General features: G+C 45.3%; 2 protein-coding genes and 1 non-coding gene across 4 annotated transcripts; all 3 read right to left on the reverse strand.

Moving 5' to 3' along the window:
• Positions 1–14,207: 14,207 nt before the first annotated feature.
• Positions 14,208–18,899, reverse strand: HSPA8 (heat shock protein family A (Hsp70) member 8). Its single transcript, XM_035722677.1, has 9 exons — positions 18,743–18,899; positions 17,795–18,004; positions 17,240–17,445; positions 16,885–17,037; positions 16,234–16,789; positions 15,813–16,015; positions 15,376–15,574; positions 14,935–15,167; positions 14,208–14,634 (listed from the first exon to the last, which is right to left on the reverse strand). Exons 2-9 carry the CDS (start codon positions 17,997–17,999, stop codon positions 14,449–14,451), a joined length of 1,941 nt encoding a protein of 646 aa, XP_035578570.1. The 5' UTR covers positions 18,000–18,004; positions 18,743–18,899; the 3' UTR covers positions 14,208–14,448.
• Positions 16,083–16,170, reverse strand: LOC118356120. The gene has a single exon (XR_004819448.1). It is a non-coding gene; the product is annotated as a small nucleolar RNA SNORD14 (small nucleolar RNA).
• Positions 18,900–21,681: 2,782 nt separating the features above from the next.
• Positions 21,682–118,169, reverse strand: LOC113914247 (CXADR like membrane protein). 2 transcript variants are annotated; one of them, XM_027579309.2, is made up of 8 exons: positions 117,937–118,169; positions 117,147–117,487; positions 43,804–43,961; positions 28,531–28,732; positions 27,667–27,834; positions 27,070–27,192; positions 25,924–26,080; positions 21,682–24,901 (listed from the first exon to the last, which is right to left on the reverse strand). In XM_027579309.2, exons 2-8 carry the CDS (start codon positions 117,178–117,180, stop codon positions 24,637–24,639), a joined length of 1,107 nt encoding a protein of 368 aa, XP_027435110.1. In that variant the 5' UTR covers positions 117,181–117,487; positions 117,937–118,169; the 3' UTR covers positions 21,682–24,636. The 2 variants fall into 2 exon arrangements, with proteins under 2 accessions (XP_027435110.1, XP_027435111.1); XM_027579310.2 differs by having other exon boundaries at positions 25,924–26,065; positions 117,937–118,158.
• Positions 118,170–144,179: the final 26,010 nt, after the last annotated feature.

Raw genomic sequence — 144,179 nt, forward strand, 5'->3', positions numbered from 1 at the left:
GAGCAGGGAGCCCGATGCAGGGCTCAATCCCAGGAGCCTGGGATCATGACCTGAGCCAAAGGCAGACGCTTAACGACTGAGCCACCCAGGCGCCCAGGACTGTTGCTATTCATGACAGAGAATAAATGCTCCATGAATTAGCTACTTCTGAGTGCTAGGTACTTGACACTATATACACCAAGTGTCATTTACTACCCTGTCATTTACACCTTTACACACCTTGCCACTGGCTATATCACACACACACACACACCCCTTTTATAGGTGGAGAAACTGGAAGTCAAGTGGCCACATCAACAAAAAGAGGCAGTGCACTGGGTATTTACCCCAAAGATACAAATGTAGGGACCCGAAGGGGTACGTGCACCCCAATGTTTATAGCAGCAATGTCCACAATAGCCAAACTGTGGAAAGAGCCAAGATGCCCATCGACAGATGAATGGATAAAGAAGATGTGGTATATATACACAATGGAATATTATGCAGCCATCAAAAGGAATGAGATCTTGCCATTTGCAATGACATGGATGGAACTGGAGGGTGTTATGCTGAGTGAAATAAGTCAATCAGAGAAAGACATGTATCATATGACCTCACTGATAGGAGGAATTCTTAATCTCAGGAAACAAACTGAGGGTTGCTGGAGTGGTGGGGGGTGGGAGGGATGGGGTGGCTGGGTGATAGACATTGGGGAGGGTATGTGCTATGGTGAGCGCTGTGAATTGTGCAAGACTGTTGAATCACAGATCTGTACTTCTGAAACAAATAACGCAACATATTTTAAGAAAAAAGAAAAAGAAGAAGATAGCAGGAGGGGAAGAATGAAGGGGAGTAAGTCAGAGGGGGAGACGAACCAGGAAAGATGATGGACTCTGAAAAACAAACAGGGTTCTAGAGGGGAGGAGGGTAGGGGGATGGGTTAGCCTGTGATGGGTATTAAAGAGGGCACATTCTGCATGGAGCACTGGGTGTTATGAACAAACAATGAATCATGGAACACTACACCAAAACAAATGATGTAATATATGGTGATTAACATAACAATAAAAATTTTAAAAAAAAAGAGGCAGTGCTAGGGTTTTTGAACCTAAGGCTAACTCCACAATCAGGGCTCAGGGTGATACTGCCCCCTAAAGGGCACTTAGGAAATTTGTGGGAACATTTTTTTTTTTTTTAAGATTTTATTTATTTATTTGAGAGAGAGAGAGAATGAGAGATAGAAAGCACGAGAGGGAAGAGGGTCACAGGGAGAAGCAGACTCCCTGCTGAGCAGGAAGCCCGATGTGGGACTGGATCCCGGGACTCCAGGATCATGACCTGAGCCGAAGGCAGTCGCTTAACCAACTGAGCCACCCAGGCGCCCTGTGGGAACATTTTTGTTGCCCTGACTCAGGGCACCACTGGCCTTTATGGGGTAGGAGAGGGGGATGCCTGGTGTCCTGCAATATTCAGGTCAGTTCTGTACATCAAGGAAATTTCCACATCCCAAGTGATTTCTGAATATCTTCAAATATTCCCATAGGTGAAGAAATTTTCCATAATTAACTATGTTGTACAATAACATGAAATATTTCTTGCAGTTTTAAAATACACTGAATTTTCCCTGAGTGCAAATATCATATGAGAGATGAATGCCCTTTGTTTCATCTGGGACAATACAAAGATTTGCTTACCATTTCAGAAAAGCATGTCTTGACAGCAATGTGATTGATATCTGAGCCACCAAAGTATTGGCCTGAATCGGTCTAAATTTGTAACTGGCTTTCGAAAAGTTTCTGCAGGAGTGAGCATCTCACTTAGTTCTTTGTGTCTTCTGTCTTATCTGCACTTGAACATTTATCTACTGAAACACAGTTATTTTATTGCAAGTTGTTTTTCTTTAATTCTCTCTCGGATTTATAATTATAATTGAATATTTTGGTTATCTATGAATTTTACTCTGCCATAGGAAAGAGGATATTCCAAAATATTTCTTTTTTTTAAGATTTTTTATTTATTTATTTATTTATTTATTTATTTATTTATTTATTTATTTCACAGAGAGAGACACAGCAAGAGAGGGAACTCAAGCAGGGGGAGTGGGAGAGGGAGAAGCGATGTGGGACTCGATCCTAGGACCCTGGGATCATGACCTGAGCTGAAGGCAGACGCTTAATTACTGAGTCACCCAGGCACCCCCTAAAATATTTCTAACAAAAAAAGAGGTCTGAGTGGGTTAGGAACCCCACTGCATTACAGAATACACTTTCTAAAGCCTGGTAGGATTTATTTTTTTTTTTGTAGCTGTTACCATCCATGTTTCTCTTTTTTTCTTTATTATTATGTTATATTAATCACCATATATACATCATTAGTTTTTGATGTAGTGTTCCATGATTCATTGTTTGTGCATAACACCCAGTGCTCCACGCAGAACGTGCCTCTTTAATACCCATCACCAGGCTAACCCATCCCCCCACCCCCTCCCCTCTAGAACCCAGAGTTTGTTTTTCAGAGTCCATCGTCTCTCATGGTTCGTCTCCCCCTCTGATTTCCCCCCCTTCATTCTTCCCCTCCTGCTATCTTCTTCTCCTTCTTCTTCTTCTTCTTCTTCTTAACATATAATGTATTATTTGTTTCAGAGGTACAGATCTGTGATTCAACAGTCTTGCACAATTCACAGTGCTCACCATAGCACATACCCTCCCCAATGTCTATCACCCAGCCACCCCATCCCTCCCACCCCCCACCACTCCAGCAACCCTCAGTTTGTTTCCGAAGATTAAGAATTCCTCATATCAGTGAGGTCAGATGATACATGTCTTTCTCTGATTGACTTATTTCGCTCAGCATAACACTCTCTAGTTCCATTCATGTCATTGCAGATGACAAGATTTTATTCCTTTTGATGGCTGCATAATATTCCATTGTATATATATGCCACATCTTCTTTATCCATTCATCTGTCGATGGACATCCTGGCTCTTTCCACAGTTTAAGCCTGGTAGGATTTAATTAATCAGGTTTCCATTCAAATCAGGGATCGTGCAAGACTGTCCCTTTGTTCATCTCTAGGCCACACCTCTGTTCCAATACAAAATTGTGTCCCTTCAGTCAACAAATTCGCACAACCACTGAGAGAGCAGGTAGCAACTACCTCTAAGACAGGTATTCCCTTTTCACAGATGAGAAAACCGAGTGTCCAAGAAGTATTAACCTTGGTACTAGTTCTTAGAAGGGAATTATATTTTAAAGTATTTTCAGAGGGAAACTTGCTTGAGGTTTTCACAGCTGGGGAAATATGGTACGCAAACCCCAGAGCTCTGACTCTGCCCCATTTGCAGAGAGGCAGGGCCTACAGGAGGGAATATATGAAAATGAAGAAGCCACAGTCCCCACCTCAGAGGATCTCCCTGTTCAGGGGGAAGACAGCCAGGCATGCAAACATCTCCAAAATGTGTGAAAAGGGCTATACTAAAGGTGCAGAGCATATAGGGAATGCTGAAGTCACCAACCTTGCCCAGGAGAATTCCAGAAAGGGAATACTTCAGCTGGCTTTTGAAAAGTGAATAGGGTGCCTGGGTGGCTCAGTTGGTTAAGCATCTGCCTTTGGCTCAGGTCATGATCCCAGGGTCCTGGGAATCGAGCCCCTGCTCAGTGCAGAGCCTGCTCCTCCCCGCTCCCAGAAAGAAAAGAAGAAAAGAAAAGAAAAGAAAAAAAAGAAAGAGAAAGAAAGAAAGAAAGAAAGAAAGAAAGAAAGAAAGAAAGAAAGAAAGAAAGAAAGAAAGAAAAGAAAGAAAGAAAGAAAGAAAGAAAGAAGAAAGAAAGAAGAAAGAAAGAAAGAAAGAAAGAAAGAAAGAAAGAAAGAAAGAAAGAAAGAAAGAAAGAAAGAAAGAAAGAAAGAAAGAAAGAAAGAAAGAAAGAAAGAAAGAAAGATTATCAGGTAGAGTGGAAAAAAGAAGCCATTCTAAGCCCACAAGTCCTGTCCTGAGGATATTCTTCTGTCTTGACTCTACCTTTCTCCATTCTTTCTGGGCTATTTCTGGAAGCCACATCTTGTGAGACTTCTTGTTACTTCCGTTCCAGGCATGGTGAGCATATATGTTTACTTGCATTAGCCCTCTTTCTCCATCCTGGTCTCTGCCAGCAGTTTTGTCATGGACAGATCACCATGCTCAACAAACTTACCCTTCATATAAGCATAATACCAAAACCCAGTTGATTAAAAATATCTATGAAAAATCCAAACTTAACACCATACTTAATGGTGAAATGCTAAATGCTTTCTTCCTAAGATCAGAAACAAGTCAAGGATGTCTGCTCTTAATGTCATTCTACTCAACATTTTACTGGAGTCCTAGCCAAAGCAATAAGGAAAGAAAAAGAAGTAAAAGGTGTCCAGACTGGAGAGGAAGAAATAAACCATCTTTCCTCGCAGAAAACAGGATTGAGTCTGGAAAAAATATTAAAGAACTCCACAAAAACCATTATAGAATTAATAAGTGAATTCAGCAAGATCTCACAATACATGGTTATATTTTAGTTCAGTTATTTTCCTACAAAGTAGGAGCAATTAATTGGGAAATGAAATTTTAGAACAGTTCTATTTACAATAGCATAAAAATGTAATTAGGAAAATTTAACAAAAGATGGAAGATTTCTTCCTTCTACTACAAAACACTGCTGAGAGAAATTTAAAAAGACTTAAATTAGGGGCACCTGGGTGGCTCAGTTAAGCTTTTGACTCTTAATCTCAGCTCAGGTCTCGATCTCACGGTTGTGAGTTCAAACCCCCACAGGGCTCTGCACTGAGCATGAAGCCTACTTTAAAAAAAAAAAAAAAAGACTTAAACAAGTGGAGAGATATACCATATTCTTAGATTGGTACTCAATATTAAGATGTCAGGTTTACCCAATTTAATCCTTAGAGTCATTAAAATCCCAATTATAATTCAAGCAGGCTATATTTATGGTAGAAATCGAGTTGATTTTTAAAATGTACACAGAAAAGGAAAAGATCTAGAAGAATCAAAACAAACTTGAAAAAGAACAAAGTTGGAGGACTCATAACCTGATTTTAAGACTAACTATAAAGCTATAGTAATCAAACTTAATCAAACACACACTTAATCAAATCTAACTGTTCCAGTTATCTATCACTGTGTAACATATCACCCTGAAAACAGTGGATTAAAACAATGACGCTCGTTTACTTTGGTTACGAACCTGAGGACTGACTGGGCTCAGCTGACCAATTCTCACTCAAGTCTTTCTGAATGAAGATGTAGTCAGTTGAGGGCTGGGGCTAGTTCATCTTCAACCTTTGTCACTCCCATGTCTGGGGCACAGACTAGGACCACTCAACAGCTGGGGCTCCTCCTTTTATGTGGCATTTCCACTTATGCGCCTCACAGGGGCAGAGCTTCCTATGGGTAGTGGAAGATTCCTACAGTGAGTGTCCACAGAATCAGGTGAAAGCAGCATGAAATCTAGACTTGGAGATCATCCAGAGTTACTTTCTCTGCATTCTATCTTTTGGAAGTCAATCTCCGAAGGCAGCCCATAGTCAAGGGAAGAGGAATTAGACTCCCTACCCTCATTAAGGAGTGTCAAAAAAAGTTGCCAGAAAAAAAAAAAATTGAAGACATGTTTTAAAACCACACATGAACCAAACAAGTGGAGAACCTGAAAGAAAACTCACTTTTGGCCTAAAGAAAAGTATGGTAGAAACAAAAAAGCCTCTGATACAATGATGGGAAATGCTACCTGGGACCCCGAGCTTTCCTGAGGCTCCTGATGAGTTTAATCAGCAATGGCAGGTGGGTAAAGACAAGAAGCCGGGTGGGGGGAGGGAGTTCTCCCCACCTCATACAAAGTGTTGGCCTTACTCAACGAGGGAAGGTCCCCAAAATTTCACGTGCCTTCTCTCTTTCACTTCAGGCCTCTTTTAAATATGCTGTTCCCACTGACTGGTATGCCCTTCCTCCTTCTTAGGACTATCGTACTCATTCTTCAGGTTCAGTGTAGCATTTGTTCCTCCAGGAAGCCCTCTTTGACCCCCAAGCCTGGGTCAAGGCCCCCTTCCCTGGGGTGCCATAACTCCCTGTACTCTGCCCTTACTCAACATTCATTAGTGTCTTGCTGTCTGCTTATTGATCCCTCTGCTAAATCCTTTACTGGAGTTGAAGCTCCCTGAGGGCACAAGGCAGGATTCTGTCCACATTTATATCTCCAGCACCCTAGTAAGGTTGACGACTGACTTTTAAGTAAGGGTGTGGCATATTCCTGAGCTACAATAGGACTCAAAGCCACACAGGGAAGCAGCTGCAAGATCTCTTGCTTTGTCCCAAGGCATTGTTCATCACCTCCCTGTGCAGGCAAACTAGAAGTGGGCAGAGCAGATCTGACAGCATGATTAGCTAGTCCCTTGGTGTGAATAGCCAACACTGCAATGTGCTCAACCGTGGCCTCCCCTCTGGCCTCCCCAAATCAGCCAACTCCCCTTCCCAGCTCCTCTCTGAGAATAGATCGACCTGCTTCCCACTAAAACTATAGACGGGATAAGAGGGAAAAAAAAGGGTCGAGGGGACGACAATTGGTGGCAACGAGATGAACACAGATTAATGATGTGGACCTCGCCCTGACCACCCCAGCCTGGGCTGAGGAAGGTTCATAGTTGATACCCATTAAAGGGCTTAATGAAATAATTATAATTCGCACCCCAGAGCATCAAAGAATCAATACTGGGGAACTTTGGACCACTCTGGGGGTGGCGCCCCACTGGCTTCACTGTTCAGCACAGCATGCAGAGCTGGGGGAAGTAAGTGCAGTTGACACAGAAGTTGCATTAAAGGAGGGGCAATAATAGATTAAAAGCTGCCGGGATCCTGGCGACTGACCGTCGATATCCTTTATTTCCTACCTCGCCCCAATTCTGCCCCCTCCAGGCACTATTAGCCCAAATCAATGGGCTGTCAATTGACATCACCAGCTCCAGCATTAATGCGAGCTCACAAAAGCAGCCCGGCCCTATATTATCACTTCTCTCGCTTCCAAATTACCACGTAATGCAGGCCGCCGGCTGCCTGTGCCATGTTAACACTACACACGATTTGCTGGGATTGGACTAAATATTTCATGGCTAAAGATTTCATCAGAGACTTGATGACAGAAATAAACTGCTGCCCACGGGGAAATCACAAGCAATAATAGAATTAGGCATTGTTTGGGAATCTGGAGGGATGATGGGCCGGTAAAGGGAACACTGCCCACAGCTGGTGGCCTACAGTGGGACCTGCTTCAGAGAAGGAGACTCATGAAAATGCCTTTTTGTTGGTCCCACGAAAGGCAAGTTTTTGGATTTTTGTGGAGGGTTTTCTATTTGTAGGCAAAAGCTGGGAAGAGGATTCCTCTTCTGTGATAACAGGGAATGTAACTGTTACAGGTTGAACTGTGTTCCCTGTCCCCACACCCCTGCCAAAAAAAAAAAAAAAAAAATCTAGTGAAGTCTATGAAAATTAATAAAGGGAAATCTCAATGAAGTGGACTCAGGATGCCAGGAAGGGAGGCTGGAAGGGGCAGCCTGGACCACTCAATGTCAATTATAAGAAGAATTGTCAGTTCCAGACACCATCAGAAGAAAAGTCAACGGGAAAGAACCATCAATTACAGGCCCCAACAGGGAAAAACCCTCATCACCCTGACCTCTTTCTTGCTTTTCTCCAGTGGATTTTCATTCAAAACAACTCCTCCCAACTTCCTCCTTCTCCTCCATAAAATAAAGTGCCTCCCCTTTGTTTGTGGGCCTTGCCTATGGTTTTGCCTGAGCTTGCTTGTCATACATTGCCAGTCTGTTATTCTCAAATAAACCCATTTTGCTGGTAAAGTAAGCCACAGCTTTATTTTTAAGGGTAACAAATCCTAATCCCCACTACCTCAGAATGTGACCTTATTTGGAAATAGGGTCTTTACAGAGGTGATCACGTTAAAATGAGGTCATTAGGGAGGGCCCTACTCTAGTAGGACTGGCATCTTAGTGGAAAGCAGAAATTTGGACACAGACGTGCACAGAGGGAGGTCAAAGTGGACACATGCAGGAAGAAGACAGCCATGTGACCAGAGTGACGATCTCTAAGCCCAGGAACATGTGAGGCCATCAGAAGCTAAGAGAGAGGCCCAGAACAGTTCCTCCCCTGGTGCATTCAGAGGGCATGGCCCTGCCAACAAATTGACTTCAGACTGCTGGCCTCCAGAACTGTGAGACAATACATTTCTGGTTTAAGCCACACAGTTTTTGGTCCCTTGTTATGGCAGCCTTAGGAAATGTTCATAATTATGACTGTTATATAACTAATCGTTAACAATAATAGCTCTTATTGAGCACTTATTCTAGGAGCCAGGCAGAGAGCTAAATACTTCACATATACTGGCTCATTTAATCTGTATAACAAACCTAATAGTTGACCTTTTTTTTTTAAGATCTATTTATTTGTCAGAGAGAGAGAGAGAAGGAGAGAGAGAGAGCACGCACAAGCAGGGGGAAAGAGCAGGCAGAGGGAGAAGCAGGCTCCCTGCTGAGCAAGGAGCCCCATATGGAACTCGATCCGAAAACTCTGGAATCATGACCTGAGCCGAAGGCAGACACTTAACCGACTGAGCCACCCAGGCATCCCATTAGTTGACTATTATAATCCCCATTTCATGAAATACTCAGTTTTAAGACAGAATAGTTTGCTTTAGGTCACACACCTAGTCAACGGCACAGTGGGTCTCAGACAGAAACCTGACAAACAATCAACAAGCAAATAAAAAGGTTCCTGGTGAATATTTCCAGTTTTCAGATGATTACTTGCCACCTGCTTTCTTTCCAGTCCAATCTAATTTTCTCACCCCCAGGTGCGGAACCTGTATCTCCTTGGATCAAGAGTCCACTGCTTCGGAAGTGCAGACATCTGAAAATAACAGCACGGGTGGGGACAGGTTGGTCAAAGGCTTCAAACTTCCAGCTCATGGGATAAAGAAGTTCTGGGCATCTCAGGCACAGCATGATGAGGGTTAACAATACAGCAGTATGTTGATTCTTGAAAGTTGCTAAGGGAGTAAATCTCAAGTGTTCTCACCAGGAAAAGGAAATGGTAATAAATGTAAGGTGACGGAGGTGTTAGCTAACCCTCCTGTGGTAATCTTGTCACACTCCGTAACGTGTCTCTCCCTTCCTCCCCAACCACTGGGGACGCCAGCTGTATAGCCCCTTTCCTTTTCTGACTTAAAAAAGAAATCATAAAACTGCTTTATTAAGACCTACAACACAATTCATCCCTTCAAAGTATACAATTCAGTATTTTTCGTATATTCACAGAATTGGGTAACCATTACAATTTAGGATGATTCATCATCCCGAAACAAAGCCCCATTACCTATTTAGAGTAACTGCATATTCTGCTTAGCTCTTTGAGAACTGCTAACTATTTTCCACAGTGGCTGTACTATTTTATATTTACACCAGGAGTGTAGGAGGGTTCCAGGTCCTCCACATCCTTGCCAACTTGTTTTTCTTAATGACCGACATCCTAGTGGGGTATGAAGTTCTTTTTTTTTTAAGATTTTATTTATTTATTTGAGAGAGAATGAGAGAGAGCGCACATGAGAGGGGGTAGGGTCAGAGGGAGAAGCAGACTCCCTGCTGAGCAGGGAGCCCGATGCGGGACTCGATCCAGGGACTCCAGGATCATGACCTGAGCCGAAGGCAGTCGCTTAACCAACTGAGCCACCCAGGCGCCCGGGGTATGAAGTTCTCATTGTGGTTTTGAGCTGCATTTCACTGATGGCTAAGGATGTTGGGTGTCTTTCCATATGCTTATTGGCTATTTGTAGATCTTCTTTGGAGGAGAAATGGCTTTTCAGATCTTTTGTCCACTGTAAAAAATGTTTTTTAAATATATTTTTAAGATATTCTGAATACCGGTCCTTTATTAGATACATGATTTGCAAATGCTTTCTCCAATTTGTGTTGTCTTTCTTCACTTCCTTGATGGTATCCTTTACCTAAGTTCTTAATTTTTAGGAAATCTGAAATGTCTTTTTCTTTTTTTCCTTATGGTTTTGGTGTTGTATCTAAGAAACCCTTGCCTTGGGCGCCTGGGTGGCTCAGTTGGTTAAGCGACTGCCTTTGGCTCAGGTCATGATCCTGGAGTCCAGGGATCGAGTCCCACATCGGGCTTCCTGCTCGGCAGGGAGTCTGCTTCTCCCTCTGACCCTCTTCCCTCTCGTGCTTTCATTCTCAAATAAATAAAATCTTAAAAAAAAAAAAAAAGTGTATCAGGAAAGAAACTCTAACCACTGAGATTTACCTTTTCCCCCCTCCATGTTTCAAAGCTCTTTATCTCCCCACCACCTCCAAGCCCCAAATACCCTGAGATCTCTACTCAAAGCCATAACCCCAACCAGGGCACTTGCTCAACTGGCGGCTGGGAATGCTCTACCTGGAACATGAACGTGAATATTCGGGGTTGACTTCTTTCCTCAGCACTTGTTTCCAGGTTAGGCAATTTGTGAAACCAAAAAGCACAGACTTTAGTGAATGCCTTTCGGTAGCTTTCCTCAGCTGCGTTTGGAGTTGTTTTCTAAATAGCTACTGCCATCTAGTGGAAAAAGTGGTCCTTACAGCCAGATGCAGACGCCAAAAATGAAAGTTCTCAACTTTTTCCTATTTATGTTCCACCAATCACTCCTTCTACCTTACCAGAATCCAAAAGGCTGTTTTTCCTATGAAAGTATAGGACCTGGAAAATTATAGGTACTGCATACTGTTTGAGCAAAGGATTGTTTGCAGGTATTTTATGATCGCTCCATTTCTTTGTATTACATTTTAAGTACATAAATAGTAATATTGTCGTTGAGTAAACGTACTGCTGTGGCTTTGCAGATTAAAATTACTCCCTTAATAGTATAACAAATACAACAATTGCTGTTGATTATAAACTCAAGCTAGCTAAATACATTTAGCTGAAACCAGCATTAATTCTTAAAAAGCTGCACATGGAGATAGACCGTTGGCTTTTTTTGTTCCCTCTCCCCAATCCAGTGGATCCCTGTGCAAAATTATGAGCAGCCATCAAGCACATTTCTGCTTATAACCACAACTCAACTCGCTGGAATTAAAAATTGCCTTTTCCACCCCACATAGATTTACACGTGCATAGCTGACCATCCAGCCATCCTTCCCGTGGAAGGTTGTTAAAATAATCGAGAAGTGGAAGCCATCTGTTAACTCTAAACTGAATGGTTAAATGATAAATACTGCTATCTCTGCATCTTCTTCTAAGCATGCTCTAACAACTTCTGGTACTTCTTGCCACGGTCTTCCCATAAGCATGCCATTTATACTTTGTAAAATCACTTCGTAGTTACCAATTGATCTTGTATGGGCCAAACTCCTGTTATTCTACGTATAGAAGGCCAAAACACATTTTTACCAGTTTAAGATTTTATTTATTCGTTTGAGACAGAGATAAAGAGAAAGCATGAGCAAGGAGAGAAGCAGAGAGAAGCAGGCTCCCCGCTGAGCAGGGAGCCTGATGTGGGGCTCAATCCCATGACCCTGGGATCATGACCTGAGCCGAAGGCAGACGCTTAACCATCTGAGCTACCCAGGCGCCCTGGAGGGGTGATTAAAAAAACTGGTAAAGGGGTGCCTGGGTGGCTCAGATGGTTAAGCGTCTGCCTTCGGCTCAGGTCATGATCCCAGGGTCCTGGGATCGAGTCCCACATCGGGCTCCCTGCTCAGCGGGGAGCCTGCTTCTCCCTCTGCTTCTCTCTCTCCCTCCCTCTCTCTCTCTCCTCCTGTCTCTCATGAATAAACTCTTTAAAAAAAAAAATCACCCCTCCAAACCAGGCTTATCTCATAGCAGGAACCTAATTAAACAAAGACAAAAGTTGATTTGAGTCACTGAGTTCCTTAAATGCCCGGATTGCTTAGACTGCCACATGTAAAAGGTTAAAAAAAAAAAAAAAAATCACTGACCATATACTCAAATGAGGAACTACCAGATGAATATCGAGACCAAGTAACTAAGGACATAAAACTGCATGTGTTGAGGAGCAAGATTGCAAAACTCCTTTAAGAAAATATTCCTTCCAGGGGCGCCTGGGTGGCTCAGTCGGTTAAGCAACTGCCTTTGGCTCAGGTCATGATCCCAGGGTCCTGGGAATCGAGCCCCTGCTGTTCCCCATGCTTGTGCTCGCTCTCAAATAAAATCTTTTAAAAAAGAAAATACCCCTTCCAGCCAGTGTGAATCCCAGATGCTGTGTTGAGCTTGTTTAATTCACACTGTAACGGTGCAGAAACACAGGTTTTGGAGTAAACCCTGCAAAATTTGAGGATCTGGAACCCCTCTCCTGTGCAATTTGAGATCAACTCAATTCTGAACCTGTGTCAACTGTAAACACAACCTTCAATTAGTTTAAAAAAAAAATCAAGTTTTCTTCTTCCCAAAGCCCCAGTATTTTCTAGTATCAAGGCCCAACCTCTTCCATTTGCATAAGGGAACCCACCATTTTTCAAATCCCAATTTGTTTTCATTAATGGAATTCATGGACAGAACTTGGTAGTTCAACTTGCAATAGCTAAAACCTATTAACTTTGGTTGGGCTTTGTCTTGTGCTGTTTTTCACTAATCACATTTGATCCCCACAATTTTCTTACCAAGACCCCATGATTTCAGAAGAACAAAAAAAAAATTACTGCACTTTTGAGCCGAGTAGTCTCCAAATTGTTAGCTCCAGTTCATAAAGAATGTATGTATTAACTAAAACCCAGGTCAGATAAAAAGTGGGAAAAACATGCCAGTTATATACATGAGGTCTGGGACTTTCCTAAAGATCATGCATTGCTTTTTAAATTTGTGACCCTTGAAAAAGGGAAAATATAAATCCTGCACGGTACCATAAATCTCTGGAGACTCCGATCATTACACAGATACACTCCTAAATCAGTCTATGTAGTTTATCAACCATTTAGAAAAAAATTAATGACCTCTATATGAATCAGGTCTTGGCTATTCTTACAGACCTTGCCTAATGCTCTTAAGTATTGCAGTTACTGCAAAATCATCTTATGAAATCCAAACAGAAAATGTGTAATACCCAGGTAACCCACAAACCAATAGCTCCGTAAGACAGGTAAAGGTTGAGTACACATCAAGGTTCGGGCTCTTCTGCTCAGAGTATGTAAAATCTTACCACATGCCAGGACTCATTTCTTCTAATTGACCACCAGGTGGCAGATGCATAGAACCACTAAGCCTTGTCAACATATTTATGACGTTTAACCCACATATTAACAATCACCTTTAACCCATTTTGCTTCAGGCTTGAGGGGTGAGGCCCATCACGACCAAATGACACATGCACATTACTTCCATGGGACTCAAATTCCAAGGCCGAGTACTTCTGGCATGTAGCCCATCACCATTTACTGTCAAAGCTAAATTCTCAACACGTTTACTAACACACCCATCACAACCAAAACCAACAATGTAGGGCTTTGCTCTAAAACCAGACTTACCTAAAGGCAATCCAGTGTAAATTCACCAGATTGTACTGAAAGCTTTGAAGTCCTTTTGATGGTTAGCCTAATGAAATCAGTTGCATATTCCAGGCCTTCCCTTCTCCGTTGACTCTATGGTAAACCCCACCCACCTCAACTTTGCAGCTAGTTCCCCAAGTTACTGTGCAGCCCTGGCCAAGTTGAGTAAAAGGATCAATCTCCCCCTGGAGAACATGTAAGGCTTTATAAGGAATATGCTCTTATCTGTCCTTGGTCAGTTCCACATGCTTAAACTTCTTACAATGACCGGCTATGCCATTGTTCCAGTTGGCCATCCCCAAACGAGTAAACCCTCAAACAGATAACCAGTTAGCAAGCTACACGAAACAATCATGAATTCCCTTTTTCCAATTGCTTCCTCCCCTACAACAGCTGCCCCAGCACTGGAAAGCCTATCTGCAGCTCAAATTTTGACTGTAGAATGTAGGGATCATGAACCCATCTAATCATAAATCCAAACCACTCCAGATTGATAATCTGACCAGACGCATTTGTTTAAACTGTTCTATTGGACAATCCAAATACTGTTTTGGGTGATTCACCACTAGGCCAAAAGAACGTCCACAGCCCCCAAAAACGAAACACTGCCTGCTGCCCTTGTATACGTGGAGTCAGACAATTGTATGGTGCCAATTAAATACCGTTTTATTTAAGACATTGCATTTTCCACTTAACAATAACAGTGCTTATAAAGTGCAATGTTCATTTCCTTTCCCTGTGCACGTATTTCATATTCAAGTATCAAGAATGCCCAGTTTATTTATACTATAGCAGCTCAACATTAAAACTGCCATGGAATTTGCTACAAATTTGGGTCCTTCGAATATTTTGTGGAACAATGCTAGACCTATTCTCAGGTTGGCTTAATCAACCTCTTCGATGGTGGGTCCAGAGGAGGCACCACCAGATGGAGGAGCTCCACCACCAGGGAAGCCTCCAGGCATTCCTCCTGGCATGCCCCCTGCACTCTGGTACAGTTTGGTAATGATAGGATTGCAGACTTTCTCCAGCTCTTTCTGCTGGTGTTCAAATTCTTCCTTCTCTGCAGTCTGAAAAGAAAAAAAAAAAAAAACTTTTTACTACAGGTTCCTCAAAGGCAAGTTAAGGTCTGGCGCAATTTGTTAAGACTAGACACAGAAACGTATCATATTCAAGTCTTCACTACCCATGAAATCTTGGGTCACTCAGACATCCAAGGAAGGAAGCTAGCTGCCAACATCTAGAATTCTGGTGGAAACCGCGAATGTTTGGACCATTCATCATCGTGACCTATATTTTTAAGGCGCATCTAACCTTTCCCTGAAGCCCTATAACCACCCCTACCCACTCTCCTACTATAGATTACAAACCTGGTTCTTATCAAGCCAATTGATGATTTCATTGCACTTGTCAAGAATCTTCTGTTTGTCCTCATCATTGATCTTGCCCTGAAGTTTTTCATCTTCAACAGTTGCTTTCATGTTGAATGCATAAGACTCAAGTGAATTCTTGGAAGACACCTTGTCCCGCTGTTTCTCATCTTCAGCTTTGTACTTCTCAGCTTCCTGGACCATGCGCTCAATGTCTTCCTTGCTCAAGCGGCCTGTGAAATTAACCAGTTTTTACTAAAACTGACCTTCCAAGTTACCCTGCAACGTTTGTAACCCATTAAAGCTGCATTCCAAGAAATTATTTCTTGGCTAAAATACCCTTGGGTCAGTTAAAAGTATTTGAAAAATATGATCCCTCATAACCCAAACCCTCTTAAGACGAAATATCCAACGTAACTCAAGGTTGTGCCACTAACATACCCTTGTCGTTAGTGATGGTGATCTTGTTCTCTTTCCCTGTGCTCTTATCCACAGCAGAGACGTTGAGGATACCGTTAGCATCAATATCAAAAGTGACTTCAATCTGAGGAACGCCACGAGGGGCAGGAGGGATGCCTGTGAGTTCGAACTTGCCAAGTAGGTTGTTATCCTTGGTCATGGCACGCTCCCCTTCATACACCTTGGTAGGAAATAAAAATTACTGAGAACGGGCAGAGATTACTGCCCCAGTTTCTAGATTTGTGGAAAAGTCAATTAGGAAAGACTGATCGCTCAGACATCCAAGGAAGGAATTGGCCAACACAAGACTTCTGGTGGAAACTACGAATGGTTGGAGTCAAATCATCACAGCGGGACGTCTTCCCAGTTTCACAGGACCAAGTACAGCCAAAACAATACAAATACAATATAAAACATACCTGAATGAGCACACCAGGCTGGTTGTCAGAGTAGGTAGTGAAGGTCTGTGTCTGTTTGGTAGGAATAGTAGTATTACGCTTGATAAGAACAGTCATGACTCCTCCAGCAGTTTCAATGCCAAGAGAAAGTGGAGTGACATCCAACAGCAGCAAATCTTGAACATTTTCAGATTTGTCTCCAGAAAGGATGGCTGCCTGGACAGCTAAAGTAAAAACAATTAGTTAAGAAAAAAATCCCAACCACTTCGTTATCTCACTAACAAATGTCAATCGCTCAGACATCCAAGGAAGTTGGGCCATCATCAGCTAAGCTTTTGGTGGAAACTACGAATGTTTAAGGAATCAATCATCACAGCGAGTCAGCTTGGGGCTTGAAAGGCCATCTGTTATAACTGTTTAACTAGGATAGAGGGATTATTACCTGCACCGTAAGCAACAGCCTCATCGGGGTTGATGCTCTTATTCAGTTCTTTCCCGTTGAAGAAATCTTGTAGAAGCTTCTGAATCTTGGGGATACGGGTAGAACCACCCACCAGCACAATATCGTGGATTTGAGACTTGTCTAGCTTGGCATCCCGAAGGGCTTTCTCTACAGGGTCCAGGGTGCCACGGAACAGATCAGCATTTAATTCTTCAAACCGGGCACGAGTAATAGAGGTATAGAAGTCGATTCCTTCATATAGAGAATCAATCTCAATACTGGCCTGCGTGCTGGAAGAAAGTGTGCGCTTAGCACGTTCACAAGCAGTACGGAGACGACGAACTGCCCTCTTGTTTTCACTGATGTCCTTCTTATGTTTGCGCTTGAACTCAGCAATAAAATGGTTGACCATCCTGTTGTCAAAGTCTTCTCCACCTAAGTGGGTGTCTCCGGCTGTGGATTTGACCTCAAAGATCCCATCTTCAATAGTAAGGATTGACACATCAAAAGTGCCACCTCCCAAGTCAAAGATCAGCACATTCCTTTCAGCACCAACCTGCAATTAAAGTACAAGGTAATTACTCCTTATCCATTCTCCACTGGCTCCAATCTATGGTAAAATGAATCCTATGCTTTACAAATGGTACATACCTTCTTGTCTAAGCCATAAGCAATAGCAGCAGCAGTTGGCTCGTTGATGATTCGAAGTACATTGAGACCAGCAATAGTTCCAGCATCTTTGGTAGCCTGACGCTGAGAGTCATTGAAGTATGCAGGTACCGTGACAACTGCATTGGTAACAGTCTAGAAACAAATATTGTTTTTGTAGTCCATTCCTAAAACTGTCAGTCCCATGATCACATTGCCTCTGCATGCACTTAAGATAACCATTCTTTAAAAAGACAACCTGATCAGTCCAGCCCCCTGTGAATTCCATTCATTAGGAAATCTGGTGCATAATACTGCAACCTCCAACTACCTCCCTGTAGGGCTGCACACTACTCACCTTCCCAAGGTAGGCCTCTGCAATTTCCTTCATCTTCGTCAAAACCATAGAGGACACCTCCTCTGGATAGAAACTTTTTGTCTCTCCCTTGTATTCTACTTGGACCTTAGGCCTACCAGCATCATTCACCACCATAAAAGGCCAATGCTTCATATCAGATTGGACAACAGCATCATCAAATCTACGTCCAATCAGGCGCTTGGCATCTGTAATGGGTAATCATATGAAAAGGTTAACACTCCATCCACCCAGAATCCTGGTCTGCCATTACTCAAATGCCAAGAGGCCTAGCAAACTCAATCTGATCTCGGAAGCAAACTCAATAGTAAATAGACTTACATTTTCTGGCAGTTATTCAAATTCCCTAATTTTACAATTACCTCGGCTTTCTTTAGCATGGAGCTATAAAATCCCCGCTAACGGATTTTAAAAATCAACTTTCCCTTTTTTCCGGGCTTTCATGGCTGCCTTATATTCCATAAACTTCCGACTCTAACATTACACCCAGTCTAAACCACTTAAACTCATGGCATACTGCTTGTATTAACAGCTTACCAAAAACTGTGTTGGTGGGGTTCATCGCAACTTGGTTCTTTGCAGCATCACCGATCAATCGTTCTGTGTCAGTGAAGGCGACATAACTTGGAGTGGTTCGGTTTCCCTGATCATTGGCAATTATTTCCACTTTCCCGTGTTGGAAGACACCCACGCAAGAGTAGGTGGTGCCAAGATCAATGCCAACCGCAGGTCCCTTAGACATGGTTGCTGGAAAATTTTAAAAAGCCCAGGGTTTGAAAAGGCAATTAAACGCTTAGAAACGTTCACTGTGAAACCTAGGCCATCAGGTAGGAGGCACTTTTGCCCAAGATTTCACTTACCACCTCCCCCCAAACACTGCCCTTGTGTGAAAACCACGCGGAAGGGCCAGATCAATAAATTCTGCAGTCGAGGTTCAGTGCCAACCGCAGCTGGGCCCAGCCCACACCGAAAGCAGCACCTGTCCGAAGGCTCTGCAACAGTACCGAGCACGTGGTATCGAGCCCAGAGCCCGACCTCTTCTCTCCCCCCTCCCCGCAACCTCCACTCCGACAAGCTACACAATACGGCCCGTATTACGTGCTCGAGTCCCCCTCCCCCGCGTTGGGCGCGTGCCAATGGCGACTTCCTGCTCTGAGGATCTAAGGAAGGTCCGCTCCAGGGCGCCGGACTTCCGCCCCCCCCCCCCCCGCGCGTGGATGCGGCCCTCGCCCAGCCCTCCCTGCGGGCGCCGCCCTGGCTCCGCGGTGGCCATCACGGGCTGCAGCCCACGCCCCGGCTTTCCCGCCCGACCGCAACCCAGATCCGCCGCCTCCCGGGGAGAAGGGACCCCCTGGGCAAGGGACTGACGGCCCCCCGCCTATGTGAATGCTAAAAAGCCTCCAAAGTATCGCAAACCCGCTCAGCCCGGGCGCGGGGCGCACGTTCCTGAAGAAACCCCACGAGATTACAGGACGGAGATCTTACCTTCTGTGTGGGCCTGGCTCGGCTTGAGAAGAATTCAGATGTCTGGTGATTTAGCCCAGCGTTCAATGAGACCGGTTTCCGCCCGCCACCCTGTCTCTTATACCCTGCCTCAGAACCTTCCAGAAGGGGTCCACCCCTGCCGGCTGCCCATCATAGCTTCTTCGGCCAATGGGCGCGCGGCCACCTCTACGAGCCCCAATGACTAAGCCGGCTCTACCCCTCGGGCCTCGCCCACTCCCGCCCCCATTCTACCCCACCTCGCGATGACGCACTCACCGCAGCGTTCTGGAACTTTCATTCTCGCCCCCGCTCTCCGAACTGCCCCGGGGAAAGGGAGGGTGGAGCCGAGAGAGCCCGCGCGCGGGAGTCCTCAGTCACCCTAGGCCGGGGGGCGGGGGGAGGGGGTTGGTCAAAGGAGCGTCCGCTACTGCGCAGGCGCTCCCAGTAAGCGCGGGCGGGAGGGGACGGAAGGAGGAGGAGGAAGAGGGGCGGGCAAATTTGGAACCAGCCAATGACAGCAGCACTGGCCGCTATCTGGATCCACGCGGAACCCGGGGAGGACGAGCGCAGGGCCAGAAGGGAGGGGTTCGGAGCCGGCAGTCCGGGAGGGAAGACGGAAGTAGAGCGAGGACAAAATGGCCGCGAAGGTTGTTGCGCCCCTCCCCACCCAGTTCTCATTCTGTTTCCCCCAACCCCCACTTCGGCGTTGTACAGGATCCTCTAGGCCCTCCCGGATTCCATGTTCCCACGTTTCCTACCTACTGTGGTTTTGGGCCAGGACTGAATACTAGGACCTGGGGGGGGGGGGGTACCGACCCCTGGGCGCTGCTAGGGTGACTTGCCCGGGGGTTCACAGATCTGGGGCTGGAGGGACCGAGCTCAAGCGGGGTGGGACAGGTTAGCCAGGCCGACCCCGAGAATTTTAAGTCACCGCGCAGGTGAAGGCCGGCAGCCCTCGAGGCAGAGGTTGGAGGGGGTTCGGCCTCTCAGAACCACCTGGGCCGGATCCTGTGCCTGAACCCTCAGCGAAATAAAGGTCCAAACCCGCTTCCCTGAGGCCGGACAACTCCGCCACTCCCCACCTCCCGCCAAAAACAGGTTCGGCTTCTTGGCTCTCCCTCTTCCCCTCACCCACATCCCTCACTTCTCAGTTATTTGTTAAAGAAAAGAAAAGCTAGCGAGTTTTTTCCGTGTAGGAGAATCAGGCATTAGAAACCTGGGTTCCGGTAGCCCCGTGTCCTTGATTTAGACTTTCTAGAGCCTCTTTTATATTTAGTAACATGATGTATTATTTTTCCTTCCTTGACTTATAAAAAAACTAAACGAGAGATTGTTCAGAGGTAGCTTGAAAACATTACTAATCAGTCCACAAAGCAGTACTACTTACAATTAAATTGTGCGTGGTGGCAGGTATTTGGGCCTTGTCATTCCAAGAGCCTTTGTCCGTTCCTTGAAATGTTTTCCAGGGTGTTCTTTCAAACAGGCAGGGCAGCTGATATTCTTGTTTAATAAATAAATGGGCAGATAAATGAAAAGATTCTTTTTAAAACTACCTAACATAGTGGTGTGGCTGGAATGAGAAAGGCCTTCCAGACAGTGGCTCCAAAAAGGCTGTCAGAAGAGGACACTTTGTCCTTGTCAAAGCCAGTAAGGCCTAAAGACAGATTCAAACATATGAAGGAAGAAATTTCTTTTCACATTTGCCTTTGCCGGGGGGGGGGGGGGGGGGGGGCGGACAATGTTAGGCTTGAGCACGTGGAGGCATATACTTAAATTTCTCCCCATCTCCCAAGAAATTAATTTTATATGATGCTTTTACAGAGTACAAAGGGTTTCATTTCTTATATCACGTAATCATCAAAATAGTTTTTTGAGATATATTTTATACATCCCGGTATTAGGAGAAAAATGAGGTTCGGAGATGTTACTTGTAGGATTTACGGCTGGCTGAGGTAGAACGGAAGCTAGCGCTTTTGATTCCAGAATCCTTCGTCTGTTTTTTTCTTACACTATAGTATAATTTCCTTTCTAGAAACACGTAACTACACAACTCCAGAAAGAGGAAGGTGTGTGCTGTGGGAGGCTCCTTTCAATTTTCTCTGGTATCTGCAATCTTCCTTTTCCCGCTCAACCTATCACGTACAGTCTCTGAACTATACCCTACATTTTGCAGCTTTTAACCTGTGGACTACCTGCAACATTTTAATTCTTGAACCATTGGAAAATAAAACAAGGGCCCAGATTCAGTGGCTTGGAGTATCCCACCTAACAGCAGTGATTAAAGAAAGTAGAGTAGATAACGTGTCTCCTTTCACTCAAAATACATTGCAGAACTTGGGCTATGCTCTTATTAAATAGAATGATTCAGACTTTTATGTTTTTAAAGCTCAATAAGATGAATGTCCTGTCTCCACTTCTTTAAATACACAAGGTTTCAGAAACATTCAGGATGGAAATTTAAAGTTTGCGGGCATAGGGACCGCAGTGAAGTCTGAAGCCTAGGGTTTCTGACTGGGGGTTGGGGTTCATGATGAACATATTTGAGTCCTTGTCACATACCAAGCACTTATAAGTGCTTTGCATGTATTACCTCATTTAATTTTGTGAAGTTTTTTTCCTTTTCAGGTTTATTTGAATCCCATCAGTGTTTACTTCTTTTGAGATTTGTTTGAACCCTTAATGTATAGTTCTGGTGGCACTTCACCTTGGTATAAAATATTTGCTTCGTAAATATTTATTTTGATGAAGTCCTTAAGAGCAGGATCTCTGTCATAACTTGGTATCTCCAGTACTACTAAGTATCTTGCTTTGTGAGAAAATAGTACTTGGTATATTTGTCACTGAAATTAATAAATAATAGATCATATTCAAACTGAGTTCTTCTCTTCTTTTTTTGGCAGCAAGCTAATGAACAAATTTCCAGGGCAGGTTACATGACCTTTAGCTTCTCCTACGGTATTACCTTTACTTATTTATTTTTTAATTGCTAATACAGATACATCTGTAATAAATATTTGTTTTTTGTGATCAAATACAGTCTCAATTACAAGGCAACTTAGAAGTTAAAATATAAACAGCTTAACACCAGAAATGAAGCAAAATTATGTCTTTTTGCAACAGCAATTCTGAAATTATTTTTATACAGTGTAACAACAAGGGCATCAACTTCATTATTTTCCAAATTTAAGTTTGGTTTATATATTTTATTGAAATGGTTATTCTCCAAACATACACATCATTCCATCAGTATCTTCTTCCCACAAACATTTCTTCCTTCTACTTTTTAGCTTTCTTGCCTTTTTGTTTGTTTCATATTAAAGGATCAAATTTATTTGAGTTAAAGTTAATGGAATATGGTTTGAAGCCAGTAGTGTCTCGGAACTTCATCTTAAGCCCGGAGCTTGCCATATCTGAACCCAAAAACCTGACTCTAAGAGAAGTGTACTCTCATTGCTAAAACTTCACCCTTATCGCTCAGAATTTTCAATTCCTTAGAATTTCTCAGATTTTAGGTAGTTACCTGTTTTGTGAATTTTCTTGTAGATTTCCAGTGTGAATAGATACCCAAAATCTGGATATTCAACTGGTATTTTAGTCTTTTAGTAACTAATATGTTTAAATAACCTAAATCTCCATATCATGCAAAGGGGACTGATGCCTGCTTTCAAAGGCATATACAGGAAACATTAGGTTCAAAGGTGTAAATAATGATAAGAGCAAATTGCTTCTGATAGTACAGCTGCAGCCTCCAGAGTGTACTTGTTTGGCTCAGGTACTCTAGGAATGGGAATTCTCAGAATTTCATAGCAGAGGTGATAGGTTACCACACTACTAGAAGAATAAAAAAGTATATGGAAGGGGTTTCTATCTTACAATGAGGCAGTATAAGAAGCATTCCAAATATGCCAGCCTTCTTAAATTAATAGCAGACATTCTTTACATTACTTCCTCAATGTCTCTTATTTCCCAGCTTTTTTTAAGAGGAAGACAAACCTCAGATTACAGTTTTCACCCAAGGATAAACCCCCATTTCTTTTTTTTTTTTCTTAAAGAACCTTAGAGGGAAATGCATTTGCACTATATGAGGACTGTTTTGTAAGAATTAAATGTAGAAATGAAAAACCAGAGAAATGGGGCCAAATCCCAGATCTGCCTTTTCTCTTCAAGCATCTGATTCCCATTTTAGAAACAATGCTTTCATCTCCAGATTCAGCATGACTTTCTCTTTTAATCATAAATATTTTGCACTACCAATGGTGATCTGTTGACATTTGTCCTAAGGTCCTTGCAGGGCTATTTCAGATCTACCATTCTTGCCATAGGATGAATTTGACTCAGAATAGTCAACACTATTAAAAAAGGCAAGTTCTTGTATTGCAGGCTGTGCTTTTCTTTTTATTTCTCACACACCTTTCTTCCATGAATCAACTCTTTGATGGTTATCCTGGTGAATCATTTCTGTTCATTGTTTCCAAGATGATGACAGTTCGAATGTTAGCAGTCACTAATCCAGCCCTGGTCCTGCCACCCATGAGTTATCCTCACCATCCCTTCCCTAAATATAATTCCCTTTCCTTCCAGACCTGGACTTCCCCAGAGGCTGGGAAATTACTGAATTTCTCTCTGTGTCAGCCTTTCAAGAGAGAATGATTATGACGTACTTGCAATGCCATTAGGAAACACTGGCAATCCCTGATCTTTCTGATAATTTAAGGCCTAGAATTATCAAAAGCCCCAGGTTCACACCATTCTCCTAAAATGAAAGAAACAGAGGAAGCTCCAAGTTTGGTGTAATAGTAAAATTCCTTATACCACTCCTCAACATATTAAGAGAAAATTGATCTATCTAAGCTCCCTTTCTCATTTAGTCAGTCTTGAAATTCTGATTTCATATGTTCTCAAAAGAGAATGCAATGATATGTCAGATGATCTTTTAGCATCTCTGAAAGATCTCTCTTTCTCTAAAAGACTTCTAGGAACATTGTCAAATGACACACAGTGAATGTTTTTTTGCTCCAGATATCCAGCAGGGAAGTCCTCAGAGACGTCTGATTTGAGGGACAGTCCATAATTGTTCCAGTATATATTTCTGATATCTGTCAGTGACCCTCTGAACATCATTAAGATGTAAAGTTTTTCACAGTCCCCTGTCACACATTTTGAATTCCTTTCTTAGTTCTCTTATGGTTTAATATAAGTGGGAGATTAGTAGTGGATAGAGGGGGAGAAACTCAAATCATTCTTCACCTCTCACTAGTTCAACTCCTTGTGAAATTAATATCCAAACCTTATGGTAAATGAAGTCAGGTTGGGAGGAATGTATTTCCTTTTTTGAAATTTCTCAGAAGCAATATGCCCAGTACATGGTGCAGCTAGGTGAAATATAAGGCTGTGGGTTCCACTTGACTCTGAATAATCACAATAATCCAGTAGGTTTGCAGAAATGCATAGAAAATTTATGAACAACATCTCATTTCTTCTTGACAACGTTGAGCGGAAGTGCTGATACAAAATATCTCAGGTGAGAAGTTTTAAGTGTGTTCAGTTCCCCTTTCCCCAACCTTTTCCACCACAGGTCCTGGTCAACAAACACACAGATTTGGACCCCCGCTTTTCCCCACTCTGGTCTCAAGGCACCATGAGATGCCTTTTGGAAGATGATCAGTTTACATCCTTTTTCCTGTTTGGTGTCATATAAAGAAAGTGCTCATTTGAATCGGTTCCATGCAATGCTCACTGCTACTGAAATGGCCTGTCATCTGGTTCGAAGGGGTCGTGTGGCTGGTGACTGAGCTTCGGTGCCGAAGAGTCCTAAGATCCTGACTCCCGGGAAAGCATGGGAGTCAAGTCCACTCTAATTCAGACGGTTCAGAAGGCTCTGCTCTGGCTGGGGATCATGCTGGGTGTGGTTCTGCTTTGGTCAGGGTAGCATGGTGGACTTTCTTTGGTTCAGAACCCCTCCCCTCCGGCCCCACTAGGCTGTAGGCATGGGTGGCCAGCCCTGGCTGGGGCGCCGCTTCAGTCGACAGTGTCCGCTGGCTGCGTGAGGCACTATTTGCTGTGGAGCGGGTGGAGGAAGAACCGGAGCGTGAGCTCCGAGAGCCTGAGGAGGAGGAACTAGGTTTCACGAGGCGGGCTTTGGGGGCTTCCGCATCCTCCCTGAAGAGAAAAAACAGCAAAGGTAAACTTTAATACTGACAAGACCCTGATGGCTTCCACTATGGTTGCTTCCGTCTGAGGTTTCCCAATAAATTCCTCAAGCTGTAAACTTCACATGATACCACTGGAAGGCAGCCATTTAGGGGAATGGGCACTTCCCCAGTCCCTGAGACTTCATGGTTGGCTTAGGCAAACATGTTTTGTTAGCCCTGAAGTCAACTCTGTTACTCTGGGAGAGTAGGCACTTACCATTGAGATTGATTTGGGGTTTGTCTACATAAACCCTTATTTATTTGTTTGTTTATTTTTTGGTGGGCAGCAAAGCAAGGTTTATTAAGGATTGCAAAGTGATAGTACAAAGCTCCCAAGGAGGGAGGGGACCCCAGGGGGTTGCCCAATCCTTTTATTTTTTTAAGTAAGCTCCACACCCTGCGTGGAGCCCAACTCGGGCTTGAACTCACAATGCTGAGATCAAGAGTGACAGAGCCCACCCAGGTATCCCTACGTAACCCTTTCACGGCCCATAGGTTATGCCCATTCTTGATTGTAGGCCCTTTATAAGTGGAAGTGAATCAGAAGTAACCTAAAGTTATCTTTTAATTCTCAGTTGAGGATAGATAGTTTCACAATAAAGGCAAGATAAAACAGACCTTCTGTCCCTAGGCTGGAACTCCTTACCTAACCAGAATAATCCCTTTAACAGATTAATAGTTAAGAGGAAATGGGAGGGGCACCTGGGTGGCTCAGTCAGTTAAGCATCTGCTTCTGCTCAGGTCATGATATATCAGAGTGTCCTGGGATTAAGCCCCAAGTTGGGCTCCCAGCTGAGGAGTGAGTCTGCCTATCCCTTTGCCTCTGCCCCGCCGCTCCCCCTTCCCCCCCTCCAGCTCCTGCTGTGTCTCTCTCAAATAAATAAAAAAATCTTTAAAAAAAGAGGAAATGAGACCTTTATGTTGGCTGGTCACTATAGAGTTAGCTCTGGAAAGGAAGTCTAGTAGAAGGGATTTTGAAGAGAGGTTTACCGAATTTCATTAGGTCTCTCTTCTTCCTCATATCTCTCTTTGTCCTTCCTTCGGATCAGCAGCCATACCAAAAGGAAAATCAGCAGAGCTCCAGCCACCATGCCCGTCACTGCTCCTGCAACCATGCCGATGCTTTGTACATCTATTTTCTCAGAAACAAAAGCAGAGGTAAAACCAAACATAAGCTAGGAAATACATGAACTTAAAAAAACATAAGCCCTGGGACGCCTGGCTGGCTTAGTAGGTGGAGCATGTGACTCTTAATCTCAAGGACTCTTGATCTTGGGGTTGTGAGTTTGAGCCCCACATTGGGAATAGTGTTTACTTAAACAAACAAGCAAAACATAAGCCCCGGACAAGGTGAGTATTTCCAGATCTTTCTGTCTTCTTGAGTTTCCCATTTACCCTTGGTGTATGACTAACCCCTTTGATATTGAAAGGTAGCAGATCATGCCACCCCAAAATATGCCTCTTTGGCATTAGGACTATTTTAAGCTGGTTTTTTTTGAGGTAGGCTCCACACCCAGTGTGGGGCTTGAACTCACAACCCTGAGATCAAGCGTCTATCCTCTACTGACTAAGCCAGCCAGGTACCCCCTTCAGCTGATCATCTCTGAGAAACAGCAGACACAGAAGAAGTTCTTTTTTTTTTTAAAGATTTTATTTATTTGACAGAGACACAGCGAGAGAGGGAAGACAAGCAAAGGGGAGTGGGAGAGGGAGAAGCAGGCTTCCCGCCGAGCAGGGAGCCCGATGTGGGACTCGATCCCAGGACCCTGGGATCATGACCCGAGCTGAAGGCAGACACTTAACGACTGAGCCACCCAGGCGCCCCAACACAAAAGTTCTAAAAACAAAGTAGAAGATACCCTTTTATAAGGGAAATTTACATTTATAAAGGAAATCTCCCTTTGGTCCCCTTCTGTACAGAATAAATTTCTTTAGGAAGCTGACAAATTCACACAGGTTCCTAAATAGAGAGTGAGCTCCAAGATTGGAATGGTCATCACAACTGCTAAATTTATTTTAGCGACAGCCATGTCCTTCTGGAAATAAAGGTTTTTACTTTGACCTTCCTCTTGTGATTAGAAGTGTTTTACACAGAACCACAATGCAGACGCAGGAACAAGCCCCTTGGATACTTACACTGTACAGTCACTCGCACCACACAGCTCTCCTTCCCAGCCTCATTGCCCGCTGTGCACTGGTAGAGCCCAGAGGACGCCATGGTGAGATTGTGAAGCAGAACACGTCCAGGGTTATTGTAGTCTACACACAAGCAGAAGGAACGACTGTAATCCTCTTAGTGTGACAGGGTCTCTGTTTATTGCTCACCTCATTGCATCGTTGACCTAAGATGCTCTAATATAGTTTGGTAAGGAACAGATGATAGGTTTTTTTGGAATGAGGAAAGAAAGGTGAACATTCTTTGAAGTTGCACATCCTCAAGGGTTACAAAAGCCTGGGAACTGTGTAAGGGATAGTCAATACGGTAATTAGGTATCATGGATCTGCGGTACATCTCTCCCTCATTTCTTTTGCCGCTTTTATGTGCCATTTGAGGAAAGAAAAGATGGATTTTTTTTTTTTCCCTGTCCGGGTTGATGGATGAAAAACAGAAGCTCAAAGAGGTTCAGCAGTGTGTTCAAGGTCACATGGTGAGTTGCTGACAAAACCAGATTTAGAATTCATGGCTAGAGTACCATTCTGTTGTCTCAGCAGACTGGTGGAAAGATGACTTACCAATCCTGGACTTGGGGGGGAGATGTTCATCCTCTCCCTCCTTCTCCCGGATTCGCTGCCAGTAATACATGATGGGCTTTGTGCCAGAGGCTGACTCACACTGCAGAGTCACGTCACTTCCTTCTGTCAGCTCTCCTTCCAACTCGCATTTGGGCTTTGATGGTCTCACTGGCAAAAAGAAAAAGCTTCAAAGATCGCCAAACACCAGATTCTGTGGAAGAACTACGTCCTGTTGAGCTGTTTCTCTAGCCATCTGTTACAGTCCACTTTTGAGTGGGGGTCAGTAGCCTTTTGCTATGCAACCATGCTTTACAGCACCTCCAGAAATACACCCACCTCCAACCCCTGCACACACATACACCCAATTCCAGCTGCTTCCAGTGGTGCTGTTGTAATTTTCAGAGGCTGCCCCAGAAACTCCCCCATCACTTCTCAAAGACACTGTTATTTAATTGGAAGTTTTAGGAAAGCTGAGTGTGATTTTACTAATACTGAAACAGAGGTAGAAGTCCATTAACTTGGAAGCAGTTAAATAGAACTTAGTAGCTTTTGCTGCCAGAAACCAGAAATGGAGTTGACTCGTATCTCAGAGATGTAAGGTAAATATAAGTATACCATTTAAACATTAGAGGATATTTAAATTTTATAAGTGGGCTCCCATGGAAAATTGTGATTGTTCTTTTTTCTTTTATTATGTCTAAAATAGAGAACATACTTCTTCCCAGGGAACTGGACTGGGTGATATGTGAATGTATAATACAGGGTATCAAACAAAAGGTTATGTACCACCATGGGGCATTTGGCTATTCCTCACAGAGACCTTATTAATAAGATGGAGGCGTTTACCTTGACACTCCAGCTTACCTAAGACTTTTAAGATGACATGGCTCCACACATAGCGCCCTGAATTCTTCACTTTGCAGCTGTAGCGGCCCTCATCACTGGGCTTCAGAGGCTCAATCTGCAGGGAAGCATCTCCTGCCAGGAAATTGGAAGCAAAGGCCACTCGGCCCTTCTGCTCCTCAGTCAAGTTACTGTAGACATGACGGCTGGAGTAAGTGATCACCTGTGGGACAGACCAAGGCAGGGTCAGGCAATGCGGCTCTCAGCCTTCATCTTTTGCTGATGTCCAGATGAGGAAAGGGAGTACTCCTAATGAAACATAGTCAAGCCCAGGGCTGATTTCTAAGGGTCAAGAGACCTCTGTTCCAAATGAAGTTAAAAGTACCATATGTTTGTATAGGCCTTGCTTCTCCTTCCCAAGATAATACCTCTTATTTGTGTGGCATTTTAATTACAAAGTAGTAACTGTTTCATTAAATGCTGAAAACCATTTCATTTCATAGGTAAGGGATTTTACATTTGAATTATGTGTTCAATCAAGTTCACACAGCTAAGTCAAGGAAGGAAGGGAATGCACAATAAATGCATATAAGGGTATCAAGAGTTGGCTGTGAGGAGATTTGGTTGAAAATGATGGCGAGGAGACTTACCTTTTCCCTGCATATCCCCCCCTTTTTTTTGAGAGAGAGAGAGAGAGAGAGAGAGCAAGCAGGCTCTACACCCAGCCCAGTGCAGAGCCCAACACGGGGCTCAATCCCACCACCTTGAGTTCATGACCTGAGCCTAAATCAAGAGTCAGACGCTCAACAGACTGAGCCACCCAGGCACCCCTCCCCTGCATACCCTTTCTGACTTTCTAGTTTTCTACCACCTGCATGTGAGCTATTCAAAATACACTACACTCCTTTTGCTCAGCACTTTTACACCTAGTTAATTTTCCACATAGTGTTTTTGCAAGTTAAGTAGTTCCTCCCCTTCTCTGTGGTTTCACTTCCCATGGTTTCAGTACCCGAGGTCCAGAAGCAGATGATCCTCCTTCTGCCAATTGTAGCCTAACACGTATCACAGAGGCACTGTATCATCTCACATCATCACAAGAAGAAGGGGGGTATGGTACAGTAAGATTTTGAGAGAGGGAGAGAAAACATGGTATATATAGGATTTGGCACTATTCATGGTTTCAGGCATCCAGGGGGAATTTGGGAACATATTCTGCACAGATAAGAAGGGAATCCTGTAGCCATTATCCCCACTGCAGACAAGTAGCAGAACTGGGATTTGAAAATAACCATCTAAGACCGTTTAGTTCATGATCCTGGTATACCAGTTACCTCTCTCCCACTTCCTGTGGCCATCTGCATTCATTTCACTGTTCATTAAGTGCTCTTCCAGAAAGTTTGGAAATGAAGGCAAAAAAGTGACACTATGAAATCAATCTGTTTTGTTCTTACAAAAGTTTAGAGTCCAGGCAAGGGGGGTACTGGAGGAGTTAAAGAGGAGAAGTCAATGCTTAAAATTCAAGTCTGATACAGAGGACTTCATTGTTCGGCTTTCCTTTTGGGGGGCTTCACTGCCGATTAGTAAGAGGAAGTCAGTTGGGAAAAAATTACATCCCTTCCTACCATAAAATACACATGAGCATCATGTCTTTGGGTCTTTGTTTTTCCAGGTAGGGACATCAAAGTTTGGATTTCTCTAACAACAACAACACCAAAATTCCTGGGGCGCCTGGCTGGCTCAATGGGTAGAGCATGTGACTCTTGATCTTGGGGTTGTGTGTTCAAGACCCTCGTTGGGTGTGGAGCCTACTTAAAAATAATAATAATAATTAATAATAATAATAATAATAATAATAATAATCTTGAGTTTTAGTGAAATTTCATCTGCCTGCATCATAGCCTGAAGTTCTTAAATCCTTCCCTGGTTCTGTCTGTCCATCACCTCACTCCTGTTAGTCACAAAAACCACGCTGTTCTGGTCCACCAAGACTTCAAGCTATATAACTTCAGCTTTGCCCTTTCTGCCATTCAGCATATTCTTAAACTCATTTGATTTCAAATGTCAGCAAACATTTATTGGATGACTGCTTCCCATCAGGTCAGGGGGAGGCTATACAGATGAGTAAAACCCTCTTCCTGTCTTCAAGTAATTTATAATCTAATGGGATTAACAAGGAGAGAAGTATAGACATAGAAAAAGGATTAATTAACTTGAAATAGTATCAGAGAGAATGTCCCAGAAAAGTTGGAGGCATTTGAGTTAGGCCTTGAGAGATAAGCATACTAAATGAGAGATAATAGAGTCAGGGAGAAGAGGGCTGCAGGGAGCACTCCAGATACACGGAAGGGCACTAAAAACAGACACACAAGCATAGGGGAGTCTCCCGTGCACATTTCTGGCAAGCCCATCCTCAATCACGTGATGCCCTGCAATATATCAAATGCTTTCCTGAAAAGATTTGAAGCCATCCAATAAAATGTCCGTCAGTAGTCTCTCCATTATATCAAAACTCTTCAGTATCATCCTTTTTGCCCTCACCACCTTTCTGAGAAATGTGTTTTTTCCTTTCCCCGCATGCTCTTTTTCATCAGCAAATTATTTATTGAGCTTGCATGCCAGGGTATGGTGCCCGAAAACAAGCAGGAATAAGACACAGCTCCTACCCTGGGGACCTCACAGTCTTCGGTGGGGGGAGTATGGGGGAGAAGAAAGTAAGAGAAAAGTAAAGGTAGACACTGTCGCTGATAATAAACTTCAGACATTTTCGGTATTCAACTTTGCACGCTCATTTCAACCAGCTCCGCTACTGTGATAATTCTCATATCCTTACCTCTATCCTGACAAAGTTTTGAGCTCTGGTTTCATATTTTCAGCTGCCCGGCTGCTGTGTATTTCTGCCCTCTCCAATCCACTTTACATAACGATGTAAGTGGATGCCAAGTTAATACTAACGTAAAACTCACATCAGCCCTTTTCCAGCTCAAAACCCTTCAGTGGCTCCCTACCAACCTCCAAATGATGACCAGATTCAGTCTATAGTGACCTCTCCATTACCTTCCCAGTCTCATTTTCTCTTTCATACACCTCCGATATCTGGATACCATCAGATAACGTTGTCTCCCTTTCTTTCGTATCACTCATGCTTTTTTGTACTCAATGCCTCTGCCCACTGCATTTTTCCATGGAGAAACTCTCTTTTCTCCATCTCTCCGCATGAAGAATTCCTATTCATTCTTTCGGGGCACCTGGGTGGTTCAGTCGGTTAAGCATCCAACTCTTGATTTCAGCTCAGCCCATGATCTCAGGGTCATGAGAGAGAGCTCCACGTTGGGCTCCGTGCTCATGGGGAGTCTGCTTGAGATTCTCTCCCTCTGCCCCTCTCCCCACTCGTTCTCTCTTTCTCCCTCTCCCTCTCAAATAAATAAATCTTTTTTTTTAAAGATTTTATTTATTTGCGAGAGAGAGAATGAGAGACAGAGAGCATGAGAGGGAGGAGGGTCAGAGGGAGATGAAGACCCCCCGCCGAGCAGGGAGCCTGATGTGGGACTCGATCCCGGGACTCCAGGATCATGAGCTGAGCCGAAGGCAGTCGCCCAACCAACTGAGCCACCCAGGCACCCTCAAATAAATAAATCTTAAGAGAAAAAGAATTCCCTTTCATTCTTTCGAACCCCAAATCAATGTTAACTTCTCATGAAACCTTCCCTGTTACAACACTCAGACTAATGGCTTTTTTTTTTCCTTCTCACCCATAGCATCTCTTTGCAGCATTTTTATGTGAGGAGAAATGGTGAAAGACTTGGGCTCATAGGTTGCTAGATCCCCTTCCTATAATGCTGGGTGTTGTCCAGGAGATCCTTGGGGGTTCTGGTTTTATATATGTCTGTTGTCCTTAATTGTCTTTGGCTAGGCTATAATGCAACTCTGCAATCCTTTACTGAATAGCCATTTACTGAAAACACACTCTGTGCTTAGCACTGTGCTAGAGATGATACCAATACAAAGAAAATTGTTCTATGGAAGTGTTGAGGGCCAGGACATGCCACCCCAGAATATGCCATTTTGCATGTGCATAAGAATTTCAAATGCTAAAGGCATTTGAGTTCTTGAAGTCCCTTGACCTAAAAGCAGAGCCTCCCAAAAGAACTTAAGTGTCATAAATCCCCTTCTGAGAACAACTCTAATCTTCTCTTCTAGGAGACCAGAAATTGGCACCACACCCAGGCAGACAAGAGCACAAGCTAGCGTATCTCCCATCTGTTCTTCTAAGGGCCCATTTATCTTCCTCAAAAGTCATTTGCTTTTCCCTAAGTGTCCTCCCTCATCTTCCCTTTTTCCTACTAAGTTAGGTATATAGCCCAAATTCTAGCCACCCCTTGGAGTTACTCATCTGTGGGTCCTTACTCCTCCACATTATGCACATGGTACACAGAAGTTAATAAACTTTGTTTTGTTTTTCTCCTATTAACCTGTCCCTTTGTTGTACACCTGAAACTAATAAAATGTTATATGTCAAGTATATCTCAGTAAAAATTAAAAAAAATTTTTTTTAAGAGAGAAAACAAACAAACCAACAAATACCTGTCTTTTATTGGTCTAGTTTACAGTGCCCCAGCTGGAAAACCTAGGAGGAGAAAGGGGAAAAGATATTTTTCCCCCTCTCCTAAACTTTTAAAGGACAACTTAAAAAAAAAAGCTAAAATTATGACTTTCATATACATAGAAAATAAGCATGTGTCAAAGATTTTATTTAACTCATTAATAAATGTTGGAACCGGAAAGATTTTACAACAGGTTCAAATGAGAATCAGACAAAGATTTGTAGTCTCCTTTAGACAAAATTCATTTGCATCTCTATAAACAGGAACCACCGCCATGCTATGGACATGGAAACAGGGACATCGCTATGGGCATTCCATAAGTTAATTTCTATTTCTGTGGAAATTAATATGTGAGGAAAATTAGACCATAATTCATCTGAAAATTTGGAGTCTAAGCATGAAGATGATGTTTGGGAGGGACCTCCCTATGGTATACTGTATGTGGGGGTTGGGGGCAAGTGTTCAGGCTGGGGTAGAGAGAGATCCTCTATTGGTATGATTGGTATGACAGTAAGGGGAATTAGATTCCTTGAAGGCTGCTCCCCTCTGCCCCCACTCCCCTACTGCCCCCTCCCTCAGCAGGTGGTCTCACAGTTCAACTCTCTGAGTCTCTAAATTAGAATTCCTGCAGGACTACTTAGAAGAGCATGGAGGAATGTTTCCTTCTGACTGGGATGAGGGGTGCCAGGGAAATGGGAGCTGACTTCACTGGGACAGCACCACCAGCTGCCCCTGAAGGCTAAGATGAACTCTTCAAAGACATTTTACAGCAAATAGGTAAGCATGACCTGTTAGAGAATATTTAGGAAAGAGAAGAGAGGGTAGGAAGAAGAGGAGTGATCCATCCACATCCATCCAGAGGTAGAAATGGGAGCAAAAGCCGGATTTGAATGTTAAGCTAAAGAGATCCAAGAGCACAGTCATTTATTCAACAAATTTTGAGCCTCCACAATTTGCCAGCAGCATCAGTTGTAATGCTTGGGAGATATCAGTGAATAGAGCACGTGAAAATCCCAACCCTTGGGGAGCATGCATTCTGATGGCAGGAAACAGACATGGAAGAACATTGTATGGTACATTAGACAATACTATGAAAATAATAGAGAAGGAAGGGGGGTGGTCGGCCAGGGGGACAGACTGCAATTTAAATAAGGTGGTCGAAGTAGACCTCACTGGAAGGAGACATGAGAGCATGTCTTGAAGGAGACGCCGAACTAGCCTTGGGGAAAGGGAGTTCTAAGCGAAGAAAAGAGCAAAGGCAGAGACCCTAAAGTGGAAGCATGCCTTGGCATGTCTGAGGAACATCAAAGAGGCCAGGTCGCTGGAGTAAGCCAGGGGAATAGTAAATGAGGTCAGGCAGTGGGGTCAGATCCTGCAGGGCCTCTGGGCCATTGTAAAGATGATGGCTTTCACTCTGCAGGAAGTGGGGGGCTATTATAGGATTTTGAGTAGAAGAGTATCATGATATGATTTGTTTTGAGAATAGGCTGTAGGAGGCCAAGAATGGAAACAGAAAAGCCAGTCAAGAATGGAAACAGAAAAGCCAGTCAAGAGTCTACTGGAGTTGGGGCGCCAGGGTGGCTCAGTCGGTTAAGCGTCTGCCTTTAGCTCAGGTCATGATCCCAGGGTCCTGGGATCCAGCCCTGGGTTGGGCTCCCTGCTCAGCGGGGAATCTGCTTTTCCCTTGCCCTCTGCCCCCCCGCCCCCGTCCCCTGCCGCTTGTTCTCATTCTCTGTCAAATAAATAAATAATCTTTTAAAAAATGTGTATTTGTGACATGAGAGAAAGAGAGGTGTTCAGGGCCACTCTCCGGTTTGGGTGTGAGCCTATGAAAAGAGAGAAGAGCCATCAACCAAGAGAGAAGATGGAGCGGAGCGGGTTTGAAGTCAGAGTGTGCAGGGTGGCGTGGGTCAGGAGCTTCGTTTTGGACTTCCTACGTTTGAGATTACCTCTTCGGACACCCAAAGGAGGCATGGGGTAAAGCACTTGCGTATAAATGCATCGGATATTCAGATGGGAGGCCTGGAAATACACTTTTGGGAATTCTAAGTTTGTGGATGATTATTTAAAGACGCGAGACTGGATAAGATCCCTGATGGCACGAATACAGGACTAAGAAAAGGAGAGGAAAATGAGGGTCTCCAAATAGTGGATGTCTAAACACAAAGATTAGAACTCATTAAAATAGCACCAACCTCAGAATGAAATTGATGACTGTCATCTGTTTAGCTGACTGTTCAAGGCCCGCCTTTGCTCACATTTCCAGCCTTACCCCTGGATGACAACTCGTCTTCCTCCTACTCTCTCTTTCATAAAGACTCAGTGGGTTGTACCCTGAAACCACCTGCCTCAGGAAGACACAGTAGGGGGGTGGGGCAGGGGGAGCAGTCTTGAAGAGGTCTGATTACTCATTATCCTACCAATCGAGGATCTCTTCCTACCCCAACCTGAACACTTGCCCCTCACCCCCAATACACGAAGGGAGGTCCCTCAGAACATCATCTTCATGCAGAGGAATATTCTGGAAAGTACAGGAAATGCACGATTTCAGTCAAAGTTCCAGTGTTTACTCCAAAACAAAAGTTCTGTCTTGAATTTCTGCATTCTTTTCAACGGAAGCTGTAAATTATAGGGGAGGACAGAGGGAAAGCAAGGGATTTAGCTTTAGGACTTTGGGGTTTAGATCCTAGCTCTGAAATCCTTCTTGGGCAAGGGCCTTCAAAGTCTAAAATGTTCTCTAGAGCCAAGTTTAAGGTCTAATTTTCCTCATGTATTAAAAGAAAATTAGGGGGCGCCTGAGTGGCTCGGTTGGCTAAGGCGTCTGCCTTCGGCTCAGGTCATGATCCCAGGGTCCTGGGATCGGGCTCCCTGCTCGGCGGGGAGTCTGCTTCTCCCTCTCCCTCTGCCTACCACTCTGCCTACTTGTGCCCTCTATTCTGTCAAATAAATAAAATCTTAAAAAAAAAAAAAAAGAAAGGAAAATTAGGACAACAATTCTCAGCTACCGACCTCACAGGCTTATCGTAAGAATTGTAAGAGCAGAAATCTGTGAAAGGACACCATTCCTTTGCTCACTGACCATTTCGTGACTACTCTGGGCCAAGCACAGCCCTTGGCTCTGGGCTTAGGAAAATACGCATTAGGCCTAGAAATGAAAATCCATCAACACAATGCAATACTTTCGGCCGGGGAGTTTTGTTTTTATTTAACAAACACATGCTTGGTATTTATTTTGTTCGAGGCACTGTTCTAAATGCTTTACAAGTATTAACCCCTTGCATTTAAAGAGAAAAAACACAGCAGTGAAAAGTTCACAGAAAGATTAAGGAGATTAAGCAAGTGATTCTCCGCAACAAACTGCTTAGACTTAGACATAAGGACATTCTTTTGTTTAATACATTCTTTGGAGAGGGCCTTCGATGAGGTGGGAACATAGATCCTAATCTGAAACTGGGGCAGATGCAGTTTATCCTGCTCCAGTGGGGTCATTCTTTTGGACCCTCCTGTGTTCACTGATTCATAGCTACATTTCCCATGGAGTCTGGGCATCCCAGAGAGGAGTTCCTAGGGCCTGGGAGAGGTTTCTTTCCTATTCTTATCCCTTAAAATGCAAACAACCTCCTGTTTCTGGGGTACGGCCAGGGTTCAGGAGAACAAAGGCAAAAGAAATGTAGATAAAATTAAATCTCCTTACAACTTGCGGCCCATTGACAAATACTTGAGGCATGCAGAGTATGACCTTCCTCCAGGACTCCCAACGGTCTTAATGGTAATGCCTTGCTAGAGGCAAAAGGCAACCTTAGCTTGACAACAGCCAGACCCTCCAGGACCTGTTAAGTCTTTTTTAACATATGAAAATCCTTTTGGAAACTTCCTTTATCTCTGCCCCCTCTCAATGTAAAAGTATAGTCAATTGTTCCTCAAAATCTAGAATTTTTTTTTTAAGATTTTATTTATTAATTTGAGAGAGAGAGGGAGGGAGGGAAAGAGAGCACAAGCAGGGGGAGCAGCAGGCAGAGGGAGAAGGAGAAGCAGGTTTCCCACAGAGCAGGGAGCTGGATGCGGGGCTCAATTCCAGGACCCTGAGATCAGAACCTGAGCCAAAGGCAGACGCCTTAGCCAACCGAGCCACCCAGGCGCCCCAAGGCAGCTCTTTCTGCCCCTGGGTCCAGTCCCCGTGCTTTAATAAAAACCTTTTTGCACCGAAAACATCGCAAGAATTCTCTCTTTTTTTAAGTAGGCTCCAGGCCCAGCATGGAGCCCCAAGAATTCTTTCTTGACAGCTCGCTCCCAGACCCCACGTCACATCACATTAGCCAACACCATGTTTGAGGAATTTCTTTGTCCTACTTCACTGCTTTTTGTTTTTCTCCCAATCAGATAAACCCTATGAACTCTGACCCAGAAAAAAAAAAATACATATTATTTTGCAAATAATTGGATAGGGTTCCTAGCATCCGATGAAAACTCTGTGCTTTAGGAGACTCAGACCAGTAAGAGCCAGGTCGCAGCCCTTCTGATACGGTACTTGTTTGTTTTAAATGTTTACAGGGTGTTCTTGGCCCCACATCCTGTTGCGTTGCATAGAGAGGATAAGTTTCTTGGGGTGGTGGAAGGCCATAGAAATGGCAACTCAGTGGGACAATAGGGAGAGGAGGAAATATATTAGCAACAGGAAAAAACCTGGAAGCTTTAGAGTTTACCTCCTCTTAAGACGGAAAGCCGGGCGGCTGATGTTTGGAGGTAGGACAAGTGAGGTGGGAAAGCCTCATAGGTACTCAATTAATGTTACTTTCTTTGTGACTTTTTCATATTACCTGGTAGGTGCATAATCACCACAAGCAAGTGAGTCTGTGCTTCCTAGGAAGAATGAAGAGATTCTAAACCTAGAAATCAGTTAAGAGCTGGGTATTTGTTTTTAAATGTCTTAAATTTTTATCTCAAGTAAACTCTATGCCACATATGGGGCTTGAACTCACGACCCCAGAGATCAAGAGTCACATGCTCTACTGAGTGAACCAGCCGGGCACCCCAAGAGCTGGGTAATTTTTAGGAATTTGGGGGTTTTGTGGGATTTGGGAAGTTGGTGAACCTTTCAGGTCTAGGGGATTTCTTTCTTGTTTATGTTAATATTTGGATTAACATCAGGAAATACTTTTGAAAGTCACATTTGACTTTGGAGAAACTTAGTAAGTGTGGTCCACAGTAGACTGGCTGATTTAAGTCTACTGCAGTAGGAGCTTTCAAACTTTGAACAGACTTACATCAAGAAATACATTTTCCTCTGTGACCCAACACGCACATAGAGTGCACATAGACAACTGAAGCGTAAGTTTCATGAAATAGTATATGTGCAATACACTGATATTTTCCAGTCTGTGTTTTTAAAAAAAAAAAAAACAAAACCAGTCTGCTTGCTTAGAATCCACTACTGGGTCCTGATTTTGAAAAAACACCGCACCAGGGCACAGTGATTGAGAGTGAGCCAGCAGGGAGGTCAACTGGTTTACATTCAAATGGGAGCCCCTCCACTTACAGCTCTGCACCTGCGGTTGGTTAATTTACCTTTCTAAACCTTAAGTTCCTCAACTGTAAAATGGGAGTAAGCTACTTCATCGGGTTTTTGTGGTAATGAGATAGTAAGCACTCACGATCACTTTTATTAGGCTGGTTCTGGGTTCACGAAAGCCCCTAAGGTTTCCAAGCCTTGTCCAGCCCAGTACCCAGAGAACATCAGTCATTCCATTCATTTGTATAGCAAAGCCCCCCTAGCTGAAAGCCTCCATCTGTTTTCCATCTCTTGTGCACACTGGACTAAAGCTCAGCTCTCTGAAGGTGGCGCCTAAGGCCAGTGCAGCCTGGACTATGCCTCATCTTTGGTCCCTGTCCTCGCATCTCTGCATAGCCTCGTCCCCAAGCTCGATGTCCCTTGATTCTGAACAACACCTTCTGATGTGTCTTTGTCTTGGATCATGCAGTCTTCTCTCCTTTTGAAATGCCTCTCTTATTTTGGCTTAAACAACATCTACACAGGCTTCAAGATCAAGCTCAAGGCCTACCTTCTGTGTATTAGAGCCTTTCCTGGGTAGAATCATTGACTTCCTCCTGCGAGCCTCAGCCCTTTGGACATATCCCCTCCACAGCACTTAGTACATACAGGTAGGGCTGACTCCCGAGTGCTTTTCTCCCCTTTCCCCCAAATCTTGTCCCATTATTTAATGGGGAAAATAAGGGGGTGAGGGGACAACTAAGGTAAGTATTTAACATCTTTGGAAAGCAGACATTGTACAACCCAAAAATAATCTTACTATAATTAAATAACCATTGCCTAATATGAGCATTTCACACCCATTTAGAACACAGGTTGGGGCTCAGTTCCAGCCTTGCGATTTGGCTCAGTTTTTTTCAGAGGCACATCGAATATCAGGTACGTGCGTGTCTTTGTCTTAGTTGTGGTTTTAATTCTAGGAAATGTAGAGCTGAGACCAAGCCCTTCCTCGGCAGGGTGGGAGTGGTGATGGGAGAATAGTGAACATAAATGGAATCCTTTTGCAAACAAACAAAAAATGAAGCACATGAATTGCAGCTGTCGTGGGGCCATGTGTCTCGTGATGTTCCTGGTGGACCCGTGAACGGCGGTCGCAGTTTTAACGAGAGGAGGAGGCGGGACAATTTGTTAAGACTTTATGGGGCAGATGGAGCAGCTCAGCTTTCTGGCAGGTGCTCTGCTATGTCAGGCCCTGCCTGGCAATCATGCACCTGCCTCAAACAGAAATAGATGTAGGCTTCTCTCTCTGTTTTTGATCCAAGATTTTTCTTTTCTTTTCTTTCTTTCTTTCCAATATTTTATTCATTCATTCATTCATTCAGAATGAGAGCAGGGGGAAGGGCAGAGAGGGAGAGGGAGACAGAGCCTCTCCAGCAGACTCTCAGCACGGAGCCTGATGCAAAGCTCAATCGCAGGAACCCTGAGATCATGACCTGAGCCAAAATCAAGAGTTGGAAGCTCAACCCCTTGATCAGGAGTTTTCTTCCTCAGTATCAAAGGGGGAAAGGGAGAAAGGAGGTGGCAAGAGGGGTTTGGCATGGGAATGAGAACCTCTCTGCCCTAATTTCTCCATCCAAAAAATAGAGGGGAAAGTCTCAGTTGTGTGTTTGTGACTGACCCTGGAGGAGATGTTCACTCAGACTTTGGAAATTAACTATGTTTCCATCCCTAGAACCTGGAGGAAAGCTCCAGAGTTCTAGTGGACATGCTATCTACCTAGGCTGAGATTCAAATATTCCCCAAACTGCCTACCTGCCCCCAAATGTTCCTGCATATTTGAGCCTCCTAGACAAAAGGGAGGGAGCCAATTCCGCTTGGATTGAAATGCAAGGCTAACCTTCGTGTCCAGGTCATTGGCTAGCCTATCTTAGGCACCACATCCAGTCCAGCCCCTCCTGTATTTTCTTTTTCTTTTCTTTTTTTTTTTTTTTAAGATTTATTTATTTATTTGACGGAGAGACAGAGAGCACAAGCAGGGGGAGCAGGAGAGGGAGAAGCAGGCTCCCTACTGAGCAGGGAGCATGACCTGAGTCAAAGGCAGATGCTTAACCAGCTGAGCCACCCAGGCACCCCCCCTCCTGTATTTCCTCTCTCACCCTCACTCATTCCCAACAGGGTGGCAAATTCACCCACTAAATTTGTATATTACGCTGATCTTGATATTCCAGCTATCCATGAATATAGTGTAAGCCCCTATTGTATAGTCTGAAATTATTCAGCTGATCTTGCTTCTACTCAAGACTCCTTTAAATCAGTGTGCCATTGCACAGGGCTGGAGTGATCACCTAAGACGTATCTATGTCCCTGTCACTCCTAAAATCCTTCAAGAACTCCATTACGATATAGGAAAGTATCTGAGCTCCCTAACCTGTTATATAAGACCTCTCATGTTCTGGTCCTGCAACCTCTGTAAGCTCACATTTTGCACTCCACCTATGCTCACTGCTCATGATTTCCCAGAACTTTCCAGCCTTTGTGTCTACACTCTTGTGATTTCCTCGGGGCAATGAGGAAATTTCTATCAGCACTCAGATCAGCTGTGATTTCTTACCGGAGCTGCCCTTGACCTTTCCCCTTCTCCAACTACTTTTGGTCAATGGCGCCTCCTTTATATTCATCTAGAACACTCTGCTTATCTCCATCATGATCTCTGTCACTTAGTTCTCAAGTTGTCTCTTCACCCATTTATCTCTTCAACTACCTCCTTTGTGACTGAGTATGTGGATAGTGGGAATCCAGTAGTGACTCAATTTAACCTAAATCGATTTTTTGAGGGATACCTGGGTGGTTCAGTCGGTTAAGCGTCTGCCTTCAGCTCAGGTCATGATCCCAAGGTCCTGGGATCGAGCCCCACGTCGTGCGCCCCGCTCAGCGGGGAGTCTGCTTCTCCCTCTGCCTCTGCCTGCAGCTCCCCCTGCTTGTGCTCTCTCTCTCTCTGATAAATAAATAAATATAGATAATAAATAAATAAATAAATTTTAAAAACCCTTTAAAAAATAAAAAATGAAAATAAATAAATAAAATAAATTGATTTTGATCTTTTAGAACTTGCAATAGTGCCAAGCTTTTTTCAGCATCAGGGCCTTGGCACAATTGGTTCTGTCTGGAATAATTTTCTTCCCACATTCTCCTTATTTTCTACACAACACGGATTATAATTTCAAATTATTTATGAAGGTAACATAGCTGATAATTAACAGCCCAGGTACTGATATCACAGTGCCTCATTTCAAACAGCAAAATGGGTGACCTTAAGCCCCTTTCTCACTTTGTGTGTTGTGTCTGGGCACACACTGTATGGAGTTCCTTATGTGAAAAATGGGACTAATAATCCTAGTTATGAGGATTAAGTTAAATAAGATATAATGCGCTAAACAGACTGGAACCTGGAACATAGCTTAATGTTTAGGGCTCTCTACTTAAAAAAAAAAAAAAAAAGTTTGGTTTTGTTTTTTGTTTTTTGGGTTTTTTTAATTACTGAATGGGTTTGCACTGTAAACTCCAGGAAGGCGGGGACTTTGATATCTCCTTCACTATTGTTCCCAGTGCCTAGCTTGGCATACAGTATTTGCTAAATAAATCCATGTGCTCTGAATGACAGAATAAATCACGATCCTTACTTTGGAGTGTTAATTAAAGACAAGTAAGAACTGTGGCTGCTTAAAGCCATGTTAGTGGCCTGCTTTTGTCAGCAATAAACTTTTTTTTTTTTAGCAATAAACTTTTAAGCCTTATATTCACTTGGCTACATAAACAAGCATCTCTTTTTTTTCTTTGGTTTAAATGAAAACACTTGCGTGAAAGTTAGATGAGTGGAGTCTCTTTTTTAAATTTTTGTGAGAGGAACACAGCTCTTATTTACTTTATTCAGAACAGAGAGTATCATGTCTACTACTGACTAAGAATCTGCCGGAATAAGTATGCTCAGTTTAAGGTGACCTTGCTCTACGGAGAACAGAGAGTCTCAGGATGATGTACTATGAGAACAAAATGACAAAGTGATGTAGGAGCTGAAATCCAACAATGATCCTGGGTTTTATTTTAGTGAAAACTTTAGCTTCTTCCAGCACAAACCATCTTATGAAATCAGGGGGTATGGACAGAGAAGAAGAAAGGACAACCTTTCACTTTTTAGTAGGGCAAGAGGTAAAGTTTTGAAAAGGAAGAAAAGTCTAAAGTCAGTTTCCCTGGCTTATTTTATGTGACTTTTTAAAATCACAAAACTTTCCACCAAGAATGCTGCCTTCTTTCGTTTTTAGATATTTTATTTTTTAAGCAGTCTCTACACCCAACATGGGGCTCGAACTCAGAACCCCGAGATCAAGAGTTGCATGCTCCACCAGCTAAGCCGGCCAGGCGCCCCTCAACCAAAAGACTTTTAAAAATAAGTCACTGGGTAAATGGAATGAGAAGAATTATGCTAGGAAACCCAGCTTGAGGAAAGCTGAATGCAGCCAAGGCAGACAGGAGCTACTTACTTCTCACTCTCAACAGAGACCAGCCCTGTGGATCATCGGGAGCAAAGCGCTACGAGTTCTGCCCAAAAGCCCATAAGCACCAATGGACCTCAGCATCCTGAGCACAGAAGACCCAGGGCCAGATCCTTCATTTTCCAACCCCAGAACCAGTACCAATTCTTTTGCTGGCCAATTATATATGTGATAAACATTTTCAGTCATGTCCTGCATCATATGTTGTTTGTCATATTACATGATCTCAGAGCTTGAACATGATGATTTTGTGCAAAGCTTAAACATGGGCAGGTGGTAATGGTCTCAGGAGGAAGAGGAACAGGCTTCCGAGTATAGATTTGGGGTTCTGGCCACTAGGCTTGGGAATCAAGCTTCTGCATCTTAGCTCCCTTCTTGGGAAAGACACTAATAGCACAGATTCCCTCCTTGGGCAAATGATAGGTGGCTTTCTTGCTTGCCCAAAGAACACAGAATCTCTTAAGACCCAAATACCATTCCTTGTTTATAATTTTTGTCTCTAGAGTCTTTCAACTATAAGCCAGATGAAAGAGCAACTCTGACCCTTTCCGACCCTACAGAAAACTGGCGGACTGACGAAACACAACTGTGGGCGGATGAGGGGAAGAGCAGGGGTTGGGGCTGGAGGGAGGGCTCTGGCCATTTGTATACTTACCACTTTTTGGTTCCCTTCATTATCGGTGAGCAGCCATTCGATATCCAGGGTGTCTTTTTCTGGAAGCCCCAGTTGATGGTGACAGGGCAAAGTGACCTTTTCTTCTGCCACTCTCTTGATCTCGGTGTGAGTCCCCAAGGTTCCAATAGAGTAGGAAACTGGAAGAGGAGAGCCTCTAATGAGTAATGTAGAAATGCATAGCTATGTGTGGGAAGCAAATATTACAACAAATAATTCCTGGGTGTTCCTGTGGGCAAGGGGCAAATCAAGGAGTTGGAAGAATCCTAGACCAGAGGTACCAGAAGTCCTGGAACCTCCCACTGGCTCCTCCTTTAACTGAATTCATCATTATCTTCTTTAGCCCCCCGAACTATACCCTTAGCAATGCCTGTCTTTCCTGCCTTTTTGCGTTTTTACGGATGATGAAATTACTCAGGTCAACAATTGTGTGTGTGTGTGTTTTTTAACTTTCTCTCCTTTACCAGCACCGACTTGCAAAAGGACAGAAACCAAAGGAAAGGCAGGGGTTGGCACCCTCCCCAGAACAGGCTCCAAATATCACTTCACCCCTTGAGCCACCTTAGAGACAGCCTACCCCCACAGACTGACAGGTAAGTGCAGGATGCCTCGGGGAATGAGTGGGATTTTATAGGCCGTTCCTGCTTTTCTTAGGTACACTCATCCTCTGTTCCCCCAACTTCTGTCTTCCAGTCTCTATAGTCTCATCCCACGTGGCTTCAAAATATGAAGCAACCCTTCCTATCCAAAGTGAAATTCCAAGTTACTACATTTGGATCCCGTCCCTCCACCCATCCAGTATCCCTTTGGCCAACAGGGAATCAAAGGCTCAGATTTAGTTGAAATGCCACTTTGGCTTTCTTTACCTCTAATTTTCATCTTGTTCCAGGAATGGTATCTTGTCAGCAAGCCTAGGGTCCAGACTCGCTCACCTTCTCTCCTTCCTATTCATTTCGGACACCGTGGACTATGAAATCCACGGTGTTAAATAACCTCGCCTGGATTCTAGGTATGATGTGTCTGGCATTACGTGTGCTCTAAGATCCTCCTTTGTCTCCTTGCACATAATAAAGGGGCTCAGCATGAAAAGCCATTCACAATGTTCCAGTGCTACGTTCACAAGGTAACAGAATCATCCAACCTCCAAGTTGGAACAGCCCCAAGTGTCAGGGTTTCTGGTGAAGTCCTCTCTCCTGAGGAGCACTCACTCTGCCACTTCAGAGGGTTTTAAGCCTAAAGATCAAGGATCATGGCTCACAGAAGCACATAAGCTACCTTTCTTATTCCCTGTTCATTTCCCAAGATAGATTAGCAGTAAGTCTGTAGAAAGGAAAAGGACCTGAAAGGAGGAAGAAGGGAGCAGGGGAGACTGTAGTTCCCTCTAAACAGGGGGGCAGATTGGGTTGATACTGCAGGGTTGGACCCTCAGAGGCATCCACCCTAAGAGAAGCAGCAGGTGGATTCCCAAGCTCCATGGCAAACAAAGGAGACCACAGAGATCTGTGGGGCATAAGAAAGGGCCTTCAGAACCAACAGGAAAAGCCCCTCATAGGGTCTTACTGACATTCCCAATAAGGTTTCTGTTATTTCTGTTTAAAACTTGAAACTCAATGAGAGTGGCCACCATTTAGGGAGTATGTCATATGGTTTGGCTGTACACTGATTACTCAACTCTATGAAGAAACGGTGATTATCCAAATCTATGGATGAAACCTAAAGAGGAGCTTAGCAATTTGCTCAAGATCACACAGCTAGGAAAGGACAGATCAGGGGCTCAACCCCAGATCTGTCTCACTGCAAAGCTCATACTCCAACAGCCATGCTATGCTGCTTCTGCCCTATGTCTTATGTGGCTTCCTGGACATGTGGTTCTCCCATTAGCCTGTAAGCTCCTTGAGATTAGGTACCAATTCACCACTACATTCCCAAAGCTCTCAGCCCAGGGCCCCTCACACTGCAGGTGCTCAATAAACAGTTGTTGGATTGACTTAAATTTAACCCATGTACTTGTTTCACCCATGAGCAAACTGAGGCCGAGGGATAAAGGAGTTGCCCTGAGGTCCTACAACTCCTTTAAGGCATAACCCATATAAAACCCATTCTCCCTCAGTCCCCATAAAGCAGCTGTAGAACAGCAGGGAGATTAGCCAGTTTGCATTGCACCAAGCTAAGCTTCGAAAAAGGAGCTATGGTTTCTACCCCTGCTCACTTTCCACTGGATACAATGATCAAATGAAACCAGCATCCCATGCCCCTGGCGAAGCCAGAGAACCCAGCACCAATTTGGTGCATACAGTAGGCGCTATACATTAAATAAATAAATGCAGACTCATCTATGAAAGTTGCCAATTTGAGCCACTAGAGGGAATCACAGGCTCAGATTTAGTTGATGTCCCAAAAGGGAAGGAACACAGTGGTGGGTGGTGTGCTTTGCCAGAGTACCACATTCTATTTATACTGTAGCCAGAATTAAATACGGCAGTGTGGGGAGGGGGCCGCCCAGTGAATACAAATGACTTTACCAAGGCAGGGAAACTCAAGATCAGAGTGCATGCACCTCTAGTCTTCCCTGAACCTCAGCTCCCCAGACTTCAGGGGGTCACTGGGATCCCTGAAAATTTCTCAAATTTCTCCTTCTGTGCTTCCCCCCCACACACACACACCTGCGTTCTGTAGCCTAAGCAGACAGGGGCCTGGGCTCTGTATAGAATTCTCAGGCTTGGCAATGGGTAAGGGGGCTGCCAAGCACATGTATCCGCTGTCTGGTGGATGAGTGGGAAGAGCTAGCCCTGGGCTCCCAGGCATTAAAGCGTTCATCTTTGTTAAGAAAGACCGTAAGAGATCATCAAAATTTAACTTAGGAGGAAATTACAGCTCAGAGAATTGAAACATTAACAGAACTGCAAGTAAGGAAATACAGCTGATCCTTGAACAAGGCAGGGTTATTGGCACCGGCCCCCCTCGCAGTCCAAAATCTACATATAACTTTTGACTCCTCCAAAACTTAACTACTAGGAGCCTACTGTGGACGGGAAACTTTACCAATAACATAAATAGTCAATTAACATGTATTCTGTATGTTATGTACATTGTATACTGTATTCTTATAATACAGTCAGAGAAAAGAAAATATTAAGAAAATCATAGGAAAGAGAAAACACATGTACAGTACTGTACTATAAGAAATCCACATGTAAGTGCATCCACACAATTCAAGGGTCAACAGAACTCTCCACGGGGTGTCTGAGATGCGCCCTGCACTTGATGGTGGGGGAAGGTACTGGAGGTAGCAAGTGGTGCAAACATTCTCTGTGTGCATGTGCAAGATTCAGTCATGGAAGCCTCCAGCTCTCCCTAAGGGAAGGCTTCTGATACAACTCAGGCACGTAACACAGGCCCTTTGAGAGCCTGACCTTGGGAGAATTACCCTCCCTGAGCCTTACCGTTCTCATCTGCAAAATGGGAATTAAAGGAGACACTGACTAAGGCACCCAGCACAGTGATTGCACATGGGAGTCTCCCTGCTAAAATGTCAGTTCCCTTCCCTTGCTTTTCTCTACGAGAAGAAGGGTTGTTTTATTTTCTCAGATGAGATCATCATTTTCTCAGCTGAGTTCAAGATTTTATTCTCTAAAGGACATTTACATTTACTAAAGCTTTTCTTGAGCCTTTAAGACCTTCAATGAGTTGGGCAAGGGGTAACTTTTTGTTTTTCAGCATGTATACTTTTATATAACCGAGAGAAATAAGACACGTATTTTGAAGATGAGGCTATTGAGAAGATAATTGTACATTTTATTTATTTTTTAAAGATTTTATTTATTTATTTTTAAAGACTTTATTTATTTATTTATTTGACACAGAGAGAGAGAGAATACAGGCAGGGGGAGCCGGAGAGGGAGAAGCAGGCTCCCCGCTGAGCAGGGAGCCCGATGCGGGGCTCGATCCTAGGACCCTGAGATCATGACCTGAACTGAAGGCAGACACTTAACCAAGTGAGCCACCCAGGTGGCCCGATTTTATTTTTCAGTAATCTCTACACCCAGTGTGGGGCTTGAACTCACAACTCTTGAGATCAAGAGTCACATGCTCTACTAACTGAGCCAGCCAGGTACCCCGATAATAGAAAATTTTTATTTTTTTTTAAGATTTTATTTATTTATTTGACAGAGACAGAGAGCACAAGCAGGGGGAGTGGCAGAGGGAGAGGGAGAAGCAGGCTCCCCGTGGAGCAGGGAGCCCGATGAGGGGCTTCATCCCAGGACCCTGATCGAACTTTTCTCAGTGGACCTGTTCACCTACCTGAATGGGAAGAGAATTTTCTTATGTTTCCCTTTACATATCTAGAAAGCCTCATGAGAATCAAAATCATTGAATGTCCGTCAGAAAAATAAAAAGGATTTTGGATATTTTTTTTTTTAAGATTTTATTTATTGGGCACTTGGGTGGCTCAGTCAGTTAAGCGTCTGCCTTCAGCTCAGGTCATGATCCCAGGGTCTTGGGATCAAGGCCCGCATCTGTCTCCCTGCTCAGCCAGGAGCCTCTTTCTCCCTCTGCCCCTCCCCCCTGCTCGTGCATGTGCTCTCTCTCTCTCCCTCAAAAATAAATTTTAAAAAAGATTTATTTATTTGAGAGTGAAAGAGAGTGAATGGGAGGGAGAGGGAGAGAGAGTCTGAGGCAGATTCCGTGCTGAGCACAGAGCCTGGTGTGGGGCTTAATCCCACGACGGCAAGACAATGCATGACCTGAGCCGAAACCAAGAGTCGGACGCTTAACTGACTGAGCCACCCAGGTGCCCCAGACTTTGGATATTTTTAAATCAACTTCTCTCATTTTACAGATCAAGAAACTGAGGCTTAGAGAGAAGTGACTCACCCAAAGGCCTCTTGATTTCTAGACTAATTTCTACAATTTTCTACATAAAATTCTGTAGGGGTGGTGTGTGTGGGTACGTGCATGCGTGTGTGCGTGTGTGTGTGTGTGTGTGTGTGTGTGTGTGCAGAGGCATGTGCCTTCCTGACTGTTTCTGGAACACAATCTGCAATTCAAGAGATGGCATGATGTAATAGAAGGAGCATGAACTTTGGAGTCAGATCAACAGAGATTTAAGTAGTGCCTGTTAGTCCAATTAATTTCCTGACCACTCTGGGTCTTTTTTTCTTCCCTGTGAAATGAGAAGAAAAACATCAGCCAGGAAAGACTGTTGTAAGATCATATATGATGTATGTAAAGTGTGTGACACTGACGCTCAGGATACAGGACCCACTCACCACATGGTTATTATCATTCATAATTGTACATACTGTACTTCCAAAGACAAGGAAAACCAGAAGAGCATGCTGAGGAGGTGAAGCAGGAGGGTGAGGAGTTTGGAAGTCATTTTGCTTGAAAACCGTTAATATTTGGCCATATTTGCTTTGTCTCTCTCTCTCTCTCGTTTTTGCTGCTGGTTGAAAGTAAGTTACAGATAACATGACATTTGACCTCTAAATGTTTCAGCAAGGACCCCCTAAAACTAAGGGCCTTCTTCTACACAACCAGAACATACCACCACACCTAAGAAAGTTAACAGTGTTGTATGAAAGGTCATTTTCTTAAAAAATATATTTTTTCTTTTTAAGTAATCTCTACACCCCATGTGGGGCTCAGACTTATAACTCCGAGATCAAGAGTTGTGTGCTCTACCGACTGAGCCAGCCAGGCGCCCCTGGAAGATCATTTCTGACAAGAGTGGCTGAGGAAGGCTCTGATGACAAGTGGGATTGAATGAGTTCTGGAAAGACAGACAAGTGCTTTTCCTATACAGACCTGAGGTGGTGGAGGGGCAGCTTCAACAGAAGGCAGCACTGTCTTCTCCTGTCCCCTCTTGCAAGCTCCCTCACTGTGAACTAGGAAAGTTTCTCTAGTTCTACAAGTTTCTTTTCTGTATATTTTGCTTTCTCAACCCCATACCCAGAATCTCAAGGGCTAGCTCCCTTTTTGAGAGCTTCAGAAAAGGAAAACCACATTCACTGGGAGCCATTAAGCAATGACTGTTCTAATGTCTTCTCAAATACGAACCTGTATTTGGTATTTAGAGACAGCCTACAGCTAACGCAGCGAAGCTTGCAGGTTATCAGTGGAATTTCAGACATCTGAGAATCGGCGCAGCGCCTTCTTGTTCCGCCCCAGAGGTGAGTAATTTGTTCCTGGAGTCCCTAAATTTGGTGGTGTGGGTGTGCAAGGACCGAGGTGGCAGCCTGAGAGGTGGGCTTCAGTCAGGGGCCCAGATATTAGGTTTCCTCCCCTCCCCAGGCTGTTGGTTTTGGAGAAGGGGGAAAGAGAAGGCTGGGGAAGGAAAGAGGGAAAGGGAGTGGGGAAGGGTTGAGGGAGGGAGGCGAGGAAGCAGGGGAGCTAGAGGTGGTAGGACAGGGGAGGAGAACAAGAAAGAGCCTCACGCTGTAAAAGACCGTTAAAGAGGTCTTCAGACTAAACCCAGACTGATTACAAACTATCAAGTCACCTCCCCTCCCCCTCTGTGAAAACTGTCTGGTAGGTACATCCTATGTATTTATCCACATCAAAAAAGTGTACTGAGATCTTCCCCTGGTACAGCACTGGGAATGCAAAGTTGGTAACCATCTCTCCTCGCTCAAACCATGTGAAACCTACTGATTAATAATGCCTTAGGTTTGTTTAGCTCAGCTCGCTCAAATGCATTATCTCATGTGAGCCCGTGACTACATAGGAGCGAATGTCATCACCTCTGTTTTAGAGAAGAGAGACTTGAGGACCCCACAGAAGTGGTAAGGGGATTCAGAAGAGGAAGATCACCAAAGTGATCAGGGATGGCTTCATAGAAAAGGAAGTATTTCACCTGGGCCTTGAAAAACAGATTGGAATTTGGGCAGTTATAAATGAGGGGATGGCATTCCAAAGATTGGAAATGGCAGCCTGACTGCTTAGCCTGACCTCAGTACTTGACAGATTGGAACATCACCTTGGACCCTTGGTCATGACAAGTTCACACGGCTGATGGGTGGCACTGTGGGGACGTGAGCCCATCTCCAGTTTTTATTTGAGTCTCTTTCCCACACCAAAGGTCATTGCCTTTGCCTTGAAATTGGCTGGTGGGGAACATAGAGACCACATTGATTAAATGTGCATGGCACAAAGCTGGGTAGCAGAGCTGGTCTGATTGGACACACTTAAGATATATAATTATCTTGCTAGCTGGGATCCTGAGCCAAAAGTGAGATGATGTTTAATACAAACAAATGTTAGAAGTTACAGCTAGACACAAGCACAGAGTGGGGAGCTTTGGAGGACCTGGGGCTCTACAAGATTTATATTAACCACCAGTGTGATACGGTTGCTGAAAAAACCAACAAGAGCCTGGGCTGCGTTAAGAGAGGCCTGATGTCCCAAATATGGAGTGTTGCAGTTCCATCGTATTTGGAACTAGCCAAAGGAGCACATCCGAAGCATCAGAGATGCTGCATGCTGAGAGGAGCAGTGACAAGCAGGTGGGAGCTACAGAGTCAGAGGGAGAAGCAGGCTCCCCGCCGAGCAAGGAGCCCGATGCGGGACTCGATCCCAGGACCCTGGGATCATGACCTGAGCTGAAGGCAGACAATTCACCGACTGAGCCACCCAGGCGTCCCTGTTGATAGACTTTCTAACAGTCCTGCCTGATAAGAGAATGAGCTTGTATCATTTAGTGAACTTTCCATTACTGGGGTCATTCACGTGGGGGATATGTCAGGAGCTGTAAAAAGGATCCTTATACGTGGATGATGAATCAATATGTAAAGTCCTTTCTAACTACAATATTGTATGAAATATTAATCGATATCTTCATATTCAAGGCACTGTCCTAGTTGAATGGGATGCAAAGTATTAAGATACAAATGTACACTATTATCTATCAATGTGTTTTGTCACTGTCAGTCAGCTCTTACAGAATTGATACAAATGATCTCATTCTGTTTCATTGTGAACATTGCTTTTTAAAGATTGTTGAAGTGCCTTTTAAAAGAAGTAAAAGGAACTAACCCAAGCAGTTACAGCACTTCTTTCCTATCTGTGGATGTTTTAATCCACAAGGGGGCAGAATTTACTTATTGAGGATTAGCCATGCCTCATCTTTAATGCAGTTCTTATATTAGTAAGAAGGATTATTATTGACAAAGAATTATAGGTGACCTTGGATTTAAGCTTGATAAGCACTTTGTTGCCATTTGTGATTATATACTAAATTTCAAACGACCCACATTTAATTTTCAAGGGCAACAGAAATTGGAAAATACAGTCAGACATTTGAGAGGGACTTTACCAAGGCAATAGAAACATAACACTATTTTAATAGCTTAAATTCACTGTTTTCACTTTTTCCAACTGAAATGGATGTTTACTCTGAGACCAAAAATCTCATTTTAATTGCAGAATTTATTATGAAACAAATCAATTACTCAGGTGCTGTCAAGAATTGTCTTAGTAGACAGTAAATTAAAAAAAAAAAAGACAAAGGGAAGGAAAAAATCCATCACAGATGACTTAGAGGGACTGAGGAATCAGCAAAAGAATCCTCCAGGTCCTTTCAGTCTTGATTTTTAGTCTTGGTTCTAGGCCAGTCACTTACAGAATTACAAAATCCTGGGATGTTCTGGTTATATGGAATCTACAATCTCAAGCTTGGGAAGGCCTACGGAAGGTCACTGTCTTGACTTCTGGACAATTTCATATTTAAAACTCATCTGCTGAAACGTATGAAATGGTTCATATTCTCTTATCATTGAGAATCTGAAATCACAGCAACACTGTTCCAAGACATTGACACTTTTGTCAGTATCAAATTTTTTACTATTGTATATCATGAGATACTTAGGGATAGTGACTTCCCTAGAATGTCTTAAAACAAACACCTTGTCCTCAATGCTTCAGACTCTGGTGCCACAAAAAGGAACATTGACAAAATAGTTGGCACCCACAGGAGAGTAACTCGGAGTGCTCTTTTGTTCAATGAATACGAGTGGCATTCCTGCTACCATACTAGGTCCTGCTGGAAACAAAGATCAGTGACATTATCTTTTGTCTATGAAGAGATCACAATAATAGAGAAACAAACAGGCATTCAACAAACCCAGTTTAAGGCAGCGTGTGATCAAGATCAATGTGAGGGTCAGGAAGTGGTAAGGGGATTCAGAAGAGGAAGATCACCAAGGTGATCAGGGATGGCTTCATAGAAGAGGAAGTATTTCACCTGGGCTTTGAAAAACAGATTGGAATTTGGGCAGTTATAAATGAGGGGATGGCATTCCAAAGATTGGAAATGGCAGCCTGACTGCTTAGGCTGACCTCAGTACTTGACAGATTGGAACATCACCTTGGACCCTTGGTCTTGACAAGTTCCAACAGAATGGTCAGTAATCTAATGTAAACTGCACGTGAGCTGTGTCACGGCCCTACAGACTGGGGGTTGACTATGTAACAGTAATGTTTTATCCTGATATCTTTAGTAATAATTGTCAGGGAAAGGATACTGACGTGGTCCACAGGGATCAATCATCCCGCTGCTCAGTTATCCCTCAGAATTCTGTTCTCAGGAATGTGCTAGTACATTTTCCATACATGTGTTCATGTTCACATAGGCAGGAAAACACACACATACCTGTGCAGAGAAGCGACAAGCATGCCTGTGTCCGTACACAGATCAGACAAGGTGTGCCTTTGATTCTGAGACGCTGAGAACTAGATGCCTCACTAACCTAGTTCACTGACATGTCTATTTATAGCCTCTGTCTCATTCCAAATGCTAAGTCTCTTTCTAAATCTAAATCTTTTATTACCTTCGGCGGGGAGGAAATTAAAAATAGACACAGACTTACTACTGAGAGTGCAATTGTCAGTTTTTAGGGATACATGACAATGGAGAATTGAGATCATGCTGATAAAAATCCACTGATGAATTAAAGCATCAATTCATCCTTTATCTATCCCATCTACCATCCTATAAAAACTAATAACAAAGAGAAGATGATCTTCAAAGAGAAGATCTCTTTCTCCCTCAGTCACCTCTTCTAGGGTTAGAGAGTTGAGCCATGATACTTTGAAAATGAATAAAGAAAAAAATTCAAAGTGGAGTTGGGAAGTTCTAAAGTGGACGTGCTCATGCAGGTACCACTCCTCGAAGTTTACTTTACCTACCCCGAAAGGAAGAAGGAAGGTTTTCTCTTTGCCCAGCAACAACCCCAGCCAATGAGAACCACCACAACTCAGCCAATGAGAAGTCTCCACAACCCGGAATTCTCGCTTTTGTGCAATGGACTTTCCTCGCAAACAGCCCCTCCCAACTTCCTTCTTTCCACTATAGAAGAACACTCCTCACCTTGTTCTGTGGACTTGCCTGTGGTTCACCATGGTTTGTTTGCATGTCCCAAATTGTGATTCCTGTGCTATTCCTTGATAAACACATTTTGCAGATAAACTAACTGGCTATTTTATTTTCAAGGTTCACAAAACAAACAAAAAGAATCAAGGAAGCTGTATTTTCTACTCACAGGGAAATCACTTCCTACATGAGAAAAATGATAATAGACATTTGCCATCCAATATATTTTAAAACTCCTGTATAGAAACATTTATTAACAATAGCCAACAATTTCTGAATGCCTGTTATGTGCAAAGCATTGTGCTACTTGATTTATATTCATTTCCCTTTTTCTTTTCTTTTTTTTTTTTTTTTAAATAAGCTCCACGCCTAGCATGGAGCCCAATGCAGGGCTTGAACTCATGACCCTGAGATCAAGATCTGAGCTGAGATCAAGAGTTGGACGCTTAACTGACTGAGCCACTGGGTGTCCCCATATTCATTTCCATTTTTTATCCTCTTAACAATCCTGTAGGGTAAGCACTATTATTACCCTCATTCTACAGACAAGACACTGAGACACAGAGAGATTAATTTGCCCAAGATCACAGAATTAGTAAGGAGTGGTGCCACAGTTCAAATCCAGCCATTTTAACTCTAACATCCATACCCTTAATGGTATATAATACTGCATCCCAGTACATATATTGAACAAAAATTTCATTGATCTAGTGTTATGCTAGTATTCTTGTGAGTTCCCTCAAAGCTTTTCTACTGTTGGTGACATACAGAAATGCTTCTTAATCTTTACTTATGCTCCCATTTTTTGCATATAAATAAACTCACACTCTACTATTATTTGGAACATATTAAATACTATGATTAAGCAAGGGCATTTTAGAGTATGCTTTTAAAAAAAACTAGATATGAATAGAATGCTGATCAAAAGAAGGTACACAAAAGAGTACATACATATGATTCTATTTATATAAGGTACAAAAACAAAACAAAAAAATTAATCTATGCTTTTGGAATTCCAGAGAGTTGTTACTCTCAGAGGAAGAGATAATGATTAGAAGGGAAGGCTTCTAATGTGCTGACTATGTTTTATATCTTGATTTGAGTGCCTGTTTGGACATGTTCATTTTGTGAAATTCATCAAGCTGTACACTTGTGATTGTGCATTTTATGTATTTATACTTTTTACTAATTATCTATTGGTGCATAACAAACTGTTCCAAAACTTAGCAGCTCAAAACCACCAACATATCTTATCTCAGAGTTTCTGTGAGTCAGGAATCCAGGCACAGCTCAGCTGGGTAGCTCTGGCACAGGGTTTCTCAGGAGGTGGAATTAAACTGTTGGACGGGACTGTGGTCTTATCTGAAAGCTCAACTGAGGTACAGCGAATCCACTTGTAAATTTACAATGTAGTTGTTAGCAGGTCTCAGTCACCACATGGGCCTCTCCACAGGGCTTCGTCACCACATGGCAGCTGGCTTCCCTCAGGGTGAGTGATCCAAAGGGGAGCACAGGAAAGTGCCTAAGATGGGAACTCAGAGGAGACATCTGTTGCCATATTCTATTTGCTATAAGTGACCAAATAATTCCAGCCCACATTCAGGGAGAAGGAGCTATGAGGAGGAATCATTAGGGACAATCTTAGAGGCTACCTATCCCACTCCAAAAAAGCTTTATTTTTTTTAAGAAATATTTAGTTGAAACTTTTTTTAAAAAGATTTTATTTATTTGACAGAGAGAGATACAGCAAGAGAGGGAACACAAGCGGGGTGGGGGGCTGGGAGAGGGAGAAGCAGGCTTCCCGCCGAGCAGGGAGCCCAACGTGGGGCTCGATCCCAGGACCCTGGGATCACAACCTGAGCCAAAGGCAGATGCTTAACGACTGAGCCACCCAGGCGCCCCAGTTGAAACTTTTTTTTAGAGATTTTATTTATTTATTTGTCAGAGAGAGAGCACAAGCAGGGAGAGTGGCAGGCAGAGCAGGCAGAGGGAGAAACAGGCTCCCCGCTGAGCAAGGAACCCGATCCAGGACTCGATCCCAGCACGCTGGGATCATGACCTGAGCCGAACTCAAACTCTTAACCGACTGAGCCACCCAGGTGTCCCAAAAAAGCTTTAAAAATTACACAATAACTTCCTCTGCCTCTCCACTCACAATAATAACCACTGTCGTGTAGATTTAAAAATGCTTTAAGAACTCACTAATTTTTTGGTAATCACAACATCCCTCAAGAGTAGGTTGATGGCATGATTTTTTCATTCTGTTTTATGGAAGTGTAATAATAAGCTTGATCTTATCACTTTTATATTTGCATAACACTTTTCAGGTTTCACAATTCTTTCCCATCTGTATTTTGAGTTTTGTTATGCAGAGTAAGTGGGAACTATAGTTTAGTGTTAGTTTATCTGAAAGTACTATGAAAATTATAAAAACATTTTATAATATTAATATCTAGCATTTATTGAGTGCTTACCATATGCCTGTACTGGGGGTGCCTGGGTGGCTCAGTCAGTTAAGAGTTCAAGTTTTGGTTTTGGCTCAGGTCATGTTCTCATGGGTCGTGAGATCAAGCCCCATGTCAGGCTCCGTGCTCAGCAGGGAGTCTGCTTAAAGATTCTCTCCCTCTGTCCCTCCCCCAACTCACACAAGCTCTCTCTCTCTTAAATAATCTTTAAAAAACAAAAAAACTACATGCCAGTTACTATATGCTATAGCAGAATATATATGTATGCATATATAATGAATGTGTATACACATTCACTTAATCATTTAGCCCCATGAGGCAGGGTTTTGCCTCATTTTATAGAGCAAATCCTAATAATTTGCTAAGATTTCAGAGCTAATAATTGATACAGCCAAAATTTCAACTCAAAGAGTCTGACATCAGACCTCCTATGCTCTACAAAGAAGGTAAACTATAATCTTCATTATCGCTCTGATAATACATTTTCCTGGAATATGTCATGGAGAAATTTTTATAAAAACCGTGCCATCCTGATCTTCGTGTGTGTGTGTGTGTGTGTGTGTGTGTGTGTGTGTGTGTGTGTGTGTGTGTGTGTGTGTGTGGAGGAATTGTATTCTAGATTAGGGCAGGTAGAATGTGAAAGACAGTAATTCCCCGTATGGTGCTTGTAACTGACATTAAAGAATATTGTAATCTTCCTCCAAGAGGCCAATGCTATCTACCTGTGATCATTCAGGTAAAGTGCTTGGAATATATTCTTACTAATATGTTCATAAAAAGTTGACCATACTCATCATACTATTCATTTAACATCAACTCTTTTTAAAGGGCTTAAAAATAACGAGGGTATTAGATACGCTCTTAAGGACTGCAGAGGGCTTTAATATGCTTCTCACATCAAGTGTGTGAGCAGAATTATAATCAGGCATAGCTCATGCTTCACCGGAAACATCTCAGAGTTTCTCTTCTCCCAGAGATAGATAATGGCAATTAAAAATCTGGACCTTGATTTGTATGCTACTTAATGATGGTATGCAGATAAATCAGCTAAAGCAGACATCAGCTTCTCACATTAAGGTGGCAAGAATAGATCCAGAATTAGAATTTGGCTTCCTACACTCAGGATATATCCCTGGAGAACATCAGGTCTCTGCAAGGGAGGATTCGTAATGCCGAGTAATTTCCCCTAACTTTGCTCTCTTCCTGTTACTCACCCACACCCAAATTACTCAAATGGCTGCTTCATGTTCATTTATCCACTCATTCACTCATGTGTTTATTCAAATGGCCTAATGATGAGTCTTGGCTTTGACTTGCCAGAGGATTGTCTTCCAGATGATCTTTGCATCAGCAGCACAAACAGGTTCCGGTTGAGTTCCCTTTCTTCCTGCCTCCACACCAGTGTACTCATGCTTGCGGAAGAGGACTAGTGAAGAACAAGACATCACCCCAGTGCTTTCTAATTTGAGATGGGTGGCTCCCAAATCCAGTTAATGATTAGGATCACTTAAAAAGCTTTAAAAAACTTATTTGAAGAATTTTATATAAGCATATGGTAAACAAACAGAACAAGCAGGCATACAGTGCAAAGTAAGTCTCTCGCTCACACCTGGCCCTCAGTTTCCCTCCTACAGGTAACACTTGCTATCAGTTCATGTGCATTCTGTGCCTCACACTTGATTCATGGTTCAACTGGGTATAGAATGTTAAGTTGGATAAAATTCTGATTAAAATTTCAGAAGGCATTGCTCCATTGACTTTCAGCTTCCAAGGCTACTGTTGAGAAATCGGATGCCATTTTTAATTCCAATCTTTTGTGAGTGACCTCTTTTTTTCTCTCTGGGAATTTTTGGGGTCTTATTTTCATCACCAGAGTTGTGAGATTTTGCTAACATGGGTTTTTGTTTGTAAGTCTCTTTTTCCGTTCACTTATGGTTAGGCTAGTCAGTCTGAACACCTATTTCATTTAAATGTCAGGAAATGTTATTACACTACTTAACAATAATTCCTTCTGTTTCCTTTTCTCCTTTTCTTCTTGTTTGTATATACATATATATATCAGATGTTGGACCTCCTGGATTGATCCTCTAGTTTTTCTTACCTTTTTCTCATGTTTTTTGATTGAGTTAGTCCAAGCATTTTTTTTTTTTTTCAAAGTCTCTCTTGGGAGGCATTATAAGGTAGCTGTTAAAATCAGAGATTCAGGGGCACCTGGGTGGCTCAGTCATTAAGCGTCTGCCTTCGGCTCAGGTCATGATCCTGGGGTCCTGGGATCGAGACCCACGTCGGGCTCCCTGCTCCGCGGGAAGCCTGCTTCTCCCTCTCCCACTCCCCCTGCTTGTGTTCCCTCTCTTGCTGTGTCTCTGTCAAATAAATAACTAAAAATGTTAAAAAAAATCGGGGATTCAGTATATTTGATAGACACTTCTTTCTAGGTGTATAACCTTTGATAATTTCCTTACCCTCCTTGTGCCTCAGTTGTCTCATGTATAAAATGGGGGAGAAATGTACCCAACTCATGGGCATTAAATGCAGATTAAAGGATGTTATGATGGTTAAGTTAGCTTTCATATATGCCTGGTACATAGTAAATGTTCAATAAATACTGCTATTATTGTATTAATCTGTTCCTTTTTAAAACATCTTACAATTTTTCCCTTATGTCTCTGAGGATATTAATCACAGGGTTCCTTGCATAGTCTGTTTCTATTTGTCTTCCTCTTACTTTTTGCAAATGGCTCATGTTGGAGAGGGAGATATCCAAGTGCTGTGAGGGAGCACGTTTTTTTCCGCACAGCGGATTTCATTGTAGGCTTTTTTTCACTGTGGCCTTCTCAAATGTCAGTGTCTGTAGGCTTTTTTTCTGAAGCTGTTCTATTTCTCCGGAGAAGAATTCTTAAATCGCCCATCTGTCGGTGGGAGGTGGGCAGTGGCTGCCAAGGATCTCTGAGCTGGGTGAGTAAAAGGGGCTGGGGAGTCCAATTTGAGATGCAAATCAAACAGTCTCAGAGAGAAGACACTAATTTGGGGGAGCCCCTGGGTTTACAGTTGGCCCTATGCTCCTTGCTGTACCTGGGGCCTCTGAATCAGCTTCTCCAAAATCCCTTCTCCTGTGGGATGGGGGAAGAGCCGGGGGCTTTCTGTGGAAGGTACAGAAAGAGAAACTTAGTTCTTTTTCTTTCTTTTTTTTTTTAGGATTTTATTTATTTATGACAGAGAGAGCAGGGAGAGGAGCAGAGCGAGAGGGACAAGCCGACTCTGAGCTGAGCACAGAGCACACGCCGAGGCTCGATCTCACGACCCTGAGATCATGACCTGAGCCTAAACCAAGAGTCAGATGCTTAACCAACTAAGCCACCCAGGTGCCCCAAAACCTAGTTCTTTTTTTCATAACGTTTGTTTCTTTATTTTTTTTTTAAATAATCTCTACACCCAACATGGGGCTCGAACCTACAACCCTGAGATCATATGCTCTTCCAACTGAGCCAGCCAGGCGCCCTGAAACTTAGATTTTTTTTTTTTAAAGATTTATTTATTTGAGAGAGAGAATGTCGGTGGGGGGTGGGGGAGAGGAGGAGCAGAGGGAGAGGATCTCCAGCTGACTTCCCGCTGAGCACGGAGCCTGAGGCGGGGCTCGATCCCAGGACTCTGAGATCATGACCTGAGCCAAAATCAAGAGTCAGACCCTCAACCCACTGAACCACCCAGGTGCCCAGAAACTTAGATCTTTTTAAAACAGATTTTCACCTGACTCCCCCAGCTTTAAGAACATGCCTGAGCTCCACATTTTGCTGTCTGTATAGCTTCTAGTTCTTAGGCCTTTCCATGAACTGGCTCGCCCTCCATAAGCAATGGGGTCTCAGCTTCCCTAGATTTATAATACTCTATCTTTAACCTGGTATAAACCATCCTTTGGGAAAAAAAATTTTACTCATTTTTTGAGATGAGATATAAGAACAAGATCACTCTTAAGGTTCCACCTTGAAAAAAAACAGACGTTTACACACAGCAGCTAATTAGATAAACCCCGCCTTCTGCCAGGCTCACCAGCACACCACGAGCACGCACACACAGTCACATCTCCCTGCATCTGTTTTGAGTGAGAACTGCTATTAGTTCAAGTCACAGATGCCCCATGTTATGCAAGGAGACAGCTGAATTGCCTGGGCACCATGAGAAAAAGAGAATAAACAATGAAACAAATACAGCAAGCCCCACGTTAGGCGTTAGGCATAGAGATTGCCTTTTTTTTTTTCTTTTAACCATTTTATTTATTTATTTGATGGAGAGAGAGAGCAGCAGAGGGAGAGGGAGAAGCAGACTCCCCGCTGAGCAGGGAGCCCTACGTGGGGCTCGATCCCAGAGCCCTGGGATCATGACCTGAGCCGAAGACAGAGGCTTAACCGACTGGGCCACCCAGGTGCCCCAGGTGTAGAGATTACTTAAAAGTAAAATGCTAAATGGGGCGCCTGGGTGGCTCAGTCGGTTAAGCCACTGCCTTCAGCTCAGGTCATGATCCTGGAGTCCCGGGATCGAGTCCCGCATCGGGCTCCCTGCTCGGCAGGGAGTCTGCTTCTCCCTCTGACCCTCCCCTCTCTCATGTTCTCTCTATCTCATTCTCTCTCTCAAATAAATAAATAAATCTTTAAAAAAAAAAAAAGTAAAATGCTAAAAAAGAAAAAAAAAAGTCTTAAGGGGAAAAAAAAAATACAGCAAATTTAGGCAGTTGGCATTCAGAACCTGGTGCAAAGCTAACACCTATGAATTGTCATCGGAGGGTTTTCTTTCCTTAAAAAAAAGTCTTTCTTTGCATATTTTAAACTTGAAAGGTCCCAGAGAATTTGGTAAGTCAGTGGTCTCTCCTCCATCTGCTTCCTTTCATCCAAACATTGGCCAACATTTCTTTCACCTTTATTTCCTCCCCTGTTCTCCTGTCCTTGTGGATTGACATACATTTTATTCCTTTACTCTCATCTTTTTTTTCAAGATTTTATTTATTTATTTATTTGACAGAGAGACACAGCGAGAGAGAGAACACAAGCAGGGGGAGTGGGAGAGGGAGAAGCAGGCTTCCCGCTGAGCAGGGAGCCAGACGTGGGGCTCGATCCCAGGACCCTGGGATCATGGCCTGAGCTGAAGGCAGACGCTTAATGACTGAGCCACCCAGGCGCCCCTCCTTTACTCTCATCTTAATGGGATTTGGGGAGCAAACAGAGAAAAGCACCTGTGTTCAATCTACCATGTTACCTAAATTTGCAGTAAGTGATTTGGGTGGGGGCAGGTAATTTCTTCAATACTGTAGACATTTTCTCTGCACCATTTTTGAGACTAAAGACTTGATAGTGTCTGTAGTTTTTTTACCCTCCCTCTTCCTCTGTTCATCAGACAGTCATCTTTGGCAGGGTTGTGTCCCTCAGCTGTGACCCCTGTGTCCCCTGGGACGGTCCTTCCAGAACAGAACTGCTTATCCTTGTACTTGGGACGTGCATTAGGACACAGTGGTCACACTCCTGTTGGAACGCATTTCTGCTGTAACACCCTTTGCTCAGCCTAATAGAAAAGAGATGGAAGCTGCTGTTTCCCAGCAGATTCTGACATTTCTCCACAGGACCTTACCTGAGAGCAGGGTACAGAAAAATGCGAAAGCAAGTCTCATCTGGAAAGAGGAAATTGTCAGCCATTTTGCTAATTTTGACTTAGGAAACCCACGAAGAAAAAGTGTGTGGGAATTTGGTTAATGTCTTGCCTTCTCCCTCCCTCCTGCCCTTCCTTCCTTCCCTCCTCCCTCCTTCTTTCCCTCCTGTTCACCAGGCATGTCGTATTTAAGCTATTTTGGTCAGATTGGGGAACAACAAACCAAGGTTCTCAGGACACATTAAAGAAGTACAGAAATCCTAGGGACAAAGCCATCACGCCTGGCATAAATGAAGCCCCATTCTTCCCAGCAGAGTTCCTCCCTCTACCCTCATCTCTTTTGCTGTGTTTGCAACTTGGAAACCCTACCAGAGACCAAGGCCTTCTTAGGAAAAATATTTGTTGAAATCTTTTGTTTTCTCTGTGGTCTTTAAAAGCCACTGTGGTTTTTAGTCCTGGAATCAGCTTTTCTGGGCATGTCGCATTGGCCTCCTGTTGTGACCTTTCTGGAGGCATGAACTCTACAGAACTCCAGCAGAGATCTGAAGATTCTTGTTAGTGCGAAGTTGGTGGTGAGCCCCGTGAGGAGCTACGTGAGACATGCAGGCAAACTTCCGTGACAGCTAGCTCCTGGTTCAGCCAGTGAACCAGCCACGTGACCATGTCCCATGTCCCAGCCTCGCACGGGAATTCTGTGGAAGACCTGAGGGTAGGATTAACGTGGGAGCCCTGGTTTCTGCCCTCTGGAGCACTCAATACCGTGCTAAGGTATATGAAAGAATCAAAGAATATTATAAGACAGCACAAAATTGGCACCACCCCAAAAGCCACAGGAGCTCAGAGGAGATGGCACCCCATGAGTGAAGAAAATCAGTGAAGGAAATCAGACTTCCAGTCTGAGGGGTGAGAGAATTTCAGTAGGGAGGATGGGTGACAGGGTGAGCAGAACTTGGCCACGCCAGAGAGGCAGGAATGAGAATGTTCAAGCAGGAATGAATTCATCACTTGGGGTTGGACTGCAAGGGAAAGAGAGCAGAGAGGAAGGCATGAGTCATCTGAGGTGAGATTTATGAGAGGGAAGCTTCTAGAAAAATACTATATGAATTGGCCCCTAGAGAACAGCTCTACTTTGTTGTTTTTGTTGTTATTTAGTTTAACAACTGTCTCTGTTTTTATGTATCACTTTCCCAGCTCACTGGTTACCCATTCTTTGAGATTAATTCAGAGGCAGGTGGAGACTTATTTTTGCCACCCCCGCCCCCAACATTTCTTAAATCTCCATGCTTTTGGTGGGCTGTAGTGTTGCAGGTGAGTGAATGGAGACAGAAAGGGACATGGCTCTATTTCATTTGGCACACAGGCCTGTGTGGAAGCAGAGGCCTGAAGTGCCAATACGCCTGGGCTATGTCTCTGAAATAATCTAACAGCCATCTGCCCACATCACTTTTTATTTATTTATATTTTTAAAAGATTTTTTATTTATTTACTTGAGAGATAGCGCAAGGTGGGGGGAGGAACAGAGGGAGAGGGAGAAGCAGGCTCCCCACTGAGCAGGGAGCCCGATGCGGGACTCGATCCCAGGAACCCAGGATCATGTCCTGAGCTGAAGGCAGACGCTTAACCGACGGTGCCACCCAGGCGCCCCGTCCATATCACTTTTTAGAGTATCTGGTCAGATCGTGTCATTTCATGGTCATCATTCATTCATTTAATAAACACTTACTGAGCACCTGCTAAGTGTCAGACGCTGACATGTGGGGGATATAGCAGTGAGCAAAATGAGTGTTCTCCCTATTTTGTACTTCTCAAAAAAATATGCTCATCTCCCCGGGGGTCATGGCCAGTATGACAGGGCCACAAAGAGCTGTAGAATAATCACGTAATCAGTATTTTCTGGGAGGGTCATGGTAAGTCATTGAAAACAAGGGCCTGTATTTTTTCTTTTCTTTTTTTAAAGATTTATTTGACACAGAGAGAGAGCACAAGCAGGGGGGGCAACAGCCAGAGGGAGAGGGAGAAGCAGTCTCCCCACTGAGCAGGGAGCCCATGTGGGGCTCGACCCCAGGACCCTGAGATCATGACCTGAGCCAAAGGCAGATGCTGAGCCACCCAGGCGCCCCAGGGCCTGTAATTTTTAAAAGAATATGAGTAGAACTCAAAATTCATCTGTAGTTTTAAAGCTAAAGCAAGACTTCAATGAAAGGCCCTTGTGGCAGGTTGTCCTGGGCTGTGTTCCCAAGTCCCCAGAAGCACAGGGGCACGCTCCTCTGCCTTTAGGCACACTTGGGGGGAAAGTTTGCAAAGCACTGCCCTACTTAACCGCCTCCAGGGGCCTCACCTTGGTTTCAAGGATCAAATGGAAACTCCCTTGGGAGCATTCAAGGTTCTGTAGGATATGTCCTCGGCCACTTTGCCCTGCTTCCTACACCCCCTCCTATAGCAGGAGCAGGCATGCCTTCAGCAGACAATTCCTGAGCACATACTGAGCACCCATTAGGCTCTGAGCTGGGGTGGGGGCCTGTACAGGACAGAACACATTCCTGTCCACAAGCCACAAAGTGTTGTCCGTGTTCTTTCCCGTCTCACCTTCCCTGCCTGGACAACCCCTCTCCCTCTTTGTAGGAGCCCCCCCAAGTATGTCACTTTTCCTGAGCAGCGTGAATTTCTTTTATCCGTGTCCCACAGGACTCAGTAGACACTTCCATGATAGTTTTTCTATTGCCTTATGCCTATGTATATGTTCATCTTTTCCTCCTGGACATTAAGCTCCCCAGGCGGGGGCATTTTTTCCCATCAATCTTTGTAGTTATACCATGCTCGTCACCAAACAGGCCTTCGGTGAACATCAGCTGAACTAATTAGTTTTTCAGAAGGACATACAAATTCTCTGGGAAGCTCGTCTGAAAGCATTAATGAGTTTATTCATTATCTATGCATTCATTAATTAAATATTTACCAGCTTTCTAATTGAGCCAGGTTTATGAAGATAATAGTAAGGAAAACAGAATTAGTCTCTCCTCTAATGAAGCTTATAGTTGTGTGAAGCAGACTCACAAGAATAAAAGAAAAATACTTAATTGTAAGTATCTTTTAATATTTAATGTGATAAATTAATATGATTAACCACATCAAATCTGTAAATGTGAGGTTATAAAGGAAAATTATGGGAAGCTATAAACATATAATTCCATCATTAAATATATTTGATCTCTTAATATCCTATGCAGTTATATTGTTTGATTACAGTAAAATTCTTCTTCCCTTTTAAACTTTTCCTTAACTTACTAAGTTGAAGCCCTTTTTGAACTGTATTGTTAGACTCTTCCACCTTTTGAGATAATGTCTTCTTTTCCATATCGGTAGATAAGACTTCTTGGACAGGGAATTGGGGTTTGAGGGGGCAGTCTCTTCCACATTTAAAAACCAGAGATGGGGGGGCGCCTGGGTGGCTCAGTCATTAAGCGTCTACCTTCTGCTCAGGTCATGATCCCAGGGCCCTGGGATCGAGCCCCGCATCGGGCTCCCTGCTCCGCAGGAAGCCTGCTTCTCCCTCTCCCACTCCCCCTGCTTGTGTTCCCTCTCTTGCTGTGTCTCTCTGTCAAATAAATAAATAAAGTATTAAAAAAAAAAACAAAAACGGAGTTAAGGGCCCCTGGCTGGCTCAGGCAGTGGAGCCTGGGACTCCTGACCTCGGGGTTGTAAGTTCGAGCCCCACACTGGGTGTAGAGATTACTTAAAACTAAAATCTTAAACAAAACAAAACAAAAAACAGAGATAAACCTTCTAGAGAAATGACAGCAGTTCTACACAGTCTTTCAGAAAACAGAGAAGGAACACTTCCCACCATATTTTATCAGTATTACTCTGATCCCAGAACCCAGATAAAGATATCATACACACACACACACACACACACACACACACACACACATCACAGACCGTGTGATCTCATGAACATAGAATCAAATCAAGTAATAAATACAAAAAATAATGCATCAGACCAAGTAACTTTTATCCTCAGAATGTAAGATTGGTTTAACATTTAAAAAATCATTGTGGGGGAGGGCACCTGGGTGGCTCAGATGGTTAAGCGTCTGCCTTCGGCTCGGGTCATGGTTCCGGGGTCCTGGGATCGAGCCCCATATCGGGCTCCTGGCTCGGCGGGGAGCCTGCTTCTCCCTCTCCCTCTGCCTCTGCCCCTGCTCATGCTCTCTCTCTCTATCTCTGTGTCTCAAATGAATAAATGAAATCTTAAAAAAAAAAAAATCATTGTAGGGACACCTGGGCGGCTAAGTCAGTTAAGCATCTGTCTTCAGTTCAGGTCATGATCCCAGGGTCCCGGGATTGAGTCCCTCTTTCGCGAGGCGGAGGGGGGGGGGGTGTCCTTGCTCAGCAGGGAGCCTGCTTCTCCCTCTGCCTGCCCCTTCCCCTGCTTGTGTGCGTGCACATGCGCGCGCTCTCTCTCTCTCTCTGACAAATAAATAAAATCTTTAAAAAAAATTTTTTTAAATCATTGCAATTACAGAAAAGGAGAGAAGCAATATCATTTCAGCAGATCAAGAAGAAGAACATAACAAATTCAAGATCCATTCATGATTAAAAAAAAATTCTTCGGGCACCTGGCTGTCTCAGTCAGTAGAGCATGGGACTCTTGATCTCGGGGTTGTACATTTGAGCCCCACATTGGGTGTAGAGATTACTTAAAAATAAAATCTTAAAAAAAAATTCTCAGCACACTTGGAAGAAAGGGAGCTTATTAAAAAGCACAAAACCAAAACTGAAACAGAACTACCAGTTAAAAGGTGAAAAATAACTAGAAACTTAATCATCAATGACCTTTTTAAAAACTGAGTCATAAAATGTATAGATGTGGGAAGAACCCTGTGCAACTTCTATGCTAATCATTAATTTTATTGAGCACTTGCAAAGGGCTCTGTGAACACTGTCTTTTTTCAATCCTTACAACCACCCTATAAAATAGGTACAATTTTTATTCCAATTTTATAGATGGCTAAACTGAGGCTTGGAGAAATCAAATAAATTCCTAAACACAACAGCCAGCCAGTCCTTGAGAGGAAGGAGTTTATGGTCTTAACCATTGTCCTCACGACCTCTCATCTAGCCACGGGACCTGACGGGCTAGGGCAACTGAGTGTCAAGTCACATGGAGGCAAGTTAATGGCAAAACTGGCACAGGAACTAGGCCTTCTGACTCCCAGAGCACTGTTTTTTCCAGAACCTATGTGTCACTTTTACATCTAACCCTCCCACCCCTTCCTTTTTACCAAAACACACATTTTTCCTCCATGGAAGCTCCAGGCCCAAAATACTAGAGAAAGAAATATAATTTAGAGAACCAAGGATTGAATTTCATCTTCCACTCTGTTTTGCATTGGAAACCACTAAGCCGCAGAGAGGAGACGCTGCCCACACTCTGTGAGGAAAGAGCGAGCCTGCTGAGGCAGGATTGGGTGGGGGCACTCCCTTCCTAGGAATGCAGACGGTGAGAAAATACAAGTATTCAAGAGGGAGGTAAGGAAAGTTAGAGGTGGGGGTAGAGAATACTACCTTCCAGAAATGTGAAACTCTGGGTCCTGAGCAGGGGAACCCGCAGGGGGTAAGTGCCCCCAGGAGGCCTGGGACTGGCCCTTTTGTGACAAAGATCAGTTCCCAGCCACCAGCATCCCTCAGAACAGTCTCAGAGGTGCTGGGAAGCGGCCCCAGGGCATGAAGGCTCAGGAGCTTGGTCCTGCCCTCTGGAAAGCTTTGGCAAAGTTAAAAAGGAAGAAAAACTTCCTTGCAATTGGAGCAGTGAGCGTTGGGAAGAAAAATGGTGTGGCTGGATGGTGTCTGGGCAGATCAGGAGGGAGAAGAACCAGGTCAGCACACTTCCTTTTACACCAGATGAAAGTCCCTAAGTGATACTCTCAGCCAGACAGAAGTAAGCCCACCTTCTCTGGCAGGCACCCACTGTGACCGGCATCATTCCCGTGTCCTCCGCAATAGCAGAGAAATGGAGAGCAAGCCTTCTGAGCGATGGGGGTTGAACTATGGAAAATCTGGGGGGAGAGAAAAGTAGTTCATGGGTCAGAAAATAGTCCACGAATCTAAAACTTGGTTGAAAGTTGCTCCTAGGGGTGCCCAGGTGGCTCAGTCGGTTAAGCGGCTGCTTTTGGCTCAGGTCATGACCTCAGGGTCCTGGGATTGAGCCCCATGTAGTCATAGTCGGGCTCCCTGCCCAGCGGGGAGTCTGCTTGTCCCTCTCCCTCTGCCCTCCCCCCATGTGCTCTCTCTCTCAAATAAATAAGAAAATCTTAAAAAAAGAAAATTGCTTCTAAAACACCATCACGGTATCCATGGGCATGTGTTACTCCTATCCAGCTGAAAAAATGTGCTAAGATCTCCAAAATCTTTGTTTTTCTTCCTCAAATGGATATCAAAAATAATATACATCATTCCAAAATAGGATCTAGATGATTGTTTTTCCTCCCTGCAAATAGTTCAACCATTCACTTCTAGTTCTTTGTTCTCCTCCCTCAGATATAAAGGGTACAGAAATTTCACTTGCCCTGTCAGCTCCATTAAGATCTATTTTCTGGGGGGGCGCCTGGGTGGCTCAGTTGGTTAAGCGGCTACCTTTGGCTTAGGTCATGATCCCAGGGTCCACTGGGCTCCCTGCTTCTCCTTACCCTTCTGCTCTCTCTCTCTCTCAAATAAATGAATAAAATCTTTAAAGAAAAAAGGAAGGAAGGAAGGAAGGAAGGAAGGAAGGAAGGAAGGAAGGAAGGAAGGAAGGAAGGAAGGAAGGAAGGAAGGAAAGAAAGAAAGAAAATAGATTGATTTTCTGGTAGCCACAGAGGTTAGACAACAAATATGGAAAAGAATATTTTGAGTCTTGGAGGGAATAGTTAACTCCTCTTAGCTTAATTTTATGTACTTAAGATTAGGAACCAAAACAAAACAAACAGACAATAACAACAAAATAAGCCCCAAACTTACTCCCTCAAACTCTTAAAATAGTAGGTTTAAAAACAGCGTGGAGAATGGTCACCAAAATGGGCTTGGGTCAGAATGGAGTTCTCATGCTGCCATTTACAATGTGGCCTCAATAAGATCCTTAACTTCACTAAACCTAGTTTAATTATCCATAAATTGCCTAATAATAGTCCCTATTTCACAGTAGTGGCTATTGTAAGGATTAATCACAGGAAGGCTTGTTCTTTTTGTTTGTTTGTTTTGTTTTGTTTTTTAAGATTTTACGTATTTATTTGACAGAGAGAGAGAGAGCACAAGCAGGGGGAGCGGCAAGCACAAGGAGAGCTGAGCAGGGAACCCGTGTGGGGCCTGATCCCAAGACCCTGGGATCAGGATCTGAGCTGAAGTTAGACACTCAACAGACTGAGCCACCCAGGTGCCCCGCAGGGCTTGTTTTTAAAGCACCAAGTATGAAAGACAACTTAGCTGATATAATGAGGAGTACAAAAGTGGAAAGAAAGTAACAATTCTAGCAAGAGGGAGGACGTGTATAGCAGAAACCTCTCAGGAAGGAGCAGAGCTAACCCTAAGTACAGAGCCAGGGCCTCTGCTGGTGCAAATAGCACCTTTCTGAGTAAACTCAGAAAGACAGGATTTATATCTTCCTCCAGACTGATTCAGCCCCACACAGGACTCAGACTGGGAAGTGGGCGGAGGCCCTTACACAGGGACTCAGCAAACGAACGATTGTGAGTGGGGAATTGTCAAAGACAATTACTGTACGATCCCACTTACATGTGGAACAGGGGAAGCTGTTTGGAGGGTAGACGTGGAGAAATCTATTTCCTAAATAGCTGTTACCACAACGTTTCCTATTTCTCTGTGCTATGACATTCTAATCGCACACGAAGGCATTCCAGACGTGTTGGGATGACCTGGAGAAATGTTCAGGGAAAGATGAAACATTGCCAGGGACTTCAGTAGAGAGTTGACAGGACCTCAGGACTGGAAATGAGCTAGAAATGTACGATAGGGCCAGACCAGGAAAAGTGTGCATGACATATAAGGAGATCAGAATGTATCCCTGATGCATGGGCAACGGGGAGCCCAAGGAGTTTGTAAGTGGGGGTGTCCTGTGTTCACATTCACACTCCAGCACCACCGCTCTGTTCGCAGTGTTTGACAAATGAACTGCAAAGAGGGTCTTGGATCATGGAAGCCAGCTGCAATAAATCTGAAAGCAGCAATAAATAAATGAACTGGTTTTGATCCTGTGAAATTTCCCCTTTTCCTTATTTACCTCAAGAATAACAAGATACAGGATGCCTGGCTGGCTTGGTCGGTGGAGCATGGGACTCTTGACCTCAGAGTCGTGAATGCAAGCCCCACACGGGGCGTGGAGCCTACTTAAAAACAAAACAAAACAAAACAAAAAAAACGAGTTGAAGAGCAAAATACTCAAGAAAGTTGCCAAACATCGTTGCGACGTTCATGCTGACAGTCCGAAAAAGTAAGGTAGTTCTGTGAAAATGGCAACCCTGATTTGCAGAGTCTACAAACGATAGGTATGAATGATCAAGCTAAGGAGAGACAGTTATACCACAAGATGATAGAATGGTGGAAAAAAGTCCAAAATGTGGTGTCTGTCAGAGACAGGAGTATTTTCCAAGAGTATTGGGTTGCCTTGAATTAAGAAGATTGCCCACAGACTTGCATTTCCTGTGCAACATTTCGTGGCTGGAACCCAGATTGTTCCTTTGAAGCAATACTTCAGAAATGTGGGGCCCAAAGTGTAACTTTAACTAATGACTTACCCTAAGTGGAATCTTATTTATGGGCGGCTAACAGCCCTGGGTTTTAGAAGCGACCAGCAGCCTACACTGACAGACAGGATTTGTCCCCCTTCCAAACTGGATAAGTAAACCTCCCCGGTCCAGTTCCTGGACTCCCCTAGACCATGCAACCCTTCTTTACTAGAAAAGCAAATTAACCTTCCACATTGGGAACGTGGACTTGACCCTTCAAACCCCACATGGAAAGTTCACAACTGTGGTATCACATTCAGAGGAAACCAGTTCAAAGCAGGGAAGGGCAGAGGGAGTGAGAGGAGAAAAGACTGGTGTTGCCTGCGGGGTCCCAGGGGGGAGATGACCATCTCCCGAAGAACGAACAGTCTCACCAGAGGCTGCACTGGGGACACGTGCTCACTGTTTGCTTTGGCCTGCGCTGGCCCGGAGGTCTCAGGGTTACTTCTCCCCAGGGACCCAGAGCGGCCCCAGGCAGCCCCAGAGCTCGTGGCCCGGGGCTGCCGCACAATTTCCGGAATGTCATAGAAAGGGGAAGGCTGCCGCCCCCATGGGGCCCAGCTCCTCGCTAACAAAGAAGTCACAGGGCCACCCAAGCTTCTGGGCTTCTGCAGGGCGGAAGGCGCCCGGCTTCAGCTTCATGATTGCAACCACATGGGCTGATGGGCTGCAGGGTTGCAGAGAGAGAGAGAGAGCGCGCCAAGACCCCCAAGACCCCTGGGGGCCCAGGCTGTGCAGCCTTCTCCAGCTCCCTTCTCCCTCTGGCTTCCAAAGTCAGATCCTCCAAGGAACCTGGACCGCCAGTGTCCCCGCAGAAAGAGCACTACTGTGGTTGTTTTAATTTATTTCTTTTCTCTCCACGCCCCCCCACACACTTAATTTAGTGTAAGGGCATTCCTCACCTCCCCACCCCCAAATAGCAGAAAATGACCAGAAAACCCCCAAGGCCTGGAGCCTCTCTCTACTTGTGGGAAGTTCCCCAACTCCCTTAGGTAAAACCAGCAAGGAAGGGCTCGATTTTGGGGGGAGGTCAGGGACAAATTTATCAAACTCGTGTAAGATGAGCATTAACCCTAGTGTGACATACACATTAACCCTTTTTTAAATTTAAAACTTTAAAGAATTACAGGGCTAATACATAAATATACTCTCCTTAAAAAAAAGAGGAACACTTTAAGGGCTCCCTTGACCCATTCTCCTCAATCTTCCTTCCCTCCCCCACGTAATTCCTGACATCGATTTCATGAATATTCTTCTAAATTTTCCTCTGTGTTATTATACGTACGTGTATGTCTACACACAGACATAGAAAACTTTGTTTTACCTTGAACAGAACTGGATTCTATTGTACATATGGTTTTCACTTTATTTTCACTAGGTTTTGGAAGTTTTTCCATGCTAGAATACAGGGACCTACCTTCAGTTCCCAAATGGGGTTTATAATTATAAAAGGTGGGAAAAAAAAAGCAAGCTAGAGGGATTTGCTATAATATCAGCAGTTTTGACCTATGGGCCAAATCTAGCAACACTTTTCCTGTCCCTGCCCCGCGGCCCCCCACCTTTCGTATGGCCGAGAACTAAATATTAAGAATGGTTTTTACACTTTTAAGTGGCAGAAACACAATAAAAGAATAATGTTCTTTGTCACATGAGAATTATATGAAATTTAAATTCAGTGTCCATAAATCAGTTTTATTGGAACATAGAGCTACACTCACGCAGGTTCGCCTTGCCCGTGGCTGATTTCACACTACAGCCGCAGGGCTGAGTATTTGTGACAGAAATTGCATGGCCTACAAAGCCTCAACTATTTACTGTCTGATCCTTTACAGAAATACCTGGCAAACCTCTGAGCTGCAGAACAGTTTTCAACTGATCCACCCTGGATAAGAGATGTTCAAAAGGTTACTGGATTCCTAGATATCAGAAATAAAACACCAGGAGGACTGGGCTGTGCGTTAGGGGCTTGGGTTCCAGAGCTGGGGCAGGACCTCACTTCCCTCTCTTTCTGGCCCAGTGTGCACATCTGTAATCCTGAGGGGTTACACTGGGTCTCTAAGCACCCTTTCCGTGGTTAACATTTTAAGATTTTAACTTTGTGATTCTTACATCTGTTGTGGCTGCTCAGCCGTATGTCAGAAGATGGGTTGTCATGAGTTGGGAGAGAGAACCCTCTAGATTAGGGTATGGGGGCGTGGTTTGGTGTCTCTATGGTTCCACCATCTGCTACTTCACTACATGGCCATCCCACCTCCCCCAACCTTTGCTCAAAGGCTTCCTCTCTGACGCCTCTAGATCAGAGTTGCTCAACTTTGGTTTGGTTTCAACATTTTTCAACTTTTCAGCGCTGTTGACATTTGGGGCCAGATAATTCTCTGTTGCGGGAGCTGTCCTGGGCCTTATAGGATGTACGGCAGCATCTCTGGCCTCTGTGCCCTAGACCATAGTGGCACCCACTCTCTAACCCTCTCTCTCCCGTCAAGTGGCAGCAATCAGCAGTGTCGACATTGCCAGATGTTTTCCCCATTTGAGAACCACTACTCTCCAGGAGCTCTTTCTAAGCCTGGCTCAAGTTAACCAGATTCTGGCTCACAGTGGGCTCTTCCATCTGTGCACCGCTGAGGCATTTACCCGGTTATTGTCATTCATCACTTCAGCATACAAAATTAATTAGTGAGTTAATTTAAATAATTTTTCATGAGGTGGCTCACATTGTCTCGTACTCGTCATTTGCAGTGTGCAGATCTCACCCCCCAAAGCATAGGCAATGTGTTTTTAAGACAGGGATTGTGTTGTATCACTTCTTTGATTTTGCATGAATGCACACAAAGACTTCATAGTAGTACTTATTCACACAAATTTTCTCCTCTCCACTGTGGCCCAGAAGGTGGGCTATTATCTTTGGTAGAGCCAGAAAGAGAGAATTAAGTTGATCTAGTCAAAGTTCTTCAGGTTGGACCTTGGACCAGGTTGTTAGGGGTAGGATAAGGAAGATCAGATTGTCTAGGCACTCCCCTTAGGGCTGCTCATATGATCTCAAAAGTTGAAATGTGACCCTAAAATTAAAGAGCAACTCTTTTTTTTTTCCAGGGGGGGAGAGAGAGAATGAGAGAGAGAGAGAGAGCACAAGTGGGGTGGGGGGAGCGCAGCAGGCAGAGGGAAAAGCAAGGTCCCCGATGAGCAAGGAACTTAATGCAAGGAGCCTAATGTGGAACTCGATCCCAGGATCCTGGGACCATGACCCAAGCTGAAGGCAGATGCTTAACCTACTGAGCCACCCAGGTATCCACTCTTTATTGTTTTTTAATTTTTAAATTATGCTGTTGACCAGCAACTCCCATTTCCCCTTCTTCCCAGGCTCTGGCAACCACCACTCTACTCAGATTCCATGAATATGATTGGTTTAGATGGCTCATGTAAGTAGAATCATGCAGTATTTATCCTTCTGTGGCTGGTTTATTTCACTTAGTATAATGTCCTCGAGGTTTATCCATTTGTCCCATATTGCAGATTTTTCTTTCTTTTTAAGCTTGATAATATTCCATTTAAAAAAAAAAAAAAAAAGATCATTCCTGAGGTGTCTGGGTGGCTCAGTCATTAAGCGTCTGCCTTCGGCTCAGGTCATTGGGATCGAGCCCCGCCTCGGGCTCCCTGCTTGGCGGGAAGCCTGCTTCTCCCTCTCCCCCTCCCCCTGCTTGTGTTCCCTCTCTCGCTGTGTCTCTCTCTGTCAAATACATAAATAAAATCTTAATAAATAAATAAATAAATAATAAAAGATCATTCCTAATAACGTGGTTGCAAGGATCAAATGAGATCCTCCATGCAAAATGTTTAGTGTCACAAGTATACACTCAATAAATGTTGGTTCTTATTATTTCCTTAATCCTCTTATATGAAGTGCCTACTGTTGGGGGAGGACAGAGCTGAATCAGGCACAACCCTGTTCTCAGGTGACCGTCTTGGTGGGGAGTTAGATGTGTAGACAAGAAGTAGACCCCCTTGGCTCTATGACGTGTCATCATTCTTAAAACTGCCCTTAGCTTGTGTGATACCCCCTTCTCTAGGGTTTCCTCCTTTCCAGCTTCCATCTTTGGTTCTGCTTCCTCATAGGTAGGTCCTGTGAATACTGGTGCTACCCCCAGCTTCTCGTCACCCTCAAGGCTTCCATGCACCTAAATGCTGACAATTTCCTAATCTAGCCCTACCACCTAGACCTCTTCCCCTAAATCCAGCAGATCCAGCGAAAGTAGCTCTCCTTGGATGTCTCACAGGTACTTCAAACTCAGAGGGCCCCCAATTCAGCTTCATGCCTTCTGTGTTCCTTATCTGATTGAATGGTACCATCCCCTACTTCCTCAGCCAGAACCAGAGACACACTGGGCCCCTGTCTCCTCTTTTGCTTTGCATTCAGCCCACCCCTGTCCTGTGGGTTCTGCTTCCCGAATGCCTTTGACTCCGACCCCTCTCCATCCTCGCTGCCCTGTGGTAGGTCTGTCATGTGGATCTTCACTGTGTTACCTGCAAAATGGATGCCTCGCTTTTAGTTGTATACTTTCTGATTCGTTCACTACCTGTTTTCTAAAAAGCCATTTTGGGGGGCATTTTTTGGCTGGCTCATCAGTTAAGCGTCTGCCTTCAGCTCAGGTCATAATCCCATGGTCCTGGGATCGAGCCCCATGTCAGGCTCCCTGCTCTGCGGGGAGCCTGCTTCTCCCTCTTCTTCCCCCTGCTCATGCTCTCTCTCGTTCTCTCTCTCAAACAATAAAATCTTTTAAAAAATTAAATTAAATTTCTTTTTTTTTTTTTCAGGTTCAATTTCAAATTCTACATGGCAGAAAAACCCTTGGAGATCTGACTTTTCTTGGTGCACCAACCTCATCCCTTGTAACTGTTCCACTCCCATGCTACACTGAACTGCTTCTTATTCTGCATGTGAGCTGTTTGTTATACCTCAGTCTTTGCACTCATGACTTCCTCCACCTAGAGCACCCTTCCCTACCCTTTTATCTTATCTATGGCCCCCTGGTCCACCTTCCATTGGGACCTTAAGACCTCCTTTAGCAAGCCTCTTTTGATTGCCCTTTCTTCCCATTCCCCGAGCGCTGTCTGCACACCTCCAACCTAGGGCTCTGAGTTATGACGTCTCCCCTACTAGATTGTCAGTGGTGCCTGAAGGATCAGGGTCATATCCTTCCTCACTGTATCTTCAGAACCTTGTCAGTGCTGGTACACAGAAGGTGCTCAGGAAATGGTTGTTAAAGAAATGAATGGGGGTAATGTAATTTGCCTAATAGGGAGCAGTATAGAGTAGTGGTTGGGGACACTGAGGCTCAAACAGACTGTGTACATTCAAATCTTGGGTCTGCAGCTTAGCCAGAAGCTAGTTACTTCATCTTTCCATATCTCGGTGTCTCCACCTATAAAGGAATAATACTACAACCTCATGAGTCAGTGGTGAGAATTAAATGAATTAATATAATCTGTAGGACACATAGAATAGTACCTGGTGTGTTTTGAGTGCTACATAAGTGTTTGCTCTTTTTTTTTTAAGATTGTATTTATTTATTTGAGAGAGAGAGTGAGAGAGAGGGAGCACATGAGAGGGGGGAGGGTCAGAGGGAGAAGCAGACTCCCTGCTGAGCAGGGAGCCCGATGCGGGACTCGATCCTGGGACTCCAGGATCATGACCTGAGCCGAAGGCAGTCGTTCAACCAACTGAGCCACCCAGGCGCCCTAAGTGTTTGCTCTTATGTCTAGGGTTACAGAGCTTTTGGGTAGCTTTCAAAGCCAGCATTTGACCTAGTGCCTTCTGACCTCAGAGCTTATGCTATTTCCACTACACCATGCTGTTTCCACTACGCCATGCAGTTGCAGGTTTGCATGAACTCTGCACCAAGGCATTTGGATGGAATCTAAATAAAAATGGACAGAGCATCAGTGGTCTGAAGTTCTGGCAGCTTGAAGCTTAGCGTGCAAGGATGGGCCTGCCAGGGGCAAGAGAAAGGGAAGAAAATTTAGCTCCATCACAGGATCACCCTAAATTTACCTGTTCATAAAATACATTGGTTCCTGTTCTAGTTCCTACCAATCACATAACAGACACACACAGAGACTTAGCTTGTGAGTGGGAAGTATTTTGATGCCTAGGATTGTTTCCTTGGACAGTGGGGATCTTTACCCCCAGAATTCAGACCTTCTAAGAGATGGACAGATCACGCATTGAAGAACTCCAAGTCTGAATGCCAACCTCCCCGCCCCCAATCTTCTGCCCTCATACTCAGTGTGAAGAGAGCCAATTAGGTGCATAACCCCGGATCTGGTCAGCACTAAACATTTTTTAAATTAGCAAGACTTCTCCTTCACTAACCTGCTGTCCTATTCCATAGAGGCTGAGATCTAGGGTGTCCGCCTGATGTCTTGGCTTCTCCCTGAAACATCAGTAGCACATTAAGGGCTACTCCCACCCTATCAGGGCTGTACCCTCACAGAGCCTGCGTTCACTGCTTTGCAAGGCAAGGGTTATATTCTAGTTCCTCTATAATCAACGCATGTGCTCAAGCAAGGGGAAATGGGCTAGGATGTGGTGAGGGATGGGCCAGATATCAGAGGCAGGTTCTAGACGATGACCAGAAGAGATGGCTGGGAAGAAGAGGCCACAACTCGGGGCTCTGAAGAGCCCACTGAGCCTTGGTGAGAAGGTGTTAACTTCTGGAAATTTTAGTGCTCGCTTCTGCAGCACATATACTAACATCTAAAACTCTTAGCACTTCCACTGCATGCATGAGAATGGGATTTGCTCGGTGTAGAAAGGGCATGGGAGAAATTCAACACTAACCAGGAAGACATTGTTCTTCCATTGGAGAGAATAAATTCCTGGAAGGCAGGGGCCGTCTGGCACCCATCTTGGTATTTTTCACAAGACTTGCTTATTGAAACAAACGGACTTAAGAGCCCCTGATTATAGTTATATCCCGGGGAAACAAAAGGACAGCAGGTCAGGTGATCCTAGCCCATGCAGGCTTCTTAATAAACACGGTGAAAAGAGAATAAGTCACTCTGATGTATTTGGGTCCTTCCATCTTATCTCATCATCTTCTATAGCCAGACTTGTCCATTCAAGAGGGGGCCCTTCCATGTGCCAGGCAGAGATGCAGCATAGGGATGGCAGCGGGAAGCAGGCGGGAGAGCATCCAGGAGCTTAGGGGAATGGACCTCTGGAGCACAAACAGGTAAGGCTATGGAGAAGAAATCATTCATTTCTGCCTAGAAACCTATTCCATGAAATAAGTCATTTTATGTCATCAATGCCATTTCCCCAGCAATTCTGTATGATAAAGTCCACACGCTTTAGAAAATCCACCATATAATTCTTCACAATAAAGTTTATTAATTCTGCATAATAAAGTCCACAGCTGCCTGCAGTGATCTGGCGGTCAAAGCCACTTATGTGACGTTTCTTTGGCCTTGTAGAGCTCTCTTGTAGGCTGGATTTACCTGCCTATATATGAGGCTGTCCTGGGGACCCCTGTGAAGTCTCTGACACTTGTCCTCAAGGTCCTTCACCTCTGCTTTTTACGCTCTTTTCCTCCCCTCTACTGGTGTCCTACTTGTTCACTCTCTCTCATTCATTCAAAAGATGTTTATTGAGCTTCTTACCACTGAAGAATTTTACTGGGTATTGGCTATATGAAGATGAAGAAAAGACTGTCACTTTCCTGGGGGAGCTTATAGTCTGGGGTCGGGGAGACAGATATACGCACACACAGTTCCAGTACAATATACTGAGTGTTTGTCGGGGGCATCGGGGAACATAGTTGTACTTATGTCCTCCCTGTTCCTACTTCCAAAGCCAAGAAAGAATCTCATAAATTAATTTATGCTGAGATACAGAAATCTGATGAGAACCAAGTGCGGTACACTTCCCAGAGGCATTTTTGCTTATTTCCTGGCGTCTTCATTTTTCCTATATTTTTTTGTTTGTTTGTTTGTTTTATTTGACAGAGAGAGACACAGCAAGAGAGGGAACACAAGCAGAGGAAGTGGGAGAGGGAGAAGCAGGCTTCCCGCCAAGCAAGGAGCCCGATGTGGGGACTTGATCCCAGGACCCTGGGATCATGACCTGAGTTGAAGGCAGATGCTTAACCGACTGAGCCACCCAGGCGCCCCTAAACTGTTCCAGTTCTAGTACCACTCCTCTAATTCAGGCTTTCACCACTGCACTCCTGTTCTTCTAATAACTCCCGGCCCCCTGCTCCTCACTCTGCAAAGGCATTCTTCACAGGCCTGTTGGATTAATTCACCTGGAGTGAATTCTGATCACAGCCCCTTACATCTGGTCAAGCAATTAAACTCCCTCCACCTGAATCTCCAAATTTACAGAATGGTTATGACGATGCCCTGCTGATTTCGTTACATATTGATGGCGGAGAAATGGGATAATGTTCGTGAAAAATCTTAAGGGTCGTAAGCAGCGATACGCCTGTTATTCTTGTTACCATTTTACTAGCCAGCTTAAAGGCCCTGGACCGGACAGAAAGTCTATCTGCAGCCCATCCCCCACTCTCCACTTGCAGCTTGCTGTCTCAGGCTCTTCTCTCCTCCTGTCCCCCCAAATGAACGCTCCAATCTTACACGATTGGTCTAGTTCACATCCCCTGAGCATGTCTCTTTAGCACCCCATCTGCACCATCTTCCCGGCTATCCCTTCTGCCAGGAATGTGCTCTCCTCCTCTCCTGTTCACCCACACTCCACCCTCATCCAAAACTTACCTCCCTTTCCTTTTTAGCTAGTTCAATTTCTGCTCCTCAGGCCAGACTTCTTCCAACCACACTGGCTCATGGCAATTTCTCCCTCTCCTGAGCTCCTTCCCATAGTACTGCACACCTGGCAGGTAGCACCGCAGCCGTATGGATAGATTACATCCCTTTTCAATGGGTGTGAATTGTTTCCTCCTCTCAACACCCCCTGTAAGGGGCTGAATTACACGCCCAAACACAGATGTTGGAATCCTAACCCTCAGTACCTCAGAATGTGAAGGTATTTGGAGATAGGGTCTTTAAAGAGGAATTGAGTTACAGTGAGACCATTAAGGTGGGTCCTAATCCAATCTGCTTGATGTCTTTGTAGAGGAGATTAGGATACAAACAGGTGCAGAAGGAAGACCATGGGAAGACACCTGGATAAGACAATCAACCACACCCCTGCTGACACCTTCCTTGATCTTGGATTTCTAATTTCCAGAACCATGAGAAAGTTCATTTCTCTTGTGTAAAGAAGTCACCCAATCCGCGGTACTGTTATGACAGCCCCAACAGACTAAAATCACCCGGAAGGGCAGCCACTTTTGATTTTCCCCAAAGCTCAACTTGGGAAAATACTTGCCAAGTCCCTTGTCATTTTTTTTTTCTCATTTGGCTCCATATTTGCCCCATGTCTTTTCATGTGGTGTTATCATACAGCCCAAGCAGGCTGTAAACTACTAAAACTCAGGGCCATGGCGCCTATCACACATCCTCTGTAGGGCCCCGTAAGGGACGTTGAGCCCAGAGGTTGTGTAAGAGATGCCTGGAGGGAAAGCATGTTGGGAAAGCATTTCAGGCAGTGGGCTGATAGACTGCCCTCAAAGGAAGTTCATTGAGGACATTTGTTCTTTTTTCTAAAGGTTTTTCTCTAGGAAATGAAATCTCTTGTGATGAAACGCATCTGGCTGAGAGAGTACAGAGCAATGACGTTAAATGTAATTGACATGAAAGCCTCTCCCTGGACTTCTGCTGATGGAGCTCCCAGGCTTCAGGGTGCGAGCTGCACCAAGCCCTGACATTCAAGCTGGCCCATCGTTTGGAACACTGAGCCCTTCTCTCTCTCCAGGCACAGAACAACCTCGGGGCGGGGAGCAAATAAGAGTTTCAGCTACTTTCTCTTTCTGGGGGAAGGCGCAACTCAAAACTTTTATCTGATCTTTCTCTCTGAAGTTCCTTTTTTCTCCTGTCAGCTTCTCCTTTGAGTCCTCTATGCTCGGATCACACATAAATCCCCAGAGATTTACCTCCCCCACTGAAGATTTTGGTCCAGGTATGGAAAGCACAAAACCCGTTTTCATGCCCTTTAATAAAGCAAAGGCAGGCTGGAACATTCAAAAGGAAATTTACTATGGACTAACAGGGAAGGGGCCAACAAACCAGACACTGAGCAGAACAACATTTATGAAGCATTTGTTTTTAAACAACTGGCCCACTTAACTTGCTCCCAGACACTATTCTTTCCACCTCTAGGCTGAGTAAATTCCTAAATCTTTGGCTTTTCTTCCTCTGGTTCTTTTCGGTTCCCTTTCAGAGAATCCCAATGGATTAGACACCCATCATGGCCAAAAAGTGGGCTGATGGCCTTCCCCAGGATGAATATGGAGCCCTCATACTTCTCAGCTCTCCTGCTCTGTGGCAAGACAGAGCGTGGGCTGAAACATGTCCTCTGTCAGCCTCCGCTCCACACAGGTGGTGTCAAATATGATCTCCTTGCCCCCCATCCTGACTTGACTTCTACTTGTCTGTGAGAAGCTAGTTTCTCTTGGTAATTGGAAGCAAACTTGAAGACACAGAACTAGGTCCCTATCCTAAAGCCCTGACTAAATAGCTCTAGAACTTTTAGGCATCTCGGCTAGTGGGACAGCCCTCCATGGAAGCCACGTGAGCAATGGCCTGTTCTGTGATCCTTATCGGCCTACATTTAGGAGCTTGAGGGTCTTGCCCATTTGTGCCATCCATGCAGCTGGGGCCTTGCAAAGGTGGATATTTTATCCCAGAGTTTAAGTTATTTATTTATTTTTAAAGATTTTATTTATTTGACACAGAGAGAGCTAGAGAGATAGAGAGACAGAGAGACAGAGAACAAGCACAAGCAGGGGGAACGGCAGGCACGGGAGAAGCAGGCTCCCTGCTGAGCAAAGAGCCCGATGTGGGGCTCGATCCCAGGACCCTGGGATCATGACCTGAGCCGAAGGCAGCTGCTTAACCAACTGAGCCACCCAGGTGCCCCCTTAAATTATTTATATAATTTTTAAAGATTTTATTCATTTACTTGAGAGAGAGAGAGCACAAGCGGGGAGGACCAGAGGGAGAGGGAGAAGCAGACTCCCCACTGAGCAGGGACCCCAATGTGGGGCTCCATCCCTGGACCCTGGGATCGTGATCGGAGCCGAAGGCAGACGCTTAACTGACTGAGCCACCCAGGCGCCCCTTAAGAATTGAGGGGTACATTTAGTCCTGGGAGAATGGAGGAATCATGGAGGTAAAATACCTGGGACCAATTTATCAGCTGGCTCTGCATTCCAAACAAAAGGCAGAAGAGCTTGGAGAGGTGATGGTCACAGTTGCAGAATGTTCTGAGAGGGTTTAGAACATGGGGCCTAACCTTTTTTTTTTTTTAAGATTTTATTTATTTGAAACAGAGAGAGACAGCGAGAGAGAGAACACAAGCAGGGGGAGTGAGAGAGGGAGCAGCAGGCTTCCTGCTGAGCAGGGAGCCTTATGCGGGGCTCGATCCCAGGACCCTGGGATCATGACCTGAGCCGAAGGCAGACGCTTAACGACTGAACCACCCAGGCGCCCCAAACATGGGGCCTAGCCTTAAATAATCCCAGTTCAGGAGAACCCTAGAACGTCAGAGCTAGAATATTTTGGAAATCACCAGGACAACTTCTTCACGAATTTCACGAATAAAGACAAAATGAAGGTGCAGAGGCTCAGTGCCCTGCCCAGGTGTAAGTGAGGTGCAGGTAAAGGACCCAGCAGGGACTGGAGGAGCTCTGGCCTTCAAGCTTAAGTGCTAGTTGTTCTAAGTGCCTCCAGGGCGCCCTCCAGAGGTGAACCACTGTCTTCTCCTAAGCCACCAGACTTAGGGACGGACTCAGCACGGACCGTGCCCCTTTCTGCAATCATTTATTACCTGAATTTTTTCCTGCTCCTTCCTATGTGGTCCCGTCTGCACAAAACCCTCAGGTTCGGCTACACAGATCACTCACCACCACCGACCTCCCCTGAAAAGTACTCTACACTGCTTTGCTTATATTCTAACGGCCAGCCAGCCTTCGTCAGGGTAGGAAGATGGTGTAAGGGGAAGTGCCCTGGATGGTATGGTTAGGTGACTGGGGTTCTAATAGCATCCGCCTCCGACCTACCCTGGGATCTTAGGCAAGTCACGTGCTGCTTCTCAGCCTCGAAGTGCCCTCCAATTATAGCCTGCCATCCCATCTATCAGAGTGAGCAATCCCCCTTAATGAGTTAGCTAGCTAACTCTCAGCACACCCAGATAACACAATGCTGTAATCTTGATAAAATGCCTCTGTCCTGGAGATAGCGATTTAAGAACAAGAAAATAGTAGAGAGTTTAGGCACCGTGGAAGGCCTGAGTGCCAGTCTCCACTGCTAGAAACCGGACTGGAGGACTCCAGGGACAGTGCTGCCATGGCCTGCTGCTTTTGGGTGGGCCCATGAACCCACGTGGACCCCACCATCTCACTCATTAAAAGGCACTGCTCGTTATTTCTTCATATTTTTTGTTTGTTTTTTTTATAATTTTTTTAAAGATTTTATTATTTGACAAAGAGACACAGCGAGAGAGGGAACACAAGCAGGGGGAGTGGGAGAGGGAGAAGCAGGCTATCCGCCGAGCAGGGAGCCCGATGCGGGGCTCGACCCCAGGACCCTGGGATCATGATCTGAGCCGAAGGCAGTCGCTTAACGACTGCGCCACCCAGGCGCCCCATTTCTTCATGTTATGCTGTTGGGTATATTATTTCAGTTTTGCAATAAATCACAAAGCCAGTAGACAACCTAAATATTTACAGTCTCTAAGATCAAGGTTTATTCAACTGTTAACCTTATATCGTACTGTGGTAAATAGAGCGCCTCTGGAACAAGACAGACCTGGATTTAAAATCAGCCTTATCACTTCTGGCTGAAGGGCTTGGGCAAGTTACTTCACCCCGCTGAGCCCTGGGTCATTTTCATTTACTGAGTATGGTGCTTACTAGTGCCTAGGTCACAGGTGGTTATGAGGATTAAATAATATCGTCCCATAAAGGGCTTCTCAGTATGGCCCAGAGAAAATATTCAGTGAATATTAGCCATGACTATTGCGATCCTGTATCTAATTCTTTTTCTTTTAAAGATTTATTTATTTGGGGAGGTAGAGGAAGAGGGGAGAATCTCAAGCAGACTCCCCACTGAACAGAGCCCACTGCAGGGCTTGATCTCAAGACCCTGAGATTATGACCTGAGCTAAAATCAAGAATCGGATGCTTAATATACTGAGCCACCCAGGGACCCCTCCTGTATCTAATTCTTTAGCCTCCTTTATGTGCCAGGAGTTGTGCTAGGCACTGGGGGTTTCAAATATAAAAGACAGTTTTTTCTCAAGAAGTTCGTGAAGTAGTTCCTATCTAGGCTTGGCTCCAAGACCTTTAGAAAGTGTGGGAAAGACCAATGATCTGTCAAAGCATTAAAGATACAAATGTGCTTAAATATGGATATGTGTGTGTTATTTTTGCAGTGTCTGGAAAGCTCAGCAAAAACCCCAGTGTCTCCTGGGAGCTATTTAACAGCTACTTACAGTGAGAAGATAAATATCGGGCTGTGAACCCTCCAGAACGCGCTCCTGCATGATTACCTGCAGGCCACTGTGAAGACACAGCTGCTGGCCCCACCCGGGCGAGCCTGGGCATGAGGGGAAGGAGGAAGAAGAAACAGACCCAGTGGGTGAAAAGGGTCCTAGTGGCTCCTAGTGTCTGCTTGGGCTCCCAGTGCTGCAGGCTACAAATGAGGCCCTCCCGGCGGGTGTGGGAATCATCGGAGTACGCCTAACATCTGAACGAGGGAGCGTCAGAATACGGAGCTTACTGGATGGAGTCAACAAAGGTCGAAAATCTGTGTGCTGCGTCGGTTAGAATTTATATTAGCTTTACTGCTTCAATCTTAACTATCTCACGCTTAACAAAATAAAAAGTGGTCAACCGACTGTTGGAAGGCAGTGGGGTTAAGTGCCATTATGGTGGAGACGCCAAGCTGTGCCGGGGCGGGGGGGAAGGGGCACACGGGGAGAGGGGCAGGGAAGGCAGCCCCCTGGGCCCGGGTAAGGTGTGGGAACACCCACAGGATGGTGAGGATGCCCTGAGTCTACAAGGACGAATAAGTGTTTTCCATAATTCTCTGCAAATACTCTCAGTTGATTAATAATTGTTGCTTTAAAAAATTATTTTCGGGGCGCCTGGGTGGCATAGTCAGTTAAGCATCCAACTCTTGGTTTCGGCTCAGGTCATAATCTCAGGGTCCTGGGATCAAGCCCAGAATTAGGCTCCACACTCAGCGGGGAGTCTGCTTGAGATGCGGATTCTCTCACTCCCTCTCGCTCTGCCCCTCCCCACCCCCACACATGTGCACACTCTCTCTCACAAAAAAAAAAAAATCTTTCCAATTTCTAGTCCAAAAGGAAAAAAAACGAGGAACTCATCCATTTTCATATTATGTCTACCATATTTGTTTGTTATTAAGACCTCCTGCCTAATGGTGATGATGATCTTATTTTTCTAAACAAGCTATGAAACGTTCTGCAAAGCATAAAACAAATGCTGGTAATAAGGATTTCTTTCAATAATCCAGCTATACCCTCATGAACTTAATTATTTTTTTCCTGAGAAGGTAAATAAATACTGACATTTGGGGAAGGATAGTCCTTAGGAGCATGTATTGCTACATGGCCTCTCTGCACATTTTATTTTATTTTTTAAAATAATTTTTTTTTAGATTTTATTTATTTGAGAGAGAGCAAGAGTGAGAGAGCACAAGCAGGGGGGAGTGGCAGAGGGAGAGGGAGAAGCGGGTTCACGGAGCTCGAGGGGCTCGATCCTCGGACCCTGGGATCATGACCTGAGCCAAAGGCAGCCGCTAACCACTGAGCCCCCTAGGCGCCCCTTCTCTGCCTGTTTTAATGATGTCCTCACATGCGTATTGACTGTAGAAGGGAAATTCCGAGACCACAACAGATACGCAACACAGAACCTAGGGAACAGGGGCTGATTTACGATGATGTTTTGGGTGAGAGATCTTCAATTGACTGATTTCCTGAGATGTACAGAATGAATGGCTTGAGCCTCCTCCCCTGGAAACCTCTCAGGCACAAATGTTTCAACGACGTTGACAGAAGCTGCCCTCCCACTTATTGATTGAAAGAGGCGATTTTAGGTCTCTCACAGTGGCGCTGAAGAGGGGTAGGAAAAGCTGTTACTCATCCAAAGGTATGCACTGTATGCCAACTCAATGCCCAGTCCTGGGCTCTGCCGGATGGAATTTGCCAGAGAAGTCCTCTAAGACTTGATCTCTAGCTGCAAGTTACTTATATTCCATTTGGGGAGGTAGAGTTAAGATAGATGAAGCAAATAATTTAATCCATTAAGTATTTATCAAGCTTCTATGGTGCCTGCCTGAGCACACTGTGATTTCTCTTCTTTACAGACAGAACAGCTTGACCTCACCTCCAAGAGCCATTTTCAAACAGCATCAACATCATCTGGGAACCTGTTACAAATGCAAATTCTTAGTCCCATCCTGTAGTCTCTGGCGGGGTGGTGCAGTGCTCTGGGTTTTAACAAGCCCTCAGGTGCTTATGACTCACACCCACGCTCAAGTTTGAGAACCATCTGATTCAACAGGCCTGGGGTGGGACATGCGTGTTTGGGCTCCTCAAAGATTCCAAAGCTTGCCAGCGAGAAATAGGTGAGGCTGGGCCCAGGGGCCATTGTGCTGCTGCAACCTGAGGGATGCGGGGGCGGGGGGCAGAGATCCATGACATAAAGGGGTTCACAGTCTAGTGGATGAGATGAGTAGTGAATGCTGCTGGAGGCCACAGAACAGCTTGTCTTGGGGGGGGGGGCAGTTCAGGAGGGGCTGGAGCTTCCCCTGCATCTTGAAGTTGAACAGGACCCCAAAGAGCTGCAGGAGGACCTTCAGGGGACAGAGGGGTAAAAGGGCCAGAGGCAAGAAGGAGTGGGAAGGACAGCCAGTAACCTGCTCTTTACTCTGCCCTGAAGAAGGCATCCATTTATTCATTTAGCGAATGTTTCTTCTACTCTTGCAGCTGATTATTTATGATTTATAACTCCCCAATTTCCAAAAAGAATTTGAGGTAGTTTGCTATGTTAAAACACATCTAACACAGGAACATAAATAATGCAAGTAGAATACAGTCCCATTAAAAGAACTGAGAAATAGATCTCTCAGGCATCTGGGTGAATTAACTGAGGGCTTGCTGGGAGCCAGGCCCTGCAAGAGATGCTATGGGGTTGTAGACAGATGAAGGAGCGCACAAGGGAAGATGCACACAAATAACCATATTTGGGCAAAGAGCTATGCAGGTTTGAGACGGTTTCCAGCTGTGGGAGAGGGTGCCCAGGGCTTGAGGGTAGGAGAGGGCTTGGGTGCTGAGATGAGGGCCACGGTTGGGAGCAGGAAGGAGCATCAGTGGAAGGAAGAGTATCCACAAAGTCCCCAAGGCAAGAAGTAATGGTGATCATGGGTAGGATAAATCCCTGGGAATCATGAGATTTCTCACACCGAAAAAGCTGAGGCTAAATCTGAGGGTCTTTTTTTTTTTTTAAGATTTCATTTTTATTTGAGAGAGAGAGCACGCAAGGGCACGAGCAGGAAGGAGCAGGAGAAGCAGGCTCCCTGCCAGACAGGGAGCCCGACTCGGGGCTGGATCCCAGGACCCTGGAATCATGACCCAAGCTGAAGGCAGACGCTTAACCGACTGAGCCACCCAGATGCCCCATCTTAGAGGGTCTTAACTTCAGTGGGAGAAATTTGTGTCTAGCTTGCCGGTCAGTGGGGAGTCTCTGGAGGCGTTAGGGCAGGGCAGTAACATGAAGGAAGTTACTTTTTTTAAAAAAGATTTTATTTATTTATTTGACAGAGAGAGACACAGCGAGAGAGGGAACACAAGCAGGGGGAGCGGGAGAGGGAGAAGCAGGCTTCCCGCGGAGCAGGGAGCCCGATGCGGGGCTCGATCCCAGGATCCTGGGACCATGACCTCAGCCGAAGGCAGACGCTTAACGACTGAGCCACCCAGGCGCCCCAAAGGAAGTTACACTTTAGGAAGCTGGATTTAGCAGAAGCATGTAGGATGGGGTGGAAGTAGGGAGTAGAGGCAGGGAGATGCTTGGGGCTCATCTGAAGAGGATTAGGATGGCCTGAGCTCGGGGCGGCAGGGGGGTGTGCATAAGGAAAGGAAATAGTTGAAAGAGAGGCTTTGGAGTTATGACGGACAGCTTGCTACCCAAAGTGTGGTCCTGGGACCAGCAGCAGCAGCTAGGATCTTATTAGAAATGCAGGACCTTAGGCCCCACCCACACCCCCAGTGAGTCAGAATTTGCATTTTAACAAGAGGGGGCGGGGGAGGGGGGGGAAATCTGTGTACACAGTAAGTTAGAGACGCATTGGTTCCTCGGACCTGGCAGCTTACTGAAGGTAGGGAGTACCTAAAGGAGAGTCTAAGTCAGATGTTTTGAGGATTAGATCAGAAGAGGTTGGGGGTAGAGTCAGAATAAGTTTATGTTGAGGTGGAAAAGACCGGACTGATGGATGGCCAGCTCGTGGGTTCAGGGGCCCTTGCAAGAGGGGTATGTTGGGAGCCAGAGTGTTCGCTCTCATTTGTGTATCTTTACTCCAAATTCAAATTGTCTGGGGCAGCCACTTAAATCATATTGTGTACAGTTTTCTCTGAAAAATGGAAAAATGACAATATCACCTGGATTTTATAAGTTTTATAGGAAAAAAATCCAAATTGATTCACCAAATGTTTGCCAAAAATAATAATAGTGATGATACTAACCACATATATTACCATTTATCAAGTCCTTGCTCTGTTCCAGATAAAGTACTAAATAATTTACTTCTATGCAAATCAGTAATCATATGCCTACCAAAAACCTGCCCTTATTTAGTGTAAATTTTTTATCTCCTTTGTACCATATAGTTGATCTATCCATCTATCTTCCCCAGCAGACTCCTGAGGCTTCCCAGTACTTAATATTGGACCTTACAATAAACTCGGGGTTTTTGTTTTGGTTTGGTTTTTGGTTTTTGTTTCAATGGATGAAAAACTAATGGAATGAGAGTAACAATCCATATGGTGCTGTTCCCAGCTGTTTGGGCACATACTATATTGTATTTGTTTATGCATCTGCCTCCCCTAGGAAGAGACAAGTTTCATCATTCTGTTCCCGGAAGTGAACCCACCAACAGGCATATATTTAAGTGCTCAATAAATTTGGACGAATGAATGAACTTGTAGTTTGCACTAAAAGGTTTTTTTAAAATGTGATCATAAACTCCTAAAGCTAGTAAAAGGGGCCGCAGAATCCCCAGGATTGAAACTAACCAAAGAATTGTGTAATATAATGAAGTACGGTTTCATTTGGCCAAGGAAGAAAGGATGTCATAACTGAAGAGTCGTAATCTCTAGAAAGTTCTAGAAAAATGAAACAGAAAAATGAGGTTTTGACAGTGTCATTCCACTCTGTGCCGGGACCAGGCTGTTTTCCTAAGGAAAACAGACACCTCTTCAAGCTGGAGATGGCTTCTCCGGTTATACTAGCCTGATAGAAGGATCCTTAGATCTACAGCAGTACCCTCTGGTCTGGAATCTGGCCTCCTGAGGACCTACAACGGCCCCTGCCCCCATGGGAGTCGCCTAAACAAGGAACTGATCTTGGTACAAACTGCTAAAAACAGCCTAACAAAGTAGGTTTTAATTCCAGCTCCACCACTGCTAAGTCTGAAACCTCAAGGAATTTACTTGGCTTCCATGAGCCTCTTCATCTGTAAAATAAGAATGGAACTAACCTCCCAAGATTCTGAACATTAAAAGGCAAAATAGTGTGTATAAAACTCCTAACCCAGTGTCTAGAACCTAACACAATACTATCCATGCTCCTGTCCATCCCTGCCTCTGCCCATTCTGCCCCCCCACCCCCCACCCCCGATATCCCTCTCACAGTTAACAGGGACATATTATTATTCTGTATTCCAGTGGGTGTATGCAGGCCCACGTGACCACCTCAAAGGACTGTTTTCCTGTGGCCTCAGTTGCTGCAAGCCTCTCTTCACATCCTTATTTGCAGATTCCTGACTTCGTAGCAATTCCTCCAGCTGACTTCGGGGGCAGTGTTCTTTTTACCCAACCCAAAGTCTGCAGGGTGGATGCCAGATCCTTCTTTAATCTTTCCTCCTCCTAGGCACTAAGAGAGCTTGAGGTCTTCCTAGGACCCGTGGAATCTATGCCCTCTCCCCAGGCGGAGACCATGGAAATCACAATGATGCCAAGGGCAGAACCTGGTCAACAACCAGACTGGACTATGGACGCTGTCAAGCCGTTTCCCTTTTCCAAGCTCTGTTAAAGGTTTGCTACTTCCAATTTGCAGAAAACGGTCTTAAATTAGATCTCAAGGTAAAATAAAAGAAAAATTCAGGGGCATAGGGACTGAATTCCCTACCACAAAGACATACGGGCTCATCTTACATTAAATCTCCACTAACTACTGCCGATCTTTCCATTCATTCCACGGTCCAACCTCCCTTTGGTCCTGGCTTGTTCTTACCTCGCAAGCCTGAAGGGGGAGCCATTGAGCCCAAGCTCGGGGACATTCGTAGTGTTTGGAGGTAGGGAGGTTTCTAGTAGTTACCGCCAGCCTCCCCTCGGCCAGGTGCCTCTCCAACTTCATCACTTTTGTCCAACCCCAGGGCTACACCCTCTTCAGAGGAATTGACTATAAATGGTCATCAGGGGGAAGCGGCCAGAATGCCAAGAGCTATAAGCCTGACAGAGCTTGTGTATCAGCCTGACAGCTTCAATAGCCCAGAGTCTACATGGAATCCCAAACAGCCCTTGTTTCTTCCTCCCCAACCACGGGCTGCCTGCCTGCCTTCTTAGCCTTGTTTAAACAAGAGAGAGCAGGCTGCATTTGGACGAGAGGGCTGGTGACCTTTCCTCAGTGTGGGAGTGCAGGCCAGCAAGTCACTGCTCAGCCTGAACATGGATCGCTTTCCCGAGTTTAGGTCTTCCTGATTTCTAGAAACCGGGGTCCATAGGAGTTTTATCATCTCAGAAGTCTGCTGTCAAAGGTGAGACATATCCAGGAGCAGTGTCAACTCTTGAGGTCTGCATGTAGTAATAATTACAGCAAACATGATTGCATGCCACGTAATGTGGACATAGCGTCTCGCATGGCCCTTGGCACATAGTCAGTAGTCAATAAGCGATAGCTATTATTATCAATAATCTTCTAGAGCTTAGAGAACATTCTACGAAGAGGTATCTGTCTGCTTTTCTTTCTTTCTCTTTTGGCTTTTGGCAGCTGAGGAAACAGGTGCTCAGAGTTGTTCAAAGACTTACTCAAGGTTTCATGGCCATGGAGTCAGGAAGACAGTGTGTGGAGCCAGGCTGGCTTCGTTGGAGAGATTATTCTGCATCTCTCTTACCAAGGATTACAGTCCCAACTCTGAATAAGTCCCCACCCCCTTCTCCTTCTGGGCTTGTAGTATGAGTTGACATCAATGATCTCTAAGAATCCTTCCAATATAATCTGCTGTGACTTGGAATTGCCAGTCTCAGGGAGAGGGGGAGCACCTCCCTGGCTGAGAAATCTGCCTCCTTCCCCGTCTAACAGAAAGCTGTTGCAGATCGGGGAGGATGATGACGTTCCTTGAGAAGGAACTTGGGCTTGAAGAGCTTGGGCTCTCTTACCAGGCCCCAGGTAAGACGGACTATGTGGGGTGAAGGATGCTTCAGAGAGCAGAACGCCTGTTCTTCAACTGACTAAGGACACCAGCCTGCCAGGGTGGGCAAAGGAATTGGGACTGGAGAAACTCTTCCCAAATAACCTGAGCTGAACATGCTATCAGCACTTGGAAATCTACCACCATCAGTTCCTCTTTCCACTTCAACCTCTGCCCTCCTCACGTCCACTAAGTGATACATGGGCTTCCCCATGTGCTGTGGCATCACACCCCAAAGCTGAGGCCAGGGTATTCCAGCTTCAGCCAGAAACACCAAAGGACAGCCACCCACACCAGGTTCTCCCCATGCACATCGGGATTCAACTGGCTTCGTTTTGTGGCTTTTCTCTGAAAGTCCTTTCCCTCCAGTCTTGGAAACAACTGTGGTAGTGGGCTAGTTACATAGGACAGGGCTGTTGGTGGGAGTCTGAGGACCCCTGGGGCTGTTTTCCTCCCTAATGTTTCAATTGTGCTGCAGTGCCTCTGGGAGAGGGATAGGGCAGCCAGCCAGCTGTCTCTGCCCAATAGTCAGCACCCTTCCTAACTCCACCCTTCCCCACCCCCGTCAAAATTCACCTCCTCCAAGAAGCCCTCTGAGGTTAGATCCAGCAGCACTGCCTTCTGGTCCCGGCCCCTCTGTGGAATTTACAGGGTTCATATGCTACTACTTATGTTCTCACTTATATTTCTCTGAGGTTGCTGCTATCTCAGGTTTCTACTTTTTTTTTCTTTTCTATTTTGTGTATCCCATTAGATAAGGAGGCCTTTAGGAACAAAAAGCCCTGAGTCTCCTCACCTCCCTCAGTCCTGAGTTTTGCAGCATCTAATCTGGGCTTTGCAAGGGGTACGCTGCATTCATGTATCGGGTTCACTCTGCCCTCGAGTCTCCAGGATCAGGGCATGTGAGAGGGCGGTGGGGAAATCCCTGGTCTTCAGAGACCTTGGCCCTACATAAGGAGGGGAGGGGCAGAACAGAGCCGGTCCCCCAAAGGACCAAGTGTCTATTTTTGCACCCTGAAAATGAGCTGTCAGGACCCTGCTGGGGAATAGCCTCACACACTGGGCTCCCTGGAGGCAGCAGGGCTCGGAAGGTCCAGGAGGAGGTGCAAAGAGGGAGAGATTCCGCTTTGGCTGTGAGGGGCCTCCGGGACTCCCAGGGGAACCTGCAGGCCTCATATATATTTATGTGAACTTCAGATGCTAATGAGTGCTGTGGAGCCAAGAGCCCTGCTGGGCATGGGGAGCAATTGGCCCTACTCTTAACACAGTCTTCTTTGTCTGCAGGGCCTTAGGTTCAAATTGCAGATCTGGGTTTGGAAGTGCAGCTGACATGGAAACCTGCCCAGGCCTATAGCAAAATCACAGTGGGCTCTGGGAGAAAGCAGAGCTTCCGACCCTGTTTCCTTGGACAATGCACCGAAACCCAGGTATGGCTGTGGTCACCTAGTCTACCTTCCAGGTTCCAAGAAGGGCGGTGCCCAACTCCTCTCAGACAGGGAGGTTTTTACCCTATTCTGAAGGAATCACCTCCCTCCACCCCACCGCCCCCAGTCACTCACCTATTCCAGTAATAACAACCTGTGCAAGTTCCTCCTTTTGGCTAACTGAAATCTGTTTTGCTGCAAGGAAGCCTGCTTTTTCTTGCTCCTTCTAGGAAGGAGGGTCGGTCCACAGCCATCTTATAGACTACCTCCTTGACATGAAAACCCCCGCTGTCTCCTCTGTCCAGCTCACCCACCAGTTCCTTTATCTCTTCATCCCTGGGTACCTACTCTGTGCCAGGCAGCAAGCATTCCAAGACAAACTCCATTCTCACAATCATATGGTCTTACGTGGGGAGAGCGGCAGGGGAAGGGAGCAAGAGACAGAAGACACATTTATTACAACAAGTGATATTTGCTAAAATGGCTCTATGGACCAAGTCTTTGGGAGCAGAGCCAACAGCAACAAGCTCACCTCTGAGCCTGGCCATTAAAGCCAAGTAAGACATTCCCCGGGTGAAAAAGGAGGCCAAAGGGTGTTCTAAACAGAGGGAAGACTGGGCATGTAGACCAGAAGATCTGAAAGGGTCTGCCCCCTGGGGAACAGCAAACCATGCAAAGGAGTTTGAACCCTGTCTTCCAGTCTAGAGGCAACAGGCCGCTGAAGCCCATGTTAAGCCAAGGGCATTAACCCTGGTCAGTTTCGAGTCCCAGAGGGGAACCCTGGAGACAGTACAGGCTGGGCTGGGAAGGGAGTGGGACGAGAGGAGAAAGGGCGGCTGGGAGTCTGCTGTGCTTATTCAGGCAAGAGAGAAAGTCAGTTAAGGAGGAGTGACACTTATTTAAGCCATTTTTAAAGTAACGTTTAAAAAATAAAACTTACACCTACTGGGGCGCCTGGGTGGCTCAGTCGGTGAAGTGTCTGCCTTCGGCTCAGGTCGTGATCCTAGGGTTCTGGGATCGAGCCCCGCATCGGGCTCCCTGCTCAGCAGGGAGCCTGCTTCTCCCTCTCCCACTCCCCCTGCTTGTGCTCTCTCTCTCTCTTTCTCTCTCTATCAAATAAATAAATAAAATCTTTAAAAAAATAATATGGCCAATCTTGTTTAAGAAAAATAATAAATAAATAAAACTTATACCTACTTATTATGCCAAACCTGGCAAATAAGGACAAAAATAATGGAAGAAAAGAACTATCACCAGTAAAATTTCCTTCCAGTCCTTTTTCTGTGCATTTACATACACACAAAGCAGTGATTGTTCCATATGTACAGCTCTGTAGCGCTTTCATCACTTTCATTACTCAACACAATAGCAAAAGCACTATCCAAGTCATGCAAATTCTTTGTTATGTCTTGCTAACAGCGTTATATTCAACTGTATAGATTCATGATGCATAATTCACTTAGCCATTATCCTATTTGGGGACATTTAGTGTGTGCCTGTGTTTTTACTGCAGTAAACATTATTTTTTAATTTCTTGAAAAAAATTTTTTAAAGATTTTATTTATTTATTTGACAGAGAGAGAGAGAGTGTGCACAAGCAGGGGGAACAGCAGAGGGAGGAGGGAGAAGCAGGCTCCCCATTGAGCAGGGCGCCCGATGTGGGAACATGACCTGAGCCAAAGGCAGACGCTTCACTGACTGAGCCACCGAGGCGCCCCTGCAGTAAACATTTTTGCACATAAACGTACATTCTATCTGATTATCTCTTTAGCATAGGTTCCCAATGATGGCATTATTGGGCCAAGGCTGTTGAGTGTTTTTAATTCCTGAAGCAGACTTCTAAACTGTTCTTTTTTTTTAGAGAGAGAGAGAGGGAGAGAGTGCGTGCGAGCAGGGAGGCGGTGACAGAGGGAGAGGGAGAGAATCCTCAAGCAGGCTCCAGGCTCAGGGCAGAGCCTGACACGGGGCGACCTCACTCACGATCCTGAGACCCTGACCTGAGCTGAGATCAAGAATCTGATGCTTAACCAACTGAGCCACCCAGGCGCCCCTCTAAACTGTTCTTTAAAATGGTTTGTGCTGATTGTATCCCCACTAATGATGGAGGAGGCTTCTCAGGGGGACCATCTGAAGGGGCCACAGTCTTCATCTTCACCGTTTTTTTTTTTTTTTAAGATTTTATTTATTTATTTGAGAAAGAGAGAGGATGCGAGATAGAAAGCACGAGAGGGAAGAGGGTCAGAGGGATGTGGGACTCGATCCATGGACTCCAGGATCATGACCTGAGCCGAAGGCAGTCGCTTAACCAACTGAGCCACCCAGGTACCCCCATCTTCACCGTTTTGATGACATCTTTCCAGGGGGGCAGAACATGTTACCCCTTGCACCGTTGCGCACAGACCAGAAGCCTCTCTCTCCTCTTTAGCATTTCCTCAAAGCCAACACTCTCTTTTCCCAGATTTCCCAGAGTAATGATCAGTGAGAGCAGATATGGTTTGCCTTAACCTCTTAGAAAGAACTCACTTCTGGGATAGGACGGCAGGTCCAGGATTTTTCCAAAGTGAGCCACATGTCACCAATGCTCGAAAGATGAGCACCGGCATGAGTCAGAGCATAAGCAACTGTTCATGATCCAGGCCTGCTTTTCCTATGGCTGAAGCCACAGCATAGCCTGGATTTCTGGGAGACTCTCTGCTTCTGTCCTGTTATTGCTGAAGTATTCTTACGCTAGTCAGACCACAAACTTGCTTATGTTTATAAAGCAGTCTTATATGAATATATTCATGGACACATGCAGATGTGAGCTGACAAGTCTCCGTGCACGCCAGATGGAAGTCTGTGCCTAATAACCACAAGGGAATGATTGCACAGGGCCTGGCTCGTTATAAACATTTTACCGTATATGATCTCATCTGGAGAGCTGGTGTGGTTAGGGAAGAGAACACAGGCTTTGCAACAAGATGTGTACAGGGTTGTGACTTTGGCCAAATTTCTCCGACTCTAAGAGCCCTGCCTTCCTCCTTTGTGAAACGGGAGTTGTGTCCTCATTTTGCAGTGGTCAGTGACATAAGCAATAGAAAAATGGAGCTCTCCAAAGGCTCCCCACCTACCCATCAATTTTTTTTTAAATTCCAGCTCTATGAGTCTAAACTTCTGTGAACATTAAGCTCTCTACCTGATGGAGAGGCCAGGACTTACCTTCAGAGTAAGCTCTTCTTACACCTACTTCATTGCTTTTCTTACTACAATATGCTTCCTCATATTGCCCTCCAAATCCAGTTCTCTGGGAGTAGGAAGGCGTTTGGAAATTTTTTCCACATGTAATAGGAGGTTGCAACTATGGCCTTCTTTCCTATTCAGGGAAACGAGATGGTTCAGAGGAAGGGGCAACACAAGCAAAGATCATCTGGACTTAAAGCACATTCTATCCTGAATCTGGCACCTCTCCCACCTGGTTACTAAAGCGCTATCTCCTGAAATGTACTATTTCTCATCTAGGCCTGACACTGGGTCTCCTTTAACTGATTTATTAAGCTTTGGAAAAATAAATAACAGAGTCTCCCACTTGCTTCCTTCTTTTGGAGATGTGTTTGGTCTCTGGGGAGATTTTGCAGTGGATGACCTCGCTGGCCGTTCATTTTCTGAAGAAGGCCCTTCTGTCTAGAGGCAGCATCCTAACGTGGTTTGTATTCTCTTTCTATTTCAGGCCCCATGGCTTTCCTTTAATCTAGAAATTAGGAAAACACTTAGCGTTGGTTTTTTCGGGTTTTTTTTTTTAATGGTTGTTTAAGGTTATTTAATTCATACGCTGTTACTCAATCCAGCATTCCTTCCCCTGGCCTAAGCCATCTGGTTTGTGTTCATTGTGAAACATGATAGTGGGATATTAAGCTTTTGAAAGTTCAGGCAGGAAAAGGGGTGGGGGGGTGGGGGCTCTATCTTGCAAAAGTGGTAGCATTTCCTCCATCTTTCATGACCCACAAATGTAGTTGGAAGCACTTTAGCTTTGGCTGGATTGTGATTTACTTGGGCCATTGCATTTGTCGATAAAGGCTGTAAGCTTGTGAGTCTCAGCTGCAATTGGAACCAGAACTCGACGGGTCCCACATATCAAAGAAACTTCAGAGGAAAATGTTTCTCATCTGGATGCTGCATCAAGAGCTGCTCTGAAGGATCAAGTCCTGGCCTCTGCATCAGGTGCAAACTTTAAAGTTCACAGAAGTTTTGACTCCTATGGCTGTTGAGTTGCCTCAAGAAGTTTTCTCATCTGGTGATTTTCTCCCCCCCCTTTTTTAAATTTATTTATTTAAGTAATCTCCATACCTAATGTGGGGCTTGAACCTGCGACCCTGAGATCAAGAGTCACACGCTCCTCTGAGTGAGCCAGCCAGGCACCCCTCATCTGGTGATTTTCTAAATCTAGGGTATAAACGAGCACCAAGGGTCCATATGAAATTTTCAGAGCTTCACAGGGAAGAAAAAATATAAATGATGCAATATGTATGGTATAAAACGAGGTAATAATAAAATACTTAGAATGGCACCCAGCATATAGTTAGCACTCAGGACATGTTAGTTGTTGTAGAAAGAGTTGTTCTTGTATGGCTGTCATTTTGTCATTTTGTTATTCTTGTTGAAATGCCATTTCTTTTTAGGAACAATTTTAACAGCATGATGGTAGTTCATATTTTTGTTTCATATCTGTAGTCAGCCATATTTGAAAAGTGGGTCCCAATGTCGTGTCCAAATTTATTTTGGTCCCTGAAATCTAAAAGTCTGAGAAACACTGATTTAGGCATGCCTATGCTTTCTTTTCTTTTTTAAGATTTTATTTATTTATTTGACAGAGAGAGCACAAGCAGGGAGAGCAGGAGAGGGAGAAGCAGGCTCTCCGCTGAGCAGGGAGCCTGATGCGGGGCTCAATCCCAGGACTCTGGGATCATGACTTGAGCCAAAGGCAGACGCTTAACGATGAGCCACCCAGGCACCCGACATGCCTATACTTTCCAAATCAAATTTTGTCTAATCTGTCAATGAATTTCTTTTCGAGTGACCTGAAGGAAACTTAACCACCTTTCCACATCTGTCTATAAGGATTGGAGATCTCTGGACAAGGAATTAGACTAGTGGCCCATGAGCACCCCAGCCCTGCAGAGTTCTTTCCAAGGTCGAGATTGAGCAAATGGGACCCCAGTTGCTGAGACCTACACCCCATTCCTCCGAACTATTCTCTCCCCTTCTACTACCTGTTCTTCTGACTCATTTGCCCCTGCTGGAACCACTGGAGGCAGGAGCTTTGTCTCGCTTGAGAGATAGCCTTCCCAGTCACAGCAATTGATTTCCCTCTATGAGCCTAGCCCGTCAAGCCAAGTCTTGCCTTAGCTTAGAATTAACAGAGTATGTAAAGAAGACAGTGCATGTTATCTCCTTGGCTCTGTTTAAATCACACAAGTGAGAATCAACCACTGTGGGTGTAATACTTCACATGTGACATCTGGTGTAACGTACGTTCAGCTCTGAGTCCTCCCATTACAGAGCAACATAGCTGTTCCTGGAAGTTTAGGACAGGTGGGTCATTCATTCGTTTGTTCAGCAAGTATGGTTGCGTACCATGGGTGAGATAGAGCAGGGGATACAAAGAAGGATCAAACCAGGGCTGTGCTTTCAGAGAGCTTACAGTGAAAGAAGACATATGTGCGAACAATTACATTTCAAAGGGTAGAAGGTGCTTGCTGACAAAATGGAAAGTTCATGGCAGTCTAGAGCAGACAGAGATTACTCCAACTGGGGGGGAATGAGGACAATCTTAGGGTAAAGACAGTATTCAAGCCATTTCAGCCATCCTCAGGGTTTGCGTTCAGAACCCTTCCCTGGAAATCCTCACTACTTTGGGGGGCTTTGCTCTTTTGATGCAGTGTGTATTGGGGATGGGGGTTCAGGAGGCAAGGACAAAGGCGGGGAAGATGGGAGGTGGACATGGACCCCGTGGCTCCTGTCTTCTGGGTCTCCTCTTGGAGGTTCTGGTGGGACATCTCATTCTTGCTGAATTGAGAATGCTAAAATTTGAGGCCTGAGCTGGAAGACCAGTTCCACTGGGTTCCATTTTCAGCCCCAAGAACTTGATGGCTAATTTTTGCTTGAACCCAAAGGGAAGGTACATGGGAATCTAAAGAAGCCAAACAGGGCTGGAAATGTGGGCTCTGGATCAAAATAAATCAGAAAACTACAAGGAAGCATGGAGGTCTAAGAGGCTGAAGGGTCCTACCCCATCTGGACCATCTGGGTCTACATCTTCCCCAAGGCTTCCTAGGGATTGAAGATGGGTTTTCATCTTGTCCTTGCCTCCGGAATGCCCACCCCCAATACACACTGCATCAAAGGGAGCAAAACACCCCAAAGGAGCGATTTCCAGGGAAGGGCTCTGAATGCAAAGACAGAGGCTTGCTCTAGGATCGCTCAAATGGCTTTCATCTACTGCCCACCACCCTGAAGATCAGAACCTCAAAAATTCATTACTAGGGCTGCCAGCCTTTTGGATTTATAACATATATTTAAAATATCTTGATTATGGTGATGGTTTCATGGGCATATACATATGCCAAAACATAATAAACTGTAGACTTTAAATATGAGCTGCTTATTGTATGTTTGATGTATCTCAATAATTGAGGCTGGGTTTTTTTAAGTACTTAGGATTGATGTCAAATAACCTCCCCAGAGGGGCACCTGGGTGGCTCAGTTGGTTGAGTGTCTGACTCTTGATTTCAGCTCAGGTCATGATCTCAGGGTCGTGGGATGAACCCCAAGGCAGGCTCTGTGCTCAGCGTGGAGTCTGCTTGAGATTCTCTCTCTCCCTCTCCCTGTCCCTCCCCCTGCTCTCTCTCAAATAAATAAATAAAATCTTCAAAACAAAACAAAACAAAACAAAACCTCCCTAGACCAATGCCCTCAATACCTCCGGACCCCACTCCCCCGCCAGATCAGGCTTCCCTGAAGGGCCCTGTTTAGCGCTAAGTTAGTCTGTAGGGGAGGCCAAGCGTGCCAACACAATACAGATAGTTAGGATGGGAGAACAGCCAAATTTGCATCATTTCCCACTCAGATTCCCACTGTCCTCATTCCATCCCTTCACCCCAGCCTTCTCCATCATTTTCACAGCCTAGGAGACCCAGGCTCAAATCCTAGCTTGCTGTCACTTACTGAGTGACATTGAACAAATTACTTTTCCGGGTTTCAGCATCTCGTACATCTATAAAATAGAGAGATCTTCGGGCTCTTATGGAGATTAATTCAGTCTACATATTGGGTGCCTGGCACATGTCATGACTTCGGTTAATGATGGTTAGTCCTACTATTATAATAACTAGGGGGAGCTGTTCAAGGAAACTGGAGGGTTTGTTTCAGAAAGCAGAGCAGGAGGGCAGACATACATGAAAAGACCTTCTTCAGCTGTTCACAGGGCTTTGGGGTAGGAGAGAGATGTGTGGCTATAATATAGTAGAAAGGACACTGTCTCTGCAGCTTATTGGCTGTGTGTCTTGGGACCAGTCACTTAAACCCTTCCCTCTGAGCTGCAGTTTCTGTATTTGGTTTTGGGGTTTTTTTCTGATTTTTTTAAAGATTTTATTTACTTATTTGACAGAGAGAGAGCAAGCACAAGCAAGGGGAGTGGCAGGTAGAGGGAGAAGTAGGCTCCCCACTGAGCAAGGAACCTGATGCAGGACTCAATCCCAGGACCCTGGTATCGTGACCCGAGCTGAAGGCAGACACTTAACCGACTGAGCCACCCAGCTGTCCCCACACTTTCTGTATCTGTCAAGTGGGGATTGATACTACGTACTTCAGGGTGTGGTTGTGAGTGGTGCAGTGCGCGAGGTGACACGTATATGAAAATGGCTAGCACAATGCCCATCACTTTATAAAGTGGAGGGCCCTTTACTTGCAAGGCCATTGTGGCCATTATTAATCTTTGTAGCCTCGGTTGGGGGCAGTTTCCGGGAAGGCTGCCTCCATCACAGAGGAGAAATCCTTCCCAGTGCTAAGGGCTAGCTCAGAGTGGAAGCATTTGTAAGTACTGAGCTTCCTGTTGTTCTCTCTAATGAAGGACAGATGCTCATCTTCCAGAAAGGGATTTCTGCTGGGTGGAAGCTGGAACAGACAGATATAAAAGTTTTCAACAGGTTTTTATTTAATCTTGTGTGTCAGGAGGAAAGGAACAGGGAAGGGTGGGGATGGGTGGAGGCTGCAGAAATCAGCTGATGTCCCTTCTAAAAGCAGCTATCATGGCAAACCCTATAGCAGCCTGAGGAAACATGCTAAATCCGAGCAAAGGGCACATTTTTTCCTGTGAGGCAGAGTGAGTGGTAGTGGGTGTGCTGGAGATCACACCTCGAGGCTGCGTGTGTTAGGGGGAGGTTTGGAGATTCTGGGAGAACCACTCTTGTCTCTCAAAGCAAGAACTGTCATGGCCTGTCATGGGAAGGCCTGCAGCAACCAAGCTGGCTGTGATCAGCTGGGGCAGCGGACAGCAGCAGGCGCCCTCTTCGCAATCTCTAATTCAGGAGGCTGTATTCCTGCAAACCAGTCTTTGAAGATGTGCACAGGCTTCCAGATCCCTGGGGTTGGTGAGCTGCTGGGGTTGGTGAGCTGCTGGACGAGCCTGGGGCTAGCAATGGGGACAGCGGGCTGGAGTCCCAGCTCTGCTATTAACTATCCATATGATCTAAGGAAAGCCGCCTAACCTCTGTAAGCCTCAGTTTCTCTCCCTCCCTCTCTCCCTTCCTTTGTGAGCAGTCTTTTCCACAGACCAGCAGAGCAGGCTGGGAACTGGGAAACAGAATCTGAGCCCACCACTCCCTGCCCCCTACCACCAGATCTACTGAAGCAGAGTTGCATTTTAACAAGATCCCCAAGTGATTCATAAGCACCTGAAAGTCTGAGAAACACTGGCTTAGAAGACTTGAATAGTACTCAATTTATGGCACCAGCTTTATAGTCAAACTACCCGGGGCCAAACCCTAACTTCATGGCTCGCTAGCTCCGCAACCTTCAGCAAGAGCTTAACCTCTGTAGGGTTCCATGTTCTCCTCTGTGAAATGGAATCCTGATAGTTCCTACTCAGTAGAGTGGCTAAGGGGATTAAATGCAATAACATATGCGATGATCTTTGCACATAATAGAAGCTCACAGTAGAAGCATCTACACACTTGCTCTGTTGCTAGGCATGCCATACAGGAAAGAGCACACGTGTCTGTTCATCACACCTGTACTGAGCATCTAGCTCTGTTCTTAGCACAGAGGAAACAGAAGTCAATGACACAGGCAAAGCCCAGACTCTTGTAGAAATGAACAAGAGGTAAGTGCATGAACGGAGGTAAAAAGAATATTTCAGACTGTGATAAATGTTAGAGAGCAAATATAACCGGGTAATGTGAGAGTGAGCAGGCAGAGCTCTGGTTAGACCAGGGAGGGTGGGTGGGGCTCAGGAAAGGCCTCACTGGGGCAGTATTTGCCCTGAAACCTGGAAGGCAAGGAGCCAGCCTTGCAAATATCAGGGGAAAGAGCATCCCTGGAGGAGGGAAGAACAAATGTAAAGACCTTGAGCCTGCAGCGAGTTTGGCATCTTGGGGACAGAGGCCTGGGCAGGTTCAGACCGTGTGGGGTCTATTCTAGTGCAAGGGAAAGCAGTGAGGGCCCAGCCAGCACAGCAGTGGGGAGCCTGGGGGTTCCGGGGCTGAGGGGCACAGGTGAGAACAACAGGAATCGCTTGGGGCTGCAGCTTCCCACAAAGGAATGCCGCAGACCCCTCCATCTGCAGAGCTGGAAGCACCCAGAAACCTCTCCCCACTTTGCAGAGTGAAAACCAAGGCCCAGAGAGTGGGCTGCTCAAGGTCACTTCTCAACCACCCAAGGACGGCCCCCAAATTGGCCTGTAAACTAAGAATGTGTGTTATTTCCAGAGTCAGGCAGAACAACTATTTTACGTTGGTCTCTGCCCCCCATCACATGTCCTTTCCCCTGCTCCTCTGCCCCAGGCTCTGCCTGTCCGGCCTCCTGCCCCCTCCCCAAAGGCCCTTCCCCAAGGCTCCCAGAGGCAATGCCTTCAAGTCACTATGTATTGACCCCACATTGTACACATTCTTGTTCCACTGTTGGCTGAAGTAAGACCTCACCCCTTAATGACTCTCCTTTTCCAAAACCCCTCTTCACTTCCGGTCTGTACCAAACATTAACAGTTTGGCATTTCATTACATTCTGCCTAACATCTTTCACCATTCCTTTCTCTTCTTGTCAGTCTGGTCCTCCCCGATCAGACCTTGATGAGCAGGGTCTTGGGTCATGTACTGGTCCATCTCCACCCACGGAACCAAGCACACAAGGGTCGCTCCATACAGGAAATCTGTATCTTCTTTAAAATCCACCCACAACCGAACCCTTTTGAGATCTCAGGGAAAACAACACACACAGAAGAAATTGTTACACAACCAACCAACCCAGGTCAGAGACATCTCTCCCTATGGTAAGAAAAGCGACGGTTTGCTTTCTTGGTGTCAGGGTGGGATTCACATCACAGCAGAAATCAGTTTTGTCTGAAACAGCTCTAACTGAACGGCTGCACACATTCATCTCCCCAGGCCTGCCTGTCACTCTGTCCCTGGGGCTGCGCTTATTTCAGAGTCTCTACTGGGCGTGTGACTTGGAATAGAGAGAAAGTTGACAAATGTGGGTTATGCTTCTTTTTAGTCTGAGGCCGCTCTGCCAGCCCAGAAAGACAAATGTCTTTTCTTCCCTTGCCCGGTGCCTGTGATTTTAACATCTGACAGTCCAGCTCGAGAGCACAAAAATTACAGAAAATAACACGCCGCCGCCACCACCACCATCATCATCACCACCACCACCACCACCACCACCACGCAAAGGACTTGAACCATGGCTTTGACTCAGGTTTCCTTTGAGAAAAGCCAAGGTCTAGAGAAGCTGTTGAGACCTAGGAGGATCTGGCAAACCACCTCCTCTCCTGGAATACAGACTCAATCACTTGTTTGCAAAGCTGGGTTCAGGTCTGGTGATGAAGAGCCAGGCACCCAACAGGAAAACAAACACACAGGTTCTGAATACTGCTTTTGCAGTCTCCTTATTCCTCCAATAACTCAGTCCCGAGAGCCTGCTGTTTGCCACCTGTGGCTCTGTTATGTGCCATGCCCCTGTGCTTTTATTTCGTGGATCTGAGTCCCCGGCCCCACGAGCATAGCCTGCTGCCCATGCGTGCACTCTGGTTAATGCGCTGCCTGCTCCTGACGGCGCTAGCCTCTCCCCAGTCCAAGGGAGGGCGAATCCCGGAAACTTTCTAAGAGCCAGAGCCTTTGTAAGAACATCATCATTTCACAAACAGAAGAGCTTAGCCATGAATCCTGTCATGCCCATACAACTTCAAAACACTCTCCAGCCTTTCACCCCAACTGGGTCACACATGGGACCCCTGACTCCTTTCTTCCTCAGCCTATAAGCCTACATCTTGTGTGTCAGTACACATCCCTGAGGTTATGGCCAAGCTTTTCCCAGGGCAGATAATTCAGGTGCGAATCTTCCATTTCCCCAACTCCTGTCAAAGATGCCTTAGGTCCTGCTCTATAGCTTCTTAGACGTTTCTTATGTTCTGTGGGGATCTTGTATAGGTCCTACAGGGTCTGGTTGAGAACCTCAGGGGCCTGAGATCCTGCCTGTCTCAACCAGCTCCCTGTGAGAACAATGTTGCTTGTCTGAGGACCACACTCTGAGTAGCAAGATAGTTGACCAGTAGAATGGTCTTCTTGGGACCGTCATGGTTTTAGCACTAAAAGTCCTGTGTTCTGTGCCTGAGAAAGCCCTCAGTCTGGGCAAATCAGGATGGTTAGTCACCATACATCTTAAATCTCAAGCCTTCCCAGAGTAGAGAGTAGCTATATCTGGCAACAAATTTTCATCGAGTGCACGCATGTTAGGTGAGCTGCGGCGGCCATGGGACCACAGAGGACGGGGTGGGGGCAATGAAGAGTCCTGGTGAGTGCTGTGGGATGCTGCTGCCCCTCATAAGGGAGCTCCTGGTCCTGTGGAGGAGTGGGACGAGCAGTGATTTGGGGGCCAGGAGAACTGACTTCTTGTTCTGGTTCTGCTACTAACTAGGGAAATTTTCTTAACCTCTGATCCTTTTTTTTTAAGATTTTTATTTATTTATCATAGAGAGAGAGAGAGAGCACAAGCAGGGGGAGCAGCAGGCAGAGGGAGAAGCAGACTGGGGACTCGGTCCCAGGACCCTGAGATCATGACCTGAGCCAAAGGCAGACACTTAATAAACTGAGCCACCCAGGCATCCCCCTCTGATCCTTTTCTATAAAATAGAGGCTGACAATATCTGCCTTACGATGTCATCATGGAGAGCTAATATATGCATAAGCGCTAAGCCTGGAAATAAAATAAAATAAAAATAACGAAGAGGGAAAATAAAATAAAATAAAATAAAATCATTTTATTTAAAATCTTTAAATCCCACCAATGCTTTCTGTCATCATTAACTGACTTGGGTCTCTTCTGCGTGCCCTGCCTCAGTGATACCGCACTAGTCAGTGATGTGCGGGGTAAATCCGCCAAGACAGAGGAGAAACGAAAGAAGAAGACTTTTAATTCTATGTACCCAGGAAAGAGCCATTCACCCCCAGAGGGCCTAAAAAGGGTCAGGGAATGAGTCGGCCAGCATGGCTGGGTTGGCCTTCTCCACTAATGAAGCTAAAAGTTCAGATTATGCTGGAAGGAAAAGCCACATATTCCCCAAATTATTACAGTACATGGAAAATAAATCACCAAAGTGTAAAAGGCTTGAATGACTACAGGCTCCCCACCACCAGATGTAAAGCAGAGGGTTTTGGGGGGGTCTCTCGCCACCTCCCACCTATGGACCTGCTCACCACACAGCTCTGACCATCCCATTCCAAGGAGAGGGTGTAGGTCCTTTCAGGGAGCAGCTAAGTGTGGTCGCCCTCCCCCGGGGGTGGGAGGCAGGCTGGACAGGCCGCGCTACCTGCAAATATATCCACCATCTTCTGATCCATGCCTAAGATAACTCTTTCCTCGTTGGGGTTTTTTTGATGATAAAGAATCCTCATCAAAGATACTCTAGGAAAAGGTCACATCTTTACTTTCATAAGCTTACATTTTACATTCATTAACTTTTTCATTCCCAAGTTTGTCCGCTCCTTCATCCATTTTCCACGTATCGACTGAGTGCCAGCCACTGGGCTTGGTATCGCAGACAGTATGATCCTGTCTCCTGCTCACCATCCCACAGCACTGATGGAGAACCGAGACTACGGTACGACATGGCGTACCTACTCCGATGGGAGCAACGAGGTGCCACGGGAGTGCAGATGGGTGAGCTGCACTTTCTGCCCGGGACCGTCAGGGGGGCCTTCGCGGATGAGACCATGGTGGAGCCTGTGCTCTTGAAGGGTAGGGGGGCGCCAATCAGGGGGAAGGGGTGAAGAGGCAGCCGGGCATAGGGAAATGTGTGGCCAACAGCATGGAGGTGCTGACGAGCAAGGTGTGAGGCCTGAGGGCAGCCTGGGACACAGCCGCCATTCGCTTAGGGTCCGTGGAGAGCAGAACCTTTCAGGAGGGCTTCTTTGCAGAGGGTGTGGGTGTGAATTTGGAGACGTGGGATGGGGTGACAGGAAGGAAAAGGGGTGCACACCAAAGATGAGCTTTACAGAGTTCACACTTGTGTTGTCTTCTCCCTCGGTATCTTTCTCTCTAGGTGTTTGTCCCTGTCTCGCTCTGGCTCTATGTGTGTTTCTCTCTCTCTCTATCTCTCTGTGTGTGTGTGTGTGTGTATCTGTCTCTCTGTCTCATCTCTCTATAACTGCCTCCCTCTCTCTGTATACGTATCTCTCTCTGTGTCTCTCTGTCATTAAGTGACAGATCTGAGAGCAGGGCCTATTGGGCCCAAAGAGAGAGAGAAAGAGCAAGGGGAAGGTCAGGCTAAGGTGGCGGGCATGTGAGGGGCTGTCGCTGGATTCCTCAGGGCCTGGCAAGCCGCAGGACTCCGGGAACGGGGAGTGAGAGGCAGTGGAGCAGAGAGGTGGCTGTGGAGAGGTGGCCCCATTTCCGTCTCTCCTCCTTTGCGGGGCGGAGAGGGGAAGCGGGGGAGCCGGCTGCACTTGGCTATTGGCTGGAGCAGCCCAAGGGATGGAACTCCACCAGAGGGAAGCAGATGGAGAGCAGGCCTCGGCTGGTAACCCAGACTCTACCTGCCTGGCCCAGGGATCATTCTGAGTGGGAATTCTAGGTCTACAGAAATCTGGGACACTCGGCTTCGCCCTGTTTAATGAAGAGGGATGTCACAGTCTCTGCTGTTCAGGTCAGTGGAAAAAAACAGACATTTTCCTTCTCACCTTGAGGTTTTCCTGTCCTCCCAAATTTAAAAAGGAAATATAACTAAACACGTCTTGCTATGGGTGTTGGGGGCACTGCAGTCTAATTTTGGTTGGGACAAATGACTGCCTGAAAAGGGGAAAAGGCAGGGACTCACACCTCCGTCTAAGGCCACAACCTCAAATACCGGGCGCACCTTGGTGGTCCCCGAGCGACCTTCCATCTGTGCATCGCAACACGGATGCTACTCGCCTGTCTCTTCACTCCTGTCTTCCCCTGATCAGGGCAGAAGCAGGAGACAGACAGAACACACGTCAGAACACCTAACCTCTTAAGTCTCACCTTTCTGACCTGTAAAATGGGGATAATTTGGGCCTCACAGGCTGTTGTGAGGATATAAGAAATTACTTGTACAGAAGTCCCTAGCACAATGCCGAGGACATAGCAGATGCTCAATAAAACATGACTTGACACGGAGAGCAGAAATGAGGCACGCTGTGTTGGCCCGGCCGGGGCAGCCCGAGAGAGCACAGGCATTTGGGAGCGTGCAGCAGGGAGGGCAGGGCCTGGGCAAAGGGGGCACACTGAGATACCGTCCCCACAACCTGCAGACACTCTGCCCAGCGGGGTAAGGAAAGGCACCTCTTGCCCAGGGCCAAGTGACACAAAATGTTCCTCTCCCAGGGTAGATGCAGGCAGTCATTTGGGGCACAGATGGAGTCTGTGCACCTCTTGGGGTCCCGGAGCTGGGCGACGTTCCCCGAAGGACATCTAGGAATTTGTCTACAGGGTGGAAGAGTAGCCGTGCCCAAAGCTCTAAAGGCCAGCCTGGCTGACCTGGCGTCCGCTGACTTCAGGCAGAATATGCCCATGTCATCCCCATCCCCGTGGGCTGACCCTCTCCCAGCAAGGACACTCACGGTCATGACCACAGCCATTTGTTTACTTTGTACCCAGCAGAGCGCCAAGGTTCTTTACATGCATTACCTCATTTAATTGTCACGACAAACCTATGACGTTGTTATTAGAGGCAGGGACTGGGGAGAAAAGTAGGGGTGGGAAGGTGAAGGTCATGCGATCCTGAAGTAGGGGGTCTGAGGACCCCAGGGCCTGGCTCTTACAGAAGTTGCTGCACTGCTGGTCCACACGGAAGCCTTCTCTGCCTCCCCCACTCTTCCCTCGAAGAGTGATTGGAAATAATAGGAACTGTCACTGGAAGTAATGAGAAGTGACAGAGGCTGGGTTAGAGGCTCATTGCTCCAAGTCTGAGCCATCCCGACAAACCCAAGCCTAAATTTAAACAATGAAGTCACAAAGCAATATCTCCCTCCGATATTTGATTTCCCCGCCCTCCCACCAAGAAAAGGAAGACTATGGCAGGGGCTGAGTCTCTGTTCAATACAATGGATTTCTTTTGGAACAGAAAAGTTCTTCTTGGCTTGATCCCATTTGCTTTCCATGTGGACAAATACCAATGACAACCCTGGGTGAGCAGACCACCATTCTTAATTAAGAGATCCAAATTCATCGATATATTTCTTTCTCTTTTTCTTTTTTTAACATCCCCTGAGGGATGCAGAAGTAGAGGTAGCTAGGTAGCTGGCAGGCTGTGATGAAGAATGAGTCCATAATTTTCAAAAGGCAAGGACATTGGGGAGGTTCAGTCCCTCCAGGAAGCACCTGGCTGAATGCCAAGGACACACACCGCTTAAATATCCTTTCTGATGCTGATGGGGGTGATCCATCAACCCACCAGCTGTTTATTTAGCACCAGCCTCATGATGTGCAAGTGCTGTGAGGGACAGAGGAACATCAGGCCCAGTCCCTGAAGACATACAGAGAAGAAATACCCTATTTCCACAAGACAGCTCATAATTAAGTTCCTTCCTCCTTGGGACTCCTAGAAATCTTGGTACTTTCCTCGATGCTAGCTAGCACTTTCATCTATCTGTAATTCCCTGTTCAGGCATATGTCGCCCCCACTGGGCTGAGTTCTTAGATGGTGGAAATTGTGCCTTTCGCATTAACGGGAATCTTGGAGCCTAGGAAGGGGCCTGAACCAGACAAGGCACCTCCCTTCTACAACCGTTTTGTGAGAGTCTGTGGATGAGGTAGAAGTTGTGTACACGTGTAAGGGAGGCCAACGAGCAGCTGCCATTACCCACGAAGCAGCACGGGCTCAGAGAAGCTGCTCCGTAAACACCAAGACGTCAGTGGCTTAGCTTAGCTTCTCATTCTCTGCCGTTTCTATACCTTCCTCTTCCCCCGGCTCCTGTCCTTTCTCCTCCCCTGTCGCCTTCCCGACCTGAACTCTCCGGATCCCCCTCGCTGCCTCACTTCAGAAAAACCTCCCATATTCCACACTGACTGGGGAACCATTCTGAAGATGGCTGTTGCCCCTTTTCTCTGCCCCATGGGCAGGAAGGAAATGGCTTTCTCTCCTGCTTTCTACTGAAACGAAGCAGCCTTCAATCTTATCGCCACCAGACTCTGGCTGATGCTAGACACACAGCGATCCCCCTGACTGTCACTAACAAAATAAAGGTTGTTTGACTTCAGCATTCCTTCCCACTTCGGTCTATATGGTGCCAAAGGAAATAAACTTTTATTTTTCCAGAATCCAGACAGCTAAGAAGTTCAGATAACTAGTTTTTTTTTTTTTTTTTTTTTTTTTTTTGTACAGTCTGCATTCTTTTTGGGAGGGGGTGCGACAAAGAAGTGAAAACTGCTGGAAACAGGAATTTAACTAGAAAAGCAACATATAGGGCAAGTCATACCCAATCATACACCTTCATCACCCAGTCTCAGGACTATGTGCTAATAAGAATAGCTCATGAATCTGACCCCACAGCAGGGCAAGGTCTCCACAATAACCTTGACTACTACAAGAGTCTTCTGATTAATCAGAAGAGCTAGTAATCCCTCTAAGATATATGCAGGAATTCTAAATCATAAACAATAGTCATCAACCCAAACAAACAAATTTAACCATTTGAACGGGGTAGGGGCAGGGGTAGATGGGGGATAAATGTTCTCAGTTTTCCACTGTGGGATTTATCATTTGGCATCCTATAAACAAAGCCTCTGCTTCTTGGTAACACAGAAGCCTTGATTTCAGAACTGTGTCCCTCCTGAGAAATGAAAAGCACATGGTGTTTGGAATCTTAAGCGCTGGGATGGTGTCCTGGCTCAACTGTTTACTAACAGGGTAACCTTGAGAAACTTACTTGCTTTCTCTAAGCCTCAGTTTATTTATCTGAAAAATGGGAGAATAATTGACATTTACCCTCAAAGGGTGATTTAAGGATGAGGCGAAGTATGTTAATATGCTTTGCAAATTGCTAATCCTTGCACAAAGGTTGCAAATTGCTAATCCTTGCACAAAGGTTGCAAATTGCTAATCCTTGCACAAAGGTTGCAAATTGCTAATCCTTGCACAAAGGTTAGACATGAATTCTACCGTCATAATAATCTTACCCATATAATCCCCTCTCAGGTATGACAAGTAACCTAATAATACACAATTCATATTTCAAAACCCAACCAAAAGTTCAAAACCATGCAAGGAACCCATTAAATGGCACACTTAATAGGTACACTTTGTTATATGTGAATTATGCCTTAATTTTAACAATTGAGGGAAATGCTTAACACTTGCAAATAGTTCACACATTAGGCCCTCTACACAGAAGTCTGCCCAGCTGTCCATGCTTGGGCCTGTTAGGTAGTTAACTCTGCTCAGGATGAGGCCCGTTAGGTGAATATTTCAGTTACTAAACTTCTGGGGTATAGGTCTCTGATCATCCACCCTGACCTTCAGTGACGCCCCCTGGCGAACAGTGCTACATACAATGTAGTTTCACTACTGCCCTCTTCACTTTAGGTAGCTGGCCCTTCTAGATTTATAATCATATGCAACCAATAGCCATGAGTGAACGGTGCCTGAAAAAAATCAGATAATCATGGCAACACCCATGTATTCCTAAACACAACCACATCTAAACCAACCAGCAAATCCTCAGAATTAAAAAAAAAAAAAATCAGAAAATGTCAGTGGTGTAAGGAAACATAGAGATAACCTCAGTCTAACAATCTCATTTTACAGAGAAAGAAATTGAGGCTCAGAGTGGTATGACTTTCCCAGAATAACCTAGCAAAATTATGAAGGAGCTAGAGCTATTGGTTTATCATTCTGTTCCTTGCACACACACCCCTTTGGGACTTTGGGCATAATCCCCTTTTCCTGAATGTACCAGACATTCTACAAGGCACTGTAGAAGTTTCCAGGATTTCTACTTAGGGGATGGCTAAATTGAAATGTTACGACATCTGCCCTATTTTTCAGACAGTGTCTCAACATAAAAACCAATGCCAATTATTCAGCATTTAGCTCATTTAACTGAAGGATCTGAAGAGCAATTGTGATCTTAGAGCTCAACTACATGGGCTGAAAAGGAAGGAGAGACTTTTTCTATTTCAAGAATGCGTGAAAGGACAGATTATGGAATAAGGGTTCTAGTCATGGCCCTTCTACCGAAGCTAGCTGTTTAACTTTAGCCAAGTCCCTCTGAACTTAGGTTCCTTCTTCATCACAAAAATGGGGGCAGGAAAGAAAGGAGGGGTAGGTTTAGATCAAAGATTTACTTGGGTAGGAAGGGCATCAGGAGGTCCCTAGAAGTTCTAGACAAAGTTCAACATATATGTGTCTTTTTCTAAGAAGTGGTTTCATGGTTTTCATTAGATTCTCATTGGGGTCTGTGATTCCAAATTTTAAGAACCTTTGATTTTTAGATAGTCTCTTAGCTTTCCCCCAGTTCTGACAATCTTTGACTCCCATCTTTTAAAAATGCCTGTCTAGTTCATTATCATTAGGTACATTCATGAAATACACTCATGTGTACACTGCCCAGCCGAGTACAAGACAAAAATAGGATGAGACAAGACATGAGCCTACTGGGAATGTATCATTATTATGACCATCATCATTAATGTGGGAAGATGAAGGCAGGGTATGGAATCCTATGAGACCTGTCATTGAACTACAGACCAATGGACTGTGCAGTCAAGCCTTCCTCAGACTCATTTTCTGGGAAACAAAGCTCCTTCCCCACCCTGGCAGAACTTTCAATGAAGAAGTCTATTTTGAATCTGGTATTAATGAACTTGCCATAACAAAATAAGTTTGTTTAACAGATATATAATCTGGTCCCTGTTCATGTGATGTTCTGTGTATAATTTTTTTTTTTAAATGGTACTGGTCCTATTTGCATTAATGGACAAGAAAGCCCAAAAGCAAGTTGAGTTAAAACTGGGCTCCTCATGGGGCGCCTGGGTGGTGCAGTCAGTTAAATGTCCAATTCTTGGTTTCAGCTCAGGTTGATATCTCAGGGTCATGAGATAAAGCCTCGCATTGGGCTCCATGCTCAGCACAGAGTCTGCTTTCGAGTCTCTCTCCCTCCCATTTGTGCTCCCTCTCTCTCAAATAAATAAATAAATCTTAAAAAAACAAAAAACTAGGCTCCTCACAATTGTGCCATTCCACAGAGTAATAATCCTCCCCATCCTTCACCTCTCTTGAACTTAAGTGTTCCAAATGTTTCAAAAATCTGATTATCTTAACAAATGGTCCACAGCTTTGAGTCTACGAAGGTACTGAAAGTGGTACACAGTTGAATGAGACAGCACCCTGTCTGCATGGAGCTTAGCCTCTCACTGGGCCACAAGATGAGCATTCGGATCACCATCACGCAAAACCACATGACAGAAAGGCTACTGTGATTCTAAAAAAGGAAAGTATATCTTGGTTGGGGGAAATCGTGGATGGGCATATGAAGGAACTGGTATTTGGGGTGAGATCTGGAAGGTGAACATGATTTTGATCTTCAGGGACAGAGGGTAAGAGAGCATCTTTGGTGGAGGCCTTATCACAAACAAAAGCATAGAAACAGAAAGAAGCATGGAGCGTGTTTAGGGCACAGGAAAGAATCCCGATTCCCTGCAGAGTCGCCTGGGGTGGGAGGAGAGGAGCTGTGATTGACACTGTGTAAAATCTTTAACCTGAGAATGAAGTGTTTGTACTCAATGTTGTAAGCAATGGAGATTTCCAAAGGTTTTTGAAGGAAGGGACGAAGGTCATAGAATTATAGAAATTTTGAATTAAGATCTCCTTACCTCTGTTGTAGGGACAAGAAAGTCAGAACGAGAACCCAGGAAGATTGCCAGATTCCCAAGTCCAAATTCTTTGCATTATACCAGCTGCCTCACGAGGTCACTCTGGTAGTAGTGTGTAGGGTGGAGAAGAGAGCTCAGGCAGGAGACCGACAGGGCAACCATTACGGGGGTCCAAGTGAGAATTTAAGGGGGAATAACGAGGACCCAAGCATGAGGGAGGAGGAGGCAGTGGTCAGAGGAGGGGTTGGGGTTGGGGGAGCCCATGAAGTATCCCCTCTCTCTCCTCCATGGAGCTCAGAGCATTACTTGTCCATTTACATTAGAGAGGCGTGGCATTTGATTTCACTCACTGGCAGGTCCAGAAAGCATGAAGTCAACTGGTGCACCCTTGCTCAGATTATGAATTCTTAGCCCTCCCAAGTCCGCTTCAATCCTGTGCATGCTCTAGAAGAAAAGAGGCCAGAAATCATGCCAGCAGTGATCAGCAGCAGCCCTGGAACTGTTCCTTTAAGGGACCAGCAGAAGATTTTAGGATTCAGGCAACTCTGAGGGTTTTCTTTCTGGCTTTGCTAGAGTGCCAGGCATACCATGGCTCAAAACCACTTAGCAAATAAGGTTGATCCAGCCCATGGGAGTGCTTCCCTAAGGGCTTCTGACCCATGAAGGAATGTCAGGCATAGAGGGGTCCCTTTAGTGGCTGGTCTCTGGTTCACCAAGATCACCTCCCGTCTCCTGCCTTGTCCCTCATCCGGGCCCTTTGGCTCATCAACTCTGTGACTTTTTACTTGGACTGGGGTGTCAGGAGTCTGAGAATGTCTGACAAAGAACACAGATGTGGCAAAAGCTGAACAGTAGGTGTGAATGACAGACATCCAGTTGTGCAGAATGCTAAGTCTGTAGTCTACATTTTCTCTTCCACACGGCCTTTCGTTTGCACTAATTTTATAAGGACAGAGGCAACAAAGAAATCATGAGAGGCAGCTTCTATGATAAAGAGACTATCAGCCCAACAGATTGTTTTCTCACCAAAGGAATAGGTCACACATAATCGGCACTCAGTAAAGAAGGGACCGTAAATCAGTGACATCTTTTGATGCCTGTTTTCAGTTCCTCTTTCTCAAGAACTAAGAGGATGACTATTATCAAGGTCAGCCACTTGATTTCAACTGACCGTGCAGGACAAAAGTCACTTTTCACTTTCCACTATCAACTGTGCCCCAATGGTGCTGGTATAGAGCTGGGGTTCAAACACGCTTAGCTTAGTTTTCTATCCCTTCCCCACACCCCTCCTTCCCCAGTGAACCTCCTTGAGGGCAGGTTCACCCTGACATCTCACCCTTCAGGAAGAGGGTTAAACTGGATTTCACTACAAAGAACATTTTAAGTCCTTCTCTAGTGACAGGAGGCTGTATACAAGGGCGGTTTAGCGAGCAATCTCTCAACACAAACAACCTACATTCAAATCCCATCTCTGTTAATTATGAGCTTATGGCCTCGAGCAAGTTATCTGACCTCTTTACACCTTGATTTCTTCAGCTGTAAAACGGGGAAAATAACAGTGTGAAGCCCATAGGATTGGCGTGAAGGGTAAATGCGTTACCAAGACAGTTCATATCAAGTGCTCAGCGTTAAGTACTTAAAAGAATTCCAGGTGTTTTTGGTAAGGGGGTTCTGAAGTTCGGTCTAGTGAACATCTGGTGATCCACAGCTTAGGGGCAGAGGCCAGTAAGGGTGACAAAGATGCCATCCAGCTGTGCCAGCTGTGCGTAGGAGCAGGATTGCAATACTTGGCCAGTATGAGCCAACACTTTAGGCTGATGCACCTTTTTTATTCCTCTACCTGGGTGATTACCGACCCGAGGTTGGCCTAGAAAGACACGCTTGTGGCCTAGTCAGGTTGTAGGTTTAAAAACAAAAGCGAGAGAAAGCTCTAGAAATCCACATCAGGGTAGCTTTTTAGGGCTTCTTCACTTTGGTGTGGGGGGTTTTTCTAGACATCAGGCCCTGTCACACCCCTGGTGTCTCAGGCTGTCAGAGCTACAAGGGATTTAGGAACCGTCTAATTCGCTTGCTTTGGAGCTAAGGAAACCCAAGCCCCGGTACTGAGTTGTCCAAGATCACCCAGCTGGTCAGTTCAAAACCAGGACTAGTTCTCAGGAGGTCTGGTGTTCTGGGCAGTGTTCACTCTAACTACACCCAACTGGCTCTTTGGTCTTCTGAACCCTGGCTAAGTTTTCGTCCTGTCCCCAGGGTGCTCCCCCTCCCCCCCACGCTCCCCTGGTGCATATCATGGCTTTTCTTCGGCTCTCCTGCCTGCCTGCCCGGCCCCTGGCGCCTCAGACACTCCTGGTCTTCCTGCCGGCTCTCGTGCACCCACCACATCCTTGACGCTACTGTCCTGCCCTGTCCTGCAAACCTGCTTGCTTCCAGCCCAAGTGAGAATGTGCCCCAGGGCCTCTGGGCTTTCAGGAGTCCCGCCTGGGTGACACCCAGGTGGACACCTCGAGAGCTCTTCTCTTCGCCCCAGAACCTGTTTCTCCCTGGGCTTCTCTTCCACTCCATTTTTTTTTCCTGTCTTCCTGACACTCCGCTGCTCAATCTCCCTCAATCTTGCGCTTCTGCTTCATATTCCCGTTTTCCTCCTTTCTCTCGAGCTCCCAACCCCTTCCGCTTCTCGCTCTTCTTGCCCTCCGTGGGTGGGTCATTTTCCCCGGTCCCCGGTCCTGCCTGCGCTCTGGCCTTTTCCCTCTCCACCTTTCCGTCTCCCCCGTCTCTTCCTCCATTCCCTCGCGCTTCCCCTCCGACACATCTGTTTCTAATCTGAGCCCTCGAGGCGCCTGTTTGAAACAAAAAAGCTCCCCCCACCCTCAGGAACCTGGCACAAAAATTCCTGAAGAAACCTTCCTGCCTCCCCCAATTCTCCCGTTCCCCTCCCTCCCCGATACTCCCGAAACTAAACACCAGCCGCCCCCCCCCCCCAAACCCCTCCACCTCAGACGGTTTACGGCCAAACTCCACCAGCAAACACCCCCAGCCCCCAGCCTGCTCCCGGGCCCAGATGTGTGAGGCATTCTCGATGGCCGACTGGGCGGGCCTCGGCTGCCAGATGTGCGCCTCCGGAGAGCGGAGCAGGCACCGAGCCGCCGGCTCTCCCCGGGGGCTGCGGGGACCAGCGTCCGGAGCCCGGGTCGGCGCGGCCGCGGGACTGCGTGCGCCGGGGCCGCCCGGCGGGTCTCCCGCGCTCGCGAGCACTCACCTAGCCAGAGGAGGAGGAGGAGGAGGCGGCTCATCCCGATGCCCGGGTGCGGGCACTTCCCCGCTCAGCCGCTGCTGGGCTCCGGGGCGGCCGGGCGCAGCCGACGGACCTTGGACGAGCTGGGCGCGGCGCCTCGGGGTGCGCGCGGGGCGGCTGCGGCCATGTGCCGGCGCGGGAGCCCGCCCCGCGCTCCGTCCCCGCGCCCGGTCCCCGCGCCCCCCGGCACAGAGGGGGGCTTCCAGCGCTCGCCCGGCAGCTCGCGCCCGGACGGGAGCGGGGACCAGGGTCGCGGAGGGAAGGGCCAGGCAGAAAGACGGTACCGCTTCGCGGAACACTTTTCCCTGTTTGGAAAGAAAAAGAAGTGAAGAAGGGGGGGGGGGGGAGAGAGTGAGCTGGAACCACATGGTCGCCTCCCACCGGCAGCCCCTCCCTCGCCCCCACCCCCCTTCCCGGCGCCCCCGCCCGCGCCCGCCCTCGCAGCGCTGGGCCGGCCGCCGGGGCCCGCGGGCCGGGAGGGTAGGGGGCCGGGCCGCACCGGCTGGAGCGGAGGAGCGGCGACCCCGCGGCCACAAGCGGAGGGCCGAGAGAGGCCTTGCCGGGCTTCTCCGTCTCGGTTCCCACTCTGTCCCTCTCTCCACTTCTCTCCTGCCTCTCGTTTCCTCGCCCCCCCAACCCCCGCTCACCCCCTCTGCTTCCACTTCTCTCACGGATCGGCCCTCCCTCTCGCCCCCATCTCCTCTCTCTCCCCGTTTCTCTCCCATTTACATTCTTCTGGCCTCCCCTCTCTCACCTCCTCCCTCCTCTCCCTCCTTCGCTCGCGCCTTCTCCCCTCTCCTCTGCGTTCCCTGTCTGGTTCTGTCAGAGGAAACCGCAGGCTGCCCAGGAGGACGATTCGGCGTGGAAGGGACAGCGAAGGCAGCCTAGCAGCCGGCTGCTTGTTGCTCTCCTGGTTCCGGCTGCCTGCCCTGGCGTCCCAGCCACCGTTTGCCTGGCCTGCCCTTGGCCTTTCGCACTCGCTCTTTCTCCTTCTGCCGTCAGTAGAGCAGCCCATCCTCAGATCCAGATCCGGGCAGAGCTAAGCTAGCCTTCACCCCCGGGGAGTGGGGGCCCGGAACTCAGTGGAACCGGTCCGCTAGGAAGCACTGGAGCAAACTGCACTGCACGTGGTGCTGGCCAAAATATGCATCACTCCCTTTCAGAAGGACAAGGCAGAAGACACGGAATTCCCTCCGCGCGGGAGGGCTGCGCTCTGGGGCTCCAGGGACCTGGCCTCTAGGCCCCCCAGGGGCCTAAGGCCAAGGGGAGGGGGGCGTCCGAGCGCTCCGGGGTGGGACTCTGGGGTCTGCCCTTGAAAACCCTGAAGCCGGGGCAGGTGGGGACTAGAGAAGGAAAGGGCAGTAGTAGCCACGCTCAGGTCTCCACTGCCTGGGGCTCATGCTGTGCACACGTGTCCTGGCCTCTGAGAAACCCTGGACCTGCACTCACTGGTTCCCAGACTCTGGATGTCCCTAGCGCTGTGGCTTTTCCTTCAGCCGTGGGGAACGGCTCACCTTCCGCCTCACCCGAGTCTGTAATTGGGAGCTGGGGCCAGTGCTGTGAGAGTGGGGTTGCTGTAGGAGAGATGAACCCCTATAGGCCTGGCCGGCTGCCTGATCATACATTTGCCCCTTTTTTTCCAGTCCTCCTTCTAGGGGTCTTCGATCCCAGCAGCTGTATAGCCCTCTCTAGTCTTTCTGGTTTTAACGAAAACCAACCCATTTTATAGATGAGGAAAACAGAGGTATGGGACTCTCACAGGGTCACTCAGAAGGGATAGCAAAAGCAGGGGCTGTTGAAGGGGCTTTGGGATCAGCTATAAGTTGCTTTAGAATTCCAACATTTATTCATTGCATCCCCCCTTCTTCAGTATTTCAATAATAAATATTCACTATTTATTATGCATCTACTCTGAGCCAGGTGCTTTTTTTAGGTGGTGAGGACACAAAGTGAATAGACGCTTGGTTATTGACTTTTTTTTTTGGTATTTGGAACTAATATGTCAGGGCACCAACTATAGATTAGGAATTATATTAATTACTTAACATTTATCTGTGCATTCAATTCTTATAAAGTGCTAAGGTATAGGCATTTTTAGTTCCATTTTAAAAGATGAGGAAACCATAACTTAAGAGATTAGTATCTTGCTGCAGGTCACAAAATAGTAAACCCCCCCTCTTCAGGCTCAGTGGGTTAAGCGTCTGCCCTCAGCTCAGGTTATGATCCCGGGGTCCTGGGATGGAGCCCCTGGTCTGGCTTCCTGCTCAGCGGGGAGTCTGCTTCTCCCTCTCCCTCACCCAGCTAGTGCTTTCTCTCTCGTTCCCTCTCTCTCTCTCTCTCAAATAAAATAAAATAAAAACACCTCTCTTGTACTATTAATATTCTAATTTAATATTCTAAAATATTATTTTTTATATTATAAAAGATTTTAAAGTTCTGAGTATTTTCATTTTCCATTTCATACTTCTTGTCTAATAGGGGAAATAAAAATATTCACAACTATAATTCATATGTGAATGTGTTGAGAAAATGTTTATTCTTCTTAAAGGCTGAGGAAGGGGAAGGAAAATATATAGAGAAGGTGACTTTTTGTTATTTCCGCTTTAAAATTTTATTAAGTATTTTGCATAATTTCAGACTTACAGAAAAGTTGCAAAAATAGTACAAAGACTTCTTGGATACTCTTCACCCAGACCCCTCCTTTGTCTTTCTTTCTAAAGGAGATATTTGTGCAAAAGTTTTAAAACCCCATCTTTAATCCCCTCAGCACTGTGGCCTTTCTCCTGAACCGGGAGACACCATTTATTGCTTGAGGGCTGGTATGCACAGGAGGACAGATGCCTGTGGGTGTAAGCAGGCGTGTGTTTAAAACCTCCATTGCTCAAGCTGAAGGTAACAAGACTTCACTCCAAGTCATTAGTCATCAGCATAGGAAGTGGGTTGACTAGCCTGAGATTAGGTCATAAACACTTAGTTTTCCCAGGTCCAGAGTCTTAGAAACAGTAGATATTTGGCATATGTTCCTTGGAAAGAGTCTTTGCATCCCCGAAGATGACTGTCCCTCTCTCTGAAGCCTCTTTTCTATTATCCTGCATCTGTGGGCCCAAAGAGGAGAGTGCCTCGGGATGGCTCATAACTCAGCAGCCCGTTGCCTACCTACGCTATGTCCCACAGTGACTGGGCTGGGTGCCATGGGACTCCAAAGAGGTATGTGGCAGTCCTTACCCTAAATGGACCTCTCCATCCAATGGGAGAGAAAATGTCAACATGTGAAATGTTTCAACAACAATACAAGAAAGTTATGTGGTTAAGTGCCCGAGTAAATTATCCTGACAGTAAGAAACACTGCAAATTCTCAGAAGGAGGGAGTGGTGTAGGCTGGATGGTTGTGAAGTTTCCTTGGGAGAACAAAGCTTGAGTCAAGCCCTGGGGGATAAATAGAAGAATCTCATTAGGTGAGAGGACCTGGGAAGGACCTTTGGTGGGCATTTCTGGACAATGACGTAGAAATAGGAACAGTTTGGTGTATTCAGGGGGCATCGAATGAGATGAAGTACATGAAATGAAAAATTGGTGTTGAGGAAGAATGCCCCGGAACAGTTAGCCTGAGGCAAAAATGGTGGAGTCCTGAATGTGAGGCAGAAGATTCTGGAAACTACTCTGCAGCTTCTACAGACTCCTTGAAAAAATTTTAGCAAAGGGGACTTTGATGAGAACCATATTTTAGGAAACATAAATTGGCAGTTTTTGCCCAGAGGTGACCCCAATGTTTGGCCAAGGGTGGAGGGTTTTAGCACCCCTTTCATATCCATTAGACTCCCTCCCCCCAGCCTTTAAGGATGACAGTTAACATTTTCTCAATATTTACCTCTTCTTTTTTTTTTTTTTTTTTAGATTTTATTTGTTTATTTGAGAGAGAGAGAACACAAGCAAGTGGCGGGGGCGGGGAGGGAGAAGAGGGAGAGGGAGAAGCAGACTCCCTGCTGAGCAGGGAGCCAGAAGCAGGGCTCCATTCCAGGACCCTGGGATCATGATCTGAGCCGAAGGCAGAGCCTTTACCATCTGAGCCACCCAGGCGCCCCCCAATGTTTTCTAAAGTGATATGCACATGCAGCTTCAAGACAAGTGCCTTATCCTCCCCTCACTCTATGGGGAGTCAAGAGCGCCACCCTACACCTCTTCTGTACAGGAATTTTAGAGCCACCACAGGGGCCAGGAAACATTAAACAAAAAATGTGAAGCAGAGAAACTGGTTAGAACCTGTTGCATCACAGGGAGAGAAGACAGGGTGGTGAAACGAACATGGGAGATATTTGGAAGAAATATTACACAGGTCCTAGCCGACCGTCACCGTGGGTAGGAGAGGAGGTGGAAAACAAAAGAGGCACCAAAGATATAAAATTATAAGTGATTTCATATATTATTATATATGGTAAGATTAATAACATTTGTTCATTGACCTCCTAGTATATTCCAGGGCTTAGAAACATCATCAGTAAGCCTCACAATACCATATAACAATGAGGAAACTAAGGTTTAGGGAGAGTAAATCAATTGCTTATTGTTCCATGGTTAGTAAGTGACTGAGGCAGGATGCAAAGTCAGAAGATTGAAAGCCCTTATACCTCACTATCTTTTGTTTTTTAAAGAGTTTTATTTATTATTTATTTGAGAGAGATGAGAGCACAAGCAGGGGGAGCTGCAGAGGGAGAGGGAGAAGCTGAGCAGGGAGCCCGACGCGGGGGCCCGATCCCAGGACCCTGAGATCATGGCCTGAGCCCAAGGCAGACGCTGAACCGTCTGAGCCCCCCAGGCGTCCCCCTCACTATCTTTTGATGGTACTACTAACAAACTAGGGAAGTCAAGTAAGTTAATTTGTCAGGAAGGGAAAGATAGATTTGAGACATGATAACTTTAAGGGGATGGCAGACCATCATTTATATATCTACCCATCCACTCATCCATCCATCCATCCATCTCTCCATCCATCCATCCATCCATCTCTCCATCCACCCATCCAACTATTTTTTCTACTTTTTCTTTCAATCAGTAATTCAGGGGGCACCTGGGTGGCTCAGTCAGTTAAGTGTGTGCCTTCCGCTCAGATCATGATCTCTGGATCCTGGGATGGAGCCCTGTGTTGGGTTCCCTGCTCATCGGAGAGTCGGCTTCTCCCTCTCCCTCTGCCTCCTCCCCCTCCTGGTGCTCACTTCTTCTCTCCCTCTCAAATAAAGAAATAAAACTTAAAAAAAATTAATTCAGTAAATCTTTACTTAAGTACCTACTATGTGCTGAGCACAAGCAAAAATTGTCTTTGCCCTCCAGTTACTTATGGTGAGTTAAGGAAGCTGGATAACAAAGAACCAGTCCCGCAGTGCAGTGAGAAGTACTCTGAACGGGCAAGTTCATGGAGCTGATAGCAGGACCCTGTGCCTAGTGTAGGAGATGTCAAGGAAGACCTCCCAGGGGAAGCCCTGTAACAGAGGGGGAGGGGAGCACAGTGAGGAAGAGGGAGATCTGTGCTCCTGCCTCTTCTCACAGGTTGCCTGGGAACCAGGGACCACGCAGCTTTTCGTCCCTTCGAGCTCCACTCACCTGTGCCCAGTTCTCTCGGATGAAGATACAGGCTCGGGACAGCCTGTAGGAGAAGGAAGCTGCAGAGAAGGCAGCTGTGGTATAATTGCTGTATTCTGGGCTAGGAGGCAAAAAGTTTTGGTTCTTAGTGGCTTTGAGCAGGTCATCTGACCTCATCAAGCCTTCCTTTCCTCTTTTCCTAACACTGTTCTGAGGGAGAAAGGAGATTTCAAAGAAAGGTCCTTCCACAGTGTAGCACAAGCTCAGTAAAAGTTTGTTCCAACAAAATAAGTTGAGTTCATAGGATTCCATTCCCTGCAGTAAGGAGCCAACTTCTGTCTCATTTCCTTTTTCTACTAAAACAAGGTTATCTTTCTATGTTCTTTCCTGTCTTGCAAGGATACTTCTTGACCTGGCTATTCAGTGCGCTGGTTCTTTTTATGACTGGACAGTGTGAGGCCCCAGCTGGCTTCTGGGGTCAGACCTAAGGCTGTGCCTGGGGAACCCCATGAGCTGGTGGAGGCTAAGGAATAAGTTCTCACAAAAGTAGAGAAAGCAGCTCTTCTCCCCCCAGAGGGCCTGGGAGTGGGGCACAGGTGCCGAATGCTGGACCCTGCTCCGCCCCACACCATGATCGGACAGTCCCCAACTTTGATCTGTATGGCCAGCTGAGGAGGCAGGATGCACAGGCCTGTCCCTTGACCCCTTTGGGATTTTGAGGGGGCCAGTGGGAGAATCAAGAGCCAAGATGAAACACAGGATAATGTGGCTGCTGAGTCTAAGGATTTAGAGTCACAGTCTTTGTACTATGTGCCCTCTTTTCCCCTGAGGTCAGCTAGATCTGGGGTTTCCCAGATCCTTCCTACATCTTACTTTCAATTCCTGCTGAAGTCACACCCTCAGAGAGGCAGTTCAGACTTCGGAGGAAGACAGGCTGATTTTTTTTTTTTTTAAGATTTTATTTTTAAGTAATCTCTACACCCAACATGGGGCTCGAACTTGTAACCCTGAGATCAAGAGTCACACACTCTACAGACTAAGCTAGCCAGGTGCCCAAAGACAGGCTGATTTTGAATTCTCACTACTCTCCTCACTGTGCCCAGCTTGGGCAAGCTTCTTAACCTATCTCAGCCTATCTTATTTCATCTGTAAGATTTCTCTTGCGGTTGTTCGGAAGATCATGCGGCTGTATGAGAAAGCACCTAGCACAGGCCCCATTAGTGCCCAGAAAAAGCTCCCTTCTCTGTTCTCCCTTAATTAATGCAACAGTAAGTGCCCCGGCTCCAGCCTACATTGTAACTGGATCTCTACTGGTGCCCCTTTTACCTCTCAGCATCAGGAAGATAGCATCGCTTTCCTTTAAGGGTGAAGTTTTGCATTTCCTTAGAACCACACAACAAAAGGGGTAGTAAAAGTATTTTACTTTCTCCCTTCCTCACCTCATTTCCCATCTCTGAGTTGAGATGAAAATCAGAAGATTTTGGGATGCCTGGGTGGCTCGGTCGGTTAAGCGTCTGTCTGCCTTTGGCTCAGGTCATGATACCAGGGTCCTGAGATCGAGTCCGGCATCGGGCTCCTTGTTCGGTGGAGAGCCTGCTTCTCCCTCTGCCTGACGCTCCCCCTGCTTGTGGTCTCTCTCTCTCTCCGACAAATAAATACATAAAATATTTTTAAAAAATAAAATAAAATAACCTTTAAAAAAATCAGAAGGTTTTCTTTTGGTTAATTATAGTCAGAATTACCCACAAGGCAAACTGTCATAGAGAAACAAATGAAAGAGGAATAAGATTAAGCACTAAATTTCAGGGCGCCTGGGTGGCTCAGTCGTTAAGCGTCTGCCTTCGGCTCAGGTCATGATCCCGGGGTCCTGGGGTCGAGTCCCACATCGGGCTCCCCGCTCGGCGGGAAGCCTGCTTCCCCCTCTCCCACTCCCCCTGCTTGTGTTCCCTCTCTCACTGTGTCTCTCTCTGTCAAATAAATAAATAAAAAATCTTAAAAAAAAAAAAAAAGCACTAAATTTCAGAACGTTGGCTCTAAAGGAGTATTGGAGGCATCCCCTCTAACTGGTTTATTTTATGGAAAGGACAGAAGCTCAGAGAGGAACAGCCGCTCATCTAAGGCTACACAGCTAGATGGTGGCATGCAAGATATAAGAGCCTTAGTCTGAGTCCTAGACCGTTGTCTCATGCAGGCCTGCTACGATCCCATGGGTGACCAGACCCATGTCTGGCTTCATTCTGCGGCCAAACAGAGACCTAGGTGATTTTTCTGAGAACCCCAGCAGCATGTTTGCCTCTGTGACATGCAAGCACATAGCAGAGAATGCAAACTGCCGAACCAGAAGACAGAAATAATTCATATCTTTCCAGCTGGGGAATGGTGACTTGCTGTCCCCACCTCGCATGAGCTCTCATGCCCTTTTCGTTCATTCAGGCCTCAAAGATGTGTTCCAGCCTGAAAGCCTGCATTAGCTCCCCTCCATGACACTGCTGTGTCCACTATCAAGCTGGATGGGTCCGTAGAGTTCCTTTTGGTAAATTCCCCATTTTGCCCACTTAGCCCCAGCCTGGGGATGCACTATCTCAGGGTCACACTCAAGTTAGAGGCAGAGCCAAGCTTGAGGCCAGTTGCCTAGCGACCAGCCCCGTTCTCTTTCCGGCAGTGTGGAAGATTACCGTACAGCCTCTTCCTAAAAGGTCAGGAATGAGAACAGAAAAACCCATGGTGTCTGATGGCAGGAACAGGTGTGATAGGGCTCAGGGAAGAGCTGGGACTTTTTTCCTTTCTTTTTCTTCTAGAAATGGGCGAGGCTGTCAAAACCACAGTGTGAAAGTGAGGACGATATATGCGAAACCTGAATATGCCCCCCGTGTCCTTTGGGGAACTCCTATTTTTGTGGGCTGAGAGGCTGAGGGCTGTTTGCAGCTGTGAACAGCTGTTCAGTGGCAAGACTGATGTCTGTGGTGGCCTGGCCGAGCGGACAGGTGGCGAGGAGAAACATCTCCCACCTTCCCAACGAGCACGCACCCACAAGCCCATGGCACACATCACTGTCTCGCAGCCTCTTGCTTTGTCTGGCATCTCTCCTGACTGTGCTGTTCCGAGGACCAGGGGTGAGCAATAGCACAGCTGTGGCCGGAAACAGCCCTCTGAGAGGCAGTGGAGAGTAGTGGACAAAGCCTGAGGAGTGACGTCAGGAGACCAGGCTTGTAGCCGACTTGGCCTTCCTGAGTTACCTCGAGCAAATTATTTAACCTGAGCCTCAGTTTTTTGTGAATGTGAGGTAAATATTATTAAGAGTGTCAACGGTAGGAATTGAAGTGACCTAATTTGAGTTGGTCATTCTTCTCTGGGCCCCCTGTTTCCCAGTTGGGGCAGAGCATCAGTCGATCCAGGAGTATTTAATGTGAACCCATGGTCAATACAGCAGGGCCCACAGAGGAAGCAGAACCCAGACGCAGGACTCAGGGTGAGGCTTCTCCCCTTGGCTTCCCTGAGGAGGTGTGGAGCACAAAGACAGGTTCACTGGGTCACCCAGCCCCATTCTCAACACACCTCAGCTAAAGAGGCTAAAAAGTCAAAACACTTCCAGGAAAGCCCATGTAACACAGTTCTGACCAATATGTCAGGTGTAAGAGAAGATTGCGAGGGAGTTTTTGGTAAACATTTGCTTTATACTATGTGCAAGTTAGAAATGGATTTTGCCTCTAAGGGCTATCCAGTTTCAAGGGGGAATGTATAATGTGTTCTTTTTTTTTTTTCTTTTAAGTAATCTCTACACCCAACATGGGGTTCAAACATAATCCAGAGATCAGGGTTGGCATGCTCTACCAACTGAGCCAGCCAGGTACCCCTAACGTGGCCTTAAATAACCAGGAACCTAGGATAAAATGTAGCCTTTGGCCTGAGACAGACATAAGTGAAGTGCTGTAAAATATTAGAAGGAAGCTCACAGACATGAAGTGAGGTCTTAAGATTCTAGAGTCATTTGGAAGATGAGCCTGCTGATCCCCTTGGTCATATCAGCCTTCTTGGAACTCTGCGCCTCCATCTTTATCCATGGAGATGCCCACCCTCGCCTGTGTGTACACTCACACAGACCCTCCAGTTATGGGAGGGGGGGTGCTTTATCCAATGTAAATGCTGTAAAATTTAAAAGGAGGAAACTATTATTTTGTCCTGTGTAGTCATCAGGGACTGCTTCATGGAGAAAGTGGCATTTGAGGTAGATAAAACTTGAACACCCAAGGTTGGGAGAATCAGACATGGTTCCCAGTCCCAAACTCACCAGCCCTGATCTCCCCCACTATTCTGAACCACATTATAGGGAATCCAACAGTTCTTGCCAGGTGGAAAAAGTATAACTCTGTACATAATCAGATATTACATCTTGTACTCACAGAGCACTTTCTTCAAAGTCTTTTAAAGATACAATCTAACTCATCCCTCCGAAGAGGCTGGGGTGGATAAACAATAAAGAAGGAAGCTCACAGACATGAAGTGAGGTCTTAAGATTCTAGAGTCGTTTGGAAGATGAGCCTGCTTATCCCCCTGGTCATATCAGCCTTCTTGGAACTCTGCACCTCCATCTTTATCCATGGAGATGCCCCCCTCGCCTGTGTGTGCACTCACATAGACCCTCTAGTTATGGGAGGGGGGTGCTTTATCCAATATAAATGCATCACATAATGAATTCTCATGCACAGTGAAGGTACATGAAATTCCTACGCGGAGGCTCTGTGCTTTGAGTTGGTTCATTATACCTAAAAGCAAGTCATGGATACGCCCAAGTATTTCAAGTGCTTTCCCTGGTGACCAGTGAATGCTTTCATGAGATTCCTGGCTAGGCTTAGGGCTGGCGTGTCAAGTAGAAGCTAACCTGGTTTCCCGAGGACCATTCTTTAACCCCTCTGAAAAAAACTGACCTGGATAACCGCGTATTTAAAAATCATCCATCTACACGCTCACATAACACACAAACAAAAAACAGGAAATAACAAGTGATGATGGGGATGTGGAGAGATCCAGACCCCTGTGGACTCTAGGTGGGGATATAAAACAGTGCAGCTACTGTGGAAAACAGTACGATGATTCCTCAAATAAATTAAACATAGAATTACCATATGGCCCAGGGATTTCACATCTGCATTTAGTCTCAAAAGAATTGAAGGCAGGGACCCAAAAAGGTATTTGCACACCCATGTTCATAGCAGCATCATTCACAGTAGCCAAAAGGTGGAAACAACCCAAGTGACCCAAGTGTTCACTGACAGATGAATCCATCAACGAAACGTGGCGTACACACTCAGTGGAATATTAGTTGGCCTTTAAAAGGAAGGAAATTCTGTCACATGCTACAACATGAGTGAACCTCAAGGACATTATGCTAAGTGACATAAGCCAGTGACAAAAGGACAAATACTGTATGATTCCACTTATATGAAGAACATAGTGTGGTCTTATTTATTTATTAGAGAGAGAGTCAGAGAGAAAGGGCACAAGCAGGGGGAGCGGCAGGGAGAGGGAGAAGCAGACTCCCTGCTGAGCAAGGAGCCCGAGGTAGGGAGGGCTCCATCCCAGAACCCTGAGATCATGTCCTGAGCCAAAGGCAGACGCTTAACCGACTGAGCCACCCAGGGGTCCCGATCCAAATATACTTAATGCCACTGAACTATAGACTTAAATATGGCTAAGATGATAAATATAATGTCACATGTATTTTACCACAATAAGAAAAAGTATTCCTCTACAATACCACTTCCTTTAAAAAAACAAAACAAAACAAAACAAAAAAACTACTCCAAAACTGTCCAGATCAGGTGTGATCTAGTCTATCTTTTGGAGATCATTATAGAATTCAAATTGCTAAATCTCAAATAAGAAAGCCCAGATTCAAATCTCAATTCTCCTGCTTGTTAGCTGTTGGATCTTGTTCTTACTGAGCCTCACTTTCCTTGTCTTTGGTCAAATATAATATCCATTTTGACTACTTCACCAGGCAGATGTGAAGATCCAATGACATAATTTATGTGCATGTAGTTAGTAAACCACAGAACGCTAAACAAATATAAGAGATTTTTCCAGAGAACAATGAGGTTCTCTCTGGGGCCTACTGTAATATTTTCCAGCTTTTCTTGCCAAAAAGTTCATTCAATCACACCTACATTCCTTCTAATGCAGCTTCAGCCAGCTTGGAAATAACCTTTCCATTGGGACATTTCCAAATTCCCAGTTTAGAGATCCTTCTATCTGGCAGGTGTCAAAGGGGACACCAGGAACTGTAAGCAGAACCATTTGGAACCACTAACTCTTCAGGCCAAGGACAGAATTCTTCTCCAGGTCCGGTTTGATTTGCAAATTCCTGGTTGTCGTAGCAACCCCAAAAGCAAAGGAGGACTGTTTAGCATCCTCTTTGACGGCACCCTGGGTGAGGAATGCACTCAGGTGGCCCAAGTAAACAGTGTTCACTGGTAAGCACTCTGTGCCTCTCTCTCTGGGCCCAGGGTGGGTGAGGCAGGGAGCTGGCCGGCCTCAAGCCCACTGGCTGCACTGCTTCCCACCTGGTGTCACTCAGCTCTCCATCTGCTGCTCATCTTCCAGTGGCTTGGCCAAATCCAGAGTGGGGAGGGGTTTCCGGAAGAGGTCCACTTGGGATTTGAAATAAACTCCTCCATGGAAGCAACAGCCTGCACCTTGTATGAAGATATATGTAGACGACTTGGGGAGGAGGTGGCCCATGGCATTTCCATGGTACTTCAAGGGTCCCGGTTAGGTTTGCAGGCTGGGGGCGCCTGGGTGGCTCAGCTGGTTAAGCGACTGCCTTCAGCTCAGGTCATGACCCTGGAGTCCCAGGATCGAGTCCCGCATCGGGCTCCTTGCTTAGCAGGGAGTCTGCTTTTCCCTCTGACCCAACGCCCTCTCATGCTCTCTCTCTCTCTCTCTCTCATTCTCTCTCTCTCAAATAAATAAATAAAATCTTAAAAAAAATAAAAAGGTTTGCAGGCTGACCCTCCTCCAACACTGTCAACCAGGGCTGTTTCTCTCTAGGGCTGGTGGTGGAGACCTAACAATGCTGAAGATCTAAAAACATGTAACCAGCTTCATAGTGCAGAAAGAAAAATGTGAAAATAAAATTAATAGACCTCACCAAGTCTACGAAGATGTTATTATGCCATTTTCTTTCATTGTTACACTTATCACAAGATTTTTACCTATTCGAGAACAATCTACAGGCTAGTTTTTCATCATTGGCAGAATTCCTGATTGCCAAGAAATCATTGTTAGGCCAAATTTTGAAAAGTAAAATTATAAAAAATATCACAAGATTTTCACAGTTAAAAGTTAAATATTGGATATATTTTATTTTATTTTTAGAGAGAGAGAAAGCGAGCAGATGGAGGGGGAGGGGCAGAGGGAGAGGGAGACAGAATCTTAAGCGGGCTCCATGCTCAGCACAGAGCCTGACTCAGGGCTCAATCGCATGACCCTGAGATCATGGCCTGAGCCGAAATCAAGAATCAGACTCTTAACCAACTGAGCCACCCAGGAGCCCCAAGATTAGGTATATTTTAATATGCTTAATAGAATGTGGTATGAGGCCTCTAAAATGTCTATGAAGGCCTCAAAATGTTCCTGCTTACTGCTTATAAGTTGGGTTTTCCCCCTTTCTCTTTCTTTTTTCTTTCCTTCTTCTTCCTTCTCTCCCTCCCATCTTTCCCTCTTTCTCTTTCTCTTTCTCTCCTTTTCTCCCTCCCCCTCTCCCCCCTCTCTCCTTCCCTTCCTGTCTTTCTCTCCTCTTTCTTTCTTCCTCTCTTTCTTTCTATCAAGGAGCACCATATTATTGCTGCCTGATACAGAAGCAGTACGAAATAGTGCAGAAGATCTATGAACTCAGACAGCCTGTGTTCTCACTGTAGGAACCTGGGCACACTGCTATTTATCTGGTCCTCGGCTACTATCTATCCACTTGTGAATGAGGTAGTAACAGTTGCTTCCAAGACTTCTTGAGAAAAATAGATTAGTAAAGTGCTTTGTCAAATGCTGGTTGTTATTAATACTAATGGAAATACCCACCCTGCTTCACTAGTCATCACACAAACATTAATATGACTTCTAGGCGCTGGAACATTCCTATTCTAAGATGTGCAGAAATCATCTCTGTTTCTAGTTCCTTCTGTGCCCAGGCAAGTGCGGTATCCGGTCCAAATGTCAATGTCGTTAGACCTATTTGATTATCATGTTGCTCCTCCCTGTGGGTGGTTTTCAAAATTGCTGTGGAGGCATCAACTCATTCTGGAGACTTTTCTGCTGTGTTAAGCATTACCTCTGTAGGTGCTGGATCATGCAAGTTGTTCAGGGCTCTCAGAGGAGGATTCAGGGAAGCTGGGGGCTACTAGGAATCTAGAGCAGTAGCTGCTGACACTTACCAGCATGAAGTAGTGCAGAAGATGCACTACCAGAATGGAAATATTCCAATATTGAATATTGAATATTTAATAATGAGTGTACCAACGATCAGCCTTCCTCGGCCCAACACAATCCATTATTAATTTCTACCTTTATTCAGTCTGTCAACACTTAGTTGTTTTTTTGTTTTGTTTTTTTGGGGTGTTCGGTTTTTTTTAAGATTTTATTTCTTTATTTGACAGAGAGAGAGCACAAGCAGGGGGAGCGAGAGAGGGAGAAGCAGCTTCCCAGAAACAGGGAGCGCGATGTGGGGCTCGATCCCAGGACTCTGGGAACATGACCAGAGTCGAAGGCAGACACCTAACCACCTGAGCCACCCAGGTACCCCAACACTTAGTTTTTGAGCTGCTTCTTGTGCAATGCATTAGGTTAGACACAATGGGGGATATTAAGAAGAGTAAAGAAACATACCCTAAAGAAACAAATGGTCTAGGAAGACAGCTATGGCACACAACCAAATAATGTCAGTAAGAACAGTGCATGAAAAAAATGTCATAAGAAAAGTATACTCATCTTGGGGAGCATGAAGTCACATGGGGCTAGAGTGATCATGGAAGACTTCATGAAGAAGGTAACTTTTGAGCTGGGGCCCTGAAGGATGGATAACATTTCAATACAGGAGTAGGAAAGACATGGCAAGGGTAGAGGCTCAGAGGAGGAGAAATGGGAGCAATTTTGAGGGATCTGCCAAGTGCTAACAGTTTGGGAGCTTAAGAAACTTGTGGGTGAAGATAGCCCAATAGGATGGCATTGGGCCAAGTCATAGAAAAAATGTCTAGGGTTTTTATAGTAGGTACAGGAAACTGTTAAAGGTTTTTGATCTGGGAGTAACAGACTTTACAAAGATGGGTCAGATTTACTTGTAAACCCCTTAAAGGGAGGTGGTGGGATGGGAAATGGTTGAAGGAGGTGGGTGGAGTGCCTTGGGACCAACTGGGGATGCAAAGTTCACCTTCAAGGCATTCAGCATTTCAGGGGAGAGGTAGAGAGAGCTGAGCTGGGGCAGAGGCGGTATGCCTAAGGAGGAGATGACGAGTGGCAGCTTGTGAATCGAGAGTCACGAGGTGTGGTGATTGATTAGAAGAGCATGGCATATGGGAAGGGATAGATAGAAATCGATCATAATGTTGATTTCAAGCCAGGATGACAGGAAGAATTACCATCCTAAGACCGGAAGGAAACATAGAAGCCAAGAGAAGGAGCTGCTTGAGAGGAGGACCCAGCGAATGCATTTATGTTGAGTTTGAGGAACTGAAAGGACCGGCTGGTGGGATGAGCTTGAATGTGGATTATTAGTTATCTACACCAGGAGGGACCTGAGCTGCCCCATGGGGCAAGACTGCTAACAGATAGTGAAAAGTAATGAGCAAACAGTGTGATCAAGGGTACTGCAATCTCCCGGCATTATCAGGACAAACAGTAGGGCTATGGTGTGTGTTGGGGCGGTGGGGGGGGGGGGGGGGTCCATGGTGGAACAACAGGTTGAACCAAACTTTTTATTTTTTTAATTTGAGAGATAGTGCGGGGGTGGGGGAGCACAAGAAGAGGGAAGGGCAGGGGAGAAGCAGACTCCCTGCTGAGCAGGGACCGGACCCTGGGATCATGACCTAACCCAAAGGCAGATGCTTAACCGACTGAGCCACCCAGGCGCCCTTGAACCAAACTTTTAGAGCTGAAATCGTCTCAGTCAGACTGACAGGTGTAGCCACTTGATACTAAGTGCTGGCCTGGTTCAGGGGTCCCCTCCCCTGCTCGCACAGGAGAGTCACAGGGGGGGATTTTGATGTGATGTATTCCTATCTCCCCCACCCCAAGGCTGATTCATTCCTTCTGGGATGGGGCCTGGAAATTTGTGTCCTTAAGTTCCACTTCAGACTCCGGTTTTCAGGTGTTAGTCTAGCAGGAAATAATGACTCTCATCTCTGTTTAGCATGGGTCTCAGTTGCTTGCTGCAGGGCTGGTCCTGTAGCTGAGAACCTAGTGCTCCTGGTCTCCTCTTCCTCCTCTTCCTTCTGAGTGGGGAAAAGAGAGCCACGTCGCGAGTCTGGTCCTCAGATTGGCAAGAGTTCTGCGGGGAGGTGAAGGTGAGAGTCCTGCCAGGGATCCCTCTGCAGAGAAGTGACAGTGACACCCTGGCTGTGGACCAACCACCAAAGGCCATCCCCACCTGCCATTCCCTCATTTTTCCCACAACCTCCACCATTTTGATGCAAATGGGGAAATATGTTTTACATGCTCCTCTGATCTCCCATTTTGCAACCCAGCAGCCCCTGGTAATAAAAACAAGCTCTGAGGATGGAAGAAGCGATCAAGGAAGAACCATCAGTTTACCCTAATTCCTCTTTTAGACACAGAGGCAGTCATAAACTTTGCTCTTTCAAATCGTCACCAAGTCTCTGAGCAACATACACAGACGCTAACAAAAGGAAATACACAAGAAGCTCTTGTTAGATCAGTTGGAAGGGCTGCCATCTGAGTTTTCGAGTGTACTTTCTGCATTCAGCGGCCTGGTCCTAATCATAAACAAATGATAATTCTGCTCCGGAGGCTGAGGCTCTGGAGAGCAGAAATATGTGCATGGTTCAAGGGGCTCAGTGCAGTAGGTAGGAGCTAGTGAGCCTGGGTGGTCTGCAACTGGAAGATTTTAGAGACTATTCTTCCCTTTCATGGAAAGTGCTCAGTTCTGAGTCTACGGTGCACCCCTCCCTTGCCCTATAGCTCCACCTCCATACCCAATTATGCAGCAGAAAAACTAAACGGGGCAAAAGAATTTGGGGAAAACTCAAGTAGTCATAAATCCCCTTAAACCAGTTAGCCCTCTGGGGATCAGGAAGGGGTAAAGCTGGAGGCTCATGGGTGGTGGGAGTACGTGCAAAGAAAAAGGACTGCAGAGAGGGCTGGACGTAACTGTGGCCTCCGAGTGAGACTTCTGCAGAAGGCATGTCCTCTTTTGGACGCCATCCAAGGAGTTCTGGTCCCTGAAGTGCCGAAAGGGCCTCAGTCAGTCAAGTGCAGAAGCTTCTGGGCAGTAGCCTTGATCATCGAGATGTCATGAACAATATTACAGTAAGGGGCTAATAGTACAGTGTCTTTTAGACTGGGATACTTAAGCCTCTGGGTTATGGGAACCACAGAATAAATATGGGACATCTTGAGGGTATTCAATTTTACCCAAGACTTTTTTTTGTTGGGGGGATTATTGTTTTTAATATTAAAATAACCCTGGATATGTGATAGAATAGCCTGTAAAATGTTCATGAAATTATGAAGATAAACACAAGAATTAAAAGAAGTGTCCCCCCCATAAATAAATAAGAGAAGTGTCCCAGCTGGTCTTTTTGGAGAGTTATTTTCTTTGTTCTGCCTTCAGATGTGTTTTGGGGAAATTTTGACAGTCACTGCCCTGATATTTCACAAACTAGGTGAGTTACCACGATTTTTCCGGTGTCGGGTCTCATCTCCTGCCAGGCTGTGAAGCTAGCAGTTTGGGGGGGTCTCCTGGGATGGGCTCACCCTTTCCTTTCTCCAAGGCTTTGTCCAAACTGTCACTTATGTCTGGACAACTTCCCACTTCCTGACAGCCACATCCCATTCTCTTCCTCCCCTTATAATGCAATCCAAGGTCATTTTATCCAGGAAGCTTTCTCTAAGTTGAGAGAATTGACTCTCAAAAGAGAATCCATTATGGAATGAATAAATCATGGGGACGAAAGGTACAGCATAGGGACTATAGTCAACGGTATTGTGATAGCATTGTATGGGGACAGATGGAAGCTATCTTCCATCTGTCTTATGAGCACAGCATAACATAAGGACTTGTTGAATCACGGTGTCATATACTTGAAACTAAGGTAACCTTGTGAGCCGACTATACTTCAATCAATCAATCAATCAAAATTAAAAAAAAGAAAGAAAGAAAATGAGAAAGAGAATCAGAAGGAATTGCCAGGCTGAACTGCCAAAACTCCACTCTGATATTAAATATTTGCATAGTCTTGTATAGGACTTTACAGTGTATCCAACTGTCAGATGCGTGTCTTATTTAGAAATCATTACAACCCTAAGAAGTAGATAGGGCAAGGCTTTTTTTATTAATAATTTTTAATATTGCTTACATATCATAATTATATTTTAATATGTTGGGTTAAATAAAATGTATTAGTAATTTCACTTTTTTATCTCATTTAATGTGACTACTAGAAATTTTTAAATTGAGATATAATGGACATATATATTAGTTTCAAGTGTACAACATAATGATTCGATATATGTATATACTGGGAATTGATCACCACAAGAGGTCTAGGTAACATTCGTTGTCACACATAGTTACAAATTCTTTTCTTTGTGATGAGAATTTGGAAGATCTACTCTCTTGGCACCTTTCAAATATACAACACAGGATTACTAGCTACGGTCACCATGCTGTATATTACATCCCCAGAAGTTTGTACTTTTTGATCCTTTCACCCATTTCATCATTCCCCCCAGCCCTCTGGCAAGGATTATTTTTAATCCTCATCTACCAGCGAGGTAAGGGAGCTTTACAGACATTAAGTTAACTTGCCCAAGATCACATAACAATGAAGGGGTTCTTTCCACTCTGTAATGAAAAATGACCCAAAGTAAAGCAAGAGGGTGACTGCGTGTCCTCTCGTGTCATCATGGGGCATTATTTGAAAGCTCTCCGGGGGTTTATCTAGTTCTCCTGGCAAGATTAGCTTCATGGGTTGCAATCTGTGCAGTCACCCACAACTCTGCACTTAAGAGAGCCCACTAACTCAGTTTAATGCTCGACTGTTGCTGTCTTGAAATTCTTCATAATTTTTGAACAAGGGGCCCTGAATTCTCATTTGCACTGGGCCCAGCAAATTAGTCCATCTCTAGGAGAATAAACTCCTAGGTCTGTCTCTAGGAGAAGAAACTGATGTTTGATTTTGTTATTTACAATGAATTCAGGGCTCAGACTCTGTGAAGTTACATGTTAATTGGTAGGTATGGGTCCTACATGTATCTATTATTTTTTTTAAAGATTTTATTTATTTATTTGTTAGAGAGAGAGAGCACAAGCTGGGAGAGCAGCAGAGGGAGAGGGAGAAACAGGCTTCCGGCTGAGCAGGGAGCCCGACGTTGGGCTCAATCCCAGGATCCTGGGATCATGACCTGAGCCAAAGGCAGACACCCAACCAACTGAGCCACCCAGGGGCCCCTGACATGTATCTATTTGTAGAGATACAAATTATTTCTGTCCTTCAGAAAAGATGCTTTTATTCCCCAGGAGAACATGAATTAGATTTGTCTCTTATTTTAAAAAGACTTATTTTCGTGTGCCTGTCCCTGCGGGTTCTACCACTTCCTCAGCTGCTCTTGAAATCAGTGCTTCCATCTCTCTGATGCCCTTGTGGGTTAATCATTTAGATAAAATCGTTGACAAGTTTCATTCTATTTTGTAAGAGAATCCTGTTTTTTTAGTATTTTAGGAAATTACGCTTTGACAACTCCCTATTCCAAGCTCTTTCCATAACATCACACAACCGAAGTCACTCTGCTCAGAGCACACCGAGTTCTTCTTGTACATTGATGTTTATGCATTTTAGGCACGTCCGTTAATTTGTCATGTTGCTCTTTCTATCCTGTCAAATCTTTTAAACTTGTATTTGGCATTTTTTTTAAGATTTTATTTATCCATATGAGAGAGAGAGAATGAGAGAGAGAGAGCACGAGAGGGAAGAGGGTCAGAGGGAGAAGCAGACTCCCCGCGGAGCAGGGAGCCCGATGCGGGACTTGATCCCGGGACTCCAGGATCATGACCTGAGCCGAAGGCAGTCGCCCAACCAACTGAGCCACCCAGGCGCCCCATGTATTTGACATTTTTTAAAATAGACGATATATTCACTTGGTTCAAATTTAAAAAGTTCAAAAAGGTGTATGGTAAAGATTTAGCCTCCCACCACCATCCACGCCCATTTTTCCTCCCCAAAGACAACCTCCTTAACATCCAGTGTTATTTTCTAAGTATATTGCCAAATGCGTTTATATATTCTTTTTGCTCATTTTTTCAGTAAGTGGCAGAATGTGCTACACAATTCCTGTACTTGCTTTTTTCATCTAATGGTATATCCTGAAGATTATCCAATTTTAGTGCATAAAGAGCTCCCTCAGAGCACCTGGGTGGCTCAGTTGGTTAAGCATCTGCCTCCAGCTTAGGTCATGATCCTGGTGTCCCAGGATCGAGCCCTGCATCAGGCTCCCTGCTAAGGAGGGAGTCTGCTTCTCCCTCTGCCTTTCACCCAACTCGTGCTCTCTCTCACTCTCGCTCTCTCTCAAATAAAATCTTTAAAAAAAATTTTTTTAAAGAGCTCCCTCATTATTGTTTATGGCTATATATTATTCTGCTGGATAAACTTATGATCATTTATTTTACCATTCTCTTATTAATAGATATCTAGGTTGTTTCCAATTGTTTGAAAGAACAGGGAACGATGCACTAAATAACTGTGTACGTATATCATTTTGTACACCTATAAATTCCCAGAAGTGAAATTGGTTGGTCAAAGGACATATAAATTTTAATTTTTGAGGAATTACTCTGCATAAAGGTTGTATCAGTTTCTACTCCTGCCAGCAATATATGGGAGCCCTTGCCGACACTACAGCAGTGTGTTGTGAAATTTTTGGACTTTGAAAAGGGGCATATTATCTCATTGTAATTTTCACTTGTTTTTTTTATTAATAACGAGAAAACATTTTGGTCATGTATTTCTTTTGGGGAAACTGCCCAATTTTTCTATTGGTTCATTAATCTAACACACAAGTTGCAAATATTGTTTTCCCCTAGATTGCTTTTTTTAAAAACTCTGTTCATGATGATTTTCACTATGTGGACTTTTTATTTGATATTATTGGGTTTGTCAATATTTTATTCTATGGCTTCTAGCTTTGTGTCACATTTAGAAATGTCTTTCCCAATTGAGATTACAAAAGAACTCTCCTAGATTTCTTTTTGTACCTTTATGGTCCTATGTTTCACATGTAAATCTTCGATTCATTGGGAATTCACTCTGATATTAGATGTAAAGTATGATTCCAGCTTTATTTCTTCCCCAAATGGTTACCTTATTGTACCTAAGCCATCTATCAAATAATCATTAAATAATCCACTCATTAGAGATCCCAGCTTTATTTATTTATTTTAAAGATTTTATTTATTTATTTGACAGAGAGAGACAACGAGAGCAGGAACACAAGCAGGGGGAGCAGGAGAGGGAGAAGCAGGCTTCCCACTGAGCAGGGAGCCTGATGCGGGGCTCGATCCCAGGACCCTGGGATCATGACCTGAGTTGAAGGCAGGTGCTTAACGACTTGAGCCACCCAGGCGCCCCAAGATCCCAGCTTTATACACCAGTTTGTCTTATGTATTTGTGGTTTTTATTTCCTCGTGTAGTCCATGATCTGTCTATTCACTGTATGAGTACTGCATGATTTATGTTAATGTAGCTTCAGAATGTACTTAATATCTGCTAAGGCTTGTATTTTACTTTCCTCATTACATTTCTTTTAAACATTTCCAGGATATTCCTGCATGTTTCTTTCCCCACATCAGCTCTAGAGTCAGTTTGTTTAAAAAATCTTGGTATTTCATTGAGAGTGCATTAAATTTACAGATATGGGGGGGTGGGGAACTGGTTGTTTAATAATGCTCTCTTGTCTAGCTATCAAAGAACATGGTAAGCCTCATCAGGGAAATACAAATCAAAACCACAATGAGATACCACCTCACACCTGTCAGAATGGCTAAAATTAACAACTCAGGAAACAACAGATGTTGGCGAGGATGTGGAGAAAGGTGAACCCTCTTACAATGTTGTTGGGAATGCAAACTGGTACAGCCACTCTGGAAAACAGTATGGAGGTTCCTCAAAAAGGTAAAAATAAAGTTACCTGTGATCCAGCAATTGCACTACTAGGTATTTATCCAAAGAATACAAACATAGTGATTTGAAGGGGCACCTGTATCCCAATGTTTATAGCAGTAATGTCCACAATAGCCCAAATATGGAAAGAGCCCAGATGTCCATTGACAGATGAATGGATAAAGAAGATGTGGTGTATATACACAATGGAATACTACTCAGCCATCAGAAAGTATGAAACCTTGCCATTTACAATGACATGAATGGAACTAGAGGGTATTATAGTAAGCGAAATAAGTCAGTCAGAGAAAGACAAATACCATATGATTTCACTCATATATGGAATTTAAGAAACAAAATCGAGCAGGACACCTGGGTGGCTCAGTCGTTAAGCGTCTGCCTTCGGCTCAGGTCATGATCCCAGGGTCCTGGGATCGAGCCCCGCATCAGGCTCCCTGCTTGGCAGGAAGCCTGCTTCTCCCTCTCCCTCTCCCCTTGCTTGTGTTCCTGCTTTCACTGTCTCTCTCTGTCAAAAAAATAAATAAAATCTTAAAAAGAAAAAAAAGAAACAAAATCGAGGATCATAGGGGAAGGGAAGGAAGAATAAAATACGATGAAAACAGAGAGGGAGGCAAACCATAAGACACTCTTAACTCTAGGAAGCAAACTGAGGGTTGCGGGGGGGAGGTGGGTGGGGGGTTGGGCATTAAGGAGGGCACTTGGTGGAATGAGCACTGGGTGTTATATGCAACTGATGCATCACTAAACTGTACCCCTGACACTCAAAACTAAATAAATAAATAAAAGATGCTAAGCAAGGAAAAAAAAGAACATGGTAGGCCTCTACACTGAGTCAGGTTTTCCATTCAGTTTAGTTTCAGTATTTTAAAGTTTTATTCGTCTTGCATAGTTCTTAAGTTTATTTACAGGTATTGCTATGTTTTTAAAAATTGTTATAAAACAGGTCTTTTCTTTCATTTTATCTTGTTTGTTACTTGTGTATATGAAGGTTACTGACATCTGCATATACATGTGCTTGAGCCAGATGACTGAACTTCCTTAACCCTAATGCCTCACAGAGTTGAAGTAATAGATGGGTGCCTGAGTGACCCTTCAAGTGCCTTCTCAGGGGCTGCGGCTTCTTAGGGTATAGTGACAGTGGTACCAAAGGAGAAACAGAGAGGGTTGACTTCATTGATCTTTCCAAGATGAAGCAGATTGTTAATAATTTCTTGCCAGACCAGTTCATTCTCAGGGACTTTTTTTTTTTTAATGATGCTTAAAATATTGAATATCCCACTTGGGCGCCTGACACCACCACCATGCTACTAACACACACACATACACAGACACACACATTCTATCACCCTCCAGCATTCAGTCACTTCCCAGGTAAAATGCCCCTGTGCTTAGTAACATATTTTACTAGAAACCATGGGTTCCCCTTGAATCATTCTGCTTTGTGTATTTTAACTACAATTTAAAGTGATTTCTCAGAGGCCTGGGTAGGCTCAGTCAGTTAGGCATTTGCCTTCGGCTCAGGTCATGATCCCAGGGTCCTAGGATCGAGCCCCCAGGGTTGGGCTCCTGCTCAGCGGGGAGCCTCCTTCTCCCTCTCCTCTGCTGCTCCCCCTTCTTGTGCGCTCTCTGTGTGTCAGATAAATAAATAAAACCTTTAAAAAAAATAAAGTGATTTCTCTACACTGAGCACCTCTTGGAAGAAACCCTAGGAATTATCATTTACTTAGGCTTTGTTTCAATTCTGGTCTTTATTTCTTTGTTCGCTTTTTTCTAGCTTTATTGAGATATTATTGACATATAACAATATGTTATGTTTAAGGTGTACAATGTGATGATTAGATACATGTATATATTACAAAATGATTGCCACAGTAAGGTTAGTTAACACCTCTGTCCCCTCAGAAATTATGATGTGTGTGTGTGTGTGTGTGTGTGGTGGCAACATTTAAGATTTATTCTCTAAGCAACTTTCAAGTACATAATGCACTGTTATTAATTACAGTCACCATGCTGTGCAGCAGATCTCCAGATCTTCTGCAGCTTATAGCTGGGAGTTTGCACCCTTTGACCAACATCTCCCCATTCCCCCACCACCACCACCCCCCGGCGCAACCACCCACCTACTCTGGTTCTTCCAGTTTGGCTTCTTTGAAAATCATCTTTTAGTGCTAGGCTGAGGGTTTCCAAATGGCCTGTGGAGACCTGCCTGGGTAAGGAAGCTCAAAAGTGATGACTTTCCCTTTGTCTTAAAATTCTGAGATAATAATGATTCTCTGGGGAGTGACCAGGCCAGTCAGTTAATCTGCAACCAGTCATGGATCCGGCCTCCACTGAACAGCAAGTGGGGTGTAAGGAAGTGGGGAGAGAAAAGCCACTGCACATTACTGATGCTCCATGGAAGTTTCACACAGGGATTATTTCAGGGGGACAGAAAGAGATTAATGCAGCTCTCTCTGAGATCAGACGGGTTTGTGGGGTTTTTTTTTTTTAAACAATAATAGTGATTACTATGTAAAGTTTCCAGAAAGTTCGCTGTGCCAGTTTTATGATCTCAATGTAACATGCCTGGACCTAGGCTCAAATTCTAAAGGGGTAAAAGAAATCCTAACGTTCGACCTCAATACCCACAGAATGCCCTCTCGCTGGTAATATTTAACACCTTCCAATGAAAACACATGAGCTCATTGGATTTGCTAGAAAAGGCCACAGCAGTTCTTCACACTCCTTTTGCCAGCAAGGTAACACTTTAATTTGGGTCTCTGGCTTTTTCTCGCCCTGGAGGCCGAGGCGGAGGCGGGGTTACTTGTGGGGCTGAGGGGCCTCTTTGCGGCCTGCTTCTCTGGTGGGTACCAGCAGGAGAAAACACAAGGGTGGTCTGACTCCCTGGTTTGTTGTTTTTTTTTTTTCAAGGACTCTTGAGAATCTGGGGTTCACATCGCAGCATCAGGGAGCACAATTGGATACAGGGTCTCAAGGTAACTTTGCCCGTCCCTTTCTCTGACAACTTATTCTTTGTTAAAAGTCTAGCAAAGCAAAGCAAAGCAAAGCAAAAAACGGTCTATTATTAAAAGCTCAAGGAAAACTCCCTTAAGCCGGTGGGCTGATTTTCTTCAGCTTGAATCTTGTTAGCTCCTGGATATGGAGTTTGGGGTTCTTGACGGTTTCTTGCACCCCAGTGCTGTGGGGGAGGGGGACAGGAGCCCATGAGGTGGGGGTGGGGGGACACCTGTGGGTCAGCTGTCTGGGCAGAGAAACCACGCCCCCCGCCGGCGGCCACTGCCCCCTCCCGGAGCTCTAATCGCCATCACCTGAGCTCGCCGGCTAGCCCTAGCCGAGGATTTCTGGCTCTCTTCGTTTTCTGGGTTTATTTGCACCCGTGCTCTGAGACATCCAACTCACGCCTTTCCGTTTACACTCTTCTTGATCAAAACGTTAGAATCTGAAGAAGGAAGAAAGACAGCTGGAGCCCTGTCGATCAGCAGCGCCGTTGGCCTGGATCATGGGCACCCCGCTCTTGCTGCCTTTCAGACACACGTTGGGCGTGGGCCTCTGAGTCTTCCTGGCAGCTCCAGGGCATCAGCCCGTTGGCCCATTTCCTCCTTGGCTGCCTGCTGGCCCGTCCTCTGTCCTCGTTGCTCGCCCTGCCCTCCCCCCAGTCCTGTGTGCCTGGACGTGCGGACGTTGGTCCTTAAAACTGGATGCACGATGCTCTTCGGGGCGCCCCGAAGATACATGAGGAGAGCCCAGGAGGTGTGGGTGCCAGGGCACAAAGACTGCAAGGCTCAGAGGCTCTGACCTCGGCTGGGTCAGTCCTTTATTGGAAAGAGCAAACTCAATTTGTGGCTTCTGTCTCTGAAGGAAACTTACCAAGAATTTAAAGAAAGCCCAGAGGAGGGAAGAATATGATCGATAGCTTATGAAGTGGCCTCTATGTTGGGGTGCTTAACAACGGGACCTACTTCATCAAGAAGTAGCAGCCTGAAGGAGAGCTGACAGTTTCCTTCCCCTGCCTTCTCTGCTCATAGATGCTTTCAGCTCATTTCCTGATTCTTATTTGTTCTTATACACAGGTGCTCTTGAAATGCACTTGGGCCTCACGCTGTGCTGGAAAGAATCTGGTCCAAGGAAAAGGGAGCCTTGGGTTCTAACCCAAGCCATCAATTTATTTTAATTAATTTTTTTAAAGTAATCTCTATGCCAAAGGTGGAGCTTAACCTCATGATCCCAAGATCAAGAGTTGCATGTTCTACTGACTGAGCCAGCCAGGCACTCCCCCATCGATTTATTCTTGACCTTGAACAAATGCTTCAACTATCCTATGGGATTCATTCCTTTAGGAAAGTGCCCTCCCTATCTCTTCAGATACTGTGAAAAATCACTGCATCTCCATATGTCTGTATGTGGATATACATATATGTAAATACATACATACAATAAATACGTACACCTTTTAAACTTCCGCAGTATATAGTTACCATGTATTGAGCACCCTTATAGACCAGGAACTGTGTTAAGCGTTGTATATATATTACCTTGTCCATCTTCCCAATATTCTGGCAAGGCAGGTGATACCAACCTCCCCTCCCCTCCACCACCATCCTGCAGATGAGGGACCTAAGGCATAGGGAGGCAAAACCATCTACTCAAGCTCGCAGAGAATGTGACTTATGTGTAGCAACCAGCACTGTGCCCTGCACAACAGACCCTGGGTAGTGACCATTTTAGTGGTAATTGAAACTGGAATCTGTCTTGTAATGAGGTGGGTGGTGGAGAAGGAGTGGGGTGGGAGGGAGGACGTAGGGGCAGTGTCCTCCCAACATGCTATGGGAGCTCCTAATAATGTGCCGACTATTGAGATTCTTGCATGTGCCAAGCTCTAGAAGGGCCAAAACATTTATAAATGTGATTATGATGTGGGTGATAATTCCAAAAGTGAAAATCTGCTAAAAGGGAGAAGTATCTGCTAGGAGGAGACTCTATCACACAGTGGACAGTGGCCAACACCATGGGGTCAAAGGTCGCA

This window comes from Zalophus californianus, chromosome 11, assembly GCF_009762305.2.
Source record: "Zalophus californianus isolate mZalCal1 chromosome 11, mZalCal1.pri.v2, whole genome shotgun sequence".
Classification (NCBI taxonomy): Eukaryota; Metazoa; Chordata; class Mammalia; order Carnivora; family Otariidae; genus Zalophus; species Zalophus californianus.

What these genes read in the sequence shown, in the direction of transcription:
- HSPA8 (XM_035722677.1), bottom strand. Translation starts at nt 17,999, where the DNA reads ATGTCTAAGGGACCTGCGGTTGGCATTGATCTTGGCACCACCTACTCT. An exon ending in GGCTGTTGCTTACGGTGCAG is followed by an intron (nt 16,016 to 16,233) that starts GTAATAATCCCT and finishes TTTTTACTTTAG; the next exon opens with CTGTCCAGGCAGCCATCCTT. An exon ending in CACCATCACTAACGACAAGG is followed by an intron (nt 15,168 to 15,375) that starts GTATGTTAGTGG and finishes TTAATTTCACAG; the next exon opens with GCCGCTTGAGCAAGGAAGAC.
- LOC113914247 (XM_027579309.2), bottom strand. Translation starts at nt 117,180, where the DNA reads ATGAGCCGCCTCCTCCTCCTCCTCCTCTGGCTAG. An exon ending in CCTCCTCCTCCTCTGGCTAG is followed by an intron (nt 43,962 to 117,146) that starts GTGAGTGCTCGC and finishes CTCCTCTTCCAG; the next exon opens with TTTCCTACTCTATTGGAACC. An exon ending in GGTGCGAGTGACTGTACAGT is followed by an intron (nt 26,081 to 27,069) that starts GTAAGTATCCAA and finishes CCTCTGCTTTTG; the next exon opens with TTTCTGAGAAAATAGATGTA.